Raw genomic sequence first — 144179 nt, forward strand, 5'->3', positions numbered from 1 at the left:
AGATTCAATAGTCCTGAATAAACTGATTACAGCAACAAAGTTGTAGTAAGACCAAGCAGCATCCTGAGCCCTAACTAAATGTCCCACACATTTGTCATCTGATATGCTGCATGCAGTGGGAGGAGAAATCAAATGGAAGTATGTGTATACACTACTGGGTAATTCAGTATTTCCTCTTACATGGAACACTGTATAGTCTATTTACTGTTCTATGTTAAGTGCAGATTAGGCTGTTGTAGACTATAGATAGACGCTGTGTTGGGAAAATGATTGGTTATCCAAGTTTCTGTAAGGTTATGGCAGCACTGTGAAGTGAAGTAACTTTCAGCCACTGAAGAGAAACACAAGCTCTTCTCCCCTCCGCCCCCGCCCCCCACCGTCTGCCTAAAACAAGTGATCTGTTTGGGATCTTTTTGGCTGTTTAATGTTATAGGTTGAAATGGGTAGTGGAGGAGCTAACACAAATGGCAATGTATAAATTGATGTTTGAGAACCGACAGCTAGTCAGTGAAAGTGGCCTATGATTAGTTACATGTGTGTGACCAATGAATTTCACTGTTCAGTGGCTTTGTGTCCATTGATGTAGCTACCATTGAAAAATACATCTCTTCTCTTTGTGCGTTCTTTGCTGGTAGTGTGCAGTTTCAGTTTACACATGCCAATCTGCGACTGGTCCTGGGACTCGCAGCATGACAACACAGATACTATAAAAGAAAAACGTGTTAGACCGTAGAAGAGTTTTTGGAAGCCATTCTGTGTTTGGGGAAAATTGCAACTATATAACCGTCACACTCAAGTGAAATGTACTTGCAGGGCGTGTGGAGGATGCAGTGTAGCCAATGACTAAAAATGGTATTTTAAGACTCCACTCTTTGTTCCTTTTTCTTAGGCTATTTTGATGCCCACGCTCTTGCTATGGACTATCGGAGTTTAGGATTTCGAGAGTGCCTGGCTGAAGTAGTCCGGTACCTTAGTATTATTGAGGGTCTGGACACTTCTGATCCTCTTCGAATTCGACTGGTGTCTCACCTCAATAATTATGCCTCTCAACGGGAAGCAGCAAGTAGTGCCCACACCGGCATTGGACATATTCCTTGGGGCAGTGCCTTTGGACATCATCCTCACATCACTCACCCGTTGTTATTGCCTCAGAATGGGCACAGTAATACCAGTACTACAACGTCTTCCGCAGAACCACATCACCAGAGCAGAATTGCTGCTCCACATGCTGAAACTTCTTCACTGAGACTGCCCCCTAATGGCAGCATTGGACCAGTGCTCCCTGTGGTCACCTCTACTTCCAAACTATCTCCTCCTCTGCTGTCCTCCATGGCATCTTTGTCTGCGTTCCCCTTTTCATTTGGTTCGTTCCATTTGCTGTCGCCTAATGTACTCAGTCCATCTGCACCAGCACAGTCGGCAAACCTTGGCAAGCCCTATAGACCGTGGGGGACTGAGATTGGAGCCTTTTAAGAACTAATGGTTTAGCGCAGGGTGAGGGAAGCTTAAAAACTCAGCTGAGCTGGTTTTATTGCCAACTTCAATTTTAAGTTCTTAAGTAACTGAGGCAAAGGTACAGTTCAAGCTTAACAAAGTTTGTCTAAAAACTGAAGTGTTTGAGTTTTTTACATTTTTGTATTAGCAGATTTTAAAACAAAAATGAGTTGCTGAAGTTTGTCCAAAAATAAAATCACACTAGTGGATGTTAACACTTGTGATAGGCTTTATGCTGAGTGTTTAACTCGCTTTGTAAACAATTTGTCTCAAACGATTCCATTTTGGCTGAGAACATTGGACTCTTTTTTTTTAACATTTAGTGTATTTTTGTCTATTACTGTTAGTGACAGCTTATTTTTAGTTTTAATTTTTCAAAACTGCTATTCTCAGCATTAACATAACTTGTGTTTTTGTTAATATTTTGACATTAAGCTGTTCTATAAGGAAATATTCTTTTGTAAACTGTATTCTGAGTTTTATATTTCTGAACAAAGCGTTGACAAATCAGATTGACCAGGTTTATGTCAGAAAAGGAATTCTGTGTCACAGGGCTGGGTGGGTTTGGTGATCTTATCCTAGTCCTAGTCTTATCCTAGTGGACATTTATCACAACTCAGCACCACTGCATTATTTTCTTTTGGCATAAGGAGGGGCAGTTTTTTTTGCTCAAGAGTAAACTACTACTAGAATAGCAAAGGTGCTACTGATCAAGCATGAATTGCTTTGGTGTTGATTTAGGTGGGGTCATGGGGGAGGGAGACCAACACCTTATACCACTTTACTGGCCAGAGCCAATGCTAAACAATTGTGTGGAGTCAGAACCTGATCTTGGTTACAATGGAGTAACTCTGTTACCCTAAATTTATACTTGGGTAACTGATTTCACCCTAGGAGCTTCAAAATTGCACCTAAAATAAATTGTGGTGGTATTTAAATAGCCAAAAGAATGGTACAGTGGAAACCCGTTCTGGGCATAAGCTTGTTTTGTAACAAATGTATTCTCTTAACTGGTCAATTTTCTATTGTATTTTACTTTGAGATGCACCCAGAGGTGATTCCTCATATTTTACAAGGGCTCTGCTGCATTCTTGTATATATTCTGGTTGGGTTTCATGAGACTCTCATTTTGAACAGGTTTATTCTGTCAAGAGATATTCTTTGGTGGGCTCCACTGAATTGGGTTTTGTCGCTTTTGTATTTGTGGCTAAATAAAGGAGAAAGAACAAACTATTTTGAATGACATTTTTGTCTGATGTGTCAATGGGGAATCCTGTAGCGGGTACCATCTGAGAGGTTGCAGAACTACTACTTGTTCTTTCTGTGACATATAGTTGCGCAGTGATGTTAAGTATATCTTTAAATGTTACTGTGTACTTTTCTACTACGATTCAGTACACAGAGTAGTGCTATGTCTCAGGATATAGCCACGTTTCAGAATCAGGCTTAAAAAATGAATATTAAGATTACTTTTTTGCTTTTCACATGCTTGCTAGTCCAAGGAGGATAAGGTGAAAGACACCAACATCGGTCTAGAGAGGAGGGTGAAGTTGCACTGCACATGCTGGTGAAGGCTACTTAAATTACTTAAGATTTTGTTTTTAAGTTAGCATTAGGAACCTGTTGTTGCTGCCTCACACATGAGAGTTTTGTTTTGCCCAAACATCTATGTGGGTTTTGCAGATAAAATTCAAGTTCATTTTACATCCTATGTGGTTATACAGCATTTAGCATGATGGGGCTCTGACACTGATTGGAGCCTGTGTGTGTTACTACAATATTAATAATACAGTGCAGCTGGCTCACACATACTGAACTTAACAGTATGATGGCATGTGTGTAAAATACTTCCCTGAACCAGTATGAACAGAGACATGACCTGGGGCACCTGGTTTTCTGTAGCATTCTGGAAGCCTGCACCTGTAGAACTTAAGGATTCGTCCTCCAGGTACCTTAATTCTTCTCTGTGCATTTGATTTTATAGAGTAATTCTGTCTTTAAATGCCTTATCTTTGTTCTGACTTAACTGTGCCAGAATAGAGCCAGAGTGCCTGGCCCCTTGGGAGCAGAGTACTTTGTTCTTTTAAAAAGGACTCTCTGCCTAATATAGGAGTGGCATTGACTGGAGCCTGAGGGATGTCTCGGCAACCTTAGTTGAAAGAACTGTTGCCTTGAGGTTAGGAATAATTAATATGGGAGGGAAATCAGGTATATAACCTCATTCTGTTCTCCTAGGCTGGAGAAAACTGTTGCCAGTCATGAAGGTAGGAAAAGCAAAACTGAACATTAGCACTAGAAGTATGGCAACATATCACAGTGAAGAAGTTATAGAATATAGTGTCTATAAACATATGAAATAAAAGGCTATAAAAGTCAGATTCCAGTTTCTCTTTCAGATGTATATTGTCACTCATATAATTATGTTCCTGTTTGTTTGGTACTAAACCAACACATCTCTACCTAAGGGATTGCCTGAGTGCACACATCTGTTCTTTCGTAAAGTTTAAAGGCTTTCTAAACCACAAAGCTGCTAAGCCTCAGTGATTATTTCCTTCACATCCAAATGTTTTTGCCTATCTTTAAATTGCTGGCTCTCCCGTGTACAGAGACCCATATAATTATTTCGATCCCACTGCCCTAATACTGAATAAACTGTGGGATTGCAGAGTACATTATAAGGTTCAAGACTGGTATTTGTATCTTAATCAGTCTAGTATGTGCCCTTTCTATTGACAACAGCGAAAACATTCATGAAAAAAACTTCTTATACTTGCTTTCTGAAGAAAATAAATGGTATACTTTAGAGGTTCAGAATCTACCAATGGTGGTCTTAAAACAGAATGGAATTATGCCTATAGGTACTACCCTGGAAACCCAGAAATTCATGAAAGCCCAAATAAATTGCAGGAGAGGCAGCAGGGCCTAGTATAGTGGCTTTCAAACTTTTTTTCTATTGCTCCCGTTGAAGAAAATTGTTGATGCCCGTGGCCCAACGGAGCTGGGGTGATGGGTTTGGGGTGCAGGAGGGGCTCAGGACTGGGGCAGAGGGTTGGGGTGAGGGCTCCGGGGATGGGGCTGGGAATGAGGGGTTCAGGGTGTGGGAGGGGGCTCTGGGTTGGGGCAGGGGGTTGGGGTGCAGGAGGGGGTCAGGGCTCCGGACTGGGGGTGCAGGCTCTGGCTGGAGATGAGGGGCTTGGGGTGCAGGACAGGGCTCCGAGTTTGGGGGGGCTCAGGGCTGGGGCAAGGGGTTGGGGTGCAGGCTTACCTCAGGTGACTCCCAGTCAGCAGTGCAGCAGGGGTGCTAAGGTAGGCTTCCTGCCTGTCCTGGCATTGCAGACCACAATGTGCCCCAGAAGCGGCCAGCAGCAGGTCTGGCTCCTAGGCAGAGGGGCACAAGCGGCTCCCTGCGGCTCTCGCCTGCAGGCAGTGCTGGGAACTTGCCAATGGGAGTGCAGGGGCAGCACACAGAGTCCTGTGGCCCTGCCACCTAGGAGCAGGACCTGCTGCTGGCCACTTCTGGGGCGCAGCGCTGTGTCAGAACAGGTAGGGACTAGCCTGTCTTAGCCAGGCAGCACCATCAACGGGACTTTTAATGGCCTGCTTGGCGGTGATGACCAGAGCCGCTGTGACCCTGTGCCTTACGTTCAGCGACCCACAGTTTGAAAACCACTGGCCTAGTAGATGGGACGTTATTCCATACATCAGGAGACCTGAGTTCAGTTCCTGACTTTGCCACTAGCTTGCTGTGTATTCTTGGGCAAGTTATTTAAACTTTGTGTCTCAGTTTCCTCAGTTGTAAAATGCAGAGAACAGCGTTTGTCCCCCTCCCCCCTTAGTAAACATTTTTAAGATCTGCAGATGAAAACTGCTCATTATTTGTAAAAGTATAGTACAGAGAGAGCAGTGATACTCGGACCTCAGTGCTTCAGGAGCCAAATTAGTAACCAACATACCCAAAAGAGGCACGGTTGTGTGAATTCATTGTTTCTATAATTTATATAATTCTCACACCAAAATGACTGACCAAGTATTCTTATTTTATCAACTATGATTGGTTAATAGCACAGTAAAAGCAGCCTGATTGGTTAATAACTTAGATTGCAGCACATGATATTAAAACACCATGTGATTAATTATTAGCCACAGGAGACACATTTAAGAGCCACTTGCGGCTCGTGAGCCCCAGTCTGAGTATCACTGGTATAGAGGTAATTAGGAACACAGCACTGGAAGGGATCGCCTGGGTCATTGACTCCAGTTTCCTGCTATTTCAGGCAACCCCTTGTAAAATCTCATACATAACTCAACTAGTTTTAAGATGGAGCTTGATAAGTTTGTTTGCCCCCCCCCCCCACCCCACTATCAGAAGGCTGTTTCAGAATCTCAGTGCTCTGGTGAGTAGAAACTTTTTGACTTCCAGACAAAATACATTCATGACCAGTTTATACCAATGTACTAGTTTTATAGTTCTATTTTTCCATTGCTGCTAGGTGGATACTTTAATACTACTCTTACTACAAAAAGTAAGAAAAGACAGAATAGGCTTTTACAGTAGGCAAGCCTTGAATTGCAATATACTGATACCTGATGGCCAATTAAGAGTGTCACTAAATGAGCTTTGTTCATTCCTGACAGCTGGAAGACAATTGTAGGGACATGAGTTTAAATGGAAGGGGAAGAGAAGAGATATTTCTGTATGTCAAATCTGCATCTTGAACACAAGGTCCCAATTTATACCCCAACTGCTACAACTTTGGCGACCCCCCCTCCCCCCAGTCTTTACATGTGTGTTATGAGGCTAGAGCTCAGTGGGGGATATAGGATGATGGAGAGACCTTGAACTACTGGGAGAAGCCTGAAAGCAAAGATGATTTTTCTTTCTTGGAGGAGGAGAAGAACAAGTTGAAATGTAGAACACATCTAGAAAGCTTGATCAATACTGCGTAAAAACAGGTAATTCTAGAATTAGATTTCTGTGTCTGTGCTGGGGAATAGCTGACAGAAATGATAGACTTAACTTTTTTTTGGGGGGGGAACTGTTAGTTAAAGCCCAAGACAACTCTGGTAACATAACTTGGTTTCTTAGGATCATGTGGAAAAAAGAAATCCTGGCTATGGCTCTCTTCACCTGCAAAATGGCAAGTATGCCTAACGCTGACAGAAGACGTCTTAGAATATTGCATAGCAGTGGGAAGCCAGCCAAGTTTTCCCAAGAACCAGCCAAGTCAGTACAGATAAGCTGAAATCCTTCTTCCTGTTTTATATTGTGTGGCTAGTCACAGGAACCTCTTGCCAGAAGCTCCAAATTTGTTCTCCAACATGTTCTCTTCACAAGGCTGGAAGGCTGTAGTGAATAATGGGTAGTTATGGGCTTGGGGTGGGAAGGTAACCGAAACATTTTACAAAGCCCTTTTTAAGACCTTAAATGAAAGGTCTGCAGGGGTGAATTATGAAGTTTTCTAGGTGACTCAGCACACTGATCCACTAATATAAGCATCTGATGTCCAAGCAGTAACCAATCAACCTGAACTTCTAAGAGTATGGTGCACCTGGGTCTTGATAGGATGCTTCCCTCTTCTCTTGGGGCGCTTCTAATTTTTATTTATAACTGGCCCTTTCTTTCGGAGCCAGGAGACGCAGGCACTGACATGCATTTAGAATAATAAAACTTGAAACGCCAGTGTTGAATGGGATTCAAAAATGTGGAAAAGGTGTGTGATGGGAGACAATGGACAATGGGAATCATTTTCTCCCTCCCTGGTTTTTATAGTTCCTCAGTGATAACTTGTTTTCTCCATACTCCTTTTGATCCTTTTCAAAGTTCTAACCCTATAACACATTCTGTTAATTTTACATATGCTGTTTATAAATAGCTAGCCGATGTGGTGCCAAATTATGGAGGAAATAAGTTGCCTTCCCTACCCGTTTGCATGGCTTGCATAAGGACTGCCCAGAGCAGTGGTCCATATGTATGGGAAGAGTTCAGGAGCTACTACAACGTTGCTCCTTCCTGGAACAACCTGCTACAAAGGGGGTAGAGAATAGGCAGAGCCATCTTTCTGCACCTCCTCTTTCCCACCTCGGTGCCAGTCAGCAGAGCCATACCTCTTGCTCTCCCGTTCCTGACCACAGATGGGGAGCTCCAGGGAGCCTTGAGCCTCTGAAAGCTAATGTGTAACATCTAAGATTGTCTAATGCAGAGATTAATATAATGGAACCCATCTCTCTTCACGCGTCTACCTGCTGCGCGCATGTGTCGTTTCGTCCCATATGCGCACCTGCGCCATGCAGCACAGTGTCACATCTACCTGTAGCTCTGGGTTCTTAGATCTTGGTTGGAGACTTTTCTCATTAGTTGCATTTCCCATGTTTTTGTGATGATCAGTGGACTTTAAAATAAACAAAAAAAAACCCAGTAGTGGGATAAACACTTTCCCTATGAGCATTTAAATCTCTGTATTGTGCTGCTGCTCTCACAGACAGAAGCTACAGGAGTGGCAATGAAAAAAACAGAACACTATTTTAATTGGAATAGAATTCCAGAAAGAGCGAGAAGACTAAAACACAGGGCCCTCGGGAAACTGGAGTAAGGGAACAAATGAAAAATGAATGAGTAGTTGCACTGGCTGTAGTAAAGACGCTTAAAAATTGTCAACAGGCAATAAGACATGGAGGCGTTTACGATATGTGAAGGATTCAAACGGAGGGGGAAAAGCAATAGTTCTCAGTCTGAGCTTTGCTCAGTAAGCCAGAGTCAGGTGAGCCACATGCTAAGATCCAACTATATAATTAAAGCAACAGGAAGGAGCTGGGGTGGATTTCTGTGGATATGTTTTCACTTGATTTGATGGGCTGTCTGGCTGATGAAGGACAGAGAAAGCCTGGGGTTCATATTTGCTGAATGTGGCTGTAAAATACATGACAGCATGAGTTGTTGATCATGTTTCCTGTCAAATAATTACAAGGGGTTTATCTAACTGTGGTAGGAGCATGAGAAGAGGCTTGTAGACTAATATATTGAGAGTTTCATAGGGCAGAAAAGTTGGTATGCTCAGAATGATCTACAGCAGTTCCACTGAACAACCAGCATTCTTCAACAGCTGCCCCGCCCCCAGCTATGGGGTTACTAAAGTATTTCCCTGAATGTAGGTGTGGAGCTATTGGACAAAAATCTATTAAGTGCCTTCTGCTGTACATTCCCTGTTTCTGCTCCATGGGAAATTGACTCTGTATTCCCAGGTTTGGCTAGGACCAAACTTTTACAGCCAGTTCATGCCTATTTTAATTCATGATGGGAGGAACTCATGCCTATGCAGAGATCTAGTATGTGGCCTAAGCAACACTTACACCCTGGCTTGCGCTCAAAATGTGTCTTTCTGATTTTGTTGAATGTTAGGCCCACTTAGGAGCTAAGTCCACTCAATGAAGGCATTTAGGTTAAGTGCTTTTCAGTCATGACACTGGTCAGTTGATAGGAGAGAACTGATCTATTCTTCGTTAAGGTAGTAGGGTATTGAGGAAGTTGATTGTTTGTGGGATTAAATTTCAATATTTGAAGATGAAGTAAAAGTAGGTGTGACTTACCGTTAGGAAATGGTTGTGTATAAGCACTAGGCCTTGGAGAGTACATGATGTGACTCTCTGTATAATATAAACAGAGAGTGAGGGGAATCCTAAATGTAGTAAGAACAGTTCTGCAGCACGTTAAACAGTGAGCAGAGCTATTTTTTACTTTGCAAGGAAAACATCAATTAGATTGAACAATGTTTGCTGTATAATGTAGATGCCTAGTTGTCTGTAGATCGCCCCTTTGAATTTTCTTTGGGATTCATTGCGCCTTGGGTTAGGAGGAAACTATCAACAACAAGAGGAAATCCTGTACTAGTACTGAATAGTCCTTATTCTAAAGGTACTTCCCTTCTTGTGGGAATTGTATATAATCAGATCAGCACTCCATAAAACAGATGAATTATTTTAGAAGGGAGATGGCCAGCTTTTTATTTTAAAAAAAGAGCCTGACGTTATTGTACATAAGAAATAGTCAATTGTTAGGCTAGATGACATTCTTCCACAAGTTGCCTGTTCTACACAAAGGTGGGGCAAAGTTTAAGGCATTGGTTACAGGAAGCTTTTGCTCCTTAGAGACTTTCATGTTTTCTAGAGCACACAATGACAACTCAATGCTAAAATTACTTTTTTTGGATAGTGCACCCTCTGGAATAAATGATTAAACTTTACCCTGCTACAATCCGGATTTTCTGGGGCCGTGAATGGCACATGTAACTGTAACCCAACTACTAATGTCTATGGAGGGTGGGTAACAAATCAACCTGCTGCAGAGAGCAGTCACAACTGCCATAGAGAACGTGCACACAGAGGCAGAGACTAGAACCCTTGGGCTCAAATCCTCAGCTTGTGTAACTGTCGTAGCTCAGTTGAAGTCAATGGCGCTATGACAATAAAAACCAGTTAAGATCTGATCCTCGTACTTCAGCTCTAATTACACAGGTTTTTGCCAGCAGCTAAACCGTAACTGGTTAAGCTAGCACTAGTAGTAGGTCCCATAGCTCCCTGTGCTCCAGCCACTAGAGGGAACTACAATTTACTCCTACCCAAAGAGCCAGAGTACAGTGTTGAGATTCTAGAATGAAATAGCTATTAAAGGAAGTTCACTATGAAATGAGATCTCCTAGGTAACTTTAAAAATCTTTTTCACTTTCATTTGTCAGATTTCTGTCTTCCCATTTGGCAGTTGGCCAGGCTGCCTGCTTATTGGTGTTGCCTACAAAGCATAGCCTGGCTAGTATCTTGCACAATCCAGAAAGGGGCCCATCTTTGTGATTCTGCCAGTTACCAAACCTCAGTCTCACTTATTCACTATGCAGCAGTCAAATGACATGCTTGCTGCAGTGGTAGAGCTAGTGGGCAACCAGAAGGACCTAATACTAGGGAATTCCTAGACTGTGTTGGTCTTTTCTCTGTCGCCAGAGATAAAATTGGCGTACTGAGATGGAGTGTTGGGCCAAATTTCCACTTAAAGAAGTAAAGAACAGCGATTTTTCTAATGTCTTTCTGTTGTGCCATTGAGCCAGTCTCATTTTTATGCAGCCTTTAAGCAATACGTTGGCTGTGATGAGACACTTCTTTAGCCTTCATTGGTGGCTCAATTGTAATCTTTTTAGTGCGGATAAGGTAAAACTTTTGTTTCTAGTTCATGTGCTATGTAAGGCAGTCATTTTCTTTCAGTGCCCTGCACAACAGACATGCCCAGGCTGCACTGAATAGCTACTGAAAGAGCCATGATTCATATTTCATATGATGATTTCCTTTAATAGTGGAGTCACCAGGCGGTGAAGCTAGGCTACCGCATTAGGTTAACTCTTATCTTTCATTCGGTCCATGGAAAGATTTTATTTGATTGTATTTGACACACTCACATGAACAAAACATAGTTCCATGGGCTTTAACTGCTATATGTTCGATTAGCCTGCCCTAGAACAGCTATAGAGAGAATGTGCTTGGTACCTCTGGAGAGGGGGTGATAATAGTGGTAGATAATATAATCACAAAAATACATTCAAACAACATTAGGGAGGTTGCAAAGTCAAGCACTGAAAAGTATCGAGATGCTGGAGTTGCAGGTACAATTTCAATTTGGTCCCCCTGTGCGTATATACGTTATGTGCACATTCAGTGCACAAGGTGGACAGTGCTCTTGGAATGTGCAGTTATGCAATATTTGGTTTATTCTCATTGTTCCATGTGGGTCGCTGGGTGTTTTTTTACTGCACTCTTTTCAAATCCTATTCTGAATACAGAATTATTAATTTCCTCATGGGCTTTCCTATGATGCTCCTCACTACAGTATCTGATGCTTCACATACAGGAATTAATGTCTTCACAATAGTTCTGTGAGGTGTTGTGGTGGTAGTGGTACTTCCATTGTACAGATGGGGAACTGAGGCACAGATTAAGGTCAAAAGTATCCACTAATTTTAGGTGCTCAATTTGAGACATCTAGGACCTGATTTTTCAGAGTACTTTGCATTATAAAACACTCATGTTCAAAGTTAGCTTTCATGGCATTCCTCTGCAGTGGTGAGTGCTCAGCTCTTCTGCAAATCAGACAGCAGGGTCTCAAGTCAAATACACAGCTCCTTTACAGAGTAGGTAGTTTGGACTGGAGCATGCTGGTGCATGCCTTCCTCTGCTGCCCCCAAGGGCTCCAATATGACCAGCAGCTCTTTTACCTCCACCCAAGAGGTCTTTGATCAGCAGCTCTTTTACCTCCACCCAAGAGGCCTCCTTTGAGACCTCTCTGAGCTGCTGGTATTTACCAGGACCTCCTCAGGATCTGGAAGCTAGTCTCAGTGACCAGGTCCATAGTGGCCACTGAGGGAGGAGGATCTCGTTGTAGAACCCCTACTACACAACCCTTATCTATGTATGCACGTGGTGGAGTCCCTCTTTGTGTGCCAGAGGTTGGTCCTGGCTAGTACCGCCAGACTGAGTCCTCCTGGATTACGATTGGAGGTACAGATGCTAGACCAGTGCATGGGGCTGTCCACCCTGTGTGTCCCCTGTTGTGTGCTCCAGGAGGTATGGGCAGTCTTGCCTACCACTTCTCTTGCTTTTCTTGAGGGGTCCTGCAGGAGGGTGCTCCTTGCCCTGCTCCTCATTCCAGTCTCTCTAGAACTTGCCATCAGGCCCCTGCCTCACAAGCTTCCCTGTCCACCCGCAACATGCAATCTAAGTTGGCTGAATGACATCCAGCCCCTCCATCTCTAAACCATGCCCAGAAAACATCTCATAGACTCGTAGACTTTAAGGTCAGAAGGGACCATTCTGATCGTCTAGTCTGACCTCCTGCACAACGTATGCACTCGTGCTTCATAACATCCACTTCCTCACCTTCGTGTCCTGCCCTGTCAACAAGTGGCAGGACCTGCTGCCACCTTAGGAGGGAAAGGAACCCTGGTGGGCTAGCCTTTACTTCACTCTGGTTCCATGGCCCACAGGGAATATCAGCTGGTGGCTCCTTCATGGAGCTGTGAGAACAGGAATACACCTGGGGCAGTACAGTACACTGACACCTGTCCTTTCTGCAGTGAGAGGGATACACTGGCACACATCTATGTCAGGGGCATCAGACTGTAGCCTCTCTTCTGGCTCCTCCACAACCTCATACTGAGTTTCTGACTGCACTTCTTCCCATACCGCCTCATTTATGCACTCCCAATCTGTGGATCCACAAAGTTGCAAGACCTCCTTGCTGACCTCCTCTTGGTGCCAGCCAAGACAGCCAGACATCACTCCAGGAGGGGGAAGATGGATATTGGGGAGGGAGTACTCTTTGGCTGTGGGGCCTACTTCTTATCCCTTGTGAAGTCATGCTCCCAAGCAAAGGTCCTCTGGGCAGTGTCCACTGTCTGACTCCTTAGATGCCTTTGAAGAGAAATGGGTGCTGTCGGGGCTTCTCTTCCGTGTCCCCCTCTGATTCCCTGATTTTTGCCCTATGACCTTAACTCCCATCCCTATTTTTCATTTGTTGCCCTCAGTATTCAGCAGTGGCCTGGGTTCACTGGCCCCTCCCTGTCCCTGGCTAAGGGGGCAGGCTTAGGCCTGCCATGTTTCCGGAACTGCAATAGGTACACAACCCTGATTCATCCCTAGAGCAGGTCCATCATGTGCACTGAATGAGGCTGGGGCCTTGTAGTTAAAAAACGTATTATCATCATGATGCAGATACAAAAGAGGGCTGACTTAGGTTTGTACAGGCAACCTAAATTCTGGCATTTCGTAACTTTTGAGTGCTTGATTTCACAGTCTTAACATTCTTTTAACATTGTGTGTGTGTAATTTCCTAGGTTTTTATAAAAGCAAACTCAAAAAAGAGAAGTTCTGTCAGGTGGCCTCATGTAGGTCATTAGCAGGGTTGGGAACTTTAGATCCACCAAACTGACCCCTACCACTTGAGCTAATGGTGTAACTGATAGCAGTAGTGGTTGTCATCCTTTGTGCATCAGCACTAGAGGGGGATGAAAGAGATGCTGTGCCTGTGGTTTCACAGGTACTTGTAACAGAGCAATGGGGAGACCCAGGAATCTTGGGTTCCATTCCAGGCTCTGGAGAGGAGTGTTCTCTAATGGGCACAGACTCTTCTTCCTGGTTCTCTTCCTCCTTCCCCCACAATTTGACCCCTTCTGCCCATCCTTTCCTCTTGTCGCTGTCTCTTCCCCACTCCTGTCTCCTTCTCCTAGTCCTATCCTCTCTATCTAGCTCCAGCCTCCACTCTTCAGGCTTCTCATCCCAGTCTCTTTTCTAGCAAGTCCTAGTTCCATTCTCTGCTGCTATTCCTTGTCCCCACTTTCCTTGCCCAGCCAGTCCCAGTTTCCTACTCCCAACCCCTTGCTTGATCTGTCTCTCCCCTCCCTATGCCCACAGATGCCCAGTTCTAGTTTCCAACTCAGGGTCTTCATCCCATCTCACTGTCTTCTGTTTCCTCTGCCCCCTGATCTGGCTCCCAGTCCCAGCCTCCTTGCCCAATCAGTTCCAGACTTCCCTCCCCCACCATTCTCAGTTTCTAGTCCCAGCTTCTCTCACCAGACTCCTTTCCCAGTCTATTTCTTTCCCTTCCCGGATCCAGCTTTTGTTCCCTTTGCATTTATATTGTATGGCTTCCTTGCCCACACTACCTGGGTGCCAGTGCAGCGTGTGTCAGTGAGAGCATGGGAGAGACAGGCTCTCATTCTTCATTCTGATGCCTGGCCTCAGCCCAAGCTTGAACATATATTACAGGGCAAGTTCAGCTTTGCCCCTGTAGCTGTGGGCTGGAGCATGCTCAGTCCCATCACATGTTGGAGCTGTGAGTGGATGGAGCATGCTCACTCAGCATGGAATTGTTGGAGATTTTAGTTGCTAAAACAGGGGTGGGCAAACTATGGCCTGCGGGCCACATCCGGCCCATCAGACCATTTAATTTGATCCTCTGCTCCCACGAGGGAGCAGGGTTGGAGGTTTACCCCGCTCTGGTGCTCCAGCCGGGGAGCGGGGTCAAGGGCTTACCCCGCTCCACACGGCTCCCAGGAAGCTGTCGGCATGACTCTCCTCCAGCTCCTACATAGTACACGGAGGCGTGGCCAGGCAGTTCTGCGTGCTGCCCCGTCTGCAGGCACCGCCCCCGCAGCTCCCATAGGCTGCGGTTCCCAGCCTGAACATGCCTCAGAGCTGGAGGGGGGACAATATGCCGCTGCTTCTGGGAGCTGCTTGTGGTAAGCATCGCTTGGAGCCTGCACCCCTGAGCCTTCCCCGTGCCTCAAACCCCTGCCACAGCCCTGATTCCCCCTCCTGCCCTCCAAACCCCTCGATCCCAGCCGAGAGACCCCTCTTGTACCCAAGTCCCTCATCCCCAGCCAGAGCTCTCACCCCTCCAGGCCCCAACAGCCTGCCCCATGTCTGATCCCTCTCCTGCCCTCTGAACCCATTGGTCCCAGCCCGAAGCACTCTCCTGCACTTCAAACGCCTCATCCCCAGCCCCACCCCAGAGCCCGCATCCCCAGCCGGAGCCCTCATACCCCAAGCCCCTGCCCTAGCCCTGATCCCCCTCCCCTGGAGCTCCCTCCTGCACCCCAAAACCCCCAGCCCCACCCCAGAGCCCTCACCCCCCCCCCACACCCCAACCCGGAGCCCTCTCCCACAACTTGAACTCCTCATTTCTGGCCCCACCCCAGAACCCTCACCCCCAGCCAGAGCCCTCACCTCCTCCTGCAGCCCTACTCCCAATTTCGTGAGCATTCATGGCCCGCCATACAATTTCCATACCCCCATGCAGCCCTCAGGCCAAAATGTTTGCCCACCCCGTGCTAAAATCTAGGAAGTTGCTACAGTTCAAAATTGTGAACTGCAATTTTCCAAAGACTTGTAACTTGGCCAAATTTGGGAGGATTTTCATGGGAATAGCAAAAAGCACATCCCTGACACAAAGGCCACCGTCCTGCTAAATTTCCAGTCCCTGCTCCAAAGCATAGAGGGTGCTAGAGCTGTTCAAAGAATAGGTCACCTGAATTTTAACATGGGTTTTTCCCCTATCCTCATTCTCAGAATCTTATGAACCATTTTGGCTAAAATTTTCCAAAAAGAGTCAGCCCGAGGCAGACCCCAGCTTGGAAATTTTCAGCCCAAATGATAAAAGTTTGGCAAAGATATACACAACTGGAAACGTGGTCTTGTAATAGGCAGAAGTTGCCCAACACATCCCATAAGACAGAAAGGAAAAGAAGCTTCAGTTATTTAAAAAAGCCAAACTTTGGCTACTGCTGCAAACTGTCAATCATCACATACATTTGGCATAAAATATGAGGAAAAATTAGGCTGAGCTGTAGTTTTCTTATTGCATGATCTTTTTTTTGTTTAAAGAAAAAAAACCCTTGCGATTAGTCACCACAGCTACCAATTGTGGGCAGTATTTCACAGGGGCTTTAAGAAAATATTGCTTCCTGTCATTGAAAGGTTGGTAAATCATATTGAATGGAAGATTTTTTTTTTTTTTCCATTCTTTTGTAGAGTGTTGCTGAAATACCTTGTGTGTTAAGGTGAGATAGTCTTACTAAATTGTAACAGTTTATTTGTACTAGAGTCAAGCTTCATAGTATACATCATCAGACCACGCTTTGCCTTTACCACAAAGTATAAATTTCCCCCTTCTGGGCAGGGAGAAATGACAACAGAGACTGATGTTTGACACTTACTTCATTCTGACATGAAAACCATTTCTGTTCAGAGACTTGGAAGGTCCTGACTTGAAGTCTCTTGCTCTGGCCTCCTCCTAAGTGACAAAACAGCTATTTCAAAAGGCCTGGAAGAGATGCTGAGTTGGTATAATATGAACTCACTTGGTGTTTAGTTGACAGAACAGTGCCACTCAGAGAAACCTCAACTCCCCGTCATTCTCTTTAAAACTTCCTGAATTTGAGTAGATTCTAATAAACAAATATTAGTTTGACCCTCCCAGCCCCTTATTTGATCAAATTCCTGATACAGCAGCTTCTATTTATTTCTATCTGTTGTACATATAGGGCTCTCATTACCATAATATCTGAATGTTTCACAATTTAAGAAAGATGTATTTGTCATCACAACACTCCTGTGAGATAGAGAAGGGCTATTATCCCCATTTTACAGACAGAGAAATAAGGCTTAAGAGATAGGGCTAGGCTGACCAGATAGCAAGTGTCAAAAATCAGGACAGGAGGTGGGGGGTAATAGGTGCCTATGTGAGAAAAAGACCCAGAAATTGGGACTGTTGCCATATTTTGCTTGAAGGATATAGTTAGTTTTTCAGTTTTGATTGTGTTTTTTAAAAACATAATCAAGACACTGTCTAAGGTTTAAATAGTAAGTGAAAGTATTGTATCTGTTGGCTTCTGTTTATCTCATGACTTCGATACCATGGTAATCATATTCCTTTACAATATTCTAAATCACTATAATATTTCAAAATTGAAAATAATCGAATTTCCTGTTTGAATGATCAAAACAAAAGTGCTAAGACAGTATAAATCACCCCCTTTCAATGTGTCAATGATTGCCGAAAACCAGTCAGAAAATGCCATTTGTGTGCAGAATGCCCCAGCCATTTCATAGTGATCCCTATACTGCTTTAACTATCCATTACATGATCCGAGTTGGAAAACCAGGTGCTATGTAATCAAGACTTGTGCAGCTCTAGATGAAACCCCCCCATCCTCAAACCCTAAGTAATTCTACAGCTCTTCATCTGGTCTATGTGTAATGCAGTTTATTTTTCAAAAAGTGGCACATAAAACACTTAAATCAATTTACCAACAAAGAGCTGGCTTCTGTACAATTTCTTGTGTGTGACTTCAACAAGTTTTCACAGGGTAAGTACAGTGCTGTTCCAAGGGGTATCACATGAAATAATGCCATCCAAATACTTAAAATGAAGTGTTACCTTGTTATTTATGTTGCTTTATCCCCTAGTGGAATTCCCAAAGGAAGAACTTCTTCTGTTATGAACTAGTCCTACTAGTACTCTAAAGCATTACCGTATTGCGTGACTCTACAGACAAAATACAGGGGTAAAAAAAATACGCACTCTGGAAACTGCCAACTTTTTCCTTTCTTTATTATCTCTGTGTTTTGGCCCCTAAAACTCTCTTCTCCCAGGTGATCTTAACTCTTTTGTTATAAAAGAAATCCTTTCTGAAAGGCTGATCTGCAACACTTCAAGACTATGTAAATTAATACACTTCATTGCTGCACTACAAAATAAGGGACCCATGCCACAAACACACATCAAGATAGTCTTTCTTACTCCCATGAGAGTCAGTGGACTCTGCAGAATGGGTCTCACATTCTAAAAGATGGTGCTCTGTGCAATGGCAACTACTGCAATGGATATGTTCTGAACTGGTTGGCCCAGTGTTTCATTCTGCACCACTATGAAAAGCACCCAGCCAGGAAGGATAGTCTTGTGGGTGAAGCACAGCAGGGAGGTCAGGAGGACTACATTCTACTCAGAGCTCTGTCACAGGCTTCCTGTGTGAATTTGGTCATATCACTTAACGTCTCTGGGCCTCAGGGTTCCTCCTTTGTAACATGAGAATATTAAACCTTGCCTCACAGCTAGGCTGAGAAACAAACTTGATCCATGTTTGTAAGGTGCACTGAGATCCTTGGGTAGGAGGTGTTATAAAAGTGTAAGTTGCCGGATGCCTAGGCTTGATTTCTGGTCTTTTTCTCTGACCAGGATATTCACTCTGTGAACAGGCATGTGGGTAAACAGCAAAAGTTTGGAGTGGGCTGTAGCTTCTCCCCAAAATTTTAGGGATAGCATTAATGAAGGAAACACTGAGTTTGAAACAGTTTATCTCACTTTATTAAAAGTGGACAAATTTAGTCATGAAACAAAACTGCTCAAGACAGCATTACTTTTTAAAATATGAGTAAAAAGAACAGCTTTCAAATCTGTAAGACTTCCAAACAGTGATCTTCACCCTGGGTTTCTTGAAATGAATTCATCAGCAACATCTGCAAGCTCTAAGTCATCAGGTAGGTCCTTGTGAACATGTAAAATCAAACACCAGTTGAGTCATGATTGTCCCATTGTGGACCAAAGCCATGTTTGAATCTGATCTAGGACACTGAAACTACGTTCACAGCAGTGGTTACCACCACAATCAATTTTATCAGCTTCACCACTTTGGAAAACAGCCGACCAGCAAATGACTGCCATGATCTTTCTGTAAGCTGACAGTTGGCTTGCAAGGAATGAAGCTGAGAAATCAATCAATCGTGGTTTAAATTGGAGCCATACACTTGAAGCATGTCTTGAACTTTGTTTCTGTTATGTTTGGAGTTATGAGAGTTTCAAGCTTTTGAATAATTTGGAACAGACAGGTTAGAAATCTTACATGAATACTGAACACTAAAATCAAATATTTCAAAGTAGATATACTTATAAAATTCCTTTGCTGAATTTGGATAGCTGGGTTCACCTATATGTATTTGCATTTTTCTTGACAACTTTTCTCTTTCTTGGTCGCTTATGCATTCTGTTTCCGTTCAACTTTCCTGATGCATTTGCTCCCAGAATAAGTTTTAACTTTCATCTGATCGGATGGATTGAAATGAATTAGGTAGCATTTTCATAAGAGAGTGGTCTTCTATTGCTGAAAAGTTTGACCCTTGCAGAGTTTTGGACAGATTGTCTAGGATTGTTTAGGACTTTCCGACCAAATTCAATCCCAGAGAGGAAATTAAACATTTCCATTTGAGCTGCGAGGCCGCCAATTGCAGCTTTCATTTCAGGATCTGTACATTCTTTGCAAGTTGCACACAGCGCAGAGCAGTTCTCAGAAATTGAAGCCAATGCTTTTTCACAGAAAGTCCATCTTACTGGACACAGACAGGATGTCTGGTGAGGTTCTTAACAGTTCATATTTAATGTCCTGAAATATAGCATCTCATTTGGTGATGTTTTAATTTTTTTTTTATTTTTTTGTAAACCGTTTCAAGAGTATCTCTTAGGATAGTATTATTTTTAATAGCGTCCTGGCATGTCCAATTCACAGCATGCTCATAACAATGAGTATATGTAGCCCATGGTTCCTCCTGTTGCAGTTTCTTTTCTGCACTTGATACTAAGCCTACCATACTAGGGACACCATCACAGCATTGTCCTCAACAGTTGTTGATTCTCAGATTTTTGATGCAATAGTATATCTTTAATTACTGATATGATTATCTCTGCTGATGTACAGGGTCCATTGTACAATCCAATGGACTCTCTCCAAAATCATTCATGCAATCACCCACAGATTGCAGGTATAAAACCACTTGTTCTGTGTTGGAGAAGTCTGTTTCATCATCTTTTGTAGTATACCACTTTCCAGAACCTTTCTCAGAAATAACCCTCACAATTTTAAGAGCCATGATTTCTATTATCTCATTTTGAACAACTGGATTTGTGAATTTGTCTGGACTCTGTTTGACACTTTGATCCTATTCTTCCTGCAAACAAAGCAACTGAATAAAGTTGCAGTCAACCTTTCCACTTAAGGGCATATTTTCAGCTTGTTTAGTATAATGGCCTCACAGTGCAAATTCTTGTTGGGGACGATAACATATACTACTTAGCATTTTCATTAGGATCTTCCTGTTTTCTTCCGAGAGTACTGAAAACTTAGCCTGTTACCACCATTCTTTGTGGTCTTCTGAAGAATATAAGCTGTTTTGTGGTGACATGAAGAAGCTTGGCGCCTCCTAAATTTGTCACAAGCCTTTTTCCAATTAGATAATCCAGGCTGTGAAAGCTCATCTGTGTATTTATTCAAAAGTAGTGTGTGCCCAAAAACTGTACAACCGTAGAAACAAGTACACCCTCACTAGCTTCAGAATAAGGAAACCAATGAAAACCATCAAACCGGATAAGTAGAAATAACAATTATTTTCCAAAGTTATGCACAAGGAAAGACTTAAGTCAGTGGTTCCCAAACTTTAACAACCTGTGAACCCCTTTCACTAAAATGTCGTGTCTCGCGAACCCCCTCCTAGAAATGAATGTTTCCAGGGATTTTTCTCCTTTGCCCGAGTATAAATTATAAAACCATGATCTTGGTGTCGGAGGGGGGCACACCGGAAATACAAAATTTGTTTTCATGATATGCTTATTACACATGATTTATTATTAATTATTATTTATCATTATAGTATTTTTATTACATTATGAAAATGGCAACACTCTCTTCCAAGATCTCACTTTTGTAGCTTGTATCACTTTGAATAAGCCTGTTATAAGACAAGGCTCCTATGTTTCATCAAGGATTATCAGATGTGAAACAGCATGAAGGTATTTAAAAAGCCAACTCAAAGAGTTCCTTCTACACAAGCATTCAGGTCTTGAGCAGTCCAGGCAAACAATTAGGGTGACCAGACAGCAAATGTGAAAAATCGGGATGGGGGTGGGGGTAATAGGAGCCCATATAAGAAAAAGACCCCAAAATTGGGACTGTTCCTATAAAATCGGGACATCTGGTCATCCTACAAACAATTCACATTACAACAAAGCTTAAACTTGTTCTTCATAATAATTTTAAAAACAATACTAGCTGCCTATTTAATTTTAAAAACAGCAAAAAAATATCTACCTGCCTTTCCATTTCTTATAGGAGTCTTGAAGTTTAAATCTCCTCAGTGTGATAGGTATGCTTGCTTTGATCTGTTTAGCTCTTGGAAGTCCAGGGGCTGCTGGCCCCATGCTGCCCGGGGTTCCTAGGGACAGCTCTGTCCGCCATCAGGGAATTTTTTCCCGAGAACCCCCTGTAACATTTCATGAACCACCAGGGGTTCACGAACCCCAGTTTGGGAACCACTGACTTAAGTCATAGTTGATGAGGTGTATCAGAAATGCTACTGGTATCAGGCAACTGGCATTTGGTTCCTGTTGCAGGCAGTGGTGGAGACAAATTGGTACTGCAACCAGATCCACTTTTTGGGGGAAGTATAGCTTCCTCCTTTTTAAAAATCAGCCATATTTTAAGTGATTTCATTTTAGCCCTTTGAAAATATACCCATTATGTTGGTAATTCTCTCAGTCACTGCTCAGTAAGAGTGGTGTGGGATTGCAGGATTAAAAAGCACGCACAATATTCTCTGGCAAACTGAAACACTGAGGTGGCCTCTTGCTTTCATATAGTCACTGTGTACATTGGAGAACAATAGAGAATGTGGCAGAATGAAGAAAGGGGACTGTCTATAGCTGATTTGTTGATTACACTGGAAAATAATTGTTTTTATATTATGCTTATGTAATTCACTGGATTCCTCTCTCACCCAGAGTCTCTGACAAGAAAAAGATGGTAGCTAGAGACCCTTTGACAGCCAGGCATGATGGGACTGGAATCAGAGGCTGCAAACAGACAGTCAAAGAATCATAGAGCTCAAGGCCAGAAGGGACTGCTAGATCAATGGTTTTCAGACTTTTTTTCTGGTGACAAAGTTGAAGAAAATTGTTGATGCCCATGACCCAACGGAGCTGGGGATGAGGGGTTTGGGGTGTGGGAGGGGCTCAGGGCTGGGGCAGGGAGTTGGGGTATGGGAGAGGGTCAGGACTCTGAGCTGGGGGTGCAGGCTCTGGGGTGGGGCTGGGGATGAGGGGCTTGGGGTGCAGGAGGGGGCTCCAGGTTTGGGGGGGCTCAGGGGTGGGGGTAGGGGTGCAGGAGGGGGTCAGGGCTCTAGACTGGGGGTGCAGGCTCTGGGGTGGGGCTGAGGATGAGGGGTTTAGGATGCAGGCTCTGGGTTTGGGTGGGCTCAGGGCTGGGGCAGGGGATTGGGGTGCTGGCTTACCTCTGGTGGCTCCCGGTTAGCGGTGCAACAGGGGTGCTAAGGCAGGCTTCCTGCCTGTCCTGGCACCGCAGAGAGCGCTGTGCCCTGGAAGCAGCCAGCAGCAGGTCTGGCTCCCAGGCGGAGGCACGCAAGCCCCCCCAGCTCCCATTGGCTGTGAACTTGCCAATGGGAGTGCTTAGCCAGTGCTCAGAGTGGGGGCAGTGCACAGAGCCTCGTGCCCGCCCCCCCTGCCCCCAGAAGCTGGACCTGCTGCTGGCCAGTTCCGGGGTGCAACGTGGTGTCAGAACAGGTAGGGACTAGCCTGCCTTAGCCAGGCAGCACTGCCGACGGGACTTTTAACAGCCTGGCTGGCAGTGCTGACCAGAGATGCCATGACCCAGTGCCTTCCATTCCGCAACCCAATAGTGGGTCGCAACCTGCAGTTTGAAAACTACTGCACAAGATCATCTGGTGTGACCCCTAGTATATCACAGGCCACCAACACCAACCAGCACTCACACACTAAACCCAACAACTGAACAGAGACTAAAGTATTATAGTCCGCAGGAGACTAGACTATTATGTGCCACAGGCAGAGAAGAGGGAGGACTGAGGTGCACCAGAGCTTGAGGGCCTTGTAATGGGAGGGAAATCATTAAATGAGATACTTTCCAGGATTATCTGGGTATGACCTGCATCCACATGCTGAAGAGGAAGGTCAAATACCCGCAACCAAGATCACTGCCAGTCTGACTTGGAGAAAAATTCCTGTCCGACTCCATGTATGGACATCAGTTAGCCCTTCCGCATATGAACAAGAACAAGACGGCTCAAGCACCCGAGAGAGAGAGAGAATGCTCGGTGCCACCTCAGAGCCCTGTCCAGTGTCCCATCTCCAAAAGGGCTATCCCTGATGCTTCAGAGGAAGGAGATAACCCTCTTCCTCCCCCCACCCAGGATACAGTGGGGGGAAATCCCTTCCTGACCCCTGTTGGTGGCTGACTGAAACCCTGAAGCATTAGCTTTAGGAACATATGTCATAAACTGGAAATGAGCCCCGGGGCTGCTAAGCACTGCTACCCACCATCACGAGCAACCATGTCTCACATTTGCACTCCATAAATTTGTCCCGCTATCACTTAAAACTAATTAAGTTGTTTGCCTCCACAGCTCCTATTGGGAGCCTGTTCCAGAACCTCTCCCCTCTGGTGATTAGAAGCCTTTTAACTTCCAGCCTCAGTTTGTTCAAGGCCAGTTTATATTAATTTGTTCTAGTGCAAACATTGGCCTTTAGCTTAAATAGCTTGTCACCCTCCCTGATATTTACCTCCCTAATGTATTTATAGAGAGCAATCAAAGCTTCTCAGTCTTCTTTTTGCTAAGCTAAATGAGGCAAGGTCTTCTTGTCTCCTGTCATAAGATAGGCCCTCCACTCCCCTGATCATCCTAGTAGCATTTCTCTGCACCTGTTCCAATTGGAATTCAGCTTTCTTGAGCATGAGTAGCCAGAATTGTACACAGTATTCCAGATGAGGTCTTACTAGGGTATAGTATAATGGCATTAATACTCCCCTATCTCTACTGAAAATGCCTTCCCTAATACATCCTAGGATCACATTTGCCTTTTTCACAGCTGCATCACATTGGTGGCTCATAGTTATCCTATGATTGACTCATACACCCAGGTGTCTCTCCTCTTCTGTTACTGCCAACTGATAAGCCCCAAGCTTGTAGTAGAAATTCTTATTATTAGACCCTAAGTGCATGAACTTGCACTTTGTACTGTTGAATCTCATCCTACTTCTGTCACTCCAGTTTTCAAGGTCATCCAGATCTATCTTCCTGTATAATACTCCGATCCTCCTCTGTACTGACGATGTCTCCCAACTTTGTATCAGCAAATTTCATTAGCACATTCCTACTTTTTTTGCCAAGGTGATTAGTAAAAAATACTGAATACAATTAGTCCCATGGGCTCCTCGATGTCTGTCCTCCAATCTTCCTTTGTCAAAAGAGTACACGGAATTTTGAAATTGTGAGAGGGAGGAAGGGAAGAGTCAATCAAGAGGCTTTGGGAGTCAGCCCCAGAGGAGTGGCAGCTGATTGGGCCTATCCAAGGTTTCCCTAGAGAGAGGGGATCAGAAGTCCTTGTGCACAGAGAATGAGAAAGAGAACAGGTAGCCTTCACGAGAGGAGGGAAACAGCCATTCTGGTTGCAGAAAGGGTGGGAGAAGCACAGACCAGTAAGTATCATCCAGGCATATAGAATTCCCCTTCGCAAGAGGAGGAAACTGTCTACTAAGCTATTTTCCAGCCAAGGAAGAAAAGATCCAGAGAGAGTCTGCTGTAGGAGAGACTTTCAACCTCGCCTTGACTATCAAGAGCCCTGTACCCCAGGGGAAAGAGAGACTTTAAGCTGCTGAAACTATCAGAGACTGTCCCCATGCTGGGTTGAACAGAACAGATTGTGAGTTATCCAGGGTCCCTGCTTCAATAATCATATAGTGTAAAAAAGATATTCAACAACAATCTTTTATTTTTTTTAACTCTAGTTTTAGCCCCCAGATAAAAATGTTGCTACATCCCTGATAGGGAGGGACTGAATACAAGTAGTAACTGTAAACTAGCTATAGGGATAGAATCTGTATAATTAGGAAATGGAATAGCATCTCTATGGCCTAATGCTATGAGCTGAGGTGATAACTTGCAGTAATAGACTGGAGGTTCTTTCTTTTTTTCTCTTTCAACACTTATGGAGCAGTCCTTTTAAAAACTAAGAGAAAATATTAATCTTTCTGAATTATCCTATAGAATTTTATAGATAATTCTATCCATGCCATAGAATTTCTTTAGGATGGTTCAAAAAGTGCACAGCAGGAGATCTTTCTTATGTTCTGTAGGTTTTTAGAGTAACTTATACAGAACCGTATGAAATCTCCACTGGACTCCACTGTGTTCATCCTTAAGTTCTATAGGACTTTTCTGTAAAGGAATCCAGCCAAAGCAGTGGGGAAACCCCACTCAAAGGGTAACACATTTTATGAGTCAAACTAAAATCCAGATCTCAGGACAAGTAACAGGATGTCATACTTGGCAATAATTCATACCAGGGCAGGGGTGCTGGAACTATTTGTATAGTGGGGCTGCTGAGCCCCATTGAACCAACTGTAAACCCTGTCTGTGATGGAAACCACTTCAAGCCGGGGGGTGAGTAGCATCCCCAGTACCCGTAATTCCAGCACCTATGTACCAGGGCCTTAGTGTAATGCAGTGATTACCACATTTGAAATGTAAAGTGATCTCAGTCACATGTTTTAATAATAATAATATATTGCCCCCTGCTGGTCATGCATGATTTTACAGCGTTTATTAAAAGCTTGTTTGAAAGCAAGTAGAACATATAAAGAAGAACAGGAGTACTTGTGGCACCTTAGAGACTAACAAATTTATTAGAGCATAAGCTTTCGTGGACTACAGCCCACTTCTTATGCATCCGAAGAAGTGGGCTGTAGTCCACGAAAGCTTATGCTCTAATAAATTTGTTAGTCTCTAAGGTGCCACAAGTACTCCTGTTCTTCTTTTTGCGGATACAGACTAACACGGCTGTTACTCTAGAACATATAAAAATCATTTTTAACATTATGGTTGTGCAAATTTGATATTTTAATAATTTAGGAGTTGTATTCCTAAAGTACATTATAATATAATATAATTATAATAATATGACTGTTTAAAATATGAATGTTTCCATAATACAATGAAGTACTGTACATTCCTGTCTGAAAAGCTGTGGCATGGCTCTTTCCTTAGTTAACACCTCCCTCTCTCTTGTTCTGTATCTTGGCTTTAAGGCTGCTTTCAGGTTGTCTTCTGTCTCCAGTGAGCTATGTGTGCACCCAGAACTATTTCCATGGACATAGAAACAAATTTTAGATTATTTTTCTTATTTTCAGTGCCATACAATGGTGAGGGGAGTTTTGATACTAGATGTAGATGATAGTTTTTATCTTTACAGGTAAGTTGTGGGCTGGATTTTTATGTCTACTTGTAATGTGTTCTGGTTATCCCCCATTATAAGCCTTCTGTGGCTACGCACCTTTGTAGAAGGGTGAATTCAAGGCTAAGCAGTCTCTCTTTCATCTGCTGTGATGCTAGGCCTACGTTTTAAGCGCAAGAGTTATTTCTTTGTTTGTCTAGCTCACATGATCTGTTACGGAGCATCCATGCTAGCATCATTCTCTGTTCTCTATCTTTCTGCAATTGGTCCTCTCTATTCTTTGGTTTTTCTTCTGAGCTGCTTGCTGTGTATCATCAGCTGCCTCCTAGGACTCTGACAACGCTAGGCTTGTCTAAAGTCACATTATCCTAGTTGTTCTTTTAGTTACGGAGGAATCTGGGCAGCATAGCAAATTATGCTGGCCCCTTCCTGCTCTGTAGTTAGAATACTTTGTTGCCATGTATAAAATCATTACTGATAAAATGTGTAGGTGACCCGAAAATTGGGGGAGTGGTAAATAATGAAGACAACAGGTTACTGATACAGAGTGATCTGGATCACTTGATAAGATGGGATCAAGCAAACAAGATGCATTTTAATATGACCAAATGTAAATGCATATGCCTAGGAACAAAGAATATAGGCCAGACTTACAGGATGGGGGAAATCTATCCTGGGAAACAAAGACTCTGAAAAAGATTTGGGGGTTGTGGTGGATAATCAGCTGAATGTGAGCTTCCCGTGTGACTCTATGGCCAAAAGGGCTAATGTAATGCTTGGATGCATAAACAAGAATCCTGAGTAGTAGTAGAGAGGTTATTCTAGCTCTATATTTGGCACTGAAGTTGTGATGGGTTGGGGCTGCCAACTCATGAGCCAAGACTACTTCTGCCCCTGCTTTCCCTGCCACCTTGGGACTCCAGCACTCTGTCTTGTGGAGCCAGACACACCCGTCTGCTCCAACACCGACCCAGGGTCTGAACCGCGTGCCCCAAAGCTGCAGACTTAACTGAAAGCAACTTGAGAAGTGTTCCTGTCTTTAACACTCAGATGCCCAACTCCCGATGGGGGTCCAAACCCCAAATAAAACCGTTTTACCCTGTATAAAGCTTATACAGGGTAAACTCATAAATTGTTCGCCCTCTATAATACTGATAGAGATGCACAGCTGTTCTCCCCCCCTCCTGTATTAATACATACTCTGGATTAATTAATAAGTAAAAAGTGATTTTATTAAATACAGAAATAGGATTTAAGTGGTTCCAAGTAGTAACAGATAGAACAAAGTGAATTACCAAGCAAAATAAAATAGAACATGCAACTCTGTCTAATACAGTAAGCAAACTGAATACAGATTAATAACCTCACCCTCAGAGGAATTCCAGTAAGCTTCCTTTTACAGACTAGCCTCCTTCTAGTCTGGGTCCAGCAATCACTCATGCCTAGGGTTACCATCCCTCCGGGTTTCCCCGGACATGTCCGGCTTTTTCAGCCTTAAATGGCCGTCCGGGGGGGATTTCTAATGAAGTAGAAATGTCCAGGATTTTCCCTCCTGCGGAGTGCGGCGCGGCTGATTGGACGCTTGGCCTGATTGAAAGCCACTCGCAGCCACTAGGGCCTCTAGCAGACAGAGTCCCTCTCCCCCTCCCCCGCTTCCTCCTCCCCCACAGAGCAGCGCGGAAGTGTTTAGTCCACGTGGAGCCTGCATTTCTCCCTCTGCCGGGTGAGCGGGGGGAGCAGGGCAGGCAGCGGCGGGGGTGTGTGTTTAGAGGCTGCAAGGGGGGGCGTAGAGGCTGCAGGGCAAGTGGGGAGCAGGGGGCACAGAGGCTGTAGGAGCGGGGGGGGCGCAGAGGCTGCAGGGTGAGTGGGGAGCAGGGGGCACAGAGGCTGTAGGGGCGGGGGGGTGCAGAGGCTGCAGGGCGAGTGGGGAGCAGGGGGTGCAGAGGCTGCAGGGGCGGGGGGGGTGCAGAGGCTGCAGGGTGAGTGGGGAGCAGGGGGTGCAGAGGCTGCAGGGTGAGGAGGAGCAGGGCAGGCAGGGGCATAGAGGCTGCAGGGGCTGCAGGGCAAGTGGGGAGCAGGGAAGCATTTAGCAACCCCCAACCAAGATCAGAGTGGGAGGGAGGAGGGGGAATGCGGGGTGCTCAGAGGAGGGGGCAGAGTTGGGGCAGGGACTTTGGGGAAGGGGTTGGAATGGGGGCGGAGAAGGGGTGGGGTTGGGCCAGGGCGGGGCCGGGGCAGGGAAGGGGCGGAGTTGGAGCAGGGCCGGGGGTGGGACCGGGGCCCCATGGAGTGTCCTCTTTTTTAAATGTTTGAATATGGTAACCCTACTCATGCCCCCTGTAGTTACTGTCCTTTGTTCCAGTTTCTCTCAGGTATCCTTGGGGGTTGAGAGACTATCTCTTGAGCCAGCTGAAGACAAAATGGAGGGGTTTCCCAGGGGTTTAAGTAGACTTTCTCTTGTGGGTGGAAATCCCCTTCTCTCTCCTATGCAAAGTCCAGCTCCAAGATGGAGTTTTGGAGTCACATGGGGAAGTCACATGTCCATGCATGACTCAGTTTTTACAGGCAGCAGCCATTGTTTACATGCTACCCTGAATGTCCTCAGGTATTCATTGTCCTTTAAGTGTTTCGTGATTGGGCACTTAATTTGCACATTCCTTTCTCAAGAAGCTGACCAAATGCTTTACTAAGGCTACTTAGAAATCAAGCAAGTACACAGCCAATATTCATAACTTCGAATACAACAAGGACACATGCATACAAATAGGATGAATAGATTCAGTAGATTATAACCTTTACAGAAGTATGTTACATGGCATATGTAGCATAAAACATAGTCCAGTTATGTCATATATATATATACACATTCATAAGCATATTTCCATGAAGCCTTATGGGGTGCACAATCACAGAAGTGACCTGGTATACTGTGTCCAGTTCTGGTGTCCACAGTTCATGAAGGATGTTGATAAATTGGAGAGGGTTCAGTGAAGAGCCTTGAGAATTATTAAAGGATTAGAAAACATTTTATAATGATAGACTCAAGGAACTCTCTCTATTTAGCTTAACAAAGAGAAGGTTTTGGGGTGATTTGATTACAGTCTATAAGTACCCACATGGGGAATAAATATTTCATAATGGGCTCTTCAATTTAGCAAAAAAAGTATAACATGATCCAATGGCTGGAAGTTGAAGCTAGACAAATTTGGACGGGAAATAAGGCATAAATTTCTAACAGTGACAGTAGTTAACCATTGGAACAATATACCAAGGGTCGTGGTGGATACTCCATCACTGACCATTTTTAAATAAAGAATTGGATGTTTTTCTAAAGGCTATGCTCTAGGAATTATTTTGGGGGAAGTTCTGTGGCCTGTGTTATGGAGGACATCAGACTAGATCACAATGGTCACTTCTGGCCTTGGAAACTATGAATCGATGAATAAACTGACTGCTTCCAGTTCTGCAGTTGGATGAGATTTCATGTCAGTCGCAGTGCAGTGCAGTGAAACAGTCATCATCTAAAGTGACTGGCAGAGCCGGCTCTAGGTTTTTTGCCACCCCAAGCAAAACAAAACAAAACAAAAAAGTGGCTGCAATGCCACCCCTGAAATTGTGCCGCCCCAAGCACATGCTTGGTTTTCTGATGCCTAGAGCCGGTCCTGCTGACTGGACTCCAAAAGCTATCAAATGTATTAGTGAAAGCATAATGCTGATTCAATGAAAACCCTTTGAAAGAAGAGCTTGACACTAAGGGTATGTCTACACTACGGGATTAATCCGAATTTATATAATTGGAATTTGGAAAACAGGTTGTATAAATTCGATTGTATGCAACCACACTAAGCACATTAATTCGGCGGTGTGCGTCCATGTACCGGGGCTAGTGTCGATTTCCGGAGCGTTGCACTGTGGGTAGCTATCCCATAGTTCCCGCAGTCTCCTCCGCCCATTGGAATTCTGGGTTGAGATCCCAATGCCTGATTGGGCTAAAAACATTGTCGCGGGTGGTTCTGGGTATATCCTCCCCCCTCTCCAGGAAGCAATGGCAAACAACCGTTTTGCGCCTTTTTCCTGGGTGAACAGTGCAGACGCCATACCATGGCAAGCATGGAGCCCGCTCAGCTCAAGACAGCAGTCATGAACATTGTAAATACCTCGTGCCTTATCATGCAGTTTATGCTGAAAAAGAACCTGGAAAACCAAGCGGCGAGGAGCAGGCTACGGCAGCGCGGCGAGGAGAGTGATGAGGATATGGACATGGAATTCTATCGAACCGCGGTACCCGGTGCTTTGGAGATCATGCTGTTAATGGGGCAGGTTATAGCCGTGGAACACCGATTCTGGGCCCAGGAAACAAGCACAGACTGGTGGGACCGCATAGTGTTGCAGGTGTGGGACGATTCCCAGTGGCTGCGAAACTTTCGCACGCATAAGGGCACTTTCTTGGAACTTTGTGACTTGCTTTCCCCTGCCCTGAAGCGCCAGAATACGAAGATGAGAGCAGCCCTCACAGTTGAGAAGCGAGTGGCGATAGCCCTGTGGAAGCTTGCAACGCCAGACAGCTACCGGTCAGTCGGGAATCAATTTGGAGTGGGCAAATCTACTGTGGGGGTTGCTGTGATGCAAGTAGCCAAAGCAATCACTGAGGTGCTGCTACGAAAGCTAGTGACTCTGGGAGATGTGCAGGTCATAGTGGATGGCTTTGCTGCAATGGGATTCCCTAACTGTGGTGGGGCAATAGATGGAACCCACATCCCTATCTTGGCACTGGAGCACCAGGGTACCCAGTACATAAACCACAAGGGGTACTTTTCAATGGTGCTGCAAGCACTTGTGGATCACAAGGGATGTTTCACCAACATCAACGTGGGCTGGCCGGGAAGGGTTCATGATGCTCGCATCTTCAGGAACACTACTCTGTTTAAAGGGCTGCAGCAAGGGACTTACTTCCCGGACCAGAAAATAACCGTTGGGGATGTTGAAATGCCAATAGTTATTCTTGGGGACCCAGCCTACCCCTTAATGCCATGGCTCATGAAGCCATACACAGGCAGCCTGGACAGGAGTCGGGAGCTGTTTAACTACAGGCTGAGCAAGTGCAGAATGGTGGTAGAATGTGCATTTGGCCGTTTAAAAGGTCGCTGGAGATCGCTATTGACTCGCTCTGACCTCAGCCAAAGAAATCTCCCCATTGTTATTTCTGCTTGCTGTGTGCTCCACAATCTATGTGAAAGTAAGGGGGAGACCTTTATGGCGGGGTGGGAGGCTGAGGCAAATCGCCTGGCTGCTGATTACGCACAGCCAGACACCAGGGCGATTTAGAAGAGCACACCAGGAAGCGCTGTGCATCAGAGAGGCTTTGAAAACCAGTTTCATGACTGGCCAGGCTACAGTTTGAAATTTCTGTTTGTTTCTCCTTCATGAAAACCCGCCCCCTTTATTGACTCATTCATTCTCTGTAAGGAACCCACCCTCCCCGTTCCCCCAGCTTTCTTTCAAAGGAAATAAAGTCAATATCATTTAAAAATCATGTATTCTTTATTAACTGATTATAAACATAGGGAGAGAACCAACAAGGTAATCTGGGTGAGGTTTGGGAGGAGGATAGGAGGGAAGTAAAAAGCCACTGAACAAATTCAATGTAATGACAGCCTTTTGGTTGGGCTGTCCACTGGGGTGGAGTGGGAAGGTGCACGGAGCTTACCCCCCCGCGTTCTTACACGTCTGGGTGAGGAGGATATGAAACATGATGAGGGGGGAGGGAGGTTATACAGGGGCTGTAGCGGCACTCTATCATCCTGCTGCCATTCCTGAAGCTCCACCAAACGCCGGAGCATGTCCGTTTGCTCACGCAGCAGCCCCAGCGTTGCAGCCTGCCACCTCTCATCTCGAGTGTCCCTCAGGACCTCGCGTTCACTGGCATCTTTCCTAAATTTAGTTAGTGTCCTTCCACTCATTCAAATGAGCTCTTTCATTTCGGGTGCATTCCATTATTTCAGTGAACATGTCATCTCTTGTCCTCTTTCTACGCCGCCTTATCTGAGATAGCCTTTGGGACGGAGGAGGGAGGCTTGAAAAATTTGCAGCTGCTGGAGGGAGGGTTGAAAAAAAGGAGAGGAGTTTTTAAAATGATACATTTTACAGAACAATGCTTATACTCTTTCTTGGTGAAAAACACTATTCACATTACATAGCACATGTGATTTCAGTACAAGGTCGCAATTTCCATCTTAATATTGAGTGCCTGTGGCTTTGGTGTTAGATCACAGACGCAGGTCCGGGCAATAGAATTCAGCTTGCATGCAGCCATGGTAAGCCATTGTCTTTCGGCTTCTGCGCCCTCCTTTCCCACATACCAAGCAAAGCCCATTGACTGCTGCGGTTTTCCTGTTAACCTTCAGCAGCAGAAAACAAACTAACCTCCCCCCGCATCCAATTTTCTGGGATGATCGCTGTACCCCTCCCCCCACCGCGTGGCTGGTATCAGGGAAGATCCCTGCTAGCCAAATGTGAAAAGCTCAGGGCCAATTTACCCCCCCTCCCCCGCGCTTGGCTAACTGCAGGGAAGGATTTCTTTTCAGCCACAGGCAAACAGCCCAGTAGGAACAGCCACCTCTGTCCCCTTAATTAAGTTCCCATATTTCAACCAGGTTACCATGAGTGATATCACTCTCCTGAGGATCACACAGCAAGATAAAGAACAGATGTTGCTTGAATGCCAGCAAACACCGGGACCATACGCTGCCAGGCTTTGTCAGGCAATGATACCAGATTACCTGCTGCAGGCATGGCGTGGTCAAGTGTCCTACCATGGAGGACGGAAGAAGGCTGCACTGCCCAGAAACCTTGTGGCAAGGCTTTTGGAGTACCTCCAGGAGAGCTTCATGGAGATGTCCCTGGAGGATTTCCGCTCCATCCCCAGACACGTTAACAGACTTTTCCAGTAGCTGTACTGGCCGCGAATGCATCCCAAGTCCTCAGGGCAAAGTAATCATTAAAAAACGCTTGCTTTTAAACCATGTTTTATATTTTAAAAGGTAAACTCACCTGAGGTCCCTTCCATGGGGTCATGGTCTTGGATACTGGCTTGGGAGGGTTGGGAGGGTACTTCAGTCAGGCTGAGAAAAAGATCCTGGCTATTGGGGAGAACGGAGTGCTGGGTGCTCTCTGCAAGCTCGTCGTCCTCCTCCTCCTCCTCTTCCCCGTCCGCAAAATCCTCAGGTGTAGCTGATGAGACTATCCCCGACCCGGAATCCACGGTCACAGGTGGGGTAGTGGCAGCCCCCCCTAGAATTGCATGCAGCTCGGTGTAGAAGCGGCATGTCCGCGGCTCTGACCCGGAGCGACCGTTTGCCTCCTTTGTTTTTTGATAGGCTTGTCTGAGCTCCTTGACTTTCATGCGGCACTGATCTGAGTTCCTATTGTGGCCTCTCTCCATCATGCCCTTGGAGATTTTTTTCAAAAGTTTTTGCATTTCTTCTTTTAGAATGAAGTTCTGCTAGCACTGAATCCTCTCCCCATATAGCGATTAGATCCAGTACCTCCTGTACGCTCCATGCTGGTGCTCTTTTTCGATTATCGGCCTGCATGGCTACCTGTGCTGATGAGCTATCTGTGGTCACCTGTGCTCTCCACGCTAGGCAAACAGGAAATGAAATTCAAATGTTCCTGGGGCTTTTCCTGCCTACCTGGCCAGTGCATCCGAGTTCAGATTGCTGTCCAGAGTGGTCACAATGGTGCACTGTGGGATAGCTCCCGGAGGCCAATACCATCGCATTGCGGCCACACTAACCCTAATTCGAAATACTAAAATCGATTTTGGCGCTACTCCGCTCGTCGGGGTGGAGTACAGAAATCGATTTAAAGAGCCCTTTATTTTGAATTAAATTGCGTCGTTGTGTGGACGGGTGCAGGGTTAATTCGAATTAACGCTGCTAAATCCGAATTAAAGTCGTAGTGTAGACCAGGCCTAAATGCTCTAGAGATTCTCCCTGGTGGAAGCCAACAAAATAAAAATTGACCACTGCATGGCGCCACTGCACCAGTATTTCTGAGGCAGTAGGGCAAACGTATAAGATTTTCAGGATTTCTATCTTTCTTGGCTATATCCCTAATGGGTGAATTGCTGCTTCAACAAACAAAATAGATGTTTCCCACTGCTCCCTCATTGCTGAAATACACTTCGAATGAGTGATACACTTTAAAATGTAAGCAAACATTGCCTCTCCATTGTAAGACACAGTCCGTTTTTTGTTGTATACAATAGTCTGAGAGCTATCCAGTAACAAAGGGCCCATAGAGACAAACTTCACTGCACTTTCTTGAAGGATAGAATCGCCATTTCCTTCCTCCCAAAAGTTTGAGGAAAAAGGGGTTTGATTGCACGGGGGCTGTCTCCCTGTCCTCCTCCTGAAAGCCTGAGGAGGTGGAAATCTTTATTCCACTACAAGGGCAGTTTAGTGGTAAGATCTGTCCAGTCATTCCCCCTCTTCTAGTCACCTAGCCTTTAGGAGAGGAAAGAACTTCTACAGGTCATTTCAGGTGAAGGGAGTAACCCCCTTTCAGGCTGTCACCTCTTCAGATATTCAGGAGACAGCGGATCCCAGTGGCTTTCCCTCTAAAAGGATCAGTAAGAAGTAGGTCAATGGGGGTAACTTTTTGGACATACCATACCATAACCCCATGCAGCCATTGCTGTGGGTTCATTGGTTTGTAAAGTGCTTTGTGACTCTTGATTGAAGGAAGGGATACAAGTTGCTATGCAAGTTAAGTATTGTTACAGTTTTGTTTCATTTATTATTATTATTTAAAAAAAAACACTTTTAAATGTGATAACAAAGGGGAAAATGTTTTAAGATCTGGACTAGAAATTAACCCAGACTCTGGATCCCCAAACAGCAGTGAAGGTTGGGAGGGTTCAAGTTTGGGTTGGAACACAAACTTCATTTCTGGTTGTTCAAGCATTGTCCTTCTAATAGCCATGACCTAATTAATTGATAAACTAACTTAAAACACAGCAACATCTAAAGGGGCATGTTTGCACCTGCAAACTGGAGTTAACTGTGAGCATGCAAAGAAAACAGTACCTCTTGTGGGGTCTTGGCACATCTCTGCTCTGCAGTTGTATAGTTATAACTCCCACTGAGATGGCCAAGCATTTGCCCTGGTGTTACAGTATCCCCTGTATGCACTGCACTGTTTAAGGATCTACCAGCAATTTCAGTTTAGTTCAGTTTTAGTGCTTAGGCTAAAAATGTTCACATCTGTCTGGAGATATAGTTAGGCACCCAAATCTATGGTTAGTCACCTAAGGAAGTGGCCTAATTGTCGAAGGTGCTGCACACTGTGACAAAGTTCCTCCTCTATCTTGGTGGGTCCTGTGCTTATTGGCAGATTTTCTTGCCTCAGAGATTCACCAAGTGGGTTGGGGAACAGCCCAGAGACCTTCCCCTCTGGAAGAACCCACAGTCCAGGTCAATTGGGAGGTTTGGGGGGAACCCGGGCCTGCCCTCTACTCCGGGTTCCAGCCCAGGGCCCTGTGGACTGCAGCTGTCTATAGTGCCTCCTGTAACAGCTGCATGACAGCTGCAAACTCCCTGGGCTACTTCCCCATGGCCTCCTCCAAACACCTTCCTTATTCTCACCACAGGACCTTCCTTCTGGTGTCTGATAACGCTTGTGCTCCTCAGTCCTCCAGCCAGGGCTGGCTCTAGGTTTTTTGCCGCCCCAAGCAAAAAAAAATTTTGGCTGCCCCCCGTTCCAGCCCGGGGCTCGCCCCCTCCCCTCCTGCCACCCCAGCTCTGGGCTCCCTCATTAACCCCCCACACACCTCCTGCCGCCCCAGCTCTGGGCTCTCTCCCCCACCACCTGCACCCTCCTTCCGCCACAGCTCTGGGCCACTGGTAACTCACTCCCACGGCAGGTCATTCAGTAGGAATTTTAGATGTGCACAGAGCACAGACAGGATTGGTTCCCATATGGTTACAGAACTGCAGTAAAGTGGAACAATTTTCAGCTTGTGTGACTGGAGGATATCTGGATGCATATTATAAGACTGTCCTACATAAATGAAGAAAAGTTGAGGGTGCCTTTATTATTCTTTTGTTCCGCTCTTTCTATGGGGAATTTGCCAATGCAATATCACTGTCTTCCTTTTAAACAAACAAACAAAAAAGGCAATGGCTGTTGAAAATAGCAATTCCAGTCCTAATAACCACTGGGAAGCATTTCTTGCTCAATTTTATCCTACTTTTTCTACAGCAAGTTACAGTGAATCAGTATATTTGATTTGGGAGAAATGAAGTAACAGCTGCCCAAACTGAGCTTGAGCACTCCTTAATTTTGAGGTGTTCAAATCTGGAAGGCAGGTGCTGGGGGAGTGGGAGGCTGTAGCTCTGTGGGGGAGCACGGCAGCATGTATGCAGCAGTGTGTCTGGCACTGCATGGAGCCAGACACGCTGGTCTGAATGGCACGGTAAGGGGGCTGGGGTGTTGGATGGGGGCAGAGGTTCGAGGGGGGGCAGTCAAGGGCAGGGAGAAGGGGGGGGTTAGATGGGTCAGGGGGTGGGGGGGGCAGACAGGGGACAGGCAGTGGTTGGATAGGCATGGGAGTCCTGGGAGTTTGTCAGGGGACAGGTAGGGGATGGAGTTCTAGGGGGGAAGTTGGGGGGGGGGGTCTCAGGAGGGGGCAGTTGGGGACAAGGAGAAGGGAAGCTTAGATAGGGGGTGGGATACTGAGGGGCAGTTAGGGGCAGGGGTCCCGGGAGGGGGTGATCAGGGAGCAGGAGGGGTTGGATGGGTTGGGGTTTCTGTGGGGGGCAGTCAGAGGGAGTGGATGGGGGCAGGGTGGGGCTACCCTCCCTCCCCGTGGAGTGTCCTATTTTTTGAATGTTAAAATATGGTATCCCTACTCACAGTGCAGCTCTCCATTCACAGCAGCATGAGGTCTCCGCTACCTCACTCCCTCCCCCTCTTTCCTGTTGGTAGTGGCCAAGAGAATTCTGGGAAACATAGTTCTTTCCCTGCTCCAGAGTTGGCTCTATAGGCAGGGAGCTAACCAAGGAACTACAGCTCCTAGGGCCCCCTGTTGGTTCTCAGCTCCCATGCTGGATCCCTGCCGCCCCTGCAAATGGACTGCCCCAAGCACGTGCTTGCTTTGCTGGTGCCTAGAGCCACCCCTGCCTCCAGCAGCACACCCTCTTACTCTCAGCTCCTTGTTCCCAACTCCTCTCACTAGGACCACAAACTGAAGTGAGCACCTTTTAAAACCCAGGTGCCCTGATTAGCCTGCCTTAATTTATTCTAGCAGCTTCTTCTTAATTGGCTCCAGGTGTCCTAATTTGCCTGCCTTAACTGGTTCTAGCAGGTTCCTGATTACTGTAGTGCAGCCCCTGCTCTGGTCACTCAGGGAACAGAAAACTACTCATCCAGTGACCAGTATATTTGCCCTTGACCAGACTCCTGTACCCCACAACACCCACAGAATTTCAAAAAAGCTCAAATATTTAAAATGGCAAGGATAGAAAGGCTTTAAAAATGGGTGTTCTGAGTATTCTTACCTTTCAGGAAGATCTTTAATCTGCAACCCCATTTTATAGATCCATTACGCCAAATGTATAAATGGGGATCAGCTAGAAAGTATACAGTGATGGAGTAATAGGAACGGTGCTAAAATAGTGCCAAATCTTATTAGCCAATTGACATGGCAGTAATTTGGTTCTGAAGGATCCTCAAGTGCCAGTATATTATCTTTGCCTGAGAAACGCTCACACCAAACCTGTCGATCTGAACCCCTCTGAACTTAGGTGAGCTCCTGGATGGTTTTCTAAAAGATCTGTTCTAGGAATTATATGGGGGAAGTTCTATGGCCTGTACTGTGCAGGAGGTCAGACTAGATGATCGCAATGGTCCCTTATGGCCTTGGAATCTATGAATATATCTTTGGATTTGTCATTTTGGTTGCACCCATTATAAACATCTGCCAACTTTGGGAGTATGAAATCCAGATCCAAAGTTTGCTATTTGAACCAATTCCCAGTGTTTTCCATTTCCTCTTTTGTTCTTGCTGCCATAAAAACAGAAAAATTTAAACAACAAAACCAAGTTTTTGTGAAGGGCTTTATCCCTCCTATTGTTATCTGGTGCATGTGTTGTCAAATCTGTTAATTTGCTCATGCCCTGGTGCCTGTGTGTGCATTTGCTGATTGTCTGTCTGAGAAATGAGCCAAAAGCCCTGCACGGACTAAGTTTGATTTTGGAAAAACTTGTTGGGTGGATTCTGGTTTTGCAAAACCAACCCTAGGCTCGTTCAGACTTGGGGGCTTGGAAGCCCCCAAATTCATCATAAATATTTCGTGTCTTGGCCCATCTTTCTTCAGGAACCATCTCTCAGTAGCTTTGCTTTCCTGGATTTAAACCAGAAACTATTAAAAATAATTATTCTTGATTTTGGTTCTGGACCAAACCTGTGTCTTTACATGGTGTGAGTCCTGATCGGGTTCTACAGCCAAACCCTGCTGCTGCTCAGCACTATCACTAGCTATTTTGCCTTGTTCATTAAGCCTGGAAGTGAGTTTCCTTAGGCTCTAATATCAATGTGTTCACAGATAGCAAGTGTTGGGGTCATGATATGTGCTTGTTGTGGGACATGACAGTGGTAAGCCTGCATCCCCACATGCCTTTTACTGATGGTTTCTTTTTTTATTACATTCTGTGCTCTGTAAAGTCACCCTTCAGGATTGCATTGTATCTCCGCCTCGGAGACACATAATGATAAGCACTATGTCTCAACAATAAAAATATATATTGTAGGGATTCATCCTGTACTGGCAGGGGAATGGGCTCCCTGCCCTACTCATAGGCCTTTCCGTTTCTAATGTCCATGATGCTATGAAGTCAGTGGACTTTAACTTCACAGTGGCATGTGTCAGAAGTGATGGAGCGAGAGAACAGACAAGCCCTTTTTCAGTTCACAGAACCCCAATTCTTTATTAATCACAGCTTGCTCACAATGACATACAGGAAAATAGCACTAATGAAGAGTAGAATATGCAGGCAGCAACCTCCAGGGGGTAGGGACAACTTCAAAACGGCAGCTATTTTAGGGGTTATGTTAGGTTTGGTGATACCGTACTTGGCACAAGCACCCTGTCTAATTATTCCTGCCGCATCAGCCCTCTTTTTTTTCTAGATGTCTTTAAAGTAGGTCAGGTTGACTAACACTGAAGAGGACAGGTCATGTTGAATGGAAATCGGCAGTGTTTTAAAAAAAAAATAAAAAAAAAATGCAACAACCAGCTCACGGGTTCCAGGTGGAAATACTCAGTAGCCTTTGTACTTTTACACATGTAACACAGTAGCTTCAAATGAATATCATAGATCATGGCATCTACAGACAAAGCCACTTGATGTTGATTAATTGCACCATCAATAAATCTTCAACTTGTGAATTGAGCTTGTGAGACAATTAGCATGTTTATGGCTGTTGTGTACCATTTAGGATTTTTCATAGCTAGCTGTTTATAATACTCAGCTTCTTAACTTTGGCTCAGATTGATGTCCCTTGCCTTCTTATCAGTAGCTCTTATTAAAAAAGCCATATTTGTTGCCTCTGATCTGATGAAGGCAGACAAAATAAACATTGCAAATAACAGTTTAATCTCTGGTTCATTTTAATGCTACAAAGGGTAGATGTAAATAAATTATGAACACACAATGTTTTAAGAGCTTTTCATCCGAACAGCTTCATGTATCGTCACAATACCTGTGATCTAGTTATTGTTTTAACAGAGCTTATTGATTACAAAGCCTTCTGGGTTATTAGGCGATGACTGGTCTCTAGCACCATAGACCTACTATTAATCTCATTGCATGGTTAGAATTAAAATGGCAGGGAATGGAATTAGACATGGGCTGCTTCAAATGAACAGACCTAGCAAATTCAACTGAGTGGAAATAGACCACATCAAAAGCCTGTTACAGGACATGTAAGATTATGAAATAACTTGCATAATGCAATACTTGTATTTTTTAACAAAAATGTAAGTATTTACAAAATAAGATCCAAGTTTTTTTTAAACATCAAGCAAATCATTCTGCAGAGAGACCATATTGTTTTTATTTTTGTTTTTGTTTTGTTTTTTATTGAGTTCTTGATTTTTTTATTTTTTTTTTTAAACCATGTCATACATTTCCCATACTGATATCGCATGATCCGTAATAATATAGGCAGGGGAGTTTACTAATGGTGGGGAGGTGTCTCATCCACCGTTGCTTTTTTCAGCCAGACAGTTCAACCTGGAGCTCCTTGTTTCTACGGACCTCTGCAGCATGCCTCTCCTGGAAAACATCAAGAAGGGAAAGGTCAAACCTCATCTTTGCTGCACCTGCCCAGGAAGATTCTTAATGGAAACCCCTTGCTCTCTGTGTACAGTTCCCCTGTGCATAGATAGAATAAGTAGAACAACAATCTTTTGGGGGTGCTGCTCCTGAAGGATGAAATTCACCAGGCCAGCACAAGGCCTATTCACTACTTAAATTTGACTTAAGTCCTGTTTTGAGGTCTTAAGTAGTATTTAAGAGTGACGTAGCCCCTGTGGCATGCCCTCTGCACAGGAGGGAATTTCACCCTAAGGGTCCAATTCTTCTAGGTGCTGAATACACACAACTCCCATTGCGTTCCAAAATGTCGCTGAAAAATTTAATCTCAGCTGTGGTGAACTGGCTCTAGGTAATTACCTTCTTGCGAGCAGGTTACCATATCTTCGTGTGTGAGAGGTGGCTATTATTACTGTTCATATTACAGTAGTACGTAGGAGCTGCAGTTAAGGATCATGGCTCCATCAAGGTAGCCGGAGAGCTCACAATCTAGATGACAGGACACAACAGGAGGAAAACTAGACATGTATGATGGGGAAGGGTGAGGGAATGAGTAACAAAATGAGCAGAGTTGAGCAGAAAAGGAGAAATTGCAGATCCTCATTTATCCTAACCAGTGTCAGCAGAAGAAATTTATAGGCATCATTTCAGAGGTAGCTTAAGGTTAAGCTGACAGTTTTATTTATACTTATGTGAAGATGTTCCAATGCACGGGGATGGCATGTGAAGAAGCACGGAGGTGATTGAGGGAGAAGTGGACAGGCAAGCAATTGAGGTTGCCATCACTGGCAAAGTAAATGCCAGGATCAACAGCCTGACAAGGTACCATCCAGACACTGAACTCGCGGAAGACTTGTAATAAAAAGGGAACAATTCTAATTTAGGGCTAAATTCTATGCAGATGCAGTCTGAGGAAAAGGACTCAAGAATTCCTCCACTAAGGCATCTAGGCAGGATGTCGCATGGTGACAATGCCGGTCAGTAAGGGTAGCACAGCCACAGTGGAAAAGAATCAGAACAACCCTAAATGGACATGAATCAGACCTGCAATAGTGAGCTTCTGAGAACCCTGGACATTTTTGTCAGAAACAAGACCCCAGTCATAAATGTGCTCCATGGCTAGCTTGCAACTTTCACAGTAAAAAGGCAAGGAGAGACCTAACTCTATTCTCAAAGGTCACAACTCATTGCGGTCTCATCCAAAGGAGCTGCTGACAGACTGAATCAGTCATCCGGATGAATCAGACTGCACATTAGCCAAAATGTTTCAACAGGAGAGTTTCTGGCAGAGAATGGTTCTCTGTCCTATGGCTGGGGACAATAACATACCTTCTATATGCCTAGAATAAATCTTTGTACCAATCTAGATGCTGCTGCAGGAGACAGACACCCAGCCACCTCCTCTGCAGCCTGTGTTTTAGTTTCTATAACTTTCAGAGACTACCATTATGCCTGGGCAATATCCAGGTATGAAACTCCTCAGGGTTCAGCAGGGACGTGGGAATTGAGAGCCCGCACTCACAACTGATACTAACCGTTAGTGAGTTAATGTCCATCCTGTTTGGAAGAGCTGGGGATTCAGCTATCCCTCATCACTGTGAAGGAGACCACAAAGAACACTATCTCAAGGACAAGAGGCTTTACAGCTGACACAGGCATGGTATAGCTCTTATATTGAAATCAGTGAGATCACCCAGAAGAGGCAATCTGAGTATTCCAAAGACGAGGTTCAGCCAGTGGCAGATTTAGAGTTAGTGGGGCCCTGTGCTCAGCTTCATTTTTGGGGCCCCTCCTTGGGACCCAGCCAAGAAAAAGAACATTCTTTCTTATCTCCTCCCCGCCCCCGTTTTTCTTTTCTTTTCTTTTCTCTTCCTCCTCCTCCTATAAGTAATAGGAAGTAAATGAAAATAAACTGTACCTTGATTGTTTTTGTAGTCAAACTTATTTTTCCACAGACCACTTGAAAATCACTGAGGATCTCGGCGGACCACTTAATGATCTTTCCAAATATTGTTTGTACCGTTAGCTAACTATTGGATAAAAACGCTTTGGATAAAAGCGCTTTATAAAAAAAAAATGTAAAAAAATATTGGGGTGCGGGATCTGGCCAGGACTTAGTGCGGGAGGGGGCTCAGGGCTGGGAGTGCAGAATCTGGGAAGAAGTTAGGGTGCAGTAGCAGGCTGGGGTTTGGGGTGCAGGATCTGGCCAGGATTTAAGGTGCAGGAGGGGGCTCAGGGCTGGGGCAGGGGATTGGGGTGTGGTGCTCCTGTCTGGTGCGAGAGGTGCAAGTGGGGATGTGGGGGGTGCAGGAGTCAGGGATGACAGGGGGCTGAGTGTGTGTGAGAGAGATGAAGGAGTCAGGGTTGGGTGTGTGTGAGGGGGTGCAGGAGTCAGGGCTGGATATGTGTGAGGGGGTGTGGGCTGGGGTCGTGGGGGTGCTCCCAGCCCCCTGCCTGAGCAGCTCACGGCAGGGGGCATGTGTAGGGGGAGTGCGGGGGCCCTGCCTTTGCTCCGCCCTGCCCCGATTCCACCCCCTTCCCCAAGGCCCCACCCCCGCCTCTTCTCTGCCTCCTCCCCTGAGCACACTGTGGCCCTGCTTCTCCCCCTCCCTCCCGGAGTGCCGGCAAACAGCTGTTCGGTGGTAGCGGAAGCACTGGGAGGGAGAGGGAGGCGGAGGGGTGGGAACGTGGCACGCCTCGGGGAAGAGGCAGGAGAGGGGGGAGCTTGGCTGCTGGTGGGGGCGGAGCCTGCAGCAGGAACCCCAGGAGCTGGCAGGACCAAGCTTCTGCCCCTGCAGCTGCCCAGCCCTGGGGCCCCCTGTTATTGGGGGAGCCCAGTGCCAGGGCACCCTGTGTTTCACGTAAATCTGCCTCTGGGTTGAGCGGATGGCCAGCCCTGCAGATTCTCCTAGAACTTCTAGGTAAAATGGCAGCTGTCTTCAAGGTTCACCTTTAGGCCTTTCTGTTCATCACTGGCCAATTTGTCTTCTCTTGGTCATTTCTGATTAGAATAATAACCATTAATGGCTGTAATACAAAGCTCTGTCCTAGTTAATTTTAGATTCATTGGCGCCACTGTAAATTTGGATACTCATGTTACCATGGGCCTGTACTCAGAAACGACAGCTGTGGAATGAATTTGGGAAGCTTCCATCCAGAGTGTTTACAAAGCTGTATTTTTTTTTGGCTGTTCGGCACATATCTGGGTTTTTTTTTTTTTTCTTGCTGTCCTTTCATATAAACTAATGATCAGATTTTGATCTCATTCATGTATTTAGCTCTGATAATATAATCTGAAAACTCAATGACCAACACAAAATGACAACAGCAACAAAGACCCATGGCCAACTGACTGCAAGTGAGGGTGCCTCCAGTGAGTGTCCTATGTGAGATTTATACGTCGCCATGTTCCTTTATGGGGACTGATCCAAAGCCCACTGCAGTCAATGTGAGTGTGTCCATTGGCTTCACTGGGCTTTGGAATAGGCCTGTGGCAAACTTGTTGTGTTGATCTCATTTGTAATTTGAAGGTCAAATTTTCATATGTGGCTTCTAATTTTGTGTGGCAAATGTTAGATGGCTAGGGCAGGGCTGATTTCCAGAGGTTGAGCCCTTGCCGCTTCCACTGACTTCGGCATCCACAAGTGGCATCTGATTGCGGGAGCCTTTGAGCACCCAAAAATCGCGGCACTTATAATTAGAGGCCAGTTTTGAAGATTTTGGCCTCACTGTTTTATTTTTTTCCCCTCTTACATAGTCATGGTCAGCATTTTGGGTGCTTGTGGGTTTGTTTTTTAAATCCCAAAGTTCTTAATTTTTGGTCTATCCACATTTCCTGTCTGGACTTCACCTCCAGTGGGGAGAAGGCAGCCTCTTCTCAGAAGCATTCCCTTGACTTCATGTATATGTCATCTACTTGCTCATCTGGATGGACTGTGACATAAAGGGACTTCCTTCTGACATCAGTCTAGAGCATGCAACTGCTCCTTTTGCCTTCCCTATTTCCTTTCATTACCCCAAGGACAACTAACAGTCTTTTTCCTTTGAGTTGCTGGACTTTGGGATATGTGCATGCAAGGTTATTTAAAACACAGTCAAGGAGGTTAGGCACAATCCTGGGGCTTCCAGAGACTAGGTTGAAACAGCCTGTTACATCCTTCTTTAGGGTATAACACTAAGAAGGCTGCCCTCTCTTTCTTGTCCAGCTCTGCTTCCTCATTTGACATCTCTGATGCCAATTATCTACTGTTAACAAGGTGAGATGGTGTAAGACGGAGAAAAACGTAGATCTAAAACGGACATCCCTCCGCCTCAGGGACAACTAAGAGGTATATACACTTGTCTGCTGACATATTAGATACTTCAAAATAGCAGCTTGTATTGCATCCCAACAGAGAAGTTATCATTCTCTGCAAAATACGTTAAAAGGACTTTATCACATCTGGTTCCTTTTCCTGTGCTTTTGCTCTCCAGGCTGGAAGGGTTGCATTAGGAATGGTAGGTACACTCAGCCCCTGGGGATGTATATTGAAGGGGTCCAAAAGATAGATCTAATCTCCCTCAATTAGGAGAGTGATTGCAACACAGTCCGTTATGGATGTATGTGGTTAAATATGAGACAAATGATTTATTCCACATGGTTCATAAATCTCGCTTAGAAGCCAGAAATTAAACCTAAACAACCTTTCTTTGACATTTTTTCTGTCTTTGAACTTGGGGCCTTTGATTTCAAAAACACCGACCCTTTGCCCATAAGGGTAAAGGTGCAGTTCTTAGCCAGAAAAGGGAACAGATAAACAGGCCTGAGAGCATATCAGAATTGGATATAGTAGAGAACTAGCTGGTACAGTCTGAGAAGGAGGCAAAGATTTTTCAAAATATTAGTGATTTTGAGTTCTCAGCTTGTCACCTTAATGGGACATGATTTTCAGAAAGCCCTGAGCAATCCTCCTCTGAAGGTGCCTCAAGTTAAGGGATCTAAAAATGGAGTCCCCCAAAATCACCAGTTACTTTTGAAAATTTTGACCAAAATTCTTGCTGCAGGCTGTGGTGTGGAGTCATGACCTGATTACCTTTTCTTGAAGACGTTCAATAAGAGCAGCTAAATTAGCTTCACGGTTTTCTTTGATCTGTTCCATTTTCAGTATCAGCTTTTCCTCTGCCATTTTGCTGAAGTTATTGTTCTCCTCCAAAGCCTTCTGAAGGACTTCTCGCTCATGCTCTCTCTTTTCTGCCAGATGTTTCAGCACCTGGGCCTCCTGGGACTGGGAAAAAAGACACATCCTGCTGAGGCAATAGTCTAGAGAATGTCAGAAGACCATGCATAAGGCAGTCTGAGTAAATAAAAAACACTAATAAGCAAGTCTTTGATTAGAAAGGGCCAAGTGCACGGAGTCTGGATTTTTGTGAGATCTGCTGTTTTGTTTTTTCTTGAAATGCGTGGTAAAACTAAGTTAATAAAATATATAGTAGAGTAAGAAATAAATAAATTTATTTATAGTGGCAATAGATCTGAGGGACATTCTGGAAAAACTTTCCCCCCATATCTGTTATAAGCAAGGCCCATTTCAATAACAGATATGAAGACACTGAACATATGTGAGGAATTCAAATAAGGAAACATCTGAAAGAGAGTATGAATTCTGGATTAGTAAGGCTACCATGTGACACTGTCTGTACCTGCCTTAAATATTTCAGTGGTAAGAGATGCAGTCATTCATGCATGAACATTTTATTTCAAAATTATATGGGATTTCAGTCTAAAAATATGTACTCTTTTATAATTGGGCTTCGGAAACAAGAGCTATGAATTTTTTGTTTTCCTCAAGCTATCTTTGTTGAAATGGTCACAGATAGGCTTTCAAGTTAACATTCCCTTGAGATGAATGTAGGAAGTTCAGATCTGATCTGGCTCCATTTTGTTTCTGTAAACAGGAAGAAGGTTATTTTTCCAAACAAAAGGCCTAAAAAAAATTTTTTTTTTTTAATTGAAAGCTTAAATTATGCAAAGACCATGAAATCTACAGAGGATCTTAAATGCATGCAACCTGCACCCTGTATCCTATTACCCTTATTTATGAGCACAATTGCTAAAAACATGAGCTTTGCTGTTAGTTTAGAATTACGTTTAGGACACTGAAGTTCACTTAAAACAAAATGAAACCATTGATCTTCTGATGTAAGCCAACGAGGTTGCAATGTTAAGACCGTTCCAGGATCAACTCAAGTCCAAAGAAAATATATTTAAGGGGAATATTTGGAAATGATGAGCGACACTGTGGACTGTTCTATAAAATGAACCAGAGGGAGGAAGATGGAAGAATGGAGGAAAGGAATGAAATGCGGTAGCAGCCTGATATGTGCAGATTTCAGTGAAGGTTACCACCATTTTGTGTGTAAACACATTAGAATCATAAAATTTAAGGCCAGAAGAGATCACAAGATCATCTAGTCTGGCCTCCAGTATATCACAGGCCACAAACACCACCCAGCACCTGCACACTAAACCCAACAATAAAATTAGACCAACATGTATAGCCCACATTTTAGGGGCTAAATTGAGAGTTTTCACCAATAATTACAAATTGCAGTAATGAATGCTATTTCCTGTAAACCTCCTTGTAGTCACTGAAGTGAAGTGAAAGCACTGAAATTCTCTCACACAAGATAAAGGGTGCTGTAATAAGATTAAAAAGAAAATTCTGATAACAGCAATGAGCTACACACAAAACAAAGATTGCTGACCAGAGATATAGAGCAGATTCCAAAAAATGCAGCAGAACTCATACTTGTGGCTCTTCACAAACTGCAGCAAGGCACTGAGGTAAGAAATGTTCAGCTTTGGAAAGGAACAAATGGCCTGTTTCAGATTAAAGAGGAAACCTACACTGATGAACTTCTGCCATGTGTGGTCTGTATGCTTTCATCTCTGGCATGGTTTCATGGACGTGCCTAAAGCAGAGGTGCTCAAACCATGGTCCTCAGAGCACTCGCTGGTGGTGCATGGTGAGTTGGCTGGGTACATAGCTAATACTCCTCCTTGTTTTCCTCCTGCTAAATCAGGTGCTGAGAGCTAACATTGTATTAACTCTTTTCCAAATATTAACTTCCATGTAAGAAACCATTGTAGAGGCCAGAATTTCAGATGAAACAAAGTGGTGTGGGCAATCACAAACAGAAGGGGAAGTGATCCACATGGCCATGACCAGGAGTAAAGGTAATTTGTGTGACAGTGTTTCCCTTAAAATGTGGCCCACTCTCTGAAGAATTTTGAGCACCCCCTACCTTAAAGGACCACTACTTCCTTTTTGTATAAGAAGTGATTTCTGATGACTATTCCCATAGAAAAAAATACTATAGTATTAAACAATAATTTCCCCTAACACTACGGATGGTGTTGTAATTAAAGATTTAATAATCTGAGAGAGAAGTTTCATGAGGATTAAAAACATGCAAGTGCTCATAACCAAATGTACCCCATTATCTATTAATTCAATCAAACAATTCCCCTGAAATAAAACAGCAGATATTCTGAGATATCCAGGGCTATTTAGAAGATATATTTGAAAATCAGCTTTTGCACTGTGGTTCTGGGTAAAGTTTTCAAAATAAATCCCATTGGCTTTCAATGGTACTTAGGTGTCTTAGCCACTTTAGTTACTTTTGAAAATGTTGCCCATTTCTCAAGCTGTGTTGTCATGCATTCAAATCCCTTACAGTTTAAAAACATAATTTTTATTGGCATAGGTTGAATTTTATAGTAAAGATTTTGAATTCCATAGTAAAGTATACAGAGTTCTAGGAGGTGAGATACCACATTGGCACCAATAGGAGTTTACCTGATTAAAAATTGAACAGGGCCTTGTATTGTTACAATTGAACAGGGCCTTGTTAGTCTGGGTATTTGCCATATATTGTACATTATGAAGAGTTCTGATCTCTCAATATAAATGGCCTGGGTATGTTTATAAACTCTTCCATAAATACCCCAGGATTTAGCAACCTGGAGTGGGACAGGAATTTGAATGGACGATTTCCATTGTGAGATGAACGCTAGTCTAGCTACAAGAAGTGGCTGGTGCTAAATAAATGGAAAAGAACAGGGGTAGAGCCTCAGCTAATGTAAATTTTTCCATTGACTTCTGTTTTACAGCAGCTGTGAATCTGGCCTTCAATGGTCCGATCACCGTCACAGCCTAATAAAGCAAGACTTGGAGTGAAGCCAAATTGTTTTTCGCACTGTAATGGTGGAATGGTATCTGCCTCAAAAACATTTGGCAAAAGAACATTTCCTCCATGTCTGAACGAAGTCTGCTGCACATGTTGAAGGCACTAAGGCAGTGATGGGCGGGGACATGCTGGCCGCCACTTCCCACAGCTCTTATTGGCTGGAACGGTGAACCGCAGCCACGCCAGTGGACGGTCAATGTAAACAAACTGTCTCATGGCCCGCCAGCGGATTAACCTGATGGGCTGTGTGCCACAGGTTGCCCACCACTAAGCTAAAGAATGATTACTAACATGACTGTGATTAGCAAACTAGCTCCTTAGTTACTTCTCTTGGAATTCAGATGCTGTGGTGGGGTTCCAAAAGTAACGTACACATAATTCCAACAGAAAGTCTATAGTTTACATAATTTGTCTCTTCCTATGTATATTACTGTACACATTTTTGGCTATTATTATTATTAATTTATGTCTGGGATTATTATTAATTCCCAGACATAACATTCCACACTAGAGCACAAACAAGTTTCTCGCACACTTATAAATGTCATAAGATGACCATGCTGGGTCAGACTAGGGTGACCAGATAGCAACTGTAAAAAATCGGGACAGGAGGTGGGGGGTAATAGGAGCCTATATAAGAAAAAGCCCCCAAAATCGGGACTGTCCCTATAAAATCGGGACATCTGGTCACCCTAGGTCAGACTAATGGTCCATCTAGCCCAGTATCCTGTCTTCCGACAGTGCCTGGTGCCAGATGTTTCAGAGAGAGTGAACAGGGCAATAATTAAGTTAGCTCTCCGGTCATCCAGTCCCAGTTTCTGGCAATCAGAGGTTTAGAGACACCCAGAGCATGGGGATGCATCCCTGATCATCTTGGCTACTAGCCATTAATGGACTTATCCATGAATTTGTGTAATTCTCTTCTGAATCCAGTTATACTTTTGGCCTTCGCAACATCCCCAGGCAATGTGTTTAATCTCTGGTGCCTATTCATTTCATTGGATGACCCCTAATTCTTGCGCTATGTGAAGGGATAAATAACACATCCTTATTTATTGTCTCCACACCATTCCTGATTTTATAGACCTCGATCTGGAAGCTGTTCCAAGCCCCTCATCATTTGTGTTACCCTTCTCTGTTCTTTTTCCAGTCCTGACATATCTTTTTTGAGATGGGGTGACCAGAACTGCACACAGTATTCAAGGTGTGGGCATACCATAGATTATATAGTGGCATTATGATATTTTCTGTTTTATTATCTATCCCTTTCCTAATGGTTGCTAACATTGGTAGCTTTTTTGCCTTACAACATCTGTTTACAAATGTTGTAAAGCACTCTAGATACAGATCCTTCAACTCAAGCTGATATTCAAGTATGCTAAAAAAGAGGCCAATGCAGCAAAGTTGTTTATGACCTTTTTTTAGTGGATGCTTTAAAAAGCAACTGTGATCCCAGTTTTTAAGGGGTGCTTTTCTAGGAGCTCCAAATCCCACATTTGGATGCTTACATAGACATATAGTCAACTAGATCCCCATTTTAAATGTCAAAGTGCCTGTAGAGCTTGCAAATGCAGACTATGGAGGTGGGTTTTTTTTTTTTTTTTTAAGACATTCAAGTTGAAAATTGGGTTCAGCTGTATGTATCTACAAGGATTTTCTATTTTCCCAGATTTATCTACTTCTGGTGACAAGTATATCCAAAAATATATTAAATCAGTTCTGTAGAGAGGGAAAAAAAAAGATTACTCAAATAGCAGGAAGTGAACTAGCAGAACAATTCCTTTTAAAGTTGAAATTTGCACTTGAATGCATACCCTGACTGTATTAGTTTTAAGGATATATAGGGGGCAAGTTCCAGTTATGAAAGGTTCACTTTGATGCTGCAAAATTAATCCAGTTGCTGGATTTTTTTAATTAACACATTCAGTGGGAATTGCATTAACTTTGGTGTATCTCCGAGTATTGTATATTGAAGAGCTAATGTTAATGGAATAGAATGTTAAGACAGAATAAAGGTCTCCTCCTGCAGTGTAAATGCCAAAGTAAAGACCAAGCATTTATAGAAAAACAACATTGAGATCAAGGAATGAAATTTTCAGGGGAAATAAATTTAGTTGTTTTCTTGCTGTTGCGCATCAAAGCGAGGGAATGGGGTAGAACTAAACACCATGTTGGCTTGCACAGCACTGGCTTCTTCATAGATTGCTGCCATTACATCTCATTCCTCACATGGGATACAGTATGAATTATTATGTGTATTGCAATAGTGTCTAGATGCCCCAGCTGCGATACACCCTACTGTACTAGGCACTGTACAAACACACAGTGAGAGACAGCCCCTGTCCTGAAGAAATTATATTCTATGTAGACAAAATGGACAAAAAGTGGGAGGGGAAACAAATGCAGTGTAGTGAAGTGACTTGGTCGCACAAGAGATCAGTGGAAGAGCTAGGAGTGGAATCCGTGGATGAAATCCTTCCTCTGTTGAAGTCAAAGGCAAAATTCCCAATGATTTTTTATCTTTGGTTTCCTGAGGCCTTGTCCAGTGCCCATCTCACTAGTGCACGCCCTTTCTGGCATCTCTGTTTTCCAGTCTGTATCCCCTGTTGAGCCAGCAGTGCTAAACTGTGTCTTGGTTTTGCAATGTGGAGAAATTTTCAGGTGTCTTGTTGAGACTATCATTTGCTCTCATGCAGCTTTACAAACAGTTTTTGCATAAAATTTGTGTGTGAAAGACATTTGCAAGGAGCTTATGCATGCTCCTGGGCTTTGTGCATGCGCAAGGCTGCACAGTCACAAAGAGAGGCCATGTGTTGAAAATCTGGCTCTGTAAATTGTGAACATCTGTATCTGACAGACTCCGAATGAGGCTTGTTTCTTCTTTAGCTATTTTAAACAACAACAACAATAATAATAGAAGTCCTGCTATTTTTCCCTCTAGATTTGTACTAGTGAATGAGTATTTGTGAAAAGAGCTCGATTTACCACCCAGAAGCCAGGAGTTCTCTGTTCAAAAACAGTCACACACCATTGGTAATGGCAATGCAAAGTTCTCCAACCCCACCAACACACCTCAGCCTAATCCTGGAGTGATTATTTCTAGCACTGAGAGCATGGGTCAGTCTCCAGGCCCATTCAATCCTTTCTTCTCTAGCAAAAGACAATGGTGGGGGCAGAACAATTGGCGCTGACAGCAGGTTGTTTTTACAATGGAGAGAGCTGTTTTTTGGGAACTGTTTTGAGGCCACCAACACATTTCATGGAGGCCATGAACCACTTGTCTGATGTTAACAACATTTAATCATTGATTGAATCAACCACATAGACATCAAAAGTTCCAAAGCTCATTTACTAAGTCCTTGAGCCATAGTATTCTATTTTCAGTATATAATGCATCTTTCTGAATGTCTGTTTCTAATTACTCCAATTTTGATTTATAATGATAATTAAATGCTATTCATCTAGCCCACTGATTGGCTGGCTCCGATTACAATTGGTATAATAAAGCGTCTGTCTGAATCTGGTCCAAAATGTTTCTTTTTAAAGCAAACTTGATGTCAGTGGTATATTAATGTAAAATGTGGGTTAGCAGTTTGACAACTGTGTCCCTTCCATGAAGCATCTCAGGGACAAGACAAAATGTATAGACCTTGCATTAACATTGAGTATAATGTACCTGTATGGGGATGAGAATAGACTTGCTAGTATACATGAGTTTTGAAAGTGCAATTACATTTTTCATGAGTTTTCTACTGGCTTCTGTGTAACTGACTATTTGACTATGTGGTATTTGACTTAATTGTTTTCTAGACTGGCACAGATAATATACAACTAACCATGAGCTTTACTACATCTGAGTCCCTTACATTTCATTTTTGATTGCCCCTATTTTAGAACGCTGTAGGGAATAATTTTGGACTTAACTGGATCCAGATATCTACTTTTTTATTAAATATGCTTTAAGAGAAAAATATTTTGCCATGATATGTTGATTAACCTACTTCTTCCTCTAATACCACATTACTGAAGAAAATTAAGGATATTCCCTGGTACCTAAGTAAATGGTAAATAGTTGTTAGCATTAATTTTAAGTCAAAAGAGAAATGTCACATTTGGAGAAGAGAATTCAATATATTTTGAGGCTGAGACTTTCAAAGCTAAGGGATGTAGATGTCCAGTTTTCACTAGAAATGTATAGGAATTGGGTGTATAGTTCCCACCCTTACTGTACACAGATTTTCATCTGTAATTAAAAAATAACAAATATTTAAAGCTTAAATAGCAATATAACCTTTATAGCAGTCAATGGAACTTCGTAGTGCATAAGAGGTCATCCACATGCATCCCATTGCAGGGTGAAGGCCTAGAATAGTTACTGCAGTCAGTGATGACTCTTTTCTTAGCAGAATGGCATTGCCTAAGGCGGGTTGGCAACCTTTGGCATGCGGCCCAACAGGGTAATCTGCTGGCGGACTGAGAGACATTGACTGTCCACAGGCCTGGCCCCCCCCGCAGCTCCCAGTGGCCGCGGTTCGCCGTTCCCGGCCAATGAGAGCTATGCGGGCCTCAGGGACGTGCTGGCCACTACTGCCCGCAGCTCCCATTGGCCGGGAATGGTGAACTGCGGCCACTGGGAACTGCGGGGGACCGTGCCTGCGGATGGTCAACGTAAACAAAATATCTCATGGCCCGCCAGTGGATTACCCTGCTAGGCCGTGTGCTGAAGGTTGCTGACCCCTGGCCTAAGCCCTTTGGGTGGGGCGATTATAACATGAAAAGAAATGTCATAAGGAGCCATGGAGTTTGATGCATTCAAATGCTATAAGACACAATTGTGCTTTGTATTAGCTGATTTCCCTTTGAGATGTGAGGACAGGATTTCTCAGTTAAGGGCCTCCTCCTCAGTTTGGATTTTTATGTGTGTGCAGAACAATGTGCTCGTCTTCCCATGGCACACAATGTTTAGGAGTATATAGGACAGCACTGTCAGCATTGTCATCAAAATAGCATAGATACAATGGATTTATAGGCTGCTTCTGATTTCACGTGGCCATGTAGCCCTATTCCAAATAAAGGACCCACCTTAAATGTATTGTTATTTTGAAAAAATAAACCCCTTTCCACAACTATTTCAACAGAAGTTCCATTTTAAGACTCCTGTTTTCCTTCTTGTTGTTTGCCTCCTTTTACAAGCCAAGGTGTCAGTGTTTGGCACTGATGGGGAGGGTACTAAAGAACAACATCCTATTTGAGTATCCCACACTGTGTTTGGGAGAATTTTCATGCAAAATATGGTTGTAGGGCCTGATATTTCTAGTGGGCTTGGGATCAGAGTGTGAGTAAGACTATATAATGAAATAATGATACATGAAATATAACAAAAAGAAAAATGGCTTTAACCAGCTCTCCTCTCTTCCAGAGCTAACTCAGATGTCCGACTGTCAGTCAGAACTTTATATCTAGTGCACAAGCTCCACCTTGTAAATAACATACCTCTTCCAATAATGCTTTCTTGGGGAGAAACTGCTGTGTGAGGCACCACAGAATTATTGTCAATGGACTTTATTAACAGCAGACTGGACAACAGTACACCAGAATATGCTGTAACTTACATAGACGCAGCATAAGTGGGAGCTATGTTACTCTTCCAATACACTGCAGGGCTCATTCTATAAAAGAACTGCCCTTCATTTTGTATTCTGTCTCCAAACAAACACAGCTGCCATGCAGAGCAGCCAAAGTACAATAAAGATTTTTAAACAAAAGAAAGCAAAACAGAAAGGAAAACTAGCTAAATGGGGGAGAGAAGTGGCAAATGCTGAAATCATCTATGTGCTCGCTGTTCACTTTCCCATTTCTCTCCCTACTGACCTTTCTAAAAATTTGTAAGTGGAAAACAAATGTAGCCTCTTACTCCTTGGAGTTCTCGGGGAAAGGGAGTTTTTCAGGCCCCAGTGTTGCACACACAATCAATTAACTAAGCTATCTTGGTATTTTATCATTCTCTCTCTTTGTGGATGTAGTGCAAATCTTTAATTTTTCATTATTTTCCAAGCTCTTGGCATCAGAGTTGTTTATCTGAAAAAAAGCAAAACCCTATTTCACACACATTCAATAGAGAGGCCACCTTCTGCATTTGTTTATTCACAAATTATTTTTTCCCCATAGGAATAATTTTAATAATTAATAGTCATGCTGTCAGAATTCATGTTGTGCCAGTCACAATAAACTGATAGCTGGAGATCTGAGCTCAGGAATAACCTTGGGACTTCTGCTTCTTGATTCATACATTCCTAGATTTTAAAGCCAAAAGGGACCATTATGATCATCTAGTTTGACCTCCTATATAACACAGGCTACCGAATTTCACCAGTGATTGCTTTGTCAAGACCATAACTCGGGGGTTCCCAAACTTTTTTGCTGGCACAACCCCATTTTAATGAAGTATTTCCTTTCCAGGCCCCAAACAGCATGGAAGGTACCATTTGGAAGAGGAAAATGGCATCCTCCATGACAGTGTGACCTCGCATGCACCGTATTTATAAGGTCATGCCGCATGGAGGATGCCATTTTGCTCTACAAAATGGCATCCTTTACACAGTGTGACCTCATATGTATGATGGTGCAAGGTCGTGCTGTGCAGGGGATGCCATTTTGTAGAGCAAAATCACATCCTCCATGCATTGTGACCTTGCACACATCGTATATGTGAGGTAATGTGTGGAGCAAGCTGGAGTCCTCCTATAGTAGAGATCACTGCAACTCCATCTGCTGATGGTGCAATCCCATTTGGAATCACAACCTACAGTTTGGGAGCTGCTGCTATAACTTGTGGTTGAACTTGAAAAATCATGGAGCAGGTCCTCGAGGAATCAATTCTGAAGCACTTAAAGAAGAGGAAAGTGATCAGGAACAGTCAGCATGGATTCACCAAGGGCAAGTTATGCCTTACTAATCTAATTGCCTTCTATGATGAGATAACTGGCTCTGTGGATGAGGGGAAAGCAGTGGACATATTATTCCTTGACTTTAGCAAAGCTTTTGGTATGGTCTCCCACAGTATTCTTGCCAGCAAGTTAAAGAAATATGGGCTGGATGAATGGACTATAAGGTGAATAGAAAACTGGCTAGATCTTCGGGCTCAACAGGTAGTGATCAATGGCTCCATGTCTAGCTGGCAGCCGATATCAAGCAGAGTGCTGCAAGGGTCTGTCCTGGGGCCAGTTTCGTTAAATATCTTTATTAAAGATCTGGAGGATGGTGTGGATTGCACCCTCAGCCAGTTTGCAGATAACACTAAATTGGGAGGAGTGGTAGATATGCTGGAGGGTAGGGATAGGATACAGAGGGACCTGACAAATTTTGAGGATTGGGTCAAAACAAATCTGATGAGGTTCAACAAGGACAAGTTCAGAGTCCTGCAGTTAGGGTGGAAGAATCACATGCACTGCTACAGACTAGGGACCGAGTGGCTAGGCAGCAGTTCTGCAAAAAAAGGACCATGGGGTTACAGTGGACGAGAAGCTGGATATGAGTCAGTGTGCCCTTGTTGCCAAGAAAGCTAATGGCATTTTGGGCTGTATAAGTAGGAGTATTGCCAGTAGATCGAGGAACATAATCATTCTTCTCTCTTCAGCATTCATGAGGCCTCATCTGGAGTACTGTGTCCAGTTTTGGGCCCCACACTACAAGAAGGATGCACAAAAATTGGAAAGAGTCCAGTGGAGGGCAACAAAAATGATCAGAGGCCAGGAGCACATGATTTATGAGGAGAGGCTGAGGGAACTGGGATTATTTCGTCTGGAGAAGAGAAGAATGAGGGGGGATTTGATAGCTGCTTTCAACTACCTGAAAGGGGGTTTCAAAGAGGATGGATCTAGACTGTCATCTAGGATGGTACCAGATGACAGAACAAGGAGTAATGGTCTCAAGTTGCAGTGGGAGAGGTTTAGGTTGGATTTTGGAAAAACTTTTTTTCTCTAGGAGGGTGGTGAAGCATTGGAATGGGTTATCTAGGGAGGTGGTGGAGTCTCCTTCCTTAGAGGTTTTTAAGGTCAGGCTTGACAAAGCCCTGTATGGGATGATTTAGTTGGGGATTGGTCCTGCTTTGAGCAGGGGGTTGGACTAGATGACCTCCTGAGGTACCTTCCAACCCTGATATTCTATGATTCTATAGTATATATTTTAGAAAGACATCTGTTGGAGTGAAGGAAAATGTGTTTTGTAGTGTAAGTAAAATAAAGGGGGTTTATCAACCATGGAAAGGCTTTGAAAATATAGGAAAAATATGTAACATGGCCTTGAAAATAAAAGCTTCAAAAGTTGGACGGAATGTGGCATCTAACAAGACAAGTTTTGGGGAGAATGCAAAGCTTGGAATGTGGCTTGACTGGAACAACTGGACCTAAAAGGATGCTGATAAGATAGGAGGAAAAGTCCTTGAAAAAAGCCTCTAAAGTATAGAAGATTATCACAATTTGGTTAAAAGTTCTGTGGTGAACTGGTAGTAAACTCTGACATACCAATGTTTATATTGGAGAAAGGGGCCCAGTCCCACACTGCCCAAAACTGGTTCTAAGCTACAATTAGCGATTGGAAGTGACATCATTTGTTTGTTACAGTATAACAAGATGAACTTTTAAAGGTTCAACACTAATACCTGCCTGGCCAGTTGGAGCCAGCCAACATGAGTTTAAGCACCCCTCTGTCTAGCCCTTTTGTGAGTACTCTGATCAAATACTTATGAATGTTTGTTACTGTGTGGGTGTAATAAGTGCTTATTATTTAAACTTTTTAGGCATGTTTAAAGCAATTGTATAAATATCATTTGGCCTTTGGATTGAATAAAGGAATTTGTGGTTGATTTTTAGTGTCTGGCAATATCCTGTATTAATAAATTAATATTTCCAACCACATCCTACCTTTTGAAGACTTGAAGTAACAGAGAATCCACCAACCCCCTAGGTAAGTTATTCCAACTATTAATTACCCTTATTGTTAAAAAATTGCCCTTTATTTCTAGTCTCAGTTTGTCTAGAGTCAGCTTCCAGCCATTGAAAAAAGAACAGGAGTACTTGTGGCACCTTGGAGACTAACAAATTTTCCCACTCCATACGGCTAAATGCAGTGCCTTGCATAATGACAGGTTTCAGAGTAGCAGCCGTGTTAGTCTGTAGCGGATACAGACTAACACGGCTGCTACTCTGAAACCTTCCAGCCATTGGATTTTGTTTAGTATCACTGTTTATCTTTGAGTTACTGTTTGTGAAAGGTAGCTTCTGGCATTGATCTCCCATGCCATTGCATGCAAAAGCATTTGGAAGGGGCCAAACCAATGCAACATGTACGTAGCTTCAGAGCTGCAAAAAATTAAAGAGATTCATTAGCCCCTCAGGGTGTGGGGTGAGTAGCTGGGTAGAAGGGCAGGGGCATGACCTCTTAGACACGAGGAATAATGCAAGAATCCATGCAGAATCCTGGTCTCTGTCATATTTCCCACCTCTTCACTATCTGGCATTTCCTCCACAGTGCTTCCCAGTCTCATTCCCCCATGACAGCGTTGCTGACTGTGTGGCCCTAGTGCTAATAAGCCTTACTCAGTTGGGTGAAACTAACCTCTGCAGCTCCTCCTAAATGTACGTCTATACTTACCGCCGGACCCGGAGGTAAGCAATCCATCTTCTGGGATCGATCCCGGAAGTGCTCGCCGTCGACGCCAGTACTCCTGCTCCGCGAGAGGAGTAAGCGGAGTCGACGGGGGAGCCTGCCTGCCGCGTGTGGACCCGCGGTAAGTTCAAACTAAGATACTTCGACTTCAGCTACGTTATTCATATAGCTGAAGTTGCGTATCTTAGTTCGAAGTGGGGGGGTTAGTGTGGACCAGCCCTAAGACAGTAAAAGCCATGGTTTGAAAGTTACGGCTGCTACAAGGAGAACAAAATAATTCCCAAGGGGAAATTCACAATAAAATCTCGGGCTTTGGCAAGGAAACATGTTGCACAGAGTGGGCTGCTACCTGGCTTCACTTCCTACTTCAACTGACCAATCACCCTCAGGGCTGGCTCTGGCTTTTTGGCCGCCCCAAGCAAAAACAAACAAACCAACCAACAAACAAAAAAAAACCCGGGGTGGCCAGAACGGCAAAGCAAAACAAACAAACAAACAAAACCAAAAAAAAAAAAAAAAAACCCATGCAGCACGGCTGGAGCGTGGGTGCAGGGGGGACTGGCTGGGGAGAGGGAGGGAGTGGGCGGGAGAGAGAGAGAAGGGGGCGGCCAGGGCTACAGCAGGGGCGCTGCCACGCAGCCCCTCCCGCTGCGCCGCCGCCTGCCGCAAGTGCTCCACTCCGGTCGGCGGGGAGGGAAGGAAGAGGACTGCCCTGCAGGGCACTCTGGTTCTCCATGCTGCTGCCCCATAAAGGGCAGCCGGAGCGGAACAAGAACCAAAAAAAAAAAAAAAAAAAAAAAAGGCAGTGCTGCTCTAGGATTGGGCAGAATACCGCCTCGAACAGTCTGCCGCCCCAAGCACCAGCTTGCTCAGCTGGTGACTGGAGCCGGCCCTGATCACCCTGAATTCCCCAAACTACTCATATGAGAGGTGGAGGGGCTTCCATTGGCCTAGCACAGAAGGAGAGCAATATTCTCCAGGTTCTATTTGCCTCCTCCCTTGACGTTTGTGTCCTTGGCAGCATGTCTAATGAGGCTCGGCTCGTCTTTGTGGCATACAGTGGAGTGGAAAATGGATGCCTTTGTCTCTAGTGATACTGCCAGAGAAGAGGAGGATCAAATGCCTTTTGCCAATAAATGAAGCAGCATGAAAGATGGCCTCAAAGGAGGCAATGTGTTCCACTCTCACAGCCAGATGGTGAGTACTGCAATGGTGTTAGCAGATAGAGAGGCAAATCTAGGAAAACTGGCCACTCCACACAACAGGGGTAGACACTACCCATACTGTGATGCCTGGGTGGGAGCTTATCCTTCAACATTAATAATAACGGTATTAAAAATGATGCATTGGCTTTACTGTATAATTGACAGCATGAATGTTAGAAAATATGGCCATTATTCTGCATCCACTCTGGTGTTCTGCATTAGGGACTAGTGCAATTAATTTCCATCCAAATACAAAGCCATTAAGAGGATGTAATTACATACGAGTTCTCTACTCTAATCCTAAAACTAGTAGAAATCCCTTTAAAGTCTAATTTTCATGGTGATTAATGGTGATCACAATGTATAATTCAACCTAGGGCTTTTCAAGCATAGAAATCTGGTGTGGTAGCTAAATATTCCAAGGCCAATGGGTATAAATTGTTGCATCATGTTATAGATCTGGTTGAGTTTTCTGTACTGTTAAGAAATAAACTTCTGCTTCTTACAGTGATAATGAGCTCTCATTTCTTAATTGGAAAGGATGATGAGATCTTTCTGATTACCTACTTGGGGAGGAAAACACAGCGCACCCCCCCACCCCATTAAAATAATGGGATAATAATGGAATGCAGTAAGGAGGAGCCTGTATGTGGAATGGAGAACTCTATTGCTATCCAAAGTGCATCTCACTTTGAGATGCAGTATTTTTAAGAAATTCCTCAAACAGCAATACATATTAATTATAAATTGTATTCTGGTAGGGCCCACAGGAGAGGAGGAAAAGGGGGAGAAGAAAGGAAGGAAAATGATAAAGGGATGAGTATACAGTGATAAAAAGTGATAATCAAAAAGCTAGGGAACCTAGAGCACATATAAGGAGTCATTGAAATATATGCATCGCTGTAGGCTTTTTCACATGAATTTGACAATTTATTAATGAACACTAATCAAATTAACACAGTCCACTCTAACTCCAAAATGGTGTGAAATCAATTAATAACTTTTGTTAAAGGCAATCAATTAGTTGTACTTGATTTTATTTAAAACTGTGCCCAAAAGACATGATCTAGAATGGTTATGCCTGACAACTGCAGCGCGTGGGTAGAAAAGTATGATGCGGATCTCGTAGGTTACAATGACCCAGCTAGAGAAGGAAATGTGGCGATCATCATTCAAAATGAACATATTGGTAGGGGAAAAGAAGGCATCAGTGCTGGCAACTCTTAAGCCAATTTCCAGTCTAATTACATTATTAGGTTTTATATTGGAAGAAATATACACTCTGATCAGTAAAATAAGTTGGCCATGAAGGTTTAGATTTCACAGTAAAATATGCACAAATTATCAAGTTTCTTAACTGCTGCCATTTCTGTCTCTTTATGTCAGCAGTGTTCTAAATGGATTGAAATAACGGTCAGATCCTCAGCTAGTGTAAATCAGCCTACTCCCATTGAGTTTAATGGGTCTGATTCTCCTCACGCTCCATTGACTTGGATGGGAGTTACTCCTGGTTTAGATTAGTCAGTAACTGAGAGGAGAAGGGGTGGGGATGGGGGCTTTTATTCCTTTCTTCTGAAAGGAAACAGTCTAGAAGCTGCTGCATGTGGTTCCAGGTTGCAGCACGAGCCCCTTAATTTCTTTGCTTATTTTCTTCCACCTTTTGACAAAATTCTACAAACTCTGCTCTTAATTTATAACAAATGAGAAGATTCAAGAGACAGAGTAAAGGCTCAGACAGCTGAGCTTGTTTTACTTTCAGGCATCTTAGGTCAGATTCTCTATGAGGTGTAGCCACTTTACATCAACTCACCAGTGAAATGTGAGTCTAGTGCCAGCAAGATCACACCAAGATAACATAGATCATTTGGTGGCAAAGAGGTTAGAAGCTCTTATTGCACTCTCCTTCTGTGTGGCAGGGAAAAGACGGCCTGGCAGGAGGAAAGGGGGAGTGGCCAGTACTGTCTCCAGTCTTCCACTGCATTTTCAGCCTCCTGTGGTGATTGCAGCTTGGCATAATTTAGAGCAGCCCTGAGAATGCTTTAACATAATAGAAGTCTTGGTCCTCCACAGAGCAGCCCTAAGTGCCACAGATATGCAAAGACGAGCCTTAAATCACTTTGTACCCCATCCCCTGACTTCTGCACATTGACCAGTGCTGAGAATGTGGCTGTTTATCCTGTTTTAACATGGCCTAAAATATACATAACAAATATAGTCTGACCTAAGCTTAAATTTATAGAATAGCTAAATCTGTCCCTGAAAATGTTTGACAAGGGAAGACTTCTTTGGCCCATCAATCAGGGTGGAAGCCAGAGAGCTGAGGTATAGTTCTGTCTGCTTGCTCTAAGTACCCTGCATTTTTCTTTTCTTTTTTTTTTTTTTATTGCTAGAAGGTCTGACATCTTTGTAGAATGTACATGATGAACACACACGGAAGTCTGAAATGCTGATTAAGGTCATAAAGGGGAACATCTTTATTCCATATAGGGGCCTACACAGTTCTAGCACTATATACATGGACCAAAGATTGTGAATTTAAAGCTCCATAAGGCTTTCTCTCCACAGATACTTTCATTATATAACCCATACTTCCTGGCCATTAGAGCTGGTTGAATTTGGGGGGAGGAGCGATTGGCTAAAAAGTAGAAAGAATAAAACAGTTTGTTTCATTCAACATTTTTCATTTTTTTTTTTTTAACATTTCTGATGAAAAATCATCTTGCAATGAGTGTACCGTCAGCCATAAACGTCAGTGGAAATAATGTCAGTATTATTATTATAATGCTCACGATGTATCCTCACTGCAAGATGATTTTTCATCAGAAATGATAGGAAACTTTGTTGCAATTGCATATGGCAAGGCACAGCTAAAAAGCAAAGATACCTTTCTCCTTTCCTCAGCAGCTTCCAGCTTTTTCTGGATCTCCTCACGGGACAGCTCTTTCTTCTTTGGAGAGGCTAAAGTCCGTGGTGCTTCTGAGACAGGAGATGGTGGCTTTAAGATCAGTTCAAAGGCCTGGCCAGAGGCACGTTTGTTGATTTGTTTCACTTCCATATCTAGGAAATAAAATTAAAAAGGCTAAACCCAACTTTGGAGGAGAGAAATAGCATACTTTGGCAATGAAAGGGAAACGGCCGAGTATGTGTTGAAAACCGCTCTCGTGAGAGGTACATTCCCATTTGTTAGTAACTGTGTAAGTATAAATTAATCCTATAAAGATAAATATGTATGTCATTTTGGAAGGCTATAAAAGCATGTGTATATGGGGATTTATATGGTAGTAAAGAAAGCTTAATTTGGACAAATAAATGTGTAAAGCTGGTGTGAAAAATTGTCTTTCACTAGCCCTTGCCATGTTTGGTAGTTGCTTCATGAAAATGAACTACTGTAAATTTACTCTTTGGTAATTCTCAGGGTTAGAAGAAGTTTATCAATGACTTTAGAGGGAAATACATATATAGGAAGTCATGGAGGAGTATGGTAAAAATGTTCAAAACTATTGACACTTTTTTAATAGTAACAAACCTACTTTTGTAAGACCAATCTGGTTTTCCAAAGTTAAATTAAAAAGCAGCTGTTTGACCAAAAATAATCTGCATGTGATTGATGGTCCTGTGAAATTAATTGGTGAGTGCAGTCCAGTGGTGAACAAGTGTCCATACTTGAGACTATTCACCATCACACGTGATATCACTTGGCTTGGTTGCTGAGATGACCAATATGGTGCCAAGTATTGAATTGGAATGGAGACTGAACTAGAGTTTTTCATGGGTCTGAGGCTGAGATGTCATTATCAGATCACCTGGGGAAGCTTGCATAGACTGATTCCTGCTGTACCTGTCCTATGGCTAAATAAAGAATTTCTGTTTCCAAGGCTATCAATCCAGCAGCTTGACCAGTCCTTAAATTAGATTTTAAAATGTTTCTCCAAAATTGTCTCCTTTTATGCTGGTGAGGGGCAGGAATAGCTCCTGAGCCCTTTGGGAATTACAGATATGCTGTACTGCTTTTGTTTGCTGAAGCAGCTGCTGAGACCCTGCTGTCTCTTAGCCTCCTACACAGGCCAGAGATGCAACTCCTCAAATAGTTTGTTCAATTCATAACACCCATCTACTTGCTCACAAGGAAAAGTCCCCAGATGTAATGAATTTAAAAACATGGTATCTCAAGCCTAGGTGAGAAAAATCCAAGTTTACTAATTGAGAATTACCTCATTGGTGCCTGCTAGGGAAAGCATATTTTCTTGATTTTCCTGAGAATTACTTCAGCTGTGAATAGCTGCAATTCCTGGATGGGTAGTATTTCTTGAGGTATTAAGTACAGTACAGCTAATTATAAAATAGCCAGTCATGGGCTTTTTAAAATGAGATTTTAATATGTTGTTATTGGGGCCAAACAATCACCACAATGAGCAATAGGCAATTGGTAAGAACGAACAGCCAGAAATAGCAAGTGAATTGTTAAATCAGCAAAGCATTGACTAAATATTAGAGACTGTGAAAGTGAAATGAGTCATATCCAGCACTGCCAAATTATTTAACAAGCAGGATGATTTCCAGTGAAGGTTACTCACCATCATATGTATAGATATTCATGTTGCGAGGTTCAGGGTAAAAACAAGAGCAGATCAGAGACAGCATGGACAGCTCCTTCATCTTTTCCTTATAGGCTGAAATAAGAGATTGTTTGTTAGTTTACATCAGTTTCCCAAATTTCTTACCATGAGTTTTTAATTTAGATCATAATTACAATAGTTAGCTATATGCCTGATAGAACATCTGAATCCCAGCCTGAAAGACTTTCCGAAATGTTTGCCTTCGACCATTCCTTCTGAATATGGGAATCTTTAAAAGTATGTGAATGTCAGACACCCTGTACTGTCCAGACTGCTTCTGACCCCCAGGTCTCCTACAACATGGTCTTAACTTCAGATCCAATGCCCTCTGGGTCTCTCTGACTTACATGAGCTGAGGATTGCTGAGGATTTAATATTGGAATAGTGCCATAATCCAGTCTCTCTCTCTCTCTCTGCAGCCAGAGGCAAGTGACACTCTCACAAATTTTACAGTTCCTCCAAATCCTCCAAAATCTCATCAAGATCTCTGAAGTTCTGGTTCATGGATTGCCACTGGCTACTAAAGGCGTTGTCTGATACAAATGTCATCCAAATAATTATAACCCCCCCCCAGAAATATGGATAATTCATAACAAGAGTCTCAGCAAAACTCTTTAGAAATAATACCCTTAATACGCCAAACCAAAAAGGTTTTAACCTCCTGTCCTATTGAATTGATTTGTTAGCTCCCACATCTGGTTCCAGTGTAAACCAATCTATATATGAAATGCACATTAATTACCATTATTTATAATTTGTATTACTGTAGGGCTCACAGGCCCCAGTCAAGGATTGGAGCCCACTTGGGCTAATAATAATAATATATAGCTGTTATATAGTGTTTTTCATCCATACATCTTAAAATACTTTAGGAAGGAGGTAAGTGTCATTATCCACAATTTATGAATGAGGAAATAGAGACACAGAGAGGGTTAAGTGGCTTGCTCAAGGTTACCCAGCAGGCCAGTAGCAAAGCCAGGACTAGAACCCACATCTTCTGAATAGTAGTCCAGTGCCATAGCCACTGGTCCATACTGTACAAATGTATCCAGTAAGAGTGGATGGGAGGCAAGTGCTGAGCATCCCGGGTTTGAAAATTTGCCTCCCATCCACTCTTACAGGATACAAAAAGTGCATGCACACATGTGCCTTCAAAAAGTGCATGCATGCATGTGTCTCTTCAAAACCCACATTTGCATAGAGAAGTGCCTCTTAGAATGAGATTTAATTGCACACACAGAGGCAGGTACAAGTTAGCCTCTGGAATATGAAAACATGCCCTAAAATATAACTATTACTGATGTTGTTATAATTGACATAAGCACAAATTCAATCTGGATGTCACTGCATCAAATCAATGAAGCTATACCAGTGATGGATTTGACATATTACATTTAAAATAATTAATAGAAATCAATAGATATATAAAACGTCCACTCAGGCCTTCATATGCATGTTGCTTGCTCTTTCTGACATTTTGTACTCAAGGAGTTTGAGCATTTGCTCTGAGGGACTGAGGGCCCTCAGCTCTCATGAAAGGCAACGGCAATTAGGGATGCATAAGTTCAGCAGTTTTCAGGGCCAGGTCTCAAATCAGTATTCAGTAGACTACTGCTTAGGGGCAACTTATAGATCTTGATCATGGGACACCAATCAATCCACCCAAAGCACACATGACCTACTGTATGTTTCATATTAACCCATACTGATCGCCAAATACCCCAGCACAAAGTTGCACTAAGAGATCTAACTGTTCCGTTTACAGATGGTGAAAGAATTCAGTTACATACAAAAAAACTGTAAAGACAAGAATCCCAATCAATATTTAGATCAAACAGTATTATGGAAAAGATTATCAAATGCAGAAAAAAGGACTTGAGAAACATTTTTTGCACTGCTGCTGTGTTAAAGTAACTATCTTGCACTGGGAGCAATCTTTGGAATTAAGGCAGTTGTTGGGAACATTCCATCATTATGATATTCACATCTGAGAAAGAATTTTTTATGTCCAAATGACATTTACACTAGAATCACTTGTTAGCATATGGAATCCTGCAAATGATTCCCTGCATTTAAAATGGTGACATGTTTTAACATTGCAGGATAACACCTATTCGGTTAGGCCCCAATCCAGCAAAGCACCTAAGCACATGCTTAACTTTAAGAAAATGAAGAGTCTCATTGACGATTCACATGCTTAAAATTAAGCACTCTGAAGTGATTTGCTGGATCAGGGCTACAAAATATTGTATATGTGTGTATGAATTAGGTATCCTAGTAATCCTAACTCTTGTTTTTAACTTTGCCAGGTATTTAATATTTGCAATTTCTAAAAGCATTTAAAACAATCAGAAAGTCTTTGTCCTGCCACCTTGTCATCTACAGAACATGGTTTAAGAGATAAGAATGTCGTGCTCTGCTCTCATTCCTCTTAGTACTATAGCTGCACTAAAAGCACCTTGGGGGTGGTCCTCCTTTTTCATCCTGGGCAGTGACAGAATTCAGATAATTTACCGGGCTATACAAGTACCATGCTCTGACTTGCATTGATTTAGTCACTCTTTGCCCTAGAAAGACCTTCAGCCAGAGTTGTAAATTGGCTTGAATAATCCTGCCAGATCCTAGAGGCCACTACAGCACCATCAGCCAAACATACAGATAATATAGCATATTACAGGAAAGGTCTTTCTGTTTTAGGTACTTTGGTCAGCATTACTGTAGTATCTGAGCTCCTCTCAACCTCTTAAATGTATCTATCCTCACAACAACCCTGTGAGGTAGGGAAGTGCTATTAGACTATTATACAGATAGGGAACTGAGGCTAAGGGCTAGTCTACACTAGAATCGCTATAGCAGTGCAGCTGTACCGATGTAGCTGTGTCATTATAGCACTGCTAGTGCAGCCACTCTATGCCAGTGGAAGAGAGCTCTCCCATCGGCATCATTACTCCACTAGCTATGTCAGAGAGAGAGCTTCTCCCGCAACATAGCGCTGTCCACACTGTGCTTAGGTTGGTGTAACTTACGCTGCTCAGCGGGTGGCTTTTTTACCCCCTGAGTGAGTTAAGTTATACTGAAGTAGGTGCAAGTGTGTATAGGCCCTCAGGCTATGTCTACACTATGAGCGAAGGATGTAATTCCCCCGCTTGTGTATAAGTACTTGCGCAAGCTCTCATTGGGCTAGCGGAAGTATAAATAGCAGTATGCACAGTAGCATGGGTAGAGGCAACGAAAGCACAGCTAAGCTGGACTGAATACATACCCACCAGAAACCAGTGGATATGTATTCGGCACAGCTCAGCCACGCCTCCATTGCCACCACTCGCGCTAGCTTGTTGAGAGCTAGTGCGCATATGTGTATGCGAGCAGGGGAATCACACCCCTAGCTCATAGTATAGATGTAACCTACGTGACTTGCTCAAGTCACATGGGCTGTTTGTGGCAGAACAGAGAATTGTACCTGAGTCTCCTAAGTCTTAAGTTAGCTGCCTCACCACTGAACCATCCTTCGTGGAAAAGCAGTTTTTTTATTCAAAGAGCATTTTGGTAAAACCATATATTTGGAGACACAGTGCTTATGACTGTGTAAGGAACAATAACTCACTTTATTTTTCAGGTGAAATGCCATATAGCAAACCCTTTTTGACCCTTCACCATTACATTCAAATCAGGTACCTATTTAACATGTATTTGCCAAAACCCTGTGGTGTTTTTTTTGTTTTGTTTTGTTTTTTTTTTAAACTACTTTACCAGTCCACACCGGATATAGAATTTAAGAACCATCCTTTAATTTAGTGAAGGGGAAGGAAGAGATTCAATAACAGTAGTGATTCAGTTTGGTGGAAAATCCTGCAAAATGCTTTAAGTGGTAGATGATACCGAACATTACAATTTATGAGAATTAGAGTAAAGATAATGAGCATATTTTAGCAATTGGGTAGGTGCAAACTCAAAAGTTGGGGGAGGGTTTTTTTAAATTTAATTTTATTTGTTCTGAATTTTGAAATTGAAGGAGATGGGAAGAAAGATGGGCATGATTTAAAGTCCACAGGACTTTTTTCATTGACTTTGGATATGGTTCAGACAATTGGATAACTACGCTTTTCTGTGCCTAATGTCTCATCAGTTTTATATTTCATAGAATATATCCATTTATGTTCTTATCTAATGTGTCACAGTGCAAAATGCCCTTTGTGGAAAAGAGGTGGGGTGAGGGAAGGAGTGCTGAAAAAGTGTTAGTGCTATCTTAATAATATTGTACTTTCAGCTTTTATATGATTTTTTTTATGAGCTATCATAATTGAGAGAGACTATTATGTTTAGCCTCTTCTTTAACTACAGCTAAGAAATTGCTGCCTGAGCAACGTTTGGGTGGTGACAGCTAATTTCATATAATCGCTCTCCCAGTAAGATGAGTTTCCTGTTTGCATTCAAAGCCTATGAATGAATCCTCCCTTCCTACAACCACATTCTAAATTCAGATCACAGAAGAATATGATACTGCAAGTGACATCCACTCATTCACATGCTGTATCCATATATGAATGCCAATTATCTTCCTCCATTTGTCATAATGACCGTGATTAGCTATCAACATTTGGTTAAGATTTTCAACTATATCATTTCATCATTTATCATTTTATCATAAAAAATCATGTGTTAACTGAAATATATATACACAAAAGTGATGGCTCTTTTTGTTGATTCTTTAAAACTTGTAAAGAAAATGATGATTATAACAAGGCGTATTTTCCAGGGTCAGTTTTACAACTGGCTTTGCTAATTATGCGGATCCTCATTCAGTACATATTGTGCACATAACTGTTAACTACTTCTGTAGTAAATGATGTTAATCTTGGGATTACAATAAGCTTTGATAAGGAAATGACTAGTAAAAAATGATATTGACCAATGAGGGCAATAGAACCTTTTCAGACTTATAGTTTCAATTACATATAAAGCCTTTAATTGTCTAGATCTAGTATTAGTTGGGGGGAGCAGGGGCACACTGCTGCCACCCATTGGCTAAAAGCAGAGGGGAGCTCAGCCTTGCCAACTCTCCCAGTTTGACTGGGAGTCTTGTGTATTTCTTAATACCTTGGCTCCTGGAATCATCTGAATATATCAGAATCCCAGCTTTCAATTTTTTTTTTTAAAGTTTCTTGTTCTCATGGTTGTAGAGAAAACATGACCTGTGTGCAACCTGAAGGCTCAGAAAGCAACTAAAATTTATTGCCAAATGTATTATTTAAAAAAATAATTTAAAGTCAATGTCACGATTTTAGGGGCTTGACTCATAATTTTGAGCATTTGGGGTTGGCAGTACTGGAAGCGTCCCCTCCTCTCCCTGGCTCAGGTAAACAGCTTCCTGAACTGATCCCCCTTCTCTTGAACTGGGGCAGTGAGAACTTCCCATCCTGCTTCAGTTTGCTTTAACCACTCTTTGAGTCTGAGTTACCTGTGTACTCATCTCACTCTGTTTCCCTCTCAGGCATGTCAGGCAACTGACATGAAACAGATTGTTCTTGAATTCCAAGGCTGTAGTTCAACTGGACCATCAGCAAAATTACCTGGATCAGGGATCCTATCTATGGAATTCCTTCAGTGAAGAATCCCTCTGTTGCTGCCCTCAACCTGCTTCTATTTAGGATGCTGTATCTCTGCCCATTCTGGCCCCTCCTTTCCCACCAGCTCTTCCTCTTTGGATTATTCCCTTTTGTCTAGTTTGTTTAGGAAAATGTCTAGTATCTCTAGGCTGAGTTACAATTTAATTTTACTTTTAATATTTTTGAGCTTTCTGGACACTCTGCCCAGAAACAGGTGCTCCTGAAATCAGTCAATGTATGGAGAAGGGGAAAGCAGTGTTTCCAGCTCCTCTGATTTACTTGGGAGTTTCATGATATTTGGTGCTTTTTCTTCAGTCCCCAGGACTGGGAGTCATGAAATTACATGAGACTCTCACTCAGCTTTCATTTTAATAAAAGTAATTTTTAGCCCTCAGGGTTGTGGAGAAAAGCTTGTAAACATGAACCCAAGTGTACACTCAAGGCAGAGAAACCAGACAATTATTATATTTTTTTTAAATATAATTTTTAAGCTAATTTCATGATTTCTGGGGGCCTGACGCATGGTTTTTGAATGTTAGCCTATTTTCAGCATTGCCAATGACAAACATGAATAGGATAGTCAATTTTGCTATTAAAAGCAATATTGAAGGGCTGGAAAATCACTTGGATAATGTTACAATGCAAAATAAATTTATAAAATAGCAAATTTTGGTGTACTTTACTAAGACAGCATGAGGGCTCATAAGCCTTGAACCTAGGCCTGTGGGTTTCCCGGCTATGCATAACTGTTGCTATGCGTAGACTGTTGCTACCCAGCAGCACAGTCAAATTCTTCAAGAAGGGGGCTAGTGAAGCACTAGCTAACAAAGGGCCTTGCCCATGAAGTTCCTGATTAGTGGAGATGTCCAGCTCTCTCCCACTCCCATCAATTGGCTGGGACGCTCTTAAGCCAGAAATAGGCTCAGGAAATTGAACAACTGGACGAATCACTGGAGGGCTACTATGGACCCTGCCTGACTGCAGAGCCCTGCCTTCCAGCCTGTTCCAGTCCTCCTTATCTCAGATCCCTGTCTGTTCCCAGTTTCCTGCTTTCTCTTCAGGTCCCTGCTCCTACCCCTGATGCTGACTTTGGCTTGACACCTGACTCTGTCTCTGGTTCCTGATTCTAACTCTTAGGCATGACTGTCCTGGTCACTACAGACATGTATCTAATGGAGTGCAGTTTCTTTGGACCATTGGGTTAGATTAATCAAAGGGATAAATATGAAGATAAAAAATATGCTGGGAATTTCAAAGGAACCTAAGGGACTTAATTGCCTAAATCCCATGGAAACTCAGTGGAAATGGTGTGCCTAACTCCCATAGACTCTTTCAAAAATCCTAGACTTAGTGATTAAATGACGTCCGTTTATCAGCATTTGAAATGTTCTGAATATAATCTAGTGCCCACTGTCTGTTTTCTCAAAGTGGGCTGTTATGTGCATGTATGCTGACTTTTTCTATTAATACGGAACTCTTGACCTGCATGGTTGTGTGAAGAAGGTTGAAAAGTCTCTTGCATTGCAGATCACAGTGTGGGGCTGCATGGGGGCCTTCTGTTCTGTGCAAGTGGTGATGGTGGGATTTGTGAAGAGGGGAGGAATGGCTCTGCCACCCCTCTCCCCATAGCACACCAGCCAGTGCCATGAACTGATGTGGAGGAATAAATAATTGGCTACTGGTATAAACCAGCAACTAATTACTGCCTGTCTGGAGAAAGCAGAGAAACCACGGAACAAATTGGGACAAAGTCACAATTCATTGCATGCTCATTGCCCTATAGTCAGGGAAGACTGTTATGTCACAACATAGCCCACAGAAAGTTTCCTATTAATCATTTGGGCTATTTGTTTACATTTGAAAGCAGACTAATAAGGAATATAAATGCTATTTATTCATTGACATATTTTCATTTGTCAAATATCTATTCCTTGTCCCTTTGCTGAATCTGGTCCATAAATAATAACCCATCAGGGCCCTTCGTGGAGTTCTTCCATCACGCCCTAGACAATCAGTGCTCTGTGGTATTGACATCTCAAAGGGCCAGACACTAGTGCACTACCACTGTGCTATTTCTTAGTGGTCACAAAGCACAACTCACAACACAGTCCACTTCCTTCCCCACATCTCTGCTCTCCGGCTTGTCAAATCGTCAGCCTTCCGGGATGAATTCTAGTTATTGAACCTGAATCCAATTTTATTGTCTGCTTTGGAAAAGACTGCTAGGCCGAGAGGTAAGAGATAAGATTAGATGAAGCATGAAATGCAAGATACACAAGGTTCGTATCACTGTGGTATACTATAACCACATTTATATTGATTTCTCAGGGATTTCATTGACAAAAACACTGTTACATTCTGAAGGTTAACTTTGTTTATACTGACTTTGATGTGCTGGGCCCTTTTGCTTTGTAATAGAAATACTGTCAGTGTGAGGGCTGTGTTATTCCTTTGAATGCCGAACTCAGAGTCCTCTTTTAGCCGGTAATTCTTTTTGTAATCCACAAAAATGTGCTGCATCCTTATTGTCAAATGAAACAGGGATTATATGATCATAATTGTAATTGATTTCTGATGGATTTAAACATAACAGAAGCATAGGGAAAGGTTAATATCTGTATTTGGCTCACATTTTGTACTTTCTCATTCTTTTAGGACAATATTATAGGCAACTCACAATATTGTTTTAAAATCACTGGTGATTTATATAGGGACTATTTCCTTAGCAGCATTATTCATCTTTTTATAGCATCTGAAAGTGTGCTTGGTTCTGGAAAGCGAGCACAAGAGACTGGCTTCTGTCTTGCAGATCTCCCTATGTCAATAATGGACTTGACAGAGAAATGAAACCATAACATCCACCAGGAATGAAGAGGGAGAAAGAAGGATATGGGTGTGATGGTACCCAGGGTGGTGTGGCATCTCACCACCACCTTCCCCTTAGCGTGAAGCGGTCTTGTCTGTGCCTGCTGTGGGTCAGCTCCCTGAACCACCACCCTCTGGCAACATAAGCACTATCTTCCTGGCCCTGCAGGCCTTGCTCTGTCTGTACAGGTAGCAACAGGCCCACACCAGCCCCGGAATACTTTGAGCTATCCCTGTAGTGTTCAACCCCTTGCCCACAATACACACCAGCTTGTAAGAATCAACTCAGGAACAGCACTTTGCTTAGCACGCAGCAGCGGAGACAGGGCTGGACAGTGAATTGAAGCCCATAGATTGCATCCAATGTATCCTCCTCTAACTGTATTGAGAATGGGTGCTGTTTGTAGTGTGTTCACTCTGGTGACAAGTATTGACACAGGACTGAAATAATATGTACTCTCTGTAGTCTTGTAACTATTAAAGCAAAACAAAACAAAATCAATTTGATCAACTCCTGAAATCCCTACTCAGTTTTTACTCAGACTACACTCACTCTCGCTTCAGGGTTTGGCTCGTTGACTTGACTCTCTGTGAGTTCTATGTGTGGGAAAATCAGTCAGAATGAAAATGAATTCATTTTCTACCAGCTTTGTTTAACTTGGGTATTAGACACCAAAATCTAATATCCAATGCCCAGGGCTTGGAAACAACCTGTACTCACCGTATGCCATACAACACCTCTGAAACCACTTTGTTCTCCAGAATCTCAGCTTTTAAAAAAACTTTTAAAGCTTTTTTTTCATTTAAAAAAAGTGAACTTCTACCTGTTATAGTTTGAAAAGAAAAACCTCATAAATATGAACCAAGTGTAGCTAAGGACTTGTCTATGAAGGGAAGCAATTGTGAAATAAGCTAGGCTGTGGATTTAAAGTGCAATAGCGATTCTGCACTAGTTCTCTGTGAGGAAATTTATTCTGCACTTAATCCAAAATGGATTAAACTAAACCACACAAAGGCACTCATAGTGCTCACATGAGGAGCTAGTATAGAATAGCTATTCCACAAGAATTAAAATTAATAATAATTACACACAAGTATTATAAATCCTACTTATTAATTAATAATAATTCCACTCTTAGCAATTACAGGTTATTTCCCGGTGTAGATAAGCCCTGATGCAGAGAAGTGTGCTTGAGTCTGCAGCGAGCCTGGAACAATAGCTCTGACTGAGAAGTGTGACTTGCCCCATTCGTTAACTCAGCTGCCCAGCCATGTAATTGAAATGTCAACAGTTAACTATTTCATTCCTCGTGCAAGAAATTAGAGGGAGGCTCACAGAGCTGCATGGTGTACTGTGAGTGACAGCTCACTTGGATGCCACAAGTGGATGGCATTTGGGAAATACTACTAATTTTTCCCCCAATCAAGAAGAAGCCAAGCTAGAGAGCTTAGGGAAGGTCACAGGCTTATTGAAGTCCCAGTGAGGGGAGCACACACTATTATGTCTGAGACATTTACAGTTACCAGCATCCAGTTTTGGTGACTCACATCGCAGAGCTTATTTTGTGGGTGGAGCTTCGAAAAATGCCATCACCTTTCCCTCTCTGCAATCTTACCCTTGGTTGTGACTGAATGCGTAGCACAACTTAGAATGGGGTGTTGTGCGCACAAAGGTCACTTTAAGCCATTTTTGCACTACCACACTCCTGGGTTATCTGTGTACTGGATTGGTTTCTCCATTGTAAATTAGATCAACCTAAAGACTGCTCTAAATTATGCTGACTGCCAGTGGCCTGAAGGTCTGGTATGGTACACCGAGATTAGCAGTATGTAGGAAAGCACTGGCTATGCCCCCTTTACCTCTAGGAATGTCCCCTCTTCTGGCTGGTGGGAGAGATGGCATAGGAGCCACACTGTGGCCAACTCAGTTGGCTTTACAGTCCAGTGTGGCATTGTGCAAAGTAGCTCAGTGCAGGGGAGAATCTCTCCTTGTTTTCTGAATGAATTTTTTTAGAACACGGGAGAAGCATCTTTAATTGCATAATTTTGTTGACTCTCAGGCAGTGATCCTCAGTTGCTTTTGAAGAAACCAAAATGCTATCAATGGTGCAATTTATAAGCAGGCTCAGAGACTCAGAAAGCCAGGCAATAAAATGAATTTTTTAAAGAATCCATCACATGTTGGTGTATAGGTGTGCAAGGTAACTGCCAAAATTGGAAGATCAGAAACTCAGGTTGGAATGACAACAGTTGAGGATATTGATGCCCTATCACGGGAAATATTAGTTGAAATAAATGGTAAAAAGATGAATCTTCTGATTCATATCACGAGCATCTCAGAAAATAACATCCGTTATTGTGACATAGCATATGGGGCACACTGCAGGAATAAAAATCAGCAGAGGTGGGATCCACTCTGAAAGATGTGTTTGGGAGCAGGTTTTACCCTTCACCCATGCTTTTGAGTGCAATATTGTGCTCCTGTAGTCTTGTAACAATTAAAAAACAAACTATTTGACCGACTCCTGAAATCCCTACTCAGTTTTCACACAGACCATACAGATTCAACTCTCTCTCACTTCAAGATGTGGCTCACTGATTTTTATATTGGACTCTCTGTGATTCCTGTGTGTGGGGAAAATCAGTCATAATGCGAATGAATTCATTTTCTATCAGCTTTGTTTGACTTGGACATTAGACACCAGAATTCCAATATCTAACGACCAGGGCTTGGAAGCAACTGGTATGCACCGGATGCTATACAAGCACCTCTCTGAAACCACTACCTTGTTCTCCAGAATCTCAGCTTTAATTTATAAAAAAAAAAGAGTAAGCTTCTAGCTGTTATAGTTGGAAAGAGAACCTCAGAAATATGAACCAAGTGTAATTAAGGACTTGTCTACCCAGGGAAGCTATTGTTAAATCAGGAAAGGAAAGGTTTTTGGATTGGATACCATGGATCAAGCTCTTACAAAGGACCCTGTATGAATTGCCGAATTTATTTGTGAACTTCAGGGCCTGATTATTGCATGACAAAATGATGATGACAATCACCTTTGGCTTTACTGTAGAATAAACCAAAAGAGGGAAAAATAAGAAAAGGCAATCCAGAAAAATTGCTCATTGCGTTTAGAAAATATATGAAGCATTACAATTCTGATTGTCTATTTTGGATAATAATTCTAATAAGAATGCGGAAATGCATAGCAGAGGTCCATACCAGTGAGAAAAAAGTAAATGGTACAAATCTAATCTATTCTCATGGCAATTAAAGTTTTTGATTTAATATTTGTTTGCAATTTTGTAGCTCCTTTTGGCGGCTATGCCGAGATCAATAAAGTTATGTAGGCATGAGCAGAAGTATTTGTGATGTTTTCTATCTCCAAAGCAAGTTCTTTTTAAAACTCATTTTAATGGAATCAAGCATTAATGTCAAATGTTCTTCATAAGTTAACATAGAATGGTAGTGCAATCAATGAGTATCATGGAATACTTCCCCAAATCACTGGAAACTATTACATTTAATGTTAAGGACCAAGTTTTAGCCCTCGGCTTCCACCTGTGCATGTGCAAAATGGCATCTGCACATAACTATGCCCTTTAAGTGTAAGCCCAGTTTCTCCCATGAATTAGGTAGCTTTGCAGTATGTCCCCAGTGTACAGCAGTTCTAAAGCCAGCATAGCATATGGACCCAAAAAACCCATTTGAAGCCCTTTACAAACAGATGTTAGACTACTTAAAGGGTGCACACAAATGTCTTGGGGTTTTTTTTGTTTTGTTTTTTTTGCATCTGCAATATGTAGGCACAAATATGTGCATAATTAATTTTGAGCATGTAGATATAAAGGGTGACTAAAGACTTGACTGAAAATTTACCCGTAATGTTCAAATTAATCAGTGATCACTTCAGTGGGTATTCTCACCAAATTAATTATTTTATATGGCAATGGTATGATTTGTATTTAAGGTGCATAGTAGGATTCAAATATTCCTGTTCATTTTATTTTCTGATGTCATGAGGTTAATGCTCTGGAAGTCGTTAACTTACCATTTTACCTTATTTTTGTTTACATAATTCTGCTTGGTGAAGCTATGAAAAAGCAATTTATAGAATCCTGATTGTTATGGTCACTTGTGACATGAGTTAATGGGGTTATTTTGTTGAGCTAAGGCACCATATTGTTAAGATGATATTTTAATGGTGTTTTCTTGTCCCAGAAGAAAAAAAAATCTTATAGTGGTTCCCAGTGTATTTGAGAACAGAAATGCAGATGCAGCTCAGGCTTTAGATCAAAGCAGTTATCAAAAGCCACTGGGAGTTGGGATGTTGCTGACTGTGGGCCCCTAGCTCTGTGCATGGCAACGGGATACTCCATGTACAAATCTCTTGCCTGTGTGGAAGAGGGACTCTATTGTCTCCACAACACTGTCCACCCTGAACCCCGTGGGGGCCTCAGTGGTTTAGGGCCAAGCTGGGGGAGATATGGATATGGATATGACAGAACAGGAGTGGGCAGGATGGGGTTGGGAGAGATCTTCTCCCTCTCCAGCTCTGCAAACCTCAGCAATTAAGATAATACAAGCCACAACCTGTATTCTCTCTTCTGCTTAGCCCTTTCAGGTATCCTATGGGCCACCCTGGCCAGAGGACCCTCTGGTAGCTCAACTCCAGTAGGACTGAGGGGACTCTAATGGGTGCCAAAGCTGATGCGCAGGAGTCGAGGTTTCTTGTGGATCCCAAGCATCCATTCAGATCCCAGGGAATCTGCCAGATATTTGGGATAGGCTCCAAAGCTTTTTCTTTGGAGGGATCAAACCCTGCCCCGCTCCCCAGCAGGACTATAGGTGGTTATCTCTGCAAGAGGATCCTCTTGGAGCTTTCCTCCCCAAAATTCCCCTCAAACAGGAAAGTCTGATCTGAGCCATTACAATGGACTATGTAAAGAAAGAGCCAGAGGTGCCTTTTAAAATGGGGAATGAATTCAAAGATTCAGTGTTCCTATGGTGTTGTATTTCCTTTCCAATTACCTGTGCTCCCAACATTCCCCTGTAATGATGGTTTATAGTTGCCTGTCACTGGTGCCTCTAGGAAAGTGAATGTTACTAATGCCATCCTGTAGAAGACTGAGGGGGATGTTCATTTTTAGGATACTCATCTCACTTCACAGGAGGTCACCCCCACCATCTTTAATGGACAAACATGGTGCAAGGTGGTTGTGTGTTTTAGTTCTGCATCAGTGGTTCACAGCCCAGAAAATAGCCAAAAAACATTGTCCTGCAACCCACCATACCACTCACTCCCTTATGTGGCAAAGGATTGTGGGATTTGGGTCATGGGATGATTTTTTTTTCAGCTATTTGGTGAGTGACAGATCCAAAAGGGATTTAGGGGCGTGTGCTGCTGGGGTGAGGTAGGCTGGTGCTCTTGGGGTTTCTGGCCACCTGTAAAACACACTGCCCTGAGGGTTGGCGCTGAATATTGTGCATGGGGGAGGGGACGGAGGAGCTACTTTTGAGTAGGGTGCTGGGCAGGAAGGGGTGGCGCGTGGGCAGAGGCTGCAGCAGGAGGAAAGAGTGAGCTTCCTTCCTCTATTGCCAACCTCCGCTCCAGGTGTTCAAGACCCAGAGACTTTACAACTCTCAGCTGAGGGGTGCAAAGCACTGAGTACCCCATTGCAACCCACTTTTGGGTCACACCCCATTCAATCTGAATTGCAGTGTAGCTTGGAAATTAGTTGAGTAGCTTCCGTTCACATTCTCAACTGCTACAGTCTCCTTCAGGCCAGCTCCTGTTTTTATATGAGAAAGCCAGAAACTTTTCTTTTATGCTTTAGAAAATAAAAATGGAGCCCACAATTTAAAAGCTCTACTCAGTGTAGTTCTAATGCAATGACACTCATTCCTAGATTGTTTTAGCTGCCTGAGGTTTTAACTAAATGAGGCTTTTATTATATTATGGCACTCTGAGAAGAAACAGAGCCCTGTTATTGTGGCAGTCTTTGCACCCGTTCTGCCACGACTTTATTTTTATATTGTTGTGCAAACCTGCAAGCGCTTGACTTGGAAACATATATCAACATGGACTTGATTACTCTGTTGCTCAGGCAAAACCCTCATGGAAGCTAATGGGTGTTTCACATAAATAAGGATTGCAGGATCAGGTCTTAATAGATGGGTTGGATTTTTGAATAGATGGATTTGCAGCCCTCCCAGAATATTATTGTTTTTAAGGTGTATCTTCATATTGTTTGTTCAAATGGTTTTTGTACATTCAAATTCTTTCACATGCACACATGGGTTAGAATCTGCCACCTCCGTGACAGGTGTTACTGCTGCAATAGTGTGCATGCAAAGTTGTGGGTACATAAATAGGAGCTGGTTGTAGTCCCAACAAAAATGAGACTCAGCATCTTATACAAATTGCACACAGCAGCCAAAATATTGGTCTCCCAAAAGCATAAGATAATATGTGAACTACAGAATAACACTGACACTGCAGTATTTGGTATACTAGTTCCCCATGTGTGATGTATCCTAAATGTGACTTGGTAAATAAATGTCAAATCAAGAAATAATTAGCTCAGGCTTTAAAAGCTTGTTGAAACTATCGGTAATCTAATGCAATATGTACAGACGGCTTACTAGGAATTTGCGTAAAGCCAAACAGTTCACTCCAGCATTTTGAGCGTCAGAATGTATTTACTAATGTGGCTTTGAAGACAATCAGCATGCAACCAGAATCTTAATCTCTACACAGCATATAAAGTATCTTGAAGTAATTTTAAGGTTCAGATGTGAAAGCAAATGGATTCTCAACAAATTGTCACAGCACACTTACCTCAACCCTGTTGTACCTAGGCACTGTACTATGTGTTACCCCGTGTCAAAGATCTCGAATTCTGGCCTGAGGTGCCTACGTATTGTGGAATCTTCAGGACTGCCATAGCTGCACAGGCAAACTCTCATCCTGAGGTTTCTATCTTGTCCCCAACACCTGCTTCTTCATTGTGTTGCCTTTTGTGCAGTGATTTACATCTGTGCAAAATGTGGTCAAAAGGGGTGTAAAATGCTGCCACTGGTGAACTGAGTGGAGAATTCTGATGGGCTAGCATTTTGCAATCACTTTGCTCCAGTGTTAATGACAAAGCAAAGTGCAAGGCAGTAAAGAGTCAGGCCCCTGGAGTCCCTGTGCCCATGGAGTCCCTGTGCCAAAATGTTTACAGTCTAAGCAGAAGGGACAGACAAAGGGTGGGAGGGGAAATAGAGAGGTGAAGTGACTTGCCCGGATCACAAAGCACATGAGTGGCAAAACTGGATGTAGAACGCAGGTCTCCTGACTCCCAGTTCAATGACCACACTCCCTCACTTATAATATAGTGAGATGTTATGAATTCTGGTTGGCCAAATACTGTTCAACATGATGCTCCTACAGATTAAAGCTAACTAAAGTATAATTGTTATTGCCTATCTAATGAACCCATTTTTTATTAAAACAATACCTTCGCTGTGGGATAAATCATTGTTCTGAGGCTGGATGATTGTATGCAATGTCTTAGCACAACAGGACTATGTTGATGGCATAGGACATTGTGTAAGACTTAACTCAGAATTTCTTTGCTTTTCTAGACTTATATCTCAACCTCAGCATCATGTATTTTGGAAGGGTAGTATTATGGTAATTTTATTTTTGATAATGACATTGTCTTCCATTTGAGATCACACTGATATATCTTAATGTGGTCTGGACAGACTTTGTCTGATGATTCATAACTTGATCTTATGTGGACCATTGACAAACTGATGTCATTTTATTTCATGTTGACAGAGCAATGCCTTGACTAGACTGTAGTGATGTAATCCTGACATACTGGTTGTCTTGCCATTATAATCTGGATTCCAAAGACTCACACTGTTGTTTGATTTCATCTTGGCATCATAACATCATTATTTTTTAATTCAATTGATATCTCTGTTTAAATTCTCACCAAAACTTGCATTGACATTACTATCAAATCACTGAAATCACTCTGTGGCCTTTCTCAAGAGGGCATGAAATTAGTTGTATTACCAAAATATTGTGAAATATGACCAGCTTTTTGTTCTGTGTTTGGACAGTGCCTAGCGCAATGAGCTCCTGGTCCATGAGGATGGCTCCTGGGTGCTATTGCAATACAAATAAATAATACCACTAAATAATAATAATACTGTTCTTGCTCAATTGCTTTTCTCAAACTGTAGGGCCACATCCTTACTGGTGTAAACTGGCATAGTTCAAACAAACTGTCATAACTCCATTGATGAAACCAGGCCATTTTACAGCAGCTGGGTCAGACACCAGATCCAAATAGTTGCTTTTAGTTGATCTGTAACTGGAACACAGGTATAGAAAATGAGTTTCTTATAACGAGAATGGATGTCGTATGATGAATAGTTGTATCTAAATTTCTTATTAATACACATCATATTCCACTTTTAAGAATATATTTTAAAATATCTTAGACCGCTTTTTAGTACTTTTAAAATTGTGCTTTGAAGGCACCATTGCAAGAGTGCAACTTCATCATAACACCAGGCACTGAAAATGAGCTCCTAAATTAAATTACATGGTGTATTTCTCTGTTTGTTTTAGACAAATTTAGCCCTGAGTGCAATCAGCTAAATAGAAATTTCTATTAATATGTAAACTTAATGACATTATAAATTGCAATACAGGCAGGCTCTTGATTTTTATTTTTGCATAGTTAGAGATCTTCAGTGCTTGCTGAACCATTACAATGAGGGCCAAACCTATTGCTATTACTCTCACATTATAATTACCTTGAGAATCCATTTTAGAGATAATATATTGCTGTAAGAGCTGTGAAAGAAATGCCTCAGGTTAACCTAGATATGTCAGCTAAAGAAACTCCTATTTTAGACTGTCTAAAAAAAGCCCAGTTACCACCAGGATATTATTATCTTCAGAAAATGATTTCTGTTATCTGACATCATTTTGATTAGCATAATTTTCAGCATTCTGCATGAAACATATTTAATCCAAAAGCCAAATATGTGTAACCGTTTCCTCTTTTGTACTCCACAATTACTATTGTGTTTTGCCCCCACTGCTGACTAAATATCAGAATGCAATAGATAACACAGGCTGAGATTTTAAAAATCCCATTTTGTATGGAAACTTGGATTCAGGATATTCTGTGGGATATTTTAAACAAAAGATTTCCCATCAGTTTGGAGAGAAAAAAAAAAGAGGTTAGTTTGGATGCTAGTGTACACTTCCAACTGTCATATGTAAGTGGTGTATTTAAGTGATAAAATATATGCATTATAGTGTGTTAATTAATAATTGTATTTTAAATGTGTATGCCACAAGAAAACACTAAATGGCACATTATAGCAGACTATGGCAGCTAGTGAAGGCCCCAGTTGAGTCTTTACTTAGACTTGGTCTACCCACAGTTTTTGTACTGATAGAACTATGTTGGTTAGGGGTGTGATTTTTATTATTATTATTACAACCTCTAGTATGGATGCAGTTATATTGGTATAAAGGGGCATTTTTACAAGCATAGTTTATTCTCCTTCCTGTACAGGAATAGCTATACTGGTATAAATACTTTTATACTGATTTTTTCTGCATCCCCACTGGGTGGGATGGGTTACACTGCTTAACAGTAAGGTATAGTTAAAGCAGTACAACTTTTGGGGGTAGACAAGTTGAGGCCCTGATTCAGGAAAGCATCTTAACTAAGGAAAATACTTAAGCACATGCTTATATTTAACAATAGGGGAAACTACTTTTGGTGCAAAACTCTTGCTGTTTTGAATAACTTTGAAAGCACAGCACAAAGTATGCAAAGCTGTACATGTAGTCAAGTCCCACCACATATGTACAGATCAGATTCTGTACTCAGGGAAACGCAGGTCCTTCTAAGCAAAACATGAGAATAACCAGACAGCAAAACCATCAAAATCTTAACTTTTAGTTCTTTTGTCAGATTGAAAACTGAGCCTCCACCTGGAACTTCAATGTTAGTCGTGTTCACAGTGAGGAGGCATTTTCTGAGCATTTACGAACATGCATCTTCTCTATTCACTGTAAGGCGTCTTTGGAATATAGTAAGGCAGGCACACTTTCAAGCTTGACTAGAGATGTCCAAACATCTGAGTGCCCTTGCTAATGAAGCCAGCTATACTGCTTGAAGAGCAGAGAGGAGGAGGAGATAGAGGAAAATATTTACAAGGGTAGTAAAGAGAACACTTGTAACAGTCTTTGTAAGTATTGGCCCAGTAACATACTTAGTGGAAGTAAACCAGAAGTGTGTGAACATTCTAGTGGCTCAGATGCCTTCAGGTCAGCTGGGAGAATCTGCTTGGGAAGAGTCACAAATAAAACACATCTTGCATCTGAAGAAGTGAGGTTCTTACCCACGAAAGCTTATGCTCCCAGTACTTCTGTTAGTCTCAAAGGTGCCACAGGACCCTCTGTTGCTTTTTACAAATAAAACACAGGGCCTATTCCTCAGCTGAGGTAGCTCAATGGATCCTGCTATTGAACAAAAACATGAGATAGTACTGGAAGCAGGGCGTGCAGATTTTAAAGCAAATGTGTGAACCAGAGCTTACTATATCTGGAAATGTCTACATGGACCGAACTTGAAAACAAATCCAAACAAAAATCTATGTGATTTTATTTGCACGTTGAACTTCTTTTTCTTTGTTTAGTAAAGCTGGCAATTTCAGAATGCTGGGAGTAATGATAGTCACTGTCATGGATAGGTGCTTACGCCTGCCGTGTGATTGGTCTAACTTTGAGTAACCGTGACCCATGTCAGGTGACTGGACCAGAAAATAAAGGCTTGTCTCCTACTACCACTCCTGTGTGTCACACCTTTATTATGCTGTTTGAGAAGGAAACTAGATCTGGAGCAAATGGAGCCACTGGAATCCTTCAGTATCAAATGGAATCTGGCATAGAAATGGTGGTTGTTTTAAGGATTTTCCTGGAAGTGAGTGATACTAATGAAAAGGGTTAAATCCTATGCATCTGCTACACTGGGGAGGATTGCAGTGTATGTAAGGTGTAGTAATGCAATTCAGCTAAAGTATATGATGAGAGTGTCAGGAAAGCAGCTTCTATCAGGATGTGGGCCACAAATAACAAGTCCACCTACCTGATGTGGCCCATGTCCTGCAGTATTCTATCACACATTCATCCTCATTCCTATTAAAGCAGGTCTGAATTTTGATAACTCCTAAAACTGAGTTGTTATATTGTCAATCAAGTTATTAAGGGATGAAATCCTGGCCCCACTGATGTCAATTGCAAAACTCCCATTGACTTTGAGTTCTGGATTTCACCCAATATTTAATCAATGGGCTGGAAAGCATAGTAGGAGGCAATGTTAATAATGTAACATTTGTGACCTACTTCTAATGTTAATGTCATTCTATGGCTTCCACTTCTTTCTGTAGGATTTAAAACCAAAATAACGCTTTATTAATAATAATTACTTGATTTATGTTTCAGCTAGTGCATTCCCCCAGTTCTTTATAAATACATGAAAGTATTTTGATTGCTACTATTAAGAAACTAATTCAATAGTATATTGCTAGAATGTATCAGTAATAAGAACCAGGATTAGAAACATTATTGATTCTTTAACCAGAAAATATGAAAAATTTGAGGGTAACAAGATTGATTTTCCCCTATGACAAGATTTTGTTTGAATCCTGATTAGCTGGTAGTAGGGTGACCAGATGTCCCGTTTTTAAAGGGACAGTCCTGTTTTTTAGGACTTTTTCTTATGTAGGCGCTTATTACGCCCCCCCTTCACCCCCACCCCCTGTCCCGTTTTTTCATAGTTGCTATCTGGTCACCCTAGCTGGTGGAGCAAACAAATTTCTTTAATTGACTAGAAGACAAGTGACTGCTGGAGAGATATCTTCAATTGTAACATTACTGTAATAAACTAGAATAAGCGCAACTGTCTGGAAGAAGCTTCCTGCATTACAAGTAGCTTTGGTCAGATTTGCGTAATAGAACTGCAATGATTTTCTGCAGATCTAAAACCAATGCATAAATGTATGAGCTGTAACAATTCATGCATACTGTACTTTTTAAACTTGGTGGCAATTCTTAACCATGGCTTTCATGGTACCTTCCTGCCTTCCCTCACAGACTATATGTCATATCTAGAGATCATTTCCTGATCTTTAAGACTGCTTTGAGAAATAGATTTCTGATTATTTAAAATTAGTGATCATCCCTAAGGCTCTAATCCTGGAAACACTTATGCATATGAGTTCTTCTGGCAAGTTCAGTGAGACTACCCATGTATGTAAAGATACCCATATGAAAATGACTCTGCATAGATGGATCCCTGCACCCAGGCCCTTGGGCTCAGTTGACTTGAATGGGGCTCCACACTGGCACAGGGGTCTGCCTGTGTGGAGTTGCTGAGGATGGGATCCACAAAGGAACATAGGCACTGAAAGGCTGAACATCAGACTGCCTACATTTTAGGAACCGAAGAAATCACAGGAATGCTGTGATCCACAAAGCTGCGGAGGAGTAATGGTTCCCTTGGTATAGCTTTTATAGCACTCACCTAAGACATGCGCGACCCAGATTCAAATTCCCCATCTCTGCCAGAGAGGAAGAAAGGATTTGAATACTCTCAGGTGAGTGCTCCAACTACTGAGCTCCAACTATTGTATTCTCATGTTGGGGTCCCTCTGTCTCTCCTGGTGAAGCAGTTCCCATGTGGATAGATAAAGAAAGTGATTGGAACATGGGGACTGGAGTCTGGGTCACTCACTTGCTAGGTGGGTGCCCTAACCACTAGACTACAGGGTCATTCCCTTGCTCTCTTTCCCTTTCTCTGGCCCAATGATTATTTTAGTATCTAATGATTAATGTGGTCAAACCTCAGCTGGTATAAATCATTTAAGTCAATTTACACCATCTGAAGATCTGGCCAAAGTATTTATTTCTTAATACATTTCTGATATTAAAACGTGTACCCAGTACAAATTAACAGCACTAAAACGATTTACATTTTTCAAAGACTAACACTATTTTTTTTCTCTGCCACCACATCAGAAAATATGGAGTCTTGCAGGTTGCCCAACATTTTTCATTTATAAGGCTGTTTTTCATTGCTTATAACATTGCCAAACTTCAACCATTTGGGCTGTAATTTTCTATGCCAGGTGTCTGCCTCAGGCTGAACTTTCTGGGAAAGTTTCAGCAAAAATAGTTCAGCCATTTCTGAGAATGGGAAACATATGTTGTTTTTCTAGGGAAACATATGTTGTTTTGCCCATTTTAAAATTCTTACAACCATTTAGCTGAGAAGGTATAGCACCTCCATGCTTGGGAACCAGGGCTTGACAGTTGGCAGGGGGGTGGTTATTGTGTCAAAAATGTGCCTTTTGCTTCTCCTGTGAAAATCCACGCAAATTTGGCCAAGTTATAAACCTTTGAAAAATCTCATCTCAATCTCCACACATGCTGGGTAGAAATGTGTTAGCATTTGGCTAAATTCTCAAACAATTCCATGTGTACTGAGCATTCTCCATCCCAGGGCTGCAGGGGCCAAGCAAGACTTTTCCTGCACAGCTCCTCCCAGCTGCTGGGGGACACTGTAGTGTCAAGCTCAGGAACTGAGTGCAGAAAGGCTATCTTGTGTTCTCAGTTCTCCCCTTGCTGGCACCCAGCCAGCATGAAGGAGGTGGAAGCAGCCTTCCTGAAATGAAAATGGAACAATAGCTGGGCCTAAGTGGCAGCAGACAGAGTAGATTTGGACAAGGAGCATCCTGGGGAGGAGGGCGAAGAGGGGAGATGGGGACTGGGAGCTATTAATAGGGGGAACGACTGGGAACTGGTGGGGAAAACGAGGGCAGTAGGAGCCAGCTGGGGAGTGTGGAAAGACTGAGATGGGACGATGGGTGTGGCTGAGACACACTGGCTGGACAAGAAGATTGGGACAAAGAGACTAGTATGGGAAGTCTGAGATACAGACTATGAGTGGGCGCTGAGGTAAGAGAGGGACTCAGATGGGGAGCTTTGTGGGGAAGTCTGGAACTGGTTGGGCAAAGAGACTGGGATGAGGAACCAGGAGAGGACCAGAACAGGGATAAATTGAAGAGGATGAAAAGAAGGGGTCGCGCTTGGGGGTACAAGGACAGAAGCATCTGTGACCATGAAAGTGCACTTCTTTCTGGAATCTGAATGGAGCTGTTTTTTCAGTGTTCTTTTTTTTTTAAAAAACCCTAGGTAATGATATCTGAAAACAACATTGAAAGTAGGTTTGATTTTTTGTTGTTGTTTTTTAATATACTATTATATTAAAACATTTTCTTTCAGACTTACTTTAATTGTTTTGTGCATTGTCTTGTGTTCAGTGGCTGGGCATTTTTTTAGGTTGTTGTTCAAACATCACTCACATCTTGACAGTATATTCTTTGTGTAGGAGAGGCCCAGGGCTTTGTGGTTTAAAATTCTGGTGCACCACTGATAAGATGTATAGGTAATAAATTTGTACAGCACTCACAGTATCTTCACTGCATGCGACTCTCACTAGTATATTTACTATTCAGGCCTCCTGCCACTAGAGGGCAAAGCCATTTATGCTAGGAGTTCACTGCAGTGCACATTAAAGTTCACCAAATAAGCTCCTGGCCTTCCTGAAATTTTACTAGTGAATAAACTGAATTCCACTTCATTAGGGAGTAGCTTGAATCCCTAATTACATTCAGATTTAAAATGAATATCTTACTATTAATATTTTTCAAGAAAGAATTATTAATATTGCATTTATTAATTTTTTAAAGGTAGCATCTTTCTTTCCTGGCAAAAAGTCATTCTCCTTGGAAACATTTAGGTCTTCAATAAATGCTGAAGAATCCCTTTATAAACCACAGTGAGTGTGGGTTGTAATTACCTACTTATTTTTATATATATAAAAACCAGACTATGATACTGCAAACTATCAGACTGCAATCTTGACAACAACAAAAAAATCTAAAGGTATCTATTAAATTAGAAATGCAATCTTTTGTGTTGCACCTTTTCAATGTAATCTTTGGAGTGTCACGTGCAGACTTCTGCGTAGTGTCTTATTCCAATGTGAGTACCTGGAGAGAAGCTGTTTTTCCAGTGACTATGAAAATGCTGAATGGTGTCAATTCATCTTTCTGCTCATATGAAAGGTTTGAGGAAAACAAATACACACAAAATAGCTGCTTGTGATCTTTAATGAGGACTATAAAAATGGGTTGCTAATGTCACTGCCACAAAATCTCTTTGAGAATTAATAGGGAAGGGATGGCCAAACTTACTGGCCCTCCAAGCCGCATCTCTCAATCTTCAGAAGTTTGAGAGCCGGGACACACCTGCCAGGAGCCAGAGCTCGGGGCTTCAGCCCCACTGCAGCTGAAGTCCTGAGCCCCAGCAGGTGCATCCTGCAGGGCTGAAGCCCCTAGACCCCCCTCTCCACTGGACAGAGGCTCCTACCCCACCACCCCACTGCAAGGCAGAGGTCCTGAGCTCCACCCCCCCAGTCTGGTAGGCGGAGAAAGGGGATTGTGAGCTGCACTTTAATGGTAAAAGAGCCACATGTGGCTTGTGAGCCACAATTTGGCCACCCCTGTAACAGGATCTGATTCATGTATTATGTTTTAATTGTAAATATTTCCTAGGGGGATACACAGATTTCGCGCTTTCATGCATGCATGTTGGGTACTGCAATGCCGGGTCCTTATCAGGCAGAGTGTCATTTACTGGAGCTCTGACCTGGCTGGGGTCTGTAGGTGTTTCTGTAATTTAAATGTAAGTAATAACTCCTAATAATAACATTAGATCCTTATGCGAGTTTTGTCAGAGTAAGAACTGCAGGAATGGGCCTGGTGTACATAGGAAGAGGAATAGAATAAGTGTACATTGAGAAATCTTAGGCCAAAAGGACATTTTATTTTTTAAAGAAATTTAGAAAGGGTGGAAAATCGGGTTGAGATGAAAAGCGATAGCCATGGGGTCACTACTGGGAATGTATATAGAAGTACTAAATTTATAGATTAACACGAACGAGTCTTTTAGTATATACAGAGAGAGAGAGAGAGAGAGATGCATAATTTTTCAACTACAAGCTATCCTAAAGATTTTAAAGACCGCTTTAGGAAATATAACACTAATATAGCTTCAGGAAGGAAGTTGCCAAATTCCTTGATCTGATCACTGGGGTTGTTTTTTGTTTTGTTTTTAAAACTTGTATGACATCAGAGGATCTCAAAGCACTTCCATGCCTTAAGAAATTGAATTTCACATCACATCTCAGAGGTAAATGAATAGCACTATCCCCATCTTTTTGATGAGGAAACAGAGGCACAAAGCAATTAAGTAACTTGCCCAAATTAAACAAGATGTCTGTGGCAGAACTGAGAACAAAACCCAGGTCCTGTGACTCACAGTTATGTGGCTTAACCACAACACCACCCTTTCCCTACAAAGTAAGTTTATTGTAATTACAGATTGTTCACATTCGAATAATTATTTTTATATATATATATATGCCAGAGATTAGAGTGATACTCTAACAATGAAAAAAATTGTTCAATAGAGCCTAATACTTGATGTTAATTCTATGTACCTGTTTAATTGCACAGGCCTGTAAGGGTAGCTTAAATTTACTTTCACTCATTAATATTAATATTATTACCAGATTGCAGACAGGAAAGGGAAAGCATAGAGATGTAACAAAGAATGACATAATCACAAAGCAGATATGCATGCTGTTTACTGCTCGGACACACAACATTTTGAAATACATTCTGTTTCAACAGATCCCCATTTTCTAAGATGGGTTCCTATAGTTAGGCTCCTAGATCCATATGCAGGCATCTAAATAAAATTGTCCTGAGATTCAAAGATGCTAAGTAATTATAACTCCCATTAACTCCAGGGTGAGTTGTGGGTGCTCAGTATCTCTTAAAATCAGGCCACTATTTTGTAGGTTCTTAAATATGGGTTTGGGGACATGACAGTAGACACGTAAATGTGAAAATGTTGGCTCCTGTGTATCGAGAGAGGGATACTTGCTCTAGGATTAGCATTGTTTATAAATCAAAGAAAGAACAACAGCTTAGGCAGTATCAAAGGAATACAGATCCTTAGGGCTCAGTCCTACCCTCAGATATGTGTGTATGATTGCAGCAGATCCTGTGAAAGCAACTACCTGGTGTCAGTGGCCCCATGCACCTGAGGGCAAGACTCAATCCTACTCATGTTGAGTTCAGTAGCAGAGCTCCAACTGACTCCCATGGGTGCAGGGTCTGGTCCTTAGTTTGGAGAGTCCACATCCCCCAAGCTGAATCTTCAGCCATCCATTTCATTGATACAGTAGTAGAATACATGTTCTTTATACTAGAATAATAGAAGTGTAGGACTAGAAAGGACCTCAAGAGGTCATCTAGTCTTCTCCCCTGCACTCAAGGCAGGACTAAGTAATAACTAGACCATCCCTGACAGGTGTTTGTCTAACCTGTTTTTAAAACCTTCAATGACAGGAGATTCCACAACTCCCTAGGCAATGTGTTCTAGGGCTTAACTACCCTGACAGGAAGTTTTTCCTAATGTCCATCTTAAACCTCCCTTGCTGCAATTTAAGCCCACTGCTTCTTGTCCTATCCTCAGAGATTAACGAGAATAATTTTTCACCTTCCTCCTTGTAACAACATTTTATGTACTTGAAAATTCCTATCATGTCCTCCTCAGTCTTCTCTTCTACAGACTAAATAAACCCAATATTTTCAATCTTTCCGCATAGGTCATGTTTTCCAGACTTTTAATCATTTTTGTTGCTCTTCTCTGGATTTTCCCCAATTTGTCCATATCCTTCTTGAAATGTGGCACTTAGAACTGGACACAATACTGCAGCTGAGATCTTATCACAGAGTAGAGTGGAAGAATTACTTCTCGTGTCTTGTTTATAACACTCACGCTAATCCATCCCAGAATGATGTTTGCTCTTTTTGCTACAGTGCTACACTGTTGAGTCAGATTTAACTTGTGATCCATTATAAACCCAAGATCCCTTTCCGCAGTACTCCTTCCTAGGCAATCATTTCCCATATTGTATGTGTGCAATTCATTGTTCCTTCCTAAGTGGAGTACTTTATATTTGTTGGTACTGAATTTCATCCTGTTTATTTCAGACCATTTCTCCAGTTTGTCCAGGTAATTTTGGAATTTTAATCCTATCCTCCAAAGCACTTGCAACATCTCCCAATTTGGTATCATCTGCAAACTTTATGCATTATCTAAATAATTTATGAAGATATTGAACAGAACCAGACTCAGGACCAATCCGTACAGCACTCCGCTTGATATGCTTGACTGTGAACCACTGATGATTACTCTTTGGGAATGGTTTTCCAACCAGTTATGCACCCACTTTATAGTAGCTCCATCTAGGTTATATTTCCCTAGTTTGTTTATGAGATGATCATGAGAGACAGTATCAAAAGCCTTACTAAAATCAAGACATACAACATCTACCGCTTCCCCTGTGTCCACAAGGCTTGTTACCCTCTCAAAGAAAGCTATTAAGTTGGTTTGACATGATTTATTCTTGACAAATCCATGTTGATTGTTACTTATCACCTTAGTATCTTCTAGGTGTTTGGAAATTGTTTGGTTGATTATTTGCTCCACTATTTTTCTGGGTATTGAAGTTAAGCTGACTGTCCTATAATTCCCAAAGTTGTCCTTATTCCCCTTTTTATAGATTGCCACTATAATTGCCCTCTTCCAGTCCTCTGGAATCTCTCCCACCTTTCATGAGTTTTTGAAGATAATCACTAAGAGTTGAGATAGCTCCTCAGTCAGCCTTTTACACATATAACATCGGATAATAGCAGGAGAACAATTTTTCTTTATAGTATTATTTGTATGAGCTGTTGGCTTTAGTTTTTAGGGAGACAGATATCACAAAAACAGCCTGTAACACTGACTGATGATGTGATGTTTGCTCTTCCAGGAAGCATTGCTTTTGGAGGCAGAGCTTCTGGGAATGTCAGCATTCAAAATACTGAAGACCAATAATTTAGGTAAGAAGGCAAAATGCTCATCATTCAAGGGGCTTTGGGGGGTACCTCTGTGTGAAAAGATAATCCTATCTGGGCTCTTTGATTCCAGAGGGTAATTGCCTAGTGGGCAGATCTCAGTTCTCCTGGGTTCTAACTGTGGATCTACCATGAATGTGCTGTTTGGTCTTTGGCAGGTCACTTAGGAAAAATATTTTCTAGTGTGTTTACTAAATTTGGATGACTCCATTTCTGGGTGTCAATTTTAAGGCACCTAGAGGCTGATTACTATAGGAAAATAATTATATTCTAGCAGCTTTGCACTATAGCTATCGATGCGGTCATTGTTTAATAATAAAGACTATCCGTGTAAAACAAAATCTAGTGAAATGTAGCATTAAATTGCAAACACAAGGAAGAGAGCAAAAATGAAATCCTAAATTAGTTGCTGATGGAAAAAGACGGTAATTGCCATAATTGATATAAGTGAATTATATATAGATGAATGAAAAGCCTTTGGTATAAAAGCTGGGGAATGGATGGACATCTTAGAAGTTTTCACTCTTTTGTATTTGTGTTTATTTGCTCAGAAAATTATGTGATGTCTTGCATAAGATGATGTAATATGAGGTCACATTCCTGCCAGGAAGCATCAGGTAGCAGGTGAAGAAGTGCTGTCAGGTAGTATGAAACCCAGTAATTTCTTGACTATATGAGCTGTTTTTTTAAAATTGTCAACTGAATTTTCATGAGAAGTAAGACTCTCCTACTTTTTAAAAACAGGAAGTGAATATAAACAATATGAAGTCTTCATTGCTCTAATGACTAGTATTTGGCAGCAGATTTTTGGTGACCAAAAAATCTCCACTAATTTGATTCTGATAATAATAGAACCTGAAAGTATTTCTAATACTCGACTTCAACAAAAGTTTAGAATCATAGGATCTGTTCCTGCCCAATTCAGGCAAAACTCTTATTAACTTCACTGGACCCTAGGCACTCTTATTTTTATTACCATTTAAAGGTAATTTCCCATTAACTTGGTCTGATACTTTGAATATTAATTTTAATTTTCTGACACTAAAGGTTATTAAAAAGTTGGATTCACTTTTATAAGAAGGAAAAACCTGAAGGGTTAGTAGGTTTGTGCAATCTGAAGATGCATAATAATGGACAGGAACATATTTTTGGCTCGAGTCCAGCATGGTACTTAATCACATATCTAAGTTTAAACACATACATAATCCCATTGACATCAATAGGACGACTCCTGCTTAGAGTTAAGCACCCACTTAAGTGCTTTGCTGGCTGAGGGCCACAGTGCTCAGCACTTTGTAGGATCAAACCCTTAGTTATGAAAATGTTATACAATAAACGGTTACATTAAATAATACGCAGATCAATAGCTTCACATCTATATTTATTTACTCGATATGACAATAATGCTATATGCTGGTATTTGGGGAACACATCTTTAACAGCTATTATATATTCTTCAGGATGTCTATCCAACTCTGAGACTATAGCTAAGAAATTAGGGGTTTTTTAATAGAAGAAAAACTCTGAACCACTTTTATAGCATTTTAATCAATAGGACTGAAATATGCAAATGATCTAAAGTATGATTGGTTGAGCTTCACAATCCTGCCCACCCTTCCTGTCACCCTTCATTACAATTTTGAAATCGAACTGAACAATACTGAACAAGTATTATTTACAATTTGTCAGTGTATTTCTATTAGACAGAATCTTATTAAAATTAAGCAGATAGGAGGACCAGGATAGAAGGCTAGTTTTGTGTAAGATTTTTGTCTGAACATATTTTCATGTTAAAATAGCCTTTAAATGTACAAGACATAACATAGGGAAACTAGATTAGGCTTTTCAGATTCATTTCTGAGTTCTAATGACATTAAACACCACCTGAGCTTCAACCTCCCATTATCAGGATGCCAGAAGAACTGTGGGATATGGATAGCTCATTATTTCTCTGGTGTCTCCTCCACCCTGGTCATTCAGATGTATATAATACATTGTGGGTATACGAATAAACACATCAAATATATTCAGATTTTATTTGGAACAAAATGTCAAAAGTTATGTATCATTTAGAGGAAAGGGGGGCATGGATCAGCGTTCACGTTGCACTGCCCATCAGTACCCGGCTCAAGCCAGGGAAGATAGTGATCCAACGAGCGGACCAAATCCGGTGATGAATCCTGGTCACGTGCCACCTGAGGCACATACTGTACAGACGCTCAAAAGATTTAGGGTAAAAATAAAAGAAATGGCAATCCTATGTGCAGTCAGGTTATATGAAATTTAGTGAATAACGCGCACACACACACACACACACACACACACACATATAGAACAAAAACAACAACTAAAACCTAATTGGCCAATAATAAAAGCATATTGAGGCCTTGATTTTTCATTCTGACAAAATTCCTGTTGAAGTCTAAAGGAAATTTTGCTTGCGTAAGGAGTTCAGAGTTAGGCCCTGTGTTACGTTAGTGTTGCAGAATATTAAGCAAATGCCTATCTGTAAGAACATGTTTAGTTCCATTGAAGTCAATAGGACTATTCATGTGCTTAAAATTAGGCATATGATTAAGTACTTTGCTGGACTGGGGCCATAAGCATTATGGGGAGCCGGATCCTGCACAACTGAAGTTGATGAGAGTTTTGCTATTGACTGTGGTGCTGACATGATCTAGCCCTTATTTAGAGCTTTGTAATAATACAGTGTACAGTAGGAAATGAATTAAACCAATGTGATTCCCCTCAATGGACAAGTGAGTAAAAGCTTCATGCGCTGGTCCAGAAGCAATGTGGCTTATTTAACAGCAACTGGAGATTTGCAAGATTGTAAATAACCCTTTTTTCAAGTAAAACTAAAGCTTATTTTCTGAAGAAAACACATTCCTTTTTCATTACTTTTCTATAGAAGCAAGCCCTTGGAATAGACAAAAAGGTCCTCCTATATTTTAGGACTTGAAGTACCTTCTAAAGTCAAATCTCTGTAAAAGTAAAGACTAGAGAAGTAGACAATAGAGCCATTACTCCTTTGGGAAGTTTATAGAAAGAAGCTATTTAATCCTTGATCAAATAGTTAAAAAAACAACTCTTCAAAAATTGCAATGCAATTAATATTTTAAAGAAGTTTTAAAAAATATGTAGCTGTATATCTTTGGGAGAGCAAAAAGGCTTGCTAATCAGGACCTAATTAATAGGCAGGCTGGGAAGATTTAGTCAGTCAGTATCTGGGTAAATCTAATGATTTCAACCACCTCCCTGCTGCAGAAACCTTTATATTTGAAGAAAGCCATGATCATTAATCAAAGCCTGAAGAGCCCTTTCTTCTATGGCGACAGAGTTCCTAACAGGGGCCTTCTGCAGTGATCAGTCTCCAACTGACTACAAATTATCAATACTGATTACCAGCTTGCTGCAATGGGGAGGGGATGACTTGCTTAGCACTGCAGGGCTGGCCAGACTCCCACAGCTCCTGTCTCAGTCTGTTTGCATCTACAGCTGTCCCATGCCTTTTCCCTACAGGTGACAATGCCAGGTTAGAAAGGTTTCCACGCCCAGGGATTATTTCTCAGATTAAAGAAAGAGAATCCTAGTGTTGTTTTTAAATGTAGAACTAATGTCTGGAGGATTCATGTTAACTTTGGACAAATGATCAAGAATGAAACAGGATTATTATTTCAGGTTTCAGATTATTATTGCCACAGTGATTCAGTAGTGAGTACATGGGCTTGTTTTTTTTTTGTTTTTTGTTTTTCCCCTGAGGGCCAGATAAAGGTGTTTAAACCTTGCTTTCCTTATTCTGGGTGGCTGTTGTGAGCGGGGGTGTTTGATAGGGAATTATTTTGAAACTTTTTGATTTCTAAGGTATCAACCACATTTTTCCCTTTTCCAAAGGAAGCAGAAAGGAATTTGATGATCTGGAGGTCTTTTAAAAGACTGGTCTGGTGGCTAATCCATTTCGCTCCTTTCCACACCCTACGCTGCAACCTCTATTTGCACCACAAAGCAGTTAACCGCAGTCAGTGAAACAAAAGGAGTCGGGGGAGGATGTCCTGCTTGTGCCTCTTAATTTTAGCCCTAGATAGGGGCGATTCCCCAGAAGGTTAAATTAAACCGCAATCATGGCTCCGAGCCTCTGCAATCAGTGGACATCTCGCCTTCTTGCTTCTCAGATACCAAAGGGTGTGAGAGATTAGGCAAAGCCACGCACGTTAACTACACCCACACCCACAATGAGTGAGTGGGGATGGATGGGGCGGGGCTGCGGAGTCCACACATACAGTTTACGTTCGCTCTAGTGGGACAAAGTAAAAAAGATAAGCCTGTCACTCCCGACAAAACAGGGCGGGGGATGGGGAGAGAAGCTGCTGCGTTATCTAGAAAAAAAATATCCTGGTAGGAGGATACCTTTATTATCCAATGACCTACTTTTCTGTGTGCAATCAGACTGCAGGGGTACAAGATTCCAGGCTTTAGAGCAGGAACGAGGTGGATCTTTCAAAAGCCGTTTGGGTTTGTTCTCCTGGTGATGTGCGTTGCTAGCCCCCCCCCCTTCCCCACTTCTTAATGTCTAAGGGGACTGGGGAGGGTACTGTACGCTGGGCGAGGGCTCCCTGGGCGTGCCTGGGAGGAGACAGCTGCAGCAGCCGTATGGGTGGGGTCTGTCTGCCTGCATTGTGCTGGGCTGCTGGAGTCTGTGGCGCTAAGCTCTGCAGGTGCCCTCTCCTCAGGAACTCCGGGAGCAGCGGTGCACAGCGTTACACAAAGAAACCCAATGTCACCCCCAACCCCACCCTCCTTAAAACAAAGGGCGGACCTCTTCTTTGCAAGGCGATCGGGTTATGTATCGAATTAGCAAAAGAGAAAAGTCTCTCTCTACATCTTGTCGCTGGGGAGATGAAGGTGTCTTTCCTTTTCAGTCACGAAACTGATCAGTTTCACTGTGCAAGTGTTTTGCTTTTAACACATCATCTCTAAGAAATAGCTGAAATGAAGAGCGAGCAATATCTTGAGACCTGGCGATAAGGGGCTTTATAAAAACACACACATACCACATTTCAGAATAGGTAAGGGCACTTTTTTTGGTGCCACTCACAAAAAACTCTCTTTAAAACCAAATAAATCTCCTTGAAATGAGTGTTCAACTTATTTGCCTTAATCACCCAAGAGCAATCTACCATCAGATCTCAGTCTAAGACTTCTAAAGAGCCCCGGGCTCCCAACCCTCCTCCCTGCTTTTTGATTTAAAAAAAATTAAACAAAAAGATTTAACATTGTCTTGGCTTTTTCTAAACATTAAGGCCTCCTAAGGGAGCACCCAGGACAGCCGGTGGTCCTAGGATATAGTGGTTGTTGCATTGGCTGAAGAAAAAGAGATGCGATTTCTTACCCATTGCTGTTTTAGCCATGGTGGGATGGAAGTGCAGAGTCTCCGAGGCGGTGAAGGCAAAGGGGTCCAGCTACAGCAGTGGAGAGGGAGAGAGAAGACTGAATAAGGCACTGAGTCAGCAGCGTGGGGCTGTGCAAGAGAAGGAGCAAGAGGCAGGAGCCCATGAATAATTATCACTCCTCTACCCAAGCAGATTGGCTCTAGAGGTCCCCTGACACGACTCCTGCGGAGCTAGAATCTCCAAGCATTAAATATTGATCCCCCAATGGTGCGGGAGTACAAAGCGCTAGAATGGAGTTTGAAATGGAAATCGGTCCTTGAGTGTCTCTCCCCCCGTCTTTTTAGTTTTAATAGTACAGTCCATGTCAAATGTTTTATGTCTTACATGAAAAGCCTATTGGGGTTGAAAGCTCTCCTGTTGCTACCTGGAAAATATGCACAAATGCATTTTTAACACAATTTAACACCGATATGACAAAGGGGGAAATAATTCAAAGGTTTTCTGAGCCGTTTTAGCAATAACAGTAGTTTACATTATTTTACCTCCGTTCAGTGCTTTACTGCATATTGGCTGTTGCAACACACACAAATGCTTGTACTGCAAGTTCTTGCTTTTCAATACTTACTTTGTTTCCCAGACTCATCCATCAATGATGCATTCAGTGGTAAAACCTACAGGATGGCAGGGATACTAATTAATCTTTGCAAAGTGCTCTAGAAAATGCAAAGCAGTCTATTATTGCATTATCGCACTAGCCACCTCTTTGATGTACAATCAAAACAACAATGGAAATCTGCTTGGTAAAAGAGTGTGGAATATGAGTGAATACTCAAAAACATCACCTGAAAGAGGATTGCCTGGGACTTGAGAAATTATAAAGTATTTATCAGTTTTGGAGCATGATGAAGAAAAACCTGTTTTGTGGGCCAGGGAGAGGGAGAAAAGGAAATAATTGAGGGGGGAAAACGTTTTCCTTCATTGTATCCAGGGGAAAGCAAGTGACGTGTTTGGAAACAATTTAAGAGAAATCTGGGTAGTGATCTGAAGCTATGGATGGGAATATGGTGTAACCCGAATATATGTTCTAGTTGGGGGAAAGTCACTGTCCAGGTATAGGCAGTGTACAAAGCATGGTATGGGATTAAGTGGCGGATAGGTGGTCCCATCATCCTTTACTGCATGTATGTATCCTCAGCTCTACCCAGCATAAGAAAATAACAATGGTAAGTATTACAGCACTGGCACACATAGATGTAGTCATCTGGAACATTTCTAATTGGGGTAACGAATTTGAGGGGGGAAGGACCATGGGGCCATTCCAAGATATCTCCCTCTCTCTCTCTCTCTCTCTCCATTGTGATGATAGGCTTCCAGAACGTGCTTGGGCTAACAGTACTCTTCTCCTTCCTCCACATGTACCGTTCACTATCACATTTGCCACAGCTTAGTGGTGTTCCTTGTGCTGGACAATAGTTCAGTGTCATTTATCCAGTGCGGTTGATTATGCTAAGAAATGCAGCATCCCCTCTGAAAGCGGGGCCCAGCGGGTGAGGTGAGGCTGTGGCCACTTTCCCCCTTGTCCTTGTGTTTGTCAGTTTCGATCTGCAGAGTGGTTGTTTTTTGTTAATGAGAGCAGAAGACTGGAAGTAGGTTGGGGGAGAAGAACCCTCCTACAGGCGGAGAAATACAGGCTGAAGGGTGTGGGTTGTATATAAACTCCTCAGTGTGGACATATTGCAGCGTCAGGGCTGTTTGAGGTGAGCTGTCAAGAAAGCTTTAGTCTATTAGCCTACTGACGTTGGGAAGATAAGGTAGCTTGCTGAGATGTGGTGAAGAGCTTAGTTCCCAGAGTGCCTGACCCAGGACTACTCAACCACACGCGGTAGGAAAGTGGTCCCCAGATTCCCACGACCAACCATCCTTTGTGAGTGCAAAGGTTTGGGTGAGAGGGCCATCTTTTCCGTGATGAGGTGGATTGAGGAATTTAGAATGCAGGGTGGCGGGTTTGGGAGGTGGGGAGAATTGGTGGGGACGGGTCGTGAGTGAAATGGGGGGTGCTGCTGGGGTGAGGAGGAGCTGGGATGGGCCTGCCCGGGGTTACTGCTCCTGCAGAGGGGCTGGGAGGCTGGAGTTAGGGAAAGGTGCTGTCCTGAGCTCATGGAGGGACCTAGCCAGAAAGCCAGACACTCCCATTTTAACGTCCCACAGGGCAGGTCCTCCCCCCGTATTAATGCAGCTGTGTCTAGTTCTAGTCTACAGGGGCTTATTTTGTATTCTTCGAGGCCGCCTTCTGGGCCATCAACGGGATGTTTCCTATATAAACCCCTTTCCCTTTCCTGCCTCTGGAGATTTCCATTACTTGCATCTGAAGAAGTGAGGTTCTTACCCACGAAAGCTTATGCTCCCAATACTTCTGTTAGTCTTAAAGGTGCCACAGGACCCTCTGTTGCCTTTTCCCAGGAAGGAGGCTGGAGCTCTCCTGGGTGCTGAAACTTCCCTAGGCCTCGAAAAGATTGTGCAATAAATAGCCTCACACATCCTCCCCCCACCCCATATTACAGACACAACTAGAACCAGCGCAGTTCCGACCCGCTGCATCAAACTGGGGGAGAGGGGAGCGGAAAGGCAGGACACTCTGCAGATCCATACACTGGTTAGCTGCTCCTGCCCCAAAAGGGCCGGTGTCACCACAGCGCAGACAGTCCCAGCGCAGCCGATGCTGAATACGGGGCCCCGGATAAATCTGGATTTGCTTCCTCCTATTGTCATTTTTATAATAATAATAATAATAATAATTAATAAATAATAAATAATGAGCAATAGCTAGGCACCCCCTAGGTCACGTGCCCGCTGGGATAAACATGAAACCTCCTCCCGCCCCCCAGCCAGGGCATCCAGCCGCTCTCAGCTCTCTGGCTGCAGCAGGGAGCCCGGGGGGTTATCTACAATGCTCAGCTGGGGTGGAAGGGCGGTGGCTGCATTGCCCTGCTGCACCCTGACTCTAATGAACTGCCCATGGCATGCAACACCTAGCACCCCCTGGGCTCTCTGCACAGCATCGGAAAACAAGCTCCGCTTCCGTTTTGCAATAGCCTTGCCCACCCCAGAAGAGGTTTATTTTATTTTATTTTCTTAAAGCAGAGCAGCCGGGTCACCAAGCAGAGCAGGAGGGAGGGGAGTTCTCGTTTGTAAGGGGAGAACGGAAGGTTAATGGTTCCTCAGAGGAGCTGCCAGTGTCTGGGCTTCGGGCGGAGGCTTTTTCTTACAGTCCTTCTGCCAAGGACAGCAGCGATCTTCCGATTGCCGCTGGCTTGTTACCGTGCCGTTTGGAAGATGCTTTTCCTTCCAGGCAGCCTCCTCCCACCCCAGCGCAGTGGCTCCAGGCTGCAATTGACACACCTGGGGGAACCCTGTCTGCTGCCCCTGGTCCACCCCACCCCAAAGCTCCCCACCGCGCCACTCCCAGAAGAGAGCGACATCCCCCCCCACCTCCCAGTGTGATTGGCAAAGGAGGCTCTGAATCGTGCAGCTGATGGTTAGCTATACAGACTGTCTGAACGGGCGGAATCACTGACACTCCTGCGTCTGTCCGAGGGTGGGGCTGCTCGTGTCTTTTCTTCTCCGGCCACCATCAGGAGAGACAGAGAGAGAGAGAGAGAGAAAGAGAGAGAGCTCAGAGCCAGCCCCTGCCGCCCTGCTCCCCCCCCCCCACCTGGCAGGGATAGATGAGGAGACCTGAGCCAAATCGGGGAAGCTTTTTCTCACCTCAGCGGCCTTTCAGGCAGCTTCCCCCCTTTCTATTTCTGAACCAATACATGTTGCAGAATAGCAGGGCCCCTTATTGTGCTGTCAGGCATGTGAAGAAAAGCTGGCTCTCCCCAGAGGACAGGGGGAGGGGCACTGGGCCTTAGATTTCTTTGCCGAGAAACTGGCTCAAGAAATTACTTGACAATCAATGTCACCTCCAGCACTTGACAAGACAATTATTGCTGGGGAGTAAGTGATCAGACACACCATATATCATTTAGGATCCAAAGCCCTTTTATGGTGAGTGCAAAAATTTTAGAGGAAAATGGGATTTTCCTAGCAAAGCCAAGCTTGTCCTTCTCTGTCAGGGGAAGTTTCTCTCATATGTGGGCCAAAGAATGTGGATTTCTAAGGCTCTTGTTTGATGTTGCAGTATATGTGTGTGCTGTTAGAGAAACTATGCCCACATCTTGATTTCTGAATGAACATTGTAATTATTTAATAATATAAAGCTCTCAGATAGAGAACATATCAGATATTAAACTGATAAGAACAGATACTACGCTTGATCTTAGCCCCTTAATTACCTCCAAATGGCGGGCAAGGCATGGGCTGAAGGAGGAGCGCTGGTCCTGGTTCTTCTGTGACCTTGGCCAAGTCTTAGAACCTCTTTCTTCAGTTTCCCCAGCTGTCAGCTGCAATGATAATAATTGTGCCTCCGGGTAGTGTTGAGTGGATAAATATTTACACAGCACTTTGAAGAATATTGGTGCTAGAGAAGTGCTAAGAAATGGAAGGGATTTATATGAGGGCATCCTGTCCATTGTCCTGCCAGTGCTGGGTGATTCCCTATGGTATATGCTTCAGACTTTTGCCTCACCTAGTTTAAATAACTCCAAATCTGGGACTCCCACTACTTACTTTCGGAAGACTTTTATACAGTCTAATAGGCATCGCTATTTAGGCCTCATTTAGAACATCTTAAATTTACCTTTGGCCACTTCCATGCTCTTTGACAACCCCAAGCAATAATTCTCTCTTCATGGTTTTTATACCTACCTGATCTCAGAAAATCATTATTAATTAATTATCATGGGTTTGTGTCCTTGAGAGTTCCCTTTTCTCTCACCAACAAGGCTGTGTTTTTGCTCTAGCATTATTTAGAATCATGTTGCAGCTGTTCTAATCGATGCATTCAGAGACATTGACTGTGGCATTTATATACAGTATTGTATGGATGAAGGTGTCTTGAGGCTGCATCGTCAGCATGTGATGACCAGAGTTATGAAGACAATTATTAGCAAATTACTGTTTGGTGATGATTGTACTTTATTGGCCCATAACCTCAGGAACATTCACTGACTGCTTTGTGTGTGCAACAAAACATTTTGGCTTAATGATCAGACTAAAGAAGACAGGAAGTACTGCACCTACTCCGGTTATGTCCATTGATAATAAACCACTCAAGATTGTTGACAAGTTTTGCTACCTTGACAGTGTCATTTCTCAAGATGCAATGATTGACAATGACAATATGAAGCGCATTGGTACAGCCAGCGATGCCTTTGGAAAACCTCAGTGTTGTCTCTGGAACAAGCAGGGTTTCAAATTGCAAACAAAAATTGATGTTTACCATGCTGTCGTCATCAACACACTGCTCTATGGCTGCAATTAATGGACAACTTATTGATGCCACATAAAACTGTGGACCAATTCCATCTGTGATGTCTGTGACAGATAATGGGAACTAAATGGCAATATTTGGTTGCAAAAATGAGGTCCTTGAGTGCTGCAACATCAAAGGCATTGAAACTTTTATATTGAGAGCACAGCTGAGATGTTGTTGTCATGTGGTCCATATGCCTGACAGTAGAGCATTGAAGGCCATCTTTTACAGAAAAATGCAGACTAGAACTCAGGGGTATAAGAACATAAGAATGGGTCAGACCAATGGTCCATCTAACCCAGTATCCTGTCTTCTGACAGTGGCCAGTGCCAAATGCTTCAGAGGGAATGAACAGGACAGGGCAATTATTGGGTGATCCATCCCTTGTCATCAAACGGGGGGAGATGCAGTCAGAGATTTAGGGACCCCAAGAGCATGGGGTTGCTAATAGCCATTGATGAACCTATCCTTCATGAACTTATCTAATCCTTTTTTGAACTCAGTTGTGCTTTTGGCCTTGTGTGAAGAAATAATGTCACTGGGTGACCCTGGTTCTTGTGTTATATGAAGGGGCAAATAACACTTTTACTCCACACCATTCATGATTTTATAGACCTCTATCATAGCCCTCTTTAGTTGTCTCTTTTCTAAGCTGAACAGTCTCAGTCTTTTGAATCCCTCCTCACATGAAACTTGTTCCATACTCCTAATCATTTTTGATGCCCTTCTACATGCCTTTTCCAATTCTAAAATACCTTTTCTGAAATGGGGTGACCAGAACTGCATGCAATATTCTAGGTTTGGGTGTACCATGGATTTATATAGTGGCATTATGATGTTTTCCTGTCTTATTATCTATCCATTTCCTAATGTCTCCTAACATTCTGTTAGCAATTATGACAGCCACTGCACGTTGAACGGATGTTTTCAGAGAACTATCCACGATGGCTGCAAGATCTTTCTTGAGTGGTAACAGCTAATAGACCCCATCATTTGTATGGCTGGGATTATTTTTTCCAGTGTGTATTACTTTGCACTTATCAACACTGAATTTCATCTGCCATTTTGTTACTCAGTCACCTGGTTTATTGAGATACCTTCATCACTCTTTGCTGTCAGCTTTGAACTTAACTATCTGAAGTAATTTAGAATCATCTGCAAACTTTTCCACCTCACTATTCACCTCCTTTTCCAGATCATTTATGAATATGTTGAACAGCACAGATCCCAGTACAGATCTTTGGGGGATCCCAATACTTACCACTCCCCATTGTGAAAACTGATGATTTATTCCTACCTTTTGTTTTCTATCTTTTAATCAGTTACTGATCCATAAGATGACATTCACCCTTATCCTATGATGCTTAGTTTTCTTAAGAGCCTTTGTGTGGGACCTTATCAAATGCTTTCTGAAAGTCTAAATACACTATATTGACCAGATCACCCTTGCCCACATTCTTGTTGACTCCCTAAAATAATTGTAATATATTGGTGGGGCATGATTTCTCTTTCCAAAAACTGTTTTGACTCTTCCCTAACATAGCGTGTTAATCTACATGTTTAATAATTCTTTCTTTACTACAGTTTCAACCAATTTGCCTGGTACTGAATTTAGGAACTTACTGGCCTGTAATTGCCAGGGTCACTTCTGGAGGCTTTACAAAAACTGGCATTACATTAGCTATCCTCCAGTCACCTGGTACAGAGGCTGATTTAAGCAATAGGTTACATAGCACAATTAGCAGTTCTGCAATTTCATATTTGAGTTTCTTCAACTCTGGTGAATAACATCTGGTCCTGGTGACTTATTACCATGTAATTTATTAATTTGTTCCAAATCACCTCTATTGACACCTCAATTTGGGACAGGTTTCAGAGTAGCAGCCGTGTTAGTCTGTATCCGCAAAAAGAAGAACAGGAGTACTTGTGGCACCTTAGAGACTAACAAATTTATTAGAGCATAAGCTTTCGCGGACTACAGCCCACTTCTTCGGATGCATCCGAAGAAGTGGGCTGTAGTCCACGAAAGCTTATGCTCTAATAAATTTATTAGTCTCTAAGGTGCCACAAGTACTCCTGTTCTTCAATTTGGGACAGTTACTCTTATTTGTCACCTAAAAGGAGTGGCTGTTGTGGGGAATCTCCCTCACATCCTCTACAGTGAAGACTGATGCAAAGAATTCATTTAGCTTCTTCACTATGGCCTTGTCTTCTTTGACTGTTCCTTTAGCACTTTCATTGTCCACTGATTGTTTGACAGGCTCCCTGCTTCTGATGTACTAAAAAATTGCAGTTAGTTTTTGTGTCTTAAGTTAGTTGCTCTTGAAATTCTTTTTTCGCCTGCCTAATTATATTTTTACACATGACTTGCAGAGTGTATGCTTCTTTCTAGTTTCCTCAGCAGGATTTGTCTTCCAGTTTTTAAAGGATGCCTTTTTGCCTCTAACAGCCTCTTTTACAATGTTTAGCAATGGTGGCATTTTTTGGTCCTGTTGCTGTTTTTTTAGGCTCAAACTAAATGTAGACCCTGTCTGATGGCGTTTTTAAAAAGTTTCCATGTAGTTTACAGACATTTCACAATTGTGACTGTTCCTCTTAATTTCTGTTTAACTAGCTTCCTCATTTTTGTGCAGTTCCCCCTTTTGAAGTTAACTGCTACTGTGGTGGGTTACTTTGGTATTTCCCCCTGTACAAAGATGTTACATTTAAGTACATTATGGTTGCTATTACCGAGCAGTTCAGCTAGATTCACCTCTTGGATCAGATCCTGTGTGCCACTTAGGACTAAATCAAGAATTGCCTCCCCCCTTGTGGATTCCATGACTAGCTGCTCCAAGAAGCAGTCATTAAACCAAGAAACCATCATAAAGACACTCTCAAGGCCAACATCCATTCTTGTGATATTAACCTCAACACCTTGGCGCTCTTAGCCCATGACAAAGTCTGATGGCAATAGCTCTGTCACCATTAGACTGAAAGACTTTGAGATTGCTGGATTGCTGTAATCAAGGAGAGACATGTGAGATGTACAGCTAAAAGCAGTGCACATTCATCTACAATTTTGTTAACCTGTGGCCTCTGTGGACAGGTGTGACTGGGTGCCTGGGATGGACTACACTGAGAATGCCATCGCAGGGCAGACTGCAAGAGACAGGGCAGACAATTCCCCAAAACTGGTGGTTTATTCTATAATTAGATAGAAACCAGTAACAAAATAGCTTCTGTAGCACCAAGAAGCTTAACACAGTCCCTTTTAGGCATTCCAGCCCTTGGCTCCGATCCAGACAAACAGGTCTAATAATATACAGTAACTCCTCACTTAACATTGTAGTTATGTTCCTGAAAAATGCGACTTTAAATGCAACGATGTTAAGCGAATCCAATTTCCCCATAAGAATTAATGTAAATGGGGGGGGTTAGGTTCCAGGGAATTTTTTTTTTGCCAGACAAAAGGCATTATATACATTTTAAACAATTTTAAACAAGCAATTTAATACTACACTGGGGGGGAGTAGTGTGCATGTGCTGTGTGTTTACAAACATACTGTACATACAGTACAGTACTATAGTTGGGAGGTGCCCCTGCCTTACCTTACACAGGCACAGCCCACTGGCACTGCAGACAATGAGGCAGGCAAGGAGGCTGAAGGTGCTGTAGGTTAGGAGAAGCACGTTGTGCAGCAGCGGCAGCTTCCCCTACTCTGCAAGCACCAGGGGTGGGGGGTGGGGGTGGGGGTGGGCTCAACCCTCAGCCTACCTCCTTCCCCCCTTTCCCCAAACCCCCATCCTTGACCTGCCTCTTCTCCCCCTCACCTCCTCCCCCTTTACTTCCCATGCTGAGTCCTTGCTTCTCCCCTTCCCTCCCCTCCCTTCTAAATGCCACAAGCCAGCTGATTGCCTCCCCCGAGTCCTCGCTCCTCCCCCCTCCCTCCTGCCCGGAGCAATCAGCTGGCTTGAGGTGTTTAGGGGGCAGGAGGGAGGGGGGAGGAGCGAGGACTCGGCGCTCAGGCTCCCCCTCCCTCCTCTCCTGCCTCCTGCCCGGGGCAATCAGCTGGCTTGTGGCGTTGGGGAGGCAGGGGAAGCCTGTGTGCCGAGTCCTCGCTCCTCCCGCCTCCCTCCTGCCCGCAAAACGCCTCAAGCCAGCTGATTGCCGTGGGCGGGGGGGGTGAGGAGGGGGAAGGCGCTGATCCGCGGAGTCTGCCGGTGGGCAGGAGGCACTGTGGGGAGAGGGGTGGCATAGGGAGGCTGACAGTTGTAGAGAAAGCAGGCAGCCAAACAACGTAAGAGTGGAGCATTGCACAATTTTAAATGAGCATGTTCCCTAATTGATCAGCAATGTAACAACGTTAACCGGGACAACTTAAAGTGAGGAGTTACTGTATAATCAGTCTAATATACTGAAAACCCAATTCACCATATATAAGGTTCTACTAATCCCAAAGAATCAGACACTTACCCCCAGGTCAATACGTATCTCATATCTTACCCAAATATTATGCTGTCAGCCAATCCTTAGTAAACTAACTAAAGATTTATTAATAAAAGAAAAGAAGAGAGTTATTGAATGATTAAGGAATCATATACATATAAGTGATTTTCAGTGTTCATAGATCTGGATCATAGCAGTGATGGAATAGACTGCTGGCTTTCAAAAGTTTCTCTGGTAACTTCCAAATGATTGAAAAGTCCTCAGTCCGTAGTTCAAAACACTCCTTTTGGTTGTAAATCCATAGTCCAGAGAATTGGAGCAGGAAAGAGGCAAAATGGAGATGTCTCAGGTGTCTTTTATATATTTGCCATATGCATGGAAATTTACTGTCCCAAACAAAGCCACTAGTCCCTGTGTATGGAAAGTTACTGACCCAAGATGGACTCTAGGGTCACATGTCCTTACCACATGTCCTTACATACTTTGCTGACTCACAAGGGCAGCCATTGACCATATTTTTTCTGAGGCATCCACAAAAAAGGCTCATTGGGCGGGATGTCTTCTGTGGCCCATTGTGAGCTGAGAGTCCTTAATGGACCATCAACACATAGCTGTCTAGCCCTGATGTAAATTTATCTGGGGGGTATCACCTAGGCATAAAACATGTGTTTGAGATACAGATACATAGCCAATATTCATCACTTCAGATACGAAGATGATACATGGTTTTAACCAGGATAATCATACGTGATAGATTGTAACTATTCCATTGACACTTTACATGATATGCTTTGTATAAAATTTGTTGCAATTGTATAACAGTGGTAGCAACACTGATACAAATGGTCATTTTCAATTATACAGCATCATAACAGGATTGCAGATTCAAAATCGGTCTTTGGTCTCATCTCAGGACCCCCAATAAGTGACTGTAGCTCATCTGTCAAAATCAATGGGAGACTCCCTCCTTGTTTATATGTTATACACACAACTACGCTAAAAGAACATTGTAAAAGTTGTAAAGTCAAGAACTCAAAAAGATAGGAGATGGCAGAATTAAGTTTGATAGTGCAGCTTTAATTCAACTCCCCTGTGCATATGTGCTATGATACAGTCTTTCATTACGTGATCACATGCTATTTTTTCCAACAGGACTCCGGCCTCCTTCAGTGCATAGGATGGACAGTGCTCACTTAATGAGCAGCTATTCAATATTTTGTTTTCTCCTCATGTGTGGCCCCATGCTTTATTTGCTGCAGACCATTCAAACCTATTCTGAGGACAGAATTAATAATTTTCTCGTGGGCTTTTCTTTGGCACTTATCACTTACCTCATAATGAATTTATGTTTCCAACACCTCTGTGAGGTAAGGGGAAGTAGTGTTATCCCTAATTTACAGATGGGGAACTAAGTCACAGAAAGATTAAAGTCAAAAGTATCCACTAATTTTGGACACACAATTTGAGATATCTAGGACCTGATTTTTCAGAATACTGAACATTATATAGCACTTTATATGTTCAAAGCACAACTCTCATTGACTTCATGTGCAGCTATGAGTGCTCAGCACTTCTACAAATCAGACCCCAGCATCTCAGGTAAGGCATCTAGAAAATTAAAAACATATAAGTAGTGATTACATCTGAAAAATATGGTTTAAGTGACTTGCCCAGCATCACATAGGATCTCAGTGGCAGAGGGAGGGATCGAATCCAATTCTCCAGGTTAACATTCAACTGCTTTAATCATGAAATTGTCCTTTCTCTTCCTGCAATCACCTGCATCATTCACTCTTCCAGTTTCTGCACCAAATTAGGCAGGGGTCCTATAGACCACAGTTTCCTTCAGTACACAACCCTGATTCCTCCCCAGAGCACTGAATGAGGCAGTGGTCCCATGGAAAAAAACAATGTGTGATCATGCATCATAATGTGTACTTGACTTGACTTATGACTCTATTCCTTACAGGACATAGAGCCTTCATCACTGCCTTCCATCTTTGGTGGTCTCTTGCTGTATTCTTAGCTTCTTCCCATATCATTGTAATGGCTTTCAGTTCTGTTTCTGTTGTGTGTTTCCATGTTCTCCATAGTCTGTGTGATGTTTTGGGGGGTTCTGTCACCACCTGCCCTGTTACATTGGAGGCCTTAATGCTGTGCAGCTGTGGTTCAATTCCCTGACACCAGTAACCTGCCTCCAAGCACAGGGTCTCACCTTGGCACTCATCAGCCTAGTTACACCTTGCAGGGTAACACCAACAGACCCAGCCATCCTGAGTCTCCCCAAATACAGCCTCCTTGAGTTCTTAATTAATAGACACTCAGACCCTTCCTGTTCATCATCCCCAAAGGTGTGAAAGCAGCTTATTTTGGCATATACACTCCACATAGTTTGCACACTAGAGATCTCTGTGGGATAAAAATAAACAAAAAAGTGTATTTAATAGAAAAAAACACAGATTCAAAGATGAAATAGTAAGGGAAAGCAAACACAAGTTACACAAAAAAATAAACATAAGGCACAACCATTACACTTTCATATTAGATAAAATCCCTTTTCTAATAAGAGATACCTATTGTCCTAAACAGTATCACAGCGTACCCCTCAGCGATAGGAGGGATCCAGCATTCATGGCAGCCTCCTGCCTCAAGACTGCCTCCCAACTTCTCGATTAAAAAAAAAGTCAGTTCCAAGCCTGCTGGCTTTTTCCTTTTTTTTTTTTCCTTTCAGTCCAGGGTGACTTATTATTGATCAGAGTAGAGAAACTCCTTCCTGACTTGATGTACTTTTCAATTTCAATTTGTCTCAGTGTTGTCACTTGTTCGAATTTAATAATGATTTGAGATTGTCAAATAACAAACTCAAATGGAATTATTTAATCAAAGATTATCAGTCAGAGATTAATGTAGCACTATACAGAATGCAGAAAGAATTCTTACATTATCACCTTTTGTGTAAGGTAAAGAGTTGGGCTCTGTATCTCTTCTCTGTAACTGGCAGGATGGTGGAAGCCTGCACTCCCCAAAATAATTTACAAACTCTCCTGTCCTTTTATAGCATGTGAGACAAAGAATATAAGAACATAAGAACGGCCATACTGGGTCAGACCAATGGTCCAACTGCCCAGTATCCTACCTTCTGACAGTGGCCAATGCCAGCCGCTTCAGAGGGAATGAAAAGAACAGGTAATCATGAAGTGATCCATCCCATTGCCCATTCCCAGCTTCAGGGAAACAGAGACTAGGGATGCTTCAGAGCATGCTTTTGCATCCCTGCCCATCCTGGCTAATAGCCATTGCTAGACTTATCCTCCATGAACTCATCTAGTTCTTTTTTGAACCCTATTATAGCCTCGGCCTTCACAACATCCTCTGGCAAAGAATTCCACAGGTTGACTGTGCATTGTGTGAAGAAATACTCTCTTTTGTTTGTTTTAAACCTGCTGCCTATTAGTTTCATTTGGTGATCCTGTAGTTCTTGTGTTATGAGAAGGAGTAAATAACACTTCCTTATTTACTTTTTCCACACCAGTCATGATTTCATAGACCTCTATCATATTCCCCCTTAGTCATCTCTTTTCCATGCTGAAAAGTCCCAGTCTTATTAATCTCTCCTCATATGGAAACTGTTCCATTCCCCTAATCATTTTTGTTGCCCTTTTCTATACTTTTCCCAATTCCCATGTGTGGTGACGACGCAGGAAACAGAACGCCAGGTTTGTTGGTAGCCAGAGAGCTTTACAAGCCTCTTGCAAAAAGCCTCCTGGAAAACTTTTCCTGGGGTTTTTATTTCTCTCCTTGCTTTGTTTACAACACTTCTTAGTGGTTACATTTCATGCGCATAAAAAGGCCAGGCAGTATACATGCACATAAGATAACGAACCCATCTCTTGAGCGCGTGAACACCAGCTGCGAGGAAACAATCAAATCAGCCAAATAAGTTTCCCAAACATAGGCGCTAGAACAAGGTCACTCCTGCCTCATTGCCAAGGGAACAGTTTGCCGTTCTTCAAGGCTTGTGATTAGGGAGCAACACATTCCTACATCCCCCCCTATTTTATGTTATAGATGCGGTGTTTAGACAAAGCACCTTCGCAGGGTAGCATACACAATGTCACTAGATTGGGTAAACATTAAACAAAGCAGCAAAGTAAAACATCAAAAATCAAAACTAGGACCCCATACTATAAAAGGGTCTTTATCCACTCTAAGGGTGGCTATGACTAAATATAATCCTACTAAGGAGGAGAAACGTCTTGGCGGATAGCTTAAGCATAACATTTCAGCATATCAATTTGCTATTACATGCAAAACTATTATCAGTAAGCTTAAAACAGCACATTTCTTTCACTGTCTCACATCCCAGATGTTGCTGGGTGGTTTGCAGACAGGAACAAGGTAAGTACTTAACAGACCTTGCATTTCCGGGGCAACGGCCAGGCAGAAATCAGATTAATTTAATACTTCTGCCAGGTGGACCCAGGTGTTAATCTGCAGCTGCTGCTCCATCTGGGGTTTGCCTTGGCAGCCAGGGGCCAACGGGAAACTCCCCAATACACACAAAATAAGGAGTGAATTAGCATTAAGGCAAGCTAACAATGTCACAAGGTAATTTTCTGCGGTAGGTTCCAGCTGCTGCTGCATTCGCAGCTGCTCGGCCTGCAATGAAAGGGCTTTAACCTGTCCCCAGGTTATGCGCTGCGGGGGCTCCCGCGGGGGGCACTGGCGAGGACGCTCGGGATCCTGCAGATGTAGGTTGAACTGTGGAATGGGGTTTGACAGTCCCTGGTGCCAGGCCATCGCCGTGCCACGGGCGGACGTTACGCGCCGGGACCCACAACGGACCTGTAGGAAGAGAAATGGCAGCATGCCCCCGTCCCCACGTTATAAGGGGCACTGGGCCATGCCACTGAGGGTCTGGGGCCTTGCGATATTTAACAAAGGGGCGGGGCAAGGCCTGGTAGCTGCGAAAATGACATTCTGCCGCAGAATAATTGTCAGTCAAATTCAAATGGTTCAGGGTAAAAAGCACTGCAGCCAGCCATTCCTGGCGGGGAGGAAGGCCTACGGGAATCCCCCCTTTCTGTTTTTGGCGGACCAGGGCTTGTTTGAGCGCATGGTTGGCCCGTTCCACAATGGCCTGGCCTGTGGGGTTATACGGGATACCAAACGTGTGGACAATGTCCCACGTGGTACAGAAGGAGGCAAAGGCCGAGCTACAGTAGGCGGGGCCGTTGTCGGTCTTAAGATGGGACGGGTGACCCATGATTGCCATAGCGCGAATCATGTGATTAATAACATAACGAGAGGCCTCACCCTTCTGGGGGGTGACCCACACACAATGGGAAAAGGTATCTACACACACGTGAAGATACTGCCAGGGGGCAAAGGGAGGGAAATGTGTAACATCCATTTGCCAGAGCTGGTTGGCCGAGGTTCCACGAGGGTTGACCCCTACCTCCGGGCTATTGGAGAGAGAAGCGCAAAGGTCACACTGGCGAACAATGGCCTGCGCCTGATGCAATGGGAGAGTGAACTGCTTGGCAAGGGCCTTGGCGGACTGATGAAAAAAGGCGTGGCTTTCGATTGGGGAGGAAAAAATTGAGGCCACCGATTTGACCGCCTGGTCGGCCACCGCGTTACCTTCTGTTAATAGGCCCGGTAGTGTGGTGTAACTGCGAATGTGTGCCACAAACAGTGGGCTAGAGCGGGAGGAAAGGAGCTGTTGCAGGGTAAGAAAAACGGCCAACAAATTGTTATCACAGGAGGGCGACACATAGGAACCTGGAAGAGACTTAAGAACATTAGTAACATAAAGACTGTCAGTAATCAAATTAAAAGGGTCATCCTGGAAGCATCGGCAGGCCAGGATGACAGCAGCCAACTCTGCGCGCTGTGGGGAGCGCTGAGGCAGGGTAAAGCAGACTTGCCAAGTGCCTTGCGCCTGCCAGCTGACCGCACCTCGTGTTGGGCCGCCGTCCGTAAAAAGGGTAAGTGCATCCTTAATGGGGACGGTTGACAAAGACGGCCGGAGGTGAAGGCAACGTTGTTGTAGGAGCGAAAGACGGGGGTCAGGGGGAATGTGATATTTAACTTCCCTGACATAGTCAGCAAGAGACAATTGGAGGGTGGCACTGCAAGAGACAGCGCGTTCCCAGTCTTTAGCCGGGATGGGGACAATAATGGCAACGGGGTCCCAACCCAAGAGGGTGCGGGACCGTTCTCGCACTTTAAAAATCAGCTCTGCGGCCTGTTGAGGGAGTGTCTGAATAGTATGCGGAGGGGAGTGGGTCAAATAAATCCATTCAGTTAAACGAAGACGCGCTGCCGCCCCCTCCTGGGCGAGGACAGCTGTCGGTTGTGAGAGTGTGGGAAGCAAAATGGCAAAAAGGGGCTGTTCCCTTTCTCGGCGGTCGACCCACACCTGGGCCAGGGTCTGGTTAATGAGGGTGACCGCTTGGCGCTGTTCCTGGGAAACGGGAATAATATCTCCAGGGAGGCGGTCCTGCCGAAGGCCAGAAAAAAGAGGGGACAGCATGGAGGTAGTCAGAGGGCAAAAAGGACGAATCCAATTAAGGGACCCCAATAACTGTTGAAGCTGTACAAACGTAAGAGGGTTGGGCAATACCAACTCGGGACAAACTGGACGGGCATATGACTGGAGCATGCGGTGACCAAGATACAAAAAGGGTGGCTGACGCTGGATCTTGTCTGGTGCCACAACCAGGCCACACGCCGCAAGCTGGTGGCGCAGTTCGTCCAGCCAGTCATCAGGGAGGACGGGGTGAGCCACCAGGATGTCATCCATGTAGTGGTAAATTAAGGCATCTGGGTGTGCTGCGCGGAAGGTCCGTAAGGCCTGCGCAACAAAATGCTGACACAAGGTGGGGCTATTCAACATGCCTTGAGGGAGCACATTCCACTGATAGCGTGGAGTGGGCTGGGAGTGATTCAAAACCGGAACGGTGAAGGCAAAACGCACCCGGTCCTCAGGGTGCAGGGGGATAGTAAAAAAACAATCCTTTAAATCTATTACAAATAACCGGTAATCACAGGGGATAAGGTTGGGATTAGGGGTACCACACTGCAGGGGACCCATAGGCTGTATAATTTTGTTAATGGCGCGAAGGTCCTGCAGGAGGCGCCACTTGCCAGATTTCTTTTTAATCACAAACACGGGGGTATTAAAGGGGCTAGTGGACTCCTCCAAACGTCCTGCCTGCAGCTGGTCATTAACCAAGTGCTGGAGGGCCTCCAGCTTTTCTAAAGGAAGCGGCCACTGCGCAACCCATATGGGCTCGTCAGTGAGCCAACGGAGGGGGAGGGCCGTACGCTTAATCATCAATATGGATGGTGGCAGTGAACTGTGTTAATAAATCACGGCCCCACAGGTTGAGGTGGACGGGGAGAATGATAGGCCGGATACGGGCGAGGCGGGTGCCTTGGGGCGCGCTAACCTCCAACCATCGGGCACTTCGTTGTGAGTCCTGCGCCCCGCCCACACCCCAAACTGCCGGAGCCTGCTCTGTGGGCCAATGGGCGGGCCACTGCGCGGCGGCAATGACGGTGATGTCTGCCCCAGAGTCGATAACACCCTCGAACGGCTGATCGTTGAGGCAGTAAATGCGTTTGGGTTGGGGTGCTCCAATGTCTTTAACGACTGCTGCCACTTGTGGGTGAATAGTGCGCTGGTCGGTGGACCCGAAGCCTCCGGTTCGGGGAACGTTTCTTCCCCCTGCCGGAAGGGAGTAGGGCACAAGTATGAGTTGTGCCCAGGCATCTCCCTGAAACAGCTGTTTCAGGAGATGACTCCACAGTTGAACATGGATAATTCCACCATAATCCGAATCCACCACCCCAGGCACCACAAACAGGCCCTGCTTGCTGGCGGACGAGCGGGGTAGGACAAGGCCCACCATGCCCTCCGGCAGTGGGCCCTGAATCTGGGACGGCATGAGGAGGACCTCCCCGGGGAGAGTGATATCCATATTTTCCTGATTAACAAGGTCAATCCCCGCACTGCCCCTTGTGGCGGCGGGGGCGTCGTGCACGGAGAGGGGTGCGGCCTTGGGTCTCGGGCTGGTCGCAGGCCCGCATACTGGTTTCCCGGGGGGTTGTCTCGGTTAGCAGCCAAGACCCGGCTGTCACCCCCGGCCAAGCGACACTGCGCAGCCCAATGGTAGCCCTTTTTTGCATTTTGGACACAGCATGCGGGGCCTCTGGTCTGTCCGGGGCTTGGGTTTGTTTTTACACACGCCCCCCCCAGGGGCCCGACACTCCCGCCAAAAATGTCTGGGCTTCTGGTAGTTAAAGCAGTTCCCCTGAGACTTCTGCCCCTTGTGCAGGGCAGCTGCCAGCAGGGCCATCTGATGGGTCTGAGTGCCTACGTCAGCACACGCCTGCAGCAATTCTGCCAGGGTATACCCGGGGCGCCCGACCACTGCCTGCATGGCACGGCGGCAGTCTGCATTGGCATTTTCGTAAGCCAATTTTATCATTAGTTCAGTCTGGGCTTGCGGGTTATCAATCTGCCTCTGGACTGCCTCTTGGAGGCGGTCAATAAACTGGTGGAATGGTTCGGCGGCACCCTGACGAGTAACCGCAAAGGACTTAGAGGACTCGCCTGCAGCGGGGACCCTGCGGAATGCTCGACGGACACACTGGCCAATGATGGGAAAAGCTACCCCGCCTGCTCGGGGATGCCCGAAAACTGCCCTGTGCCATATAACTGCTCAGCGAGATAGGCCCCCCCACCTTGTGCTGCTGCTGCAAGCGCCTCTCGCTGGTACTCGCTATCCCACACAACGTATTGTGCGGGAGACAGCACCATGCGACACATGTCTTTCCAATCTTGGGGGAGCAAGAAGTAACCATTTGACACACCTTCCAAGATCCCCAGGGTGAAAGTGGACCGCACCCCGGTCTCACGAACCGCCTTGCGGAGCTTGCGCAGAACCGAGTAGGGGAGAGCCTCCCAGTCCACTATCTGCCCCCCATTTCCATTATCCCGCCAAGAGACGGGAAACGCCTCGAACCCACACTTGGATTCCTCGTCGGTCAAGAGACCGGCCTCACGCGCTCGCCGCACCGCCACGGCGACAGCGCCCCCCCGCCCAACCTGATGCTGAGGATTTGTTTAAAGCAGCTGTTTATTAAAAAATAAAATGGAGTTTGGATAATAAGGTCTTTATAAATCTCCAAGTTTCAGTACCATATAGTAAGACTAACTTTACAATGGTGTTAAATATTCAAAGTTTAGTTTGGAAAGCAAGGTTTCTGTTTCTCCAAATTGGCTTTAGGGTTGCAAAGGCATGTCTGGCTTTCAGTGTTCTGACTCACTGTCTTTGACTGTTCCACTTGTTTTGCTCATGATGCTGCCAAGATATAGGAAGTGTTGGAGCTGTTCTATGTCAATTCCAGAAAGTATTATTGATGTTTCTCATTGTGTGCTGATTCTCATGGTTTTAGTTTTTTCAGTGTTGATTTTCATCCCTACTAACTGTACCTAGTTCTGGAGATCATTTATTTTAGCTTGCATATCTGTATGGGTATGGGACAGCTGGTTGATGTCTGACAAGTTGAGATCTATTAGCTTTTGTGTAGAAGTCCATTGTATATGGCTGTTGTGTGATCTTTCTCATTACCCAATCCATTACCAGTAAGAATTTATGGATGACTTAAGACATCCTTGTCTGATGCCAGTAGGTTCCTTGAATGGCTTAGTCAGTTCATTGTTATGTATTACTTGGCATGTTATATTTTTATAGAAGCTTTGAATAATTAATAAATTTCTGGGGGATTCCATAGTGGTGTAGCAACTTCCAGAAGACTGTTCTTTGCAGCGTTCTTGTAGCTGTGTTGGTCCCAGGATATTAGACACACACTATTGTTGGTCTAATAAAATATATTATCTCACCCGCCTCTCTAATAAGACTTTTCTAGTCACTGTGTGAAAGGCTTTTTTGAAATCTATGAAATTTATGTACAGTGGTGATTAAAATTTGATTGACAGTTCTATGATGAAATTTAGGGTTACTATTAGATCTATGCATGATTTCTCCTGTCTGAACTCTGCCTGTTCTTGTTGTAGCTTTAAATCTACTGCTTTCTTTAGTTTGTCTAGGATAATGAGTATAAGTATTTTACTTGGAATGGACAGCAATTGACTTCCCAGTTTTTTCACTGACTGCTTGTCTCTCTCACCAACATAAATTGGTCCAATAAAAGATATTACCTCATCCACCTTGTCTCTTTAGTGTCCTTTGTTTGGCAGCTTCAGTATATGACCATTTCCCCACTCATTTAATACTTTCTTCTTCCCATAACTTTTGTAAGAGGCCTACCAAAATGCCTATAATATTGTATGAGTCTGCCTTAAAGTCCTCCATTGGGATTTGGTCTGGATTTGGTGCCTTTCCCATTTTTAACCAATTTACTGCATTCTCTACTTCTACTCTAGTGATAGGTCCTAATTCAACATCCAGATATTCTTCTTCCTCTATGTCTGGAGTGTTGTCCACTAGCTCAGAAGCTGACTTAAATACTACCTCATATATTTGTTTGTTCTGTTCTCTTTGCTGTTAAATTACCCTCATTGTCATGGACTGGTTAGCTTGTGTTTGTTCTTTTTCCTGACAACTATCTAGTGATGTTGTATGGTGTCTTCATGCCATTTTGTGCTGCAGAGCTCTGTGTATCTGTTGCCATTTTGTCTATAGAATCTTGTTTGCCTTTCCTTTCACTTTTTTTGATCTTCTTGTTCTTTGTGGCATAATCCTCCTCAAATCACTGTTCTTGTTCTGGACAGAGTTAATTTTACATCTTCTATTTTCTGCCATGTATCCTCAGACAACCATTCATTGTGTGTTTTTTCCTGAATCCCAGCATTTCTTTGCAGGTTTTATTAAAGTTTCCTTTACACATTTCCATTTGCCTTCTACAGGTCCGTTTTCTACATCTTCAAGTGCCTAGTATCTGTTTGGGCAATTCTAAACTCTTGTTGTGTTGTCATCTGTTTTAGCTTGATGATAATATAACGTGGGCATCTCTGTTGTTTAGTTCTCTTTTTTTTTCTTATTTTTATTCTCACTTAAGACACCACTAATTCATGGGCCATTCCCACATCTACACCATTTCTGCTATTTACATCCTCTAAAGTTCTTCTCCAGTTGTGCCAAATTGTAACATGATAAATTTGGTTCTCAGTTCTGTGATCTGGTGACCTCCAAGTTATTTGGTGAATAGTATGGTGAGGGAAAATAGTTCCTCCAATGACTAGGTCATTGATTCCACAAAAATCAGTAAACATTTCACCATTTTCATTCATTTTACTGAGGCCTTGTTTACCCATTATTATTTCCCTGCCAGTGCGAATGCTTCATACTTTAGAATTCATGTCTGCAGCTACTAGGAGGACATCCCTTTTTTGGAACCTGTCTACTATTCTCTGTAGCTGTTCATAGTTTTCTTTTTCTTCTTGGTGAGATTGATTTGTTAGAGCATAGCACTGAATAATGGACACTTTCTGGAACTTTGATGTAAATCATGCCATTATAATCCATTCCAAAACTGGTGCCCATCCTATCAAACTTTTAGCTGTGCCCACACCATTTCTGTGTACATCACTGGCATTTGTTAGCCCAGAATATAATAGGATATGTCCAGCTGACAAAATTAATTGTCCTGTTGTTACTCATCTTACTTCATGTAGGCCTAGTGTATTTAGTTTATATCTGTCCATTTCTTTTGTTACTTGGGTCATTTTACCAGACTCATGTAGTGTCCGCACGTTCCACATATCAATTTTAGTTATGGATTAAGGAGAGAGCAAATTCATTCATTTATCCTTCCCCATGGACTGTGCATTTATGTGGTGGGAAAGCTTGTGTGCTATTCTGACCCTGAGAGCTATGCTTACTGGAGTATAAATATTAGGAACATGCATACCAGACATGTCAAAGTGTAGGAGCCAGACCAAAGGCAGTCCACCAGTCCTCCTGGTAGGGGTGGGAGTGGGCTAATGATCCATTCCTGTTAAAAATAAAAAACAAAAACAAAGCTGTTACAGAAACCTACATTGCCACTTAGCTCAACAAACTCAACTCAGCTCAGTTAGACCTAGAAGAGATATGATGTGAAGTGGCCAGACCTGTAAGGTAGCTACTCTGCTGATGAATTTGCTCTCTCCAAAAACAAGGCCAGGCAGGCAATCTGAATTCTGGCATTTCCTGACTTTTGAGTGCTTGATTTTGTAACCTTAATAATGTTCTTTAGCTGTTGTTTTTTATATGTATTTTCCTAGCTTTAAAAAAAAAAGAAAACTGACACCCACACCTGGGGCATCTGCAGGACTGGAACCTTTAAATCCACTGCACAGACCTCTGCCACTTGAGGTAATGGAGTAACTGATAAGAATAGTAGTTTGTCATCATCTATATGGACCAGTGATAGAGAGGGATGGGATACCTTGTTAGTGGTTTCACAGATATCTACTGATACCAGAAGAATGGTGAGATGCAGGAATCTCGAGTTCCATTCCAGGCTCTGAAGAGGAGTATGTTCCAGTGGGCACAGACTCTTCTGCCCATTGCCTCCACTCTTGACGCCTTCTGCCCTGTTCCCCACAACCTACCCCAGTCCTGTCTCTTCCCCATCAATGGCTCCTTGTCCCAGTCATATTCTCTTCACCTAGCCAGTCCCAGTCTCCACTCCTCAGGAGTCTCATCCCAATCCCAGTATCCTTGTCCGGCAAGTTCCTCTCTCTCCTCCACTTCCAGTCTTAGTCTCCTTGTCCAGCTATTCCCTGGGCCCAGGTCCTTGTTCCCAGTTTCTGTGCCCAGCCAGTCCCAGTTCTCTTTGTGACCCTCTCAATGTGCACTGGCAGAGGGCCCACTATACTGTAGCTCATATCAGGCCTGACACACTCACAACTCTCAACACACGGTTGTCATAATATGTATCTAAATAGCATTTTGTAAGGTATCATATGTAAACTGGTGACATACTGGTCCTGAAAATCATTGCATGATGTAAGTACAGGTTGTGTACAAAGAGTTATATGTGTGTGTGCTGGAAATATGGTCTTAAAATAAGTTTGGGTGGGAGTGCATACATTGAGCCTGCCCTAGACACAGGAATGTTGATTCTCCTGTCTGACTGGCTTGATTACAAGCAGAGGACAATGGAAACACAGTTTTATATATAAGGAAAACAAAACAATCAAGCTAACAGGCAATGGAGGAAGGAGCTTAGTGAGCTCAAAGGGGATCAGAATCTGCACCTCAGGAAGTCTTTGTGGCTCTTGAGGAAGAGACAATTGACTTTGGGTAATATAAAGGTAGCCAAAAGACTTATCTGTCACCTTGGGAACATAAGATACAGCACCCTCTGACACTGTGAAAGTTGGATTCTCTAGCCTGGAGGTCTAGAAATGACAGTAACTTGATGTAGGTAAGAGACCTCTTAGCCAAAGACTGTAATTTGCTCACATTAAGTTTTTAGTCACTAGAAAGCATGTTTATTTTGTTTTGTTTATAACCATACCAGTCTCTTTTTCTCTTGCTTAGTATCACTTACATCTCTGTTCTTTGTTAATGAACTTAATCTTAGTTTTACATAAACCATCTCAGTGCTGTTATATTGAAGTAAGTGTGAGTCCTCAGCTAGATTAGCAGTCTGGTGTGTGCTCTCTCTCTTCGGAGGCAGCAAATATAATAATTTCTGTGAGTGTCCAGTGAGAGGGACTGGACACTGCAGAGAGACGTCTGATTGTTAACCTGCAAGGCAAGGTTTAGACTGGCAGAGTCTTGAGGTGTTTGCTGGCAAGGCAGATAAGCTGGAGTGTCAGGAAGCGACAGTGTAGCAGCACCAAAGCACTCACTTGCTGAGGCAGAGTGGTAATGCTGTGGCTTACAGTTCTGAGTGTCCTGAGCAAAATGTCACACTCCCCATACACTCAATCTCCTTATTAGATTTGTTTCGCCTCCTGCCCCCAGCAGAGGGGGGGGGTCATTGAGAACACAGAAGAGACAAGTTCCTGCTGTCAGTTCAGGTGTCTGGCCCTGACACAGCCCACAGCAGCCCAAAGCTGTAATTGCAGAAAAGTCCAACTTCACCCCTTTATCCCCAGGCTGGAGCATGCCCCTTGCCAATGGAATCTTGGGGAAATTTAGATACTAAAATCTAAGTATTGACTACTGGGCAAGTATGACCTGTGATTTCTCAAAGGTTTATAACTTGACCACATTTGGGAAGATTTTCACAGGAATAACAAAGGGTAGTCATGACACAAAGACCACCCCGTGCCTATTTCAAGTTCCTCTTCCAAAGCATGGGGCTGACAGAGATTTTCAAAGTAAGTAAAGGATGCCAGAATTTTTTAAGAGGAGCAAAACAATGTGTTTTTTCTCCAGACTTGTTCTCAGAAATGGCTGAAACATTTGGGCTGAAATTTTCCAAGCTAGGTGTCTTCCTCAGTCTGAATTTTTATAAAATATTTCAGTCAAAACAGCTAAGTTGGCTAAAGTCATAAGCAACTGGAAACAGGGTCTTATCATAGAAAGTATGAGGCAACCTTAATAACAGGTTGTTTTACCAGCCCTGTCTATAATATAGACATAAAAACCAAGAAAAGAGAAGAATCCATTTTATAAATAAATAAAATAAAATGGGCTAATTGTTAACTCCATATATAATTTCTTTTCATCTTTCCTTATAAATCAACCCTTACTGTCCAAGTAACAAACATAGTGAGGTAAAAATCTCAGTTGCATGTTATCAGCTTTATCTAGGGTTGGAGAAAGAATAGGAAAACATGCGTAACACTGTGTTATAAGTGAACCATGATCACAGTTTGACGCTTGAAATATAATCATGTACTCCTTTCATTTACTTATGCAACACTACAGCAATGAAATGGTTGTGTGCTTTTATATTTGTACTAGCATCACTCCAATTCTTAAATCACCCACTTGACTGGGCATAGGGAATCAAAAAACCATCCTGTTATATCTAGAAGATAATTAGATGAGCCAGCCCCAGAAGGTGTCACCATGAGCTGTCCCACTTGGTGTTAACTTCACAGGCTGGAATGTTGAAGTTTTGTTGTTAAACCACTAGTAAAGCAGGATTCAAAGCCCATTGAAAGACTCTCACTGACTTCACTGGATTTTGAATCGACCCTTAATCTCCTAATTTGATTGCAAGTTTTACTGAGGGCTAATTTCTTTGCTTTAGTCAGACACTTTGAAATTCAGTCTTATTTAAGTAAATCCTCAGGAGGAATGCCCTTTTGTCCTTTTTATTCTTGTGAAAAGGACAAAATAGAGGTCTAAGTAAATCCTCTATTTTTGTATGGTTACTACTAGCATAACCTACACCTGTTTCATTCAGTGCCCCAGATGGACCATCTTGGGGTAGAATTAGGGTTGTGTAGTAAATGTTGTTGTTGTTTGTGGAACTCTGAAGCATTTGTTGAAGAAGTAGAAGGAGTTTAGTGAATGAGACAGTGGATTTCAGGAAGAAAAAAGTGTGATGTCCTAGTTAAGGCAGTTGAATGCCACCTCAGAAAGCTGGATTCTATCCCTGCATTTGCCACAGAGTTTCTGTGCTATGGTAGGCAAATCAGTTACAAACTTTTCAGAAATGGCCATTAGCTGTATGCGCCTCATTTTTTGGATCCCATCTTGGCACCCTGGAGACTGATTTGCAGAAATGCTGAGATCTTACAACTGCAAGTGAAATCAAGGGATGCTATATGTTAAAGATAGAAAGTTCTATCAAATGCTAAGTAATCTGAAAAATCAGGTTCTAGGTGTCTCGAATTGGGCATCCAGAACTAGTGAAGACTTTTGACCTTAATTTTGCTGTTCTTCAGCTCCCCATGTGTAAAATGGAGATAATACCCCCTCTTTCACAGGAGTGTTGTGAAAATAAATTAATTAATGTTTGTGAATCACGTGAATGCTATAGTGATGACTGCCACAGATAAATCCAGGAGAAAATTATTACTTCTGTCTCCAGATCAGGGTTTGAATGGTGTGCAGTAAATAAAGCATAGGGCCAGATATTGAATAAAGGGGCTGAATACACACAAAGGGGCTGAATTAAGGTTAACCTTAATTCTGGCTATTCCTAACTTTTGAGTGCTTGACTTTGCAACCTTAACAATGCTCTTCTAAAAATCTATTTATTTATTTGAGATGTTTTAATGGGTTTACAAATCCTTGCCATGCAAATATGAGACAAAACAATAATCATTACAACAGTGAGCTTTTGTTTAGAGAAACATTATACACTAATATAAGCATCTGATCTCTCTATTTAACAGGATGTGACCAGAGAGAGTCTTTACACTACTCCTGACAAATGCTCTTCTAATGCATTTAATACACTTGATTAGTGGCCATGGAAGATGGTGGTGAAGCTGCTTTAGGGTCCTGTGGTTGGGTTGCGGGATGGATGGGCCTTTATATCACCCAAATTTACAAGGAAAAAATATTACAAACTATCCTGGGACTGTATTACCTTCCTGCTAAGCCTCATGCATGGTAGGCATTCTCCTTTAAGGGAGGTAGTATTGGGGTTGCTGTGGCCAAGGAGAATGCCTAGTATTGCTGCTCTAATGGAGTGAGGTGTGGGGCATATGCCAGCTGTGAAGGTCACAGGTTTACCATTGATTCCCCACTATCCATGCCGATCCATGAGGACCAGCAGCCATTGGGGCAGGATCCAATGGCCTGTTCCATAACAGGTAACTCCAGTCCCTGGTGGAACAATGTGGAGGGGAACCTCTGTGAGGGGAACCTCATAGAGATTTCCTTCTCTTCACACAGATTTAAATTGGGAAGAGGCGATGTAGACCATAAGTGCCAGATTTTGTATTTCGGGGCACCCCCTATTTATTCTCCTTGTCCCTTAATCTCCTCTCTTCTTTCCCATTTCCTTCAGTAATACACTCCCAAATGAGGGTCACATGGACAGGAAGCTGATGACCATGTCAGCATGATGGTCTATAACACTAAGAGCAGGCAGAGCTAGCTCAATTTAATGCACTAAAGGCCTGACTCAAAGCCCATTGAAGGCAATATAACACTCCAGTCTCACATTCCAACCAGGCCTGTCTTGCACATAAGAGGGTCACACAGAAATTGGGCTCCTTCAGTCATAGACTTTGGAGATCTCCAGAAGCTGGCTGTGGGAAGAAACAGGCACATTCTTATTGTTGAAGCTGTAACAATATGATTGAGCTCCTCTCTTAAACCCTGGAGCACTATGTTATTTCTGAATTATATCTACCGGGGGAACATTCCATCTCTTTGCAAATGAGCAAGTTGTTCTAATTTGTTTGATCAAATGAATGCAATTTGTGCCAAGGAGTCATTGGCCTGAAAGGTATATGCAAAGCATTGCTGAAATAAAGCAATTGGCTTATTGCATTTTGACAAATCATTGTTCAAAATAAAAAGTAATTGCCTTTTAGCTCAGTGGTTTGAGCATTGGCCTGTTAAACCCAGGGTTGTGAGTTCAATCCTTGAGGGGGCCACTTAGGGATCTGGGGCAAAATCAGTACTTGGTCCTGCTAGTGAAGGCAGGGGGCTGGACTCGATGACTTTTCAAGGTCCCTTCCAGTTCTAGGAGACAGAATATCTCCATTATTAAAAAAAAATTAAAAAAATAATTTGAATGCTCTATCGCTTGCACTAGGTGCCAAGGAGTGGACTGTGTGCTGGTTTTATCTGTGTAGGGCTGGGAGGGAAGACATCTATCTCCCCAGTTGGTGGAGCTGTGAAGGAGCCACCCTATGTCTGCTAGTGAAGCTCTGACCCTGCAGTAGCCACATGTTGCCCTTTATTTGACTGCCTGGTGCCCATTTCTCAACATTCTCTGCATGCAGCTCTGTATGATTCCCTCATGGAGCTGTGCTCCATCTTGTACAATGGGTGCTCGCCCCAAATTCTGCTTTTATCTCCCTGTGCATAATGGAATCATAATGGAATCTTTTCACCATGGAGAAGTGGCCAGAATGACCAGTGTTACAATCAGTCTATAATGTACACTTTTCTCTACTGCATGGCTGCATCCTTTTTGAAATCTAGAATTAAAGTCTGGAATATCAGTGTAATCACTATGGCCAGAAGGAATGAACCTGCTCCAGTAAATCATCAGAAAAAGAAGCAAAAGAGAGTGTTATTAAACCACAGAACTTGAAAAGACTATGAGCTATTATTCATGAGAGCTAATTCAATAAGCCAACTAAAGCAGTAACTCACTTTTATCTTTTTCTGATGCTAAAAAATTCCTGTTCAACTTCTGATTTTATATTCAGTGAAATAATATTAGATTCTAATCATGTAAGCACTCTGACTTTAGTCTGAAAGTATAAAGGGCAAAAGCTGCCTTCCTCAAATACCTACACTGTGGTGCTTGTAACAAACCTGTAAGATGATGATGTGCTTGGAGATCCTGGCAATTCATTGACTGAGCATGGTTGGGTAGGCATGGATTTTTATTTTGAATTCTGAAACTTTTTTCTCTGAGTGCAAATAACATCCTAAATTTTCTCCAAAAACAGACTTTTGTGATTTAATTTATTAATGCTTCTTCAGTGATATTGGCAAAAATAGATGCCTAGATGGATCATGGATTGGAAACCTACCAGTTCTAATCCACCTCAGGGCAGCAGAAGTATAAAGTCATTATCATATGAACACAAGTAGGTGAAGGGGTCTCAGAGCAGTTCCTAGTGAACAGGTATCTAAGTCTCCCGGCCTGAGACCTGAATGAGCATGAAGAACGAAGCATCCTATTGTCTTTATAGATAGTCCATCCTGCTCATATCTGAAGAAAAGACATATTGGAAGAAAAGTTTGCACTTCTGTTGCCCGCCTCATTCCTTTTCTGTGGATGAATGTAGGACATCAGTTTCCCCAGCTCTCAGTCTGACAACTTTCACAAGCAATTAAAAAAAGTATCCTTGATAGGCAAGAGGGCTTCCCAGGTCTTTCAGTCTCAGGGGCCTGTTATGATATTAGGTAAGTCTTGTATCATATTTAGAGCTGGTTGGAAGACAATTCTGTTTCAGGGCAACTTTCAAGGTTTCAAAATTTGTCTTGTTGCCCAGGTCAGATTGGCCAGGTTTTTTTCACCTTTGCAGCATGGACCGTGGCCAGTTGCTGGTTCGAACTAGAGTAAATGGTGAATTCTCTGTAACTTTAAATCTTTAAATCAAGGTTTGAGAACTGCAGTAACTCAGCCAGAGGTTATGAGCCTATTACAGGAGTGAATAGGTGAGGCTCTATGGCCTGTGATGTGCAGGAGGTCAGACTATATCATCGGTTCTCAAAGTTCATTGCACCGCAACCCCTTCTGACAACAAAAATTACTACATGACCCCAGGATGGGGGACTGAAGCCTGAACCCGCCCAAGGTCTGCTGCTCTAGGGTGGCGGGGAGGGGGGAGAGGAGGAAGAGGGGGACAAAGCCCAAGCCCAAGCCCAAGCCCCTCCACCCTGGGGGTGGGAAGCCAAAGTCCCAGACAGTGTGGCCTGGACTTCAGCTTTGGCCCCAGCAAGTCTAACACCAACCCTGGTGACCCCATTAAAATGGGGTTGTGACCCACTTTGGGGTCCCTACCCACAGTTTGAGAACCCTTGGACTGGATGATCATGATGGTCCCTTCTGGCCTTAATGTCTATGAGAAAGCAAAACCTTTTTGACATTTTCATGAAACAGAATTGTGTAGAAACATGCATTTTTGGATTGAAAAGGTCAGGTTTACACTTGGGATCTCTGTCTGTCTATCTGTCCGTCTGTAAGTGACTGGAGAGTCCTCCCTGGACCTCAGAAACCTTTGTGTTGAAAACTTTGCCTAAATTTGGACTTGGGTGCCTAACTTTAACTCAGTTTTAAAAATCTTGGCATAAGAAAAGTTGTTTTTGTTTGCATAGAATTATTCACACTGATATTTTAGAAATACAAGTATCACCTCCAAATGCTAAATTTCAACATTTAAGACATGGTATGCATCCTATTTCTCAAAATGTTTGGATTCCTTCTTTGGATGCAGCAGGAAATAAAGTTGATAAACTGACATCACTGTGACATGCCATGGTACAGGTTAGACCAGTGGTTCTCAAACTAGGGCCGCCGCTTGTTCAGGGAAAACCGCTGGCAGGCAAGCCAGTTTGTTTACCTGCCATGTCCACAGGTTCGGCTGATCACGGCTCCCACTGGCTGCGGTTCGCCGCTCCAGGCCAATGGGGGCTGCAGGAAACGGCGCGGGCTGAGGGACATGCTGGCCACCCTTCCTGCAGCCCCCATTGGCCTGGAGCAGCAAACCACGGCCAGTGGGAGCCACGATCGGCCGAACCTGCGGACGTGGTAGGTAAACAAACTGGCCCAGCCTGCCAGGGGCTTTCCCTGAGCAAGCGGCGGCCCTAGTTTGAGAACCACTGAGTTAGCCTGAGTAGCTGTGTCACCCCAACCTTCTAGTGTGGGGTGGCCTTTATGACGCTATGCTGCTGTAGCCTCCAGCATAGACTGCTCACAAACAGCTTCCAGCATGCAAGTCACTCACAGCTATGTCTGTATGTGAGCCAGGGCCGGTGGAAGGATGTTTCGCGCCCTAGGCGAAACTTCCACCTTGTGCCCCCCCCCTGAGCCCCCACTCTGAGGCACCCCCTCCCGCAGCAGCTCCCCCCCTCCGCCCTGAGGTGCCCTCCCCGTGGAAGCTCCCCACCCCCCCACCCTGAGCCCCCCCCCCCGCCCCAGCTCACCCTTGCCCCACCTCCTCCCCGAGCACGCCGTCGCTGCATCACTTCTCCCGCCTCCCAGGCTTGCGGCGCCTAAGCTGATTGGCGCCGCAAGCCTGGGAGGTGGGAGAAGTGAAGCAGCTCACCCCTGCTCCGCATCCTTCCCGAGCACACACCAAATAGAGTTTCCCAAACATTTCAGTTTAAACACATTGGATTAGATAAAACAGTAAAATAAGTTTATTGACTACAAAGAGAACTTTTAAGTGAGTCCAAGTAATGATGCATGAAAGTCATAAATTATTACAAGACAAGTAAAGATAAAATGCAACTGGTGCACTCTGGTAAGTGGCTGAGCCTTAATCAGTGGGCGGGGCATTCACATAGGCCAGGGCTTTATAAAGCAGTGCACAAGCGACCAGGGAGCTTTTGCTAACAGGGAATTTTGCAAGGGAGTTTGGAAGGGGAGTGAGAAGGGAGCGGGGGTCCCTTTATTCCCCTTAAAACCTATAAACCAAACTACATTCAAAACCTTTTGCTTAAACAACCCTTTCATTAACTAGAGACAATGCAGGCAGAAGCCCAGCTGCAGAGTGGGGGCTATTCAGTTTATTGCACTGAGTGCAGCATGTATGATTACCTGACCCGTGGGCAGGTGGCGTATGTGTGCATTCGGTGCAAGGAGCTCCTGGCCCTCAGAGACCACGTACGGACTTTTGAGGCCAGGGTAAGTAAAAATCTTAAGTGAATCCACATGTTCCATAGAATCTCTATGGATAGAAATTTCATGCTCTAATAAGAATATAACATTAGGGATCTATTATAGACCACCTGACCAGGACAGTGATAGTGATGATGAAATGCTAAGGGAAATTAGAGAGGCTATCAAAATTAAGAACCCAATAATAGTGGGGGATTTCAATTATCCCCATATTGACTGGGAACATTTCACTTCAGGATGAAATGCAGAGATAAAATTTCTCGATACTTTAAATGACTGCTTCATGGAGCAGCTGGTATGGGAATCCACAAGGGGAGAGGCAACTCTAGATTTGGTCCTGAGTGGAGCGCAGGAGCTGGTCCAAGAGGTAACTATAACAGGACCACTTGGAAATAGTGACCATAATACAATAGCATTCAACATCCCTGTGGTGGGAAGAACATCTCAACAGCCCAACATTGTGGCATTTAATTTCAAAAGGGGGAACTATGCAAAAATGAGGGGGTTAGTTAAACAGAAGTTAAAAAGTACAGTGACTAAAGTGAAATCCCTGCAAGCTGCATGGGCGCTTTTTAAAGACACCATAATAGAGGCCCAACTTCAATGTATACCCCAAATTAAGAAACACAGTAAAAGAACTAAAAAAGAGCCACCGTGGCTTAACAACCATGTAAAAGAAGCAGTGAGAGATAAAAAGACTTCCTTTAAAAAGTGGAAGTCAAATCCTAGTGAGGCAAATAGAAAGGAGCATAAACACTGCCAAATTAAGTGCAAGAATGTAATAAGAAAAGCCAAAGAGGAGTTTGAAGAGCGGCTAGCCAAAAACTCCAAAGGTAATAACAAAATGTTTTTTAAGTATATCAGAAGCAGGAAGCCTGCTAAACAACCAGTGGGGCTCCTTGATGATCGAGATACAAAAGGAGTGCTTAAAGATGATAAAGTCATTGCGGAGAAACTAAATGGATTCTTTGCTTCAGTCTTCACGGCTGAGGATGTTAGGGAGATTCCCAAACCTGAGCTGGCTTTTGTAGGTGACAAATCTGAGGAACTGTCACAGATTGAAGTGTCACTAGAGGAGGTTTTGGAATTAATTGATAAACTTAATATTAACAAGTCACTGGGACCAGATGGCATTCACCCAAGAGTTCTGAAAGAACTCAAATGTGAAGTTGCGGAACTATTAACTAAGGTTTGTAACCTGTCCTTTAAATTGGCTTCTGTACCCAATGACTGGAAGTTAGCTAATGTAACGCCAATATTTAAAAAGGGCTCTAGAGGTGATCCCGGCAATTACAGACCGGTAAGTCTAATGTCGGTACTGGGCAAATCAGTCGAAACAATAGTTAAGAATAAAATTGTCAGACACATAGAAAAACATAAACTGTTGAGCAATAGTCAACATGGTTTCTGTAAAGGGAAATCGTGTCTTACTAATCTATTAGAGTTCTTTGAAGGGGTCAACAAACATGTGGACAAGGGGGATCTAGTGGACATAGTGTACTTAGATTTCCAGAAAGCCTTTGACAAGGTCCCTCACCAAAGGCTCTTATGTAAATTAAGTTGTCATGGGATAAAAGGGAAGGTCCTTTCATGGATTGAGAACTGGTTAAAAGACCGGGAACAAAGGGTAGGAATTAATGGTAAATTCTCAGAATGGAGAGGGGTAACTAGTGGTGTTCCCCAGGGGTCAGTGCTCGGACCAAACCTATTCAATTTATTTATAAATGATCTAGAGAAAGGGGTAAACAGAGAGGTGGCAAAGTTTGCAGATGATACTAAATTGCTCAAGATAGTTAAGACCAAAGCAGACTGTGATGAACTTTAAAAAGATCTCACAAAATTAAGTGATTGGGCAACAAAATGGCAAATGAAATTTAATGTGGATAAATGTAAAATAATGCACATTGGAAAAAATAACCCCAACTATACATACAATATGATGGGGGCTAATTTAGCTACAACAAGTCAGGAAAAAGATCTTGGAGTCCTCGTGGATAGTTCTCTGAAGATGTCCACGCAGTGTGCAGAGGCGGTCAAAAAAGCAAACAGGATGTTAGGGATCATTAAAAAGGGGATAGAGAATAAGACTGAGAATATATTATTGCTCTTATATAAATCGATGGTGCGCCCACATCTCGAATACTGCATACAGATGTGGTCTCCTCGTCTCAAAAAAGATATACTGGCACTAGAAAAGGTTCAGAAAAGGGCAACTAAAATGATTAGGGGTTTGGAACAGGTCCCATATGAGGAGAGATTAAAGAGGCTAGGACTCTTCCGCTTGGAAAAGAGGAGACTAAGGGGGGATATGATAGAAGTATATAAAATTATGAGTGATGTGGAGAAAGTGGATAAGGAAAAGTTATTTACTTATTCCCATAATACAAGAACTAGGGGTCACCAAATGAAATTAATAGGCAGCAGGTTTAAAACAAATACAAGGAAGTTCTTCTTCACGAAGCACACAGTCAACTTGTGGAACTCCTTACCTGAGGAGGTTGTGAAGGCTAGGACTATAATAGCATTTAAAAGAGAACTGGATAAATTCATGGTGGTTAAGTCCATTAATGGCTATTAGCCAGGATGGGTAAGGAATGGTGTCCCTAGCCTCTGTTTGTCAGAGGATGGAGATGGATGGCAGGAGAGAGATCACTTGATCATTGCCTGTTGGTCCACTCCCTCTGGGGCACCTGGCATTGGCCACTGTCGGTAGACAGGATACTGGGCTAGATGGACCTTTGGTCTGACCCGGTACGGCCGTTCTTATGTTCTTATGTGCCTAACTTAACAAAGTATGTTTAAGGCTACGATTTAGTGATGGATATTTTTAGTAAAAGTCCTGGGCAGGTCACGGGCAATAAACAAAAATTCACGGCTTGTGACCTGTCCATGACTTATACTATAAATACCCCTGACTAAATCTAGGGGGGCACTGCTGGGGCGGGGGCCCAGAGCCAGTGGCACCAGCTGCCGGGGGCCACCGAGCAGTGGTTCCTCCAGCCACCCCCTGGGATCGCTGCAGGGGGTATGAGGGGGAGAGGACTGCTGCTTGGGGTGGCCCGCCCCGGGAGGGGGAAGGTGGGGCCAGTGGCACCAGCTGCTGGGGGCCGCTGAGCAGCAGTTGCTCCGGCCACCCCTGGGACCACTGCTCAGGTGGTCCTCAGGCCAGCTGCACTGGCTGCTGCTCAGGCAGTCCCCAGGGCCAGCTGCCCAGGGCTGCCCGAGCAGCGGCCAGTGTGGCTGTCCCCGGGGCCACTTGAGCAGCTGGCCCCAGGGCCAGCTGCTTGGGCGGCCCTGGGATCAGCCACACTGGCCACTGCAGAAGTCATGGAGCCCTAACTATGATAAATTCAAAACAAAGGTTTCTCACCACATGCTGTTAGCAGTCTTACTGACCAAACTTCTTAGGTCAGGACCCCTTCTCCTAGAATCCAACCAATGGGTTCTTTGTTGCTACAAGTGCTGTGAATGTGAGGGACAGGGAGAGAGAGAAGGGGTGTCTTGGTGTGTTTGCCTCTGCTTTTGATAGTTTCAGTCCCCCTTTTGAAAAAACATTTCCAGCTGGGTACCAGGAGACAAAAAGTCTATGTGGAAGGATGTTCCTTGCTGCTTTTTTCTCACCTGTTTGAGCTTCCTTTGTCTCCCCTGGTGTCTGGCTTGATGACTCTGTTTAGTGCTTAAATGCAAGTTAAGCAGAGTACACATTCCTTTGTTTAGGACAGACCTGGTAGCAAACTTCTGCTTGGGTAGGGCTGTGGTTTGGAACATGTGTTAATAACATCATTCAGGGAAATCTTATAATTTCATATACAGTGTTGCCACACATATTTTACCAGGACAATAATGACCAGCAAATTATGAGTTTTCAGATGATATCTCATGAGGCATACTTTGTACCAAGAATATTACAATAGTGTGCAGGGTGTGGACACGGGGTACATTCTGTCACAATCGTATACTCCCAAGGCCCTTTGCAATCAACATAGGTCTTAACACATAAAATAAAATTTAAGTAACGTTTTGGTGCTGTGTCAAAATGTAGACAAGGAAACTAAAACCTCATCTCAACTGGTGCAGTTGCATTAAGATATTGCAGCCCACCATATCTTAAATGCAATGGCGGATTAATAATTTTGCCGCCCCTAGGCCGGGAAATAATTGCCGCCCTGGCTCCGCCCCGACTCTGCCCTTTTCCCTGCCCCCATTCCAACCCTCTCCCCAAAGTCCCCGTCCCAACTCCGCCCCCTCCCTTCCCCCATTGGATCCCTTCCCCAAATCCTTGCAGAGGAGGCGGAGGTGAGCTGGAGCAGGGGGGCGGGGCGTGGAGGGGAGCTTCCGCCCCTGAAAATTTGCCGCCCTAGGCCTAGGCTTTGTCGGACTAGGCAATAATACGGCGCTGCTTAAATGGGATCATATAATATGGGGAGTACACTGCAAATATTACAATAAGAGTTTCAGGAAGACAACTGTAAAATTCCTTGCTTCTGTCAATTTGTGTCATAATGACCTTGGTAGACTATCAGTCTAGAGTCAGTAGACTGGGATGGATTGAGTTCCAGCCCTTAATGATGTTGTTCTTGTGGGCTTGCTTATCATATGCATCATTAATTAGGTACCTGGCTGAGCTGATAGGCCTGTTCAGCATTCGATTTTTGACACAAGAGATTCATTCAGACAACTGTAATTCTCCCTTGGTGAAATCCTGGCCCCACTGAAGATCATAGATTTGAAGAGTTTGAGACCTGAAGGAACCATTAGATCATCCAGTCTGACTCCTGTATGGAGCCGAATAACTTGCATTTGGCTAAAGCATATCTTCCAGAAAGGCATCCAATCTTGATTTGAAAACATCAATAGGTGGAAAACATCAATACATTGAAAATGCATCACTTTTGTTTGGCTTCAGCTTCCAGACATTGGTTCTTGTTATGCCTTTCTCTGTTAGACTAAAGAGCCCATTAGTATCTGCTATTCTCTGTAAAGGTATTTATACCCTGTAATCAAGTCACCTCTCAACCTTCTTTTTGATAAACTAAGCAAATTGAGCCATCTAAATCTCTCACTGTAAGATATGTTCTGAAGCCCTTGAATCATTCATGTGGCTCTTTTCTGCACACTCTTCAGTTTTTCAACATCCTTTTAAAAATGTGGACACCAGAACTGTAAACAGTATTCCAGCGTCAGTTTTCCTAATACTATATACAGAGGTCGCTACTCCCCTCTCAACGGGACTTCAATGGAACCAGGATTTCACCCCCAGCATTTTACCTTTCTTCCACCCTGCATGCCAGTTGCATTTTGCATGTCAAATAGGTCACTCAGGAACATAGAAATTGATTAGGCCAGTGTGTTATCTAATGCAGTACTCTATCTGGCAGTGGCCAGTGCCAGATGTTGGCCACTGACCATGACCAGGGCCATGACTGAACTTACAGTTCATGACTGAACTGACTTACATGCCTGAACTGACCACTCCTGCTTGGGGATTTTTTAGTATATGGGTTTTTGAATTAGAGGACTGGAGGCTGTTGTTAGGGCCCTACCAAATTCATGGTCCATTTTGGTCAATTTCACGGTCATAGGATTTTAAAAATCATAAATTTCATGATTTCAGATATTTAAATCTGAAATTTCATGGTGTTAAATTGACCAAAAATGAGTTGGGGGTGGTTTGCAAAGTTATTGTAGCGGGGGGTGGGGCGGGAGGTTGTGATACTGCTACCCTTAGATCTGCGCTGCTGGGATCCCAGCTCTGAAGGCAGAGCCGCTGACAGCAGCAGACAGAAGTAAGGATGGCATGGTATGTTACTTCTGTGCTGCTGCCTGCAGAACTGGGCCCTCAGTAAGCAGCTGCCACTCTCCGGCTGCCAAGCTCTGAAGGCAGCAGTGCAGAAGTAAGGATGGAGTGGTATGGTATTGCCACCCTTCTATGCTGTTGCTGGCGGGGCGCTGCCTTCAGAGCTGGGTACCTGGCCAACAACCACCACTCTCCGGCCACCCAGCTCTGAAGGCAGCGCAGAAGTAAGGGTGGCAATACTGTGCCCCCCCAAAAATAACCTTGTAACCTCCCCCGGTAAGGACCCCCAATTTGAGAAACACTGCTCTTCCCCATGAAATCTGTATCGTATAGGGTAAAAGCACACAAAAGACCAGATTTCACGGGGGGAGACCAGATTTCACAGTCCGTGATGTATTTTTTGTGGCCATGAATTTGGTAGGGCCCTAGTTATTGAACAAGAAAATTCCAGAAATACAGAGTTTAGTTGAGAGAGGTGAGAGCCAGGAATTAATGCATGCTACATGCTGACTGTTAGACTATGGCCTTAGGATAGTCATTTAATTTCCTGGCCTCAGTTTCCCTATCTGTAATATTGAGACAAATGTAATTTACCTTCCATACCCTTGAGAGAAAGGCAATTATTGCATTAAAGTGGTTAGTATTACTATAGCAACAGAGCTTTTCATTATACTTGAAGTATTCAGGTAATTATAATATTTGAGTTTATTGTAAATTTAATTTTACACTATAATCTCTCCCTTCTGTATAACATAAATGACACAAACAAAATCCTTAGCTCTCAGCATTGCCTTGTAGACAGGGTAAACTGTATTATTTCATTGGTATAAGGACAATGTATTTAAGGACAAAGACAAAACAGAGCATGTGGTGTAATAATTCACACCTAGTGAAACTTTGCAGACATTGATCTGACACAATTATTATTTTAGAATCCACTACCACTGTTTAATAATGCTATTTAAAATATATTACTGAACTGAAATGTGTAGTATATTCTATGCTCTCCAAAAGTGCTGTATTTACTTTGAAATGATTACTTCTAAGTAATGAGATGTACTTTCTGAGCAGTGAATTATTCTGCATTTCAGTCACTGCTCACACTTCTTATCAGACCATTCAAATTCTTCCACCTGTAAAATATATTAGTCAGAGTAAGGATTGCAGGGTTGGGTCCTGAGATTGGGTTTAATATTATTTTTTCAATATAAGAGTACTTCACTGAACCATACTAATATCTGGGAGACCCATTGTGAATTGTGGTATTTGTTGAATTTTGAGAATTAGACCCTGGGCAAAATCATGGAAAGGTTGACATGGGATGTAATCAGTTAGTAATTAAAGGATGCAAATGGCATAATTAGTGCCAGTCAACATGGTTTTAAGGAGAATAAGTCTTATTAGACCAACTGGATATCATTTTTCGGTGAAATTACAAATTTGGTTGACAAAAGCAACTGTGCTGACATAATATTATTACTTAGACTTCTGTAAGGCTGTAATTTGACTTAGACCCAAATGACATTTTGATTAAACAAAATTAGCACTATACTAAATCAGTTCAGTCCATATTAAATGAATAAAAAACCTGGTTAGCTGAAAGATCTCAGATAGTAATTGTAAATGAGGTATCATCATCCAGTGGTGGGGTGTTCCTCGGGGGGTCCCACAGGGAGTTGTTCTGGGACCAATGCTATCCAATATCCAATGATATGGAAGAAAATATAAAATCGTTGTTGGTAAAATGCACAGATGACACAAAAATTGATGGCATGCTAAATAATGACTAGATGATCCTTACTAGACTTAATATCTATGAATTGATTAAAAAATTACTGTTGAATGCCATGTTTACTACACCTTCAATCATCATCTACTTTTTCCAATGCCAAGGTTGGGTAGGGCTAAAGTTATGAACAGATTCTATCCATGTTTGTTTGGAACTGCCATTTCATCCTGATGGGGTTGCTTGGATATTATATGCTGTGTTATACAACTGTCTTCTTGGATGTGCATGGTCTCTCTCACCATGCACTCTTCCATAGAGAACATTTTTAGGCAATTGGTATGGAGCCATTCTAGCAACATGACTTGTAGTAGGTGCCTTTTGCTGACTATGGTCACACACTGAACTTTCAGTCTTCTATGGATGTTGTTGTTTCTTCTTCTATCTAGCCTTGTGATGCCTAGGATATAGAACAGGTGCCTCATTTAAAATGTGCAGCTTTTGCTCCAGATGCTTTGTCAGTACCCATAAAGTAATGTGGGTACAATGAGTGTTGTATATAATCTGGTTTTAGCTGTCATAGACACTGATTTAAGGTTCTAAATGTTTTTATTCAGGCATGTGAACATTCTGCTGGCAGTAGCTATCCACATGTTGATGTCATCTTCATAGTGCTTGTCATATATGTTATGATGGAGGCCAAGTCGCAGAAACTGTCTACTTGTTTGCTGTCTACATTGTTAATGACTAGTTTAGCCTGTCTCTTGATTAGTTTGGTCGTTTGCTCATTTATTTTTAATCCCCATTCTCTGGCTGTTGTGTACAGGTTAGTTGCTGCTTCTTGGTTATATTCCTTCATAGACATTATTATTATGATATCATCTGCCAACTCAAGTTGATTCATAATTTGCCCCGGTATCATACAGCCTCTGTCAATGTTAATAAGGGAGTCAGACCAGATGTTTTCTAAATATAAAGCAAAAAGTATTGGACTGAGTATGCACCCCTTTTTGACTCCAGTTTTCACTTCAAACCACTCTGTCAACTCAGCACTGACTCGTACTCCACGTCAAGCTATCCTATAGAGACTCTGCAGTATTTGAACCAACTTGTTACTAAAACAATACTACTTGAGAACTTTTCACAAGGCCTCTGTTATAAGAGTCCAATGCTTTCTTAAAGTCAACAAAGTGCATAACAGGAGTTTGTAGAACTCTGCCTCTCTCAGATCTGATGAAAAGCAAATATTTTATCTATGGTGGAATGTCCAGGCCTAAAGCCAGCTTGTGACTTTACTCTTTTCATTCAGGTGAGAATCACTCTGCAGAATACCTTGCTAGGAATGTTTATTAGCCTCATTCCTATGTAGTTGTCACAATCTGTCAAGTCACCTTTCTTAAAGGGTGGTACAATGAATGAGCATTGCCAGTCTGCAGGGACTTCACCCTTCATCCAAATGAGGTTAAATAGTTTTTAAAGGAGCATGACCATGCCTTTTGCACCCTGTTTTAACACTTCAGTCAGCATAACATCTGGGCCAGGTGCCTTGTTTTTCAGGGACCTCATTGCAGCTTCAATTTCTGCCCCCATTATGTGTTTTTCTTCTTTTTGTGGTTGACTTTTCAGTTAATATTCTCAAGGACAGCTGAGTCAACTTGACTATTCATGTTCAATAGACAATAAAAATATTCATCCCATCCTTTACGCTTTTGATCTTTATCTGCTATATGGTTCCCTTGAGCATTCCTTTAGGAAGGAAAAATCAATTTCACACATACAGAATGGGAAAAGACTGTCTAGGAAGGAGTACGGCAGAAAGGGATCTAGGGGTTATAGTGGACCACAAGCTAAATATGAGTCAACAGTGTGATGCTGTTGCAAAAAAAGCAAACATGATTCTGGGATGTATTAACAGGTGTGTTGTGAGCAAGACACGAGAAGTCATTCTTCCGCTCTACTCTGCTCTGGTTAGGCATCAGCTGGAGTATTGTGTCCAGTTCTGGGCGCCGCATTTTAAAAAAGATGTGGAGAAATTGGAAAGGGTCCAAAGAAGAGCAACAAGAATGATTAAAGGTCTTGAGAACATGACCTGTGAAGGAAGGCTGAAAGAATTGGGTTTGTTTAGTTTGGAAAAGAGAAGACTGAGAGGGGACATGATAGCAGTTTTCAGGTATCTAAAAGGGTGTCATAAGGAGGAGGGAGAAAACTTGTTCACCTTAGCCTCTAAGGATAGAACCCGAAACAATGGGTTTAAACTGCAGCAAGGGAGGTCTAGGTTGGACATTAGGAAAAAGTTTCTAACTGTCAGGGTGGTTAAACACTGGAACAAATTGCCTAGGGAGGTTGTGGAATCTCCGTCTCTGGAGATATTTAAGAGTAGGTTAGATAAATGTCTATCAGGGATGGTCTAGACAGTATTTGGTCCTGCCATGCGGGCAGGGGACTGGACTCGATGACCTCTCGAGGTCCCTTCCAGTCCTATAATCTATGAATCTATGAATCTATGAATCGCGTAGCTGTCTTGGTACTGGTGTTAAATTCTTTGATAGTAATCTGACTTTCTGAAAAAGCCCTCTCACGTTACTTGTTTTGAAAGTGTTGTTCAAGTGCTTTGCCTTCTCTCTTCAGCCTGTCTTGCTTAGTCTTTGTAACCAATCTTTTTAGTTCCTTGTTGAGTTGTTTGTATTTGTTTTTCTGCTCAGGGCAGTTCTCAGCTTTCAGATGTTCTTGATTCACTTCCTTTTTTTTCTTCAATCTCTGGTGTCACTCAGTCTTTCCTTTGTGGATATGATCTCATCCCTATAACCTCCTTGCTTGAGGCATTAATGATGTCTATTAACTCTGCCCAGACTTGTTCTATTGTTGTATCTTCTAGTTTTAAGAGAGGGGCAAAGCAGCCGCTGATGGTGTTCTGGGTTGCAAAGCGTGAGTGTATTTCCTGCTAGCTAATCTTACTGCCAGGTTAAACCCCCAAATTAAAATAATGTCCATTCTGGATTGGATGATACCCAGCTTAAAAATGTCCATGCCAGCCATCTGGGAACTTCAGCTGCTGAAAAAAGTTTGCTAGGAAATAACAGATTGTTTAACACCAAAACAAGAAGGCACCTTGGAACATGGAATATGAGAACACTATATAAATCCCAGAATGTTAATTAATGAACTAGAAACTTTTCCATAGACATTCTTGGTATTCGTGAAATGCATTGGATTGGAAGCAGCAAACTTTCTATAATGTTCCATAAAATCATTTATGCTGGATGGACAGACTATGCTCACAGAATTGCCCATGCTATCAGAAAAAGCTTGCAGTTCTTTGAAACTATGTGCATCTCATCACACATAGTGAGAATAAAACTACAAGGGAAACATGGCTCTGTGGCTATAATACGAGGTTACACACCACAAGGGATGCAGAAGACGGTGTCATGGCAACACGGAGGCTCACCCTTTGAGGGCTGGGGCTTGCCAACCTTGATTACAGAACCTAGACCGAGTCAGATAATTCCCTATAAAGGGCAGCAGGTGACTGTGGTTTCAGGGGAAGCTGAAGAAACTGTGGCAGAGTCTGCAGAGAGTGAGAAAAGGCTCCTGCAGGGAAGTTCCTGAGCCAAGGGAGTTGCCCTAGCAGGGATGCATGGAAGAGACCCTGAACAAACAGAGAAGGGACAGCAAAGGCCCCAAGCAGGAAGGCTTGGGAGGAGGAAAAGGAAACCTTGTGTTGTGTGAATTTAGGAATGGACTTCATTCTGGGATTTAGAGTTTTATTTGCAGGCCCCAAGGAGGGGTATTTTTGACCAAGAGAAAGCCTGAAGTGAAGTTTTATTTGAAGAGTCCAAGGGGGGAAACTGAGGTAGGCTGCCTGTAGCATGACTGTAGGTCATGAAGGGGTGCATGGGTGGCAGCTGGCTTAGTTACAGTCATAAACCAACTTTACAATGAACTTCAAGGAGAGAATTCCTGAACTCCAGCTAGAGATTTTTTGCTTTAACGCCAAGATTGGGAGTGATAACGTGGACTGAGAGAACATCACTGGAAAAGAAAGAATAGGATTAAGAAATGAGCGCGGTGATAGATTGCTTCAGTTCTGTGCTATCAAAAACTCGTTTATTTCAGCACAGGCAAGTACATAAAGAAACGTGGATTTCTAATGACTGTTGGAAAAACAACAAAAAACATTATTGACTTCATCTTAGAAAGACAACACTGGAAAACAAGCATATTAGACTGTTGGGTAGAGAAGCCTAAGTGCAGACTCAGACCACTGGGCAGTGATCGCTACTGTCGGGATCAGACTTAAAACTTTAAAATTTGCACACAAAAAAAAGACAAGCGAGTCTATAGAGTTGAAAAATAGACACTATAGTGACCTTTCAGAACCCCTTCAGTGGGACTAGTTAATGGAACTACTCACATCAGTAAGCATGATGCTTGGCAGTACGGTTTTGCAGGATGAGGACCTTAGGCTCCAATTCTGCAAGCATTTATATTTTTGAGTAGCTTTATGCACATGAATCACCCCACTGAGTGAAATCCTGGTCCCACTGAAGTGAAGAACACTTCCCATTGGCTTTGATAGGACCAAATTTTCACCCATTGACTTTAATGGGATTACTCATGTAAGTTAAGTTATTTATAAGTGTAAGTCTTTGAACATGCACCATACAAAAAGCAGCTATAATGCATCACAAAAATACTTGATTCATTTCTTTTGTCAGTTGAGTTCAAACTCATTAGCATAGTCATACTATAGAAATAAATGTATGGTGCTGCATTTTGTAAGTAATAATGAAATTTTCAGTTCTGCCAAATCTTGCGATTTTGTGCAACTCCAGCAATGAGGGATGTTTTTTAACCAGTCTCATGAATTTTCCTTTATTCAAAATGGCCACCATTTCCTATTACTGTCTATGGAGCTGAAGCCAGCCAGATGGCCACCATTTCTGTATAGTTTATCTGAATGTGGAAGTGAGGCTGCACTTAATAAAGTTGACTGCCACCTCCCATTGCTTTCAGTGAGATTAAATCCTGTCCACAGACAAAATGGCTGCCACTCTGTGGTTCAGGTGGCTAGCCAGGATACAGCAACTGTGAGGAGCAGCAGAGGCACTGTGAAAGGTGGATAGGAAGAATGAGCAGGAGCAGAACAGAGCCGTAACAAGGAATTTTTGTGCCCAAGGCAAGGGCCGGCTCCAGGCTCTTTGACAGCAATTCGGCGGCCAGTCCCTGAGTCCCTCTTGGAGGGAATGACCTGCCGCCGAATTGCTGCTGCCACTTCATTCATTATTCGGTGGCAATTCGGTGGTGGGTCCCCCAGTCCCTCTCGGAGAGAAGGATCCGCCGCCAAATTGCCGCTGAAGAAGCGGCGGCAGTAGAGCAGGTGGCAGAAAAGTATTGCTGTTGGGTCAACACAGTAATAGAAAATGGATGGCAGTTTCCCTTTCTCTTAGGGCTGAGGAGAGGGTACACGAAGTCTCCATCTGAGCAGCAAGAGAGAGGCATGCGTTTTTGTGTGTATTAAATGCTCACTTTTCAACATGAAATGATCACCTTTTCACAGTTGAAGACGGGGGGAGTTGAAATTCAAAAGGATTTAGGGGTGACACTAGACAAGCAACTGAACATGAACTCCCAGTGTGATCCTTGGATGTATAAGCAAGAAAATGAATAGGAGAAACATTTTACCTCTGTATTGGTCAGCTAGCTACTGGAATATTGTGCCCTTTTTGTTGTCCATATTTAAAAAAAGCATGTTGAACAATTAGAGAAGGTGCAGAAAAGAACCACAAAAATGATCTGAGGGCTGGAGAAAATGCTCTCAGTGAGAAACTTAAAGAGTTTAATCTGTTTAGCTTATCAAAAAGAAGATTGAGATGTGACTTGATTACAGTGCATAAATTCCTTCCTGGGAAGCAAATACCAGGTTCTAGCAGAGAGAGAGACATAACAAGAACAAATGGCTGGACACTGAAGCCAGAAAAATTAAAATGAGAAATTAGGCACACATTTTTAAAGAGAGGATGATTGATTACACTGTTCTACAGCCAAAATGCTTCTGAAATAAATGTAGTCAATCTTTACGAATTCTGGGTCACCGAGAACGAAAATGATGCTTAAAATTGTTGATTGTCTCTAGTTTTCAAGATATGCTATTGGGTCAGTATATACGACCCTTGACTTGGGAATGGCGGAGGGTAAGTGAGTTATAAAGGGAAGGGATCTCAATTTAAACCAGAAATGACTAAAATACATCTTTGACTGGATCTATGAATAAATCTATGACTGGGTTTGGACAGTACTTGCTTTTTAGGCAAAACAATGAATGATGCAATCTGAAGCTGGTATTGCGTCATACATGATATGAATTGCATCATGTTATTCCTAGAAGTCATGGATGATGCAATCATAACGAAGCTTACATCACTCTGCTGAACAAATTGTCCTATATAAGCTCTAGAAATCATACAGTGTCGTGCTCTCTTATTTGTCAGTGTTGAATTTTGCAAAGGGACACATTTCTGTTTAGCCAAAGTGAGCAGAGATGCCTCATACTTGTGTGAACAGTGCAGATAATTTCTGCTATGTTTGTGGTGAAGTGACTTTTGCATCACAAAAGCGCAGTATAACCACTATGGTTAAGAAAGCCTATCACCTTTATTTTGGCTGCAAAGTTGGAGATCAGGACAAGAGGTGGGCCCCACACATATGCTGCAACACTTGTGCAACAAATCTTCGCCAGTGGTTGAACAGAAAAAGGAAATCTATGCCTTTTGCAGTGCCAATGATTTGGAGAGAGCCAACAGATCATAACAGCAATTGTTACTTCTGCATGGTGCCTCCAGTTGGGAAAGGTGTGTCAAAGAAGAAAAAGTGGACTGTGCATTATCCAAACATTCCATCAGCTATACGCCCAGTACCCCACGGAGAAGACTGCCGGTTCCTGATGCACCAGAATCCTTCTCACTTGAGTCAGACGAGGAAGAGGAAGAGGATGAAACTTCTGGTCCTGAACCATCAATGTCACAGGACCCACATTTTCTCCCATCCTCCTCCTCTGAACCACACCTCATAACACAAGGTGAACTGAATGACCTTGTCAGGGATTTGGAACTACCCAAGATTAAGGCAGAGCTGTTGGGCTCCAGACTACAGCAGTGGAATCTCCTGGCAGGTGATGTTAGGGTTTCCATGTTCCGTGACCATCAAAAGGATCTTGTCCCATTCTTCTTCATGGAAGGTGATCTTGTAGCCTGCAACAACATCGATGGTGTGATGGCAGCCCTCAACATCGTTCACGATCCAGATGACTGGAGACTGTTCATTGATTCATCGAAGACGAGTCTTAAAGCTGTTTTACTGCATAATGGCAATGTTTTGCCATCAATTCCAGTTGGTCATGCAGTCCATATGAAGGAAACCTATGACAACATGAAACAACTTTTGAGGTGCATAAACTATGACCAACATCAGTGGCAGCTTTGTGGCGATTTGAAGGTTGTTGCTTTCTTGCTTGGTCTGCAGACTGAATACACAAAGTACTGCTGTTTTCTCTGCAAATGGGATAGTCGTGCAAGAGATTCCCACTACATCAAGAAAGATTGGCCACTCCGACAATCATTGGAGCCTGGGAGGAAAAGTGTTCAGCATCCACCACTTGATGAATCAAGGAAGATTTTGTTACCACCCTTACACATCAAGCTGAGTCTGATGAAGAACTTTGCCAAGGCCATTGACAAAACACAAGCAGCTTTCAAGTACCTCTGTGGAAAATTTCCAAGGTTAAGTGAAGCTAAGATAAAGGAAGGTGACTTTGTTGGTCCTCAGATTCGTGAACTTCTTCGAGATGATGCATTTGACCATGCACTGCATGGCAAGGAAAAGACGGCCTGGAAAGCCTTCCAGTTAGTGGCAATAAATTTTCTCAGAAAC

At 43.1% G+C, this 144179-nt stretch overlaps 2 protein-coding genes and 1 pseudogene across 2 annotated transcripts in view; 1 reads left to right on the top strand and 2 right to left on the bottom strand.

Moving 5' to 3' along the window:
• Positions 1-2739, top strand: part of HEY1 (hes related family bHLH transcription factor with YRPW motif 1) — a 3894-nt gene extending 1155 nt beyond the window's left edge. Inside the window, exon 5 of the mRNA XM_054018051.1 lies at positions 890-2739. Coding sequence (XP_053874026.1) covers positions 890-1473 — 584 coding nt within the window. The 3' untranslated portion in view covers positions 1474-2739. The remainder of the gene's footprint in view (positions 1-889) is intronic.
• A 36566-nt stretch (positions 2740-39305) lies between these two features.
• Positions 39306-97602, bottom strand: STMN2 (stathmin 2). The gene is made up of 5 exons (XM_054018252.1): positions 97414-97602; positions 64389-64484; positions 62699-62871; positions 45787-45978; positions 39306-40675 (listed from the first exon to the last, which is right to left on the bottom strand). The coding sequence occupies exons 1-5, from the start codon at positions 97430-97432 to the stop codon at positions 40616-40618; spliced, it is 540 nt and encodes a 179-aa protein (XP_053874227.1). The 5' UTR covers positions 97433-97602; the 3' UTR covers positions 39306-40615.
• A 4042-nt stretch (positions 97603-101644) lies between these two features.
• LOC128833231 (U2 spliceosomal RNA) lies at positions 101645-101770 on the bottom strand (annotated as a pseudogene).
• Between the last annotated feature and the right edge of the window lie 42409 nt (positions 101771-144179).

This window comes from Malaclemys terrapin, chromosome 2 (genome assembly GCF_027887155.1).
Source record: "Malaclemys terrapin pileata isolate rMalTer1 chromosome 2, rMalTer1.hap1, whole genome shotgun sequence".
Classification (NCBI taxonomy): Eukaryota; Metazoa; Chordata; order Testudines; family Emydidae; genus Malaclemys; species Malaclemys terrapin.

Bases quoted from the DNA above. Each gene is read 5' to 3' on its own strand.
- STMN2 (XM_054018252.1), bottom strand. The intron at 62,872-64,388 runs GTGAGTAACCTT...TTTATTTCCTAG, and splicing joins GAATATCTATACATATGATG to ATATGGAAGTGAAACAAATC. The intron at 45,979-62,698 runs GTATCTTTGCTT...CTTTTTTCCCAG, and splicing joins CTGCTGAGGAAAGGAGAAAG to TCCCAGGAGGCCCAGGTGCT.